General features: G+C 38.7%; 1 protein-coding gene and 3 long non-coding RNA genes across 34 annotated transcripts; all 4 read right to left on the bottom strand.

The window, feature by feature from the left end:
- Positions 1-41,103: 41,103 nt before the first annotated feature.
- Positions 41,104-120,617, bottom strand: LOC117159284 (uncharacterized). 31 transcript variants are annotated; one of them, XM_076626220.1, is made up of 13 exons: positions 111,496-111,631; positions 111,187-111,269; positions 110,264-110,888; positions 109,677-109,799; positions 99,394-99,516; positions 89,108-89,230; positions 78,825-78,947; positions 50,759-50,881; positions 50,217-50,265; positions 49,853-49,942; positions 41,942-49,751; positions 41,789-41,860; positions 41,104-41,710 (listed from the first exon to the last, which is right to left on the bottom strand). In XM_076626220.1, exons 4-10 carry the CDS (start codon positions 109,731-109,733, stop codon positions 49,902-49,904), a joined length of 639 nt encoding a protein of 212 aa, XP_076482335.1. In that variant the 5' UTR covers positions 109,734-109,799; positions 110,264-110,888; positions 111,187-111,269; positions 111,496-111,631; the 3' UTR covers positions 41,104-41,710; positions 41,789-41,860; positions 41,942-49,751; positions 49,853-49,901. The 31 variants fall into 31 exon arrangements, 9 of the variants coding, with proteins under 9 accessions (XP_076482335.1, XP_076482327.1, XP_076482331.1 ...); XM_076626212.1 differs by having other exon boundaries at positions 110,308-110,888; XM_076626216.1 differs by lacking the exons at positions 110,264-110,888; positions 111,187-111,269; positions 111,496-111,631 and adding exons at positions 119,971-120,093; positions 120,558-120,617.
- On the bottom strand, positions 79,637-81,168 carry LOC143303969 (uncharacterized). The gene is made up of 3 exons (XR_013060637.1): positions 80,631-81,168; positions 80,322-80,404; positions 79,637-80,037 (listed from the first exon to the last, which is right to left on the bottom strand). It is a non-coding gene; the product is annotated as an uncharacterized LOC143303969 (long non-coding RNA).
- Positions 89,920-91,044, bottom strand: LOC143303968 (uncharacterized). Its single transcript, XR_013060636.1, has 3 exons — positions 90,915-91,044; positions 90,606-90,688; positions 89,920-90,321 (listed from the first exon to the last, which is right to left on the bottom strand). It is a non-coding gene; the product is annotated as an uncharacterized LOC143303968 (long non-coding RNA).
- Positions 120,618-120,782: 165 nt separating the features above from the next.
- On the bottom strand, positions 120,783-121,931 carry LOC143303967 (uncharacterized). The gene is made up of 3 exons (XR_013060635.1): positions 121,802-121,931; positions 121,493-121,575; positions 120,783-121,182 (listed from the first exon to the last, which is right to left on the bottom strand). It is a non-coding gene; the product is annotated as an uncharacterized LOC143303967 (long non-coding RNA).
- Positions 121,932-140,447: the final 18,516 nt, after the last annotated feature.

Genomic DNA, 140,447 nt, shown 5'->3' with positions numbered 1-140,447 from the left:
GCTCCGTTCTCCCAATGCCGCGGATCTCTCTCGCGGGCATTGTCTCCAGGCCGACCTCCATGAATATATACAGGTGGTGTGAGAGAGTCTCAACCCTTTCGGCTACTCTCCAGCCCTTTTTCCCCCGTTGCGAGGAGTGAGCGTTGAAGTCTCCCAGGACAAGGACCTGACGTGAAAGGTATCGTTTCACGCAATCGCCAAGCCCATCTGGGAACTGCTCAAACACGGCCAAGCCACTGTTCGGAGAGACATATACGCCCACCACCAACATGCCAGCCCACTCAATCGCGGCATACCCCTTGCCCTGCTCGAGCAGGTTCCCTGCGGCGGGTGTGCCTGATGCTGACGTCCACGTCCTAGTGACTAAGCCGTCCAGGTCTCCGTCCCAATCAGGGGTGTCGAGTATACAATAAGGCTCGCCTACCACTCATAGGGCAATCTTGCTCTCCCTTATCGTCTGGAAGAGCAGGTCTTCTGCCCGTTTCGATCGTCCCACGTTGGTCTGGAGGAACCGCATTAATCTACTTTACTAACTCCATGTCCATGGCCTCCTCCCGGCTATCTGCCCTATTCGTGACCTTTTCCTCTTCTTGCGGTAGATATCTCGCGTCGTCGCCCTGTCTTCTGTCCGTAGCAGACTCCCGAATCCGTCTGGTCCCTTAAGTTTTCGGCGGAACGCATGCCACCCCTCCCATTCTGTGTGTGGCGGTTGCACCAAACGACTTACAGAGCGGGCACCAGGCAGCTCTTGGCCTGATGACCGATGCCCCCGCATCTGTAGCATAGCTGCCTCCGGTCTACCGTAGATCCGCAGGTCACTCTCACGTGTCCCAATGGCTTCGACCCTCGCCATTAACCAGCCCACAATAACTCTTCCAGCTTGGCTTAGTTTCCGCGCTGTTGCTGTCGGGCATCTTATCCATGCTGACCCAAGACCACCTCTGGAAGTCCTGAAGTCTCCTACTCGAACTTCCAGTGCCTTGCATCCTCCGGCCCTCGCCAGGCTGTCCCGAAGTTCTTCCTTGCCGACCGAGATGTCAATGTTAGTTACCCTTAGCTCCGCCGTTTTCATTGAGGCCGCAACTTTCACCGTTGTCGGATCCAGGGCTTGTGTCAACCGTACTGCAAGCACGGGTGCCTTCTCCCTCTCTTTGTCCCCGGGAACTTCTAGGATGATGCTCCCAGTCACCCCCTTCCTGATTTTAACCTGTTCAATATCGAATTCACCTACCGGGACTTTCTGTCTAGCTATTCGCAGATGACCGCGGAGGGGAAGAGAGCACCACCTTCCTGATCTCCTGCAGCGGCCCTTCTGTGGGAGTTCGTTGTGAGGTCCTATGCGCCTTGGCAGTAGCTGGTCTCTTCTCATCCATGCTTATTCTCTTGCGTTCGACCACCTTCCATTCACCACCCTCTTGTCCCTTCGAAAACGACGATATTTGGGTGACACCGGCCCCAACCGTGATTATCTTTCCCTGTCTTTCTTCCGGGCTATGAAGCCAGTCCTGTAGGCGTTCTTCCAGGGCCGTGATTAGTGAAGGCCCGAGCTCTTCGAATTTCCTATCGAGGGCAGAAAGACCATCCTTCTGCCCCCCCGTCATCCTCCTTAGGGCGCCCCAGCTCTGAAGTGGAGACGTGTCACCGTGCTTTCTCCTGACGAACACGCTCGACCTTACCTGCTTACTCTTTGCGGAGGGCCTCGATCTCCTTTTCCAATTCTTCTACTCGCATCTCCGCCATCGTGGCAGCTTCAGTGCCGTAGGCGGGCCCCGTTCTCCTTGTCATTTCCACCGTGCCCGTGGCAGTGGTGTTTGTTGCCCCCTTTAAGGTCTTAATATACGTATTTTTTAAATTCGACGATGTTGTCGCCACCTTTATTATCTCCTCAACTCGCCAAGTTAGTTCGGCTCCTATGTCCGCTGTGGAGGATGTTCTCATCTCCGAGGTCAGTTCCATATGTATGTTTGGAACTGTGGGCGTCAGTTTTCTTTTTCTTCCCCTGGACGTCTCTGCTGAGGATGAGGATGGGGCCCCATAGGCCATTAGCTCTTTGACGTCCGAACTTGCACTTCCCTGCGAGTTTCTTGCTTGGTATTCGCTTGGAGCCATCACCAGATCCATATGCCTGAATCCTCTGGTTTATCCGTCATATTTGCATGCCTCGTGGATTTTCTGGTTACTTCTGATGCAGGTTCCATTTCTTCCTCCATATCCTGCTTTGTACTGTTGGCATTCTCCTCGTCGGACGCGGGAGCCCGTCCGGTGTCCTTTAACGTGGTGGGGCTTAGCGCGCACGTGCTCTCGGGTAGATTCCGAGGTAGCCCGTGCGGCGGCTCTGCTGTCACGCGTCGGAGAATGTCTCCGTCTGCCCACGTGTGCCGCGAGGCGTACCCGTAGGACGGCGCTTCCGGCGCGCGTCCTAACCTGTCTTCCTTACAGCTTGGTCGACAGGGCTGAGTTTTATCTCTTGCTTTCCTGTCCTATCCAGTCCTTTCCTCACTAATTTTCTTGCGCACTTCGCACTCACGCACTGGCACAACACTCTGGTCCACTTTTTTGTCGCCTTTCCTTGTTCTCAGTATGATATAGCCTGCAGAGTACGGAGCGACGTAAACGCATCCTCTCTGCATGCTGCGATTTTTTCAATCTTAATTGCTCCAGGCTATGAGGATTTTGATCTCTCAAAGAATTCACAATCAGAAGTTTTGTAAAAGAGGATTCCTAGAATTCGTTTGATTCAGAAGAATGTTGTGATGTGGAGTTGGAAAAGAAAGAGCTACAAGAAAAGGATGCAGATAAAATTAAACACAATTACATCGGCCAATACCAATTAGCAGGGCTGGAAGCTAGTTAAAACGGGTAATTCTTTTGAGGAATATAATGAGATACACGAAGTGTTGTCAGAAGTAAATATTGATGATGTGAAGAATGGTATCGTTTCGTACGCGAGGAAGATGGGAGAGAAAATGCCATAAAGAAATCCAAAAAAATCAATACTTATTACTAAATTTATGCAAGCAAATGCACGCTTTCTCTCCCACCTTATTTGAATAAGACCTATTACTTTTAATTATTTACATTGTTCGATAAGAATTTAAGAACAACCTACTTAGTTTTTGTACAATTAAACTTATTTACATAAATAAGACCATTTTTATAGGCAATACTACATGTTGTTATTTAATTAATCGTCTCCAATAACACTTATATTTTATTCCAGTTTTGGTTAAATTACACTTTTATGAATTAAAATTGGAAATATATGTCGGGTGTGCATTAGAATTAGGGTTAGGGGCGTGAAACGAATCTCCATTTGGATTACACATTGTCGTTATGCAATAGAGAAGACATTAATTAGTGCAAATACGATTATCATAGAACTGGACAAATAACCGTGGTAATTAGATACTCGAGAAACTAATGACAATGATTCTAGGTTCAATATCGAATTCGCGGTCGCTGGGATGAACGTGCTCACAAAAGCTAAGCCGGACGCGTAATACTCACTGATCGTAAGGTGTTACACTATTCGTCGATGGGATCGCAAGAATTAAGAAAAAAGAATGAATTTCCGTCCCGATGATGCCACAGAGGAAAACTATGATGGGGTGTGTCTAAGAACACGAGATCATCGGACTCGTCGAGGATATCCTTCGATCAGAAGGTAAGGGGAAGTGACGTTGCTGCTAATTGGTCAATCTCCATATCGGTGGTTAGAAAAAGATGATAGCTGCCCTCGAGGGAAAGTTGCTAGTGGGAGACGCCTCTCGTTGAAAAATAGGTCTCCCCTATTTTCCCGTATTTGGGACAAAGACTGTTTGTCTGTTTGAAGGACTTTAGTTAACTAAACCTTAAGATTTATAACGGGCCCTCGGGCTAGCCGAACATGTACTGCGAAGGCGCATCGACATCTGGCAATCATCTTACTCGAACTCTAAGCATCGGCACCACGAATAGATCGATCCCCTGGTTTCCGTTAAGATAATAGTGGTGGTTGATGTGGCATAACGCTGCAATTAACAGTGTTATAAAATATATATTTCCAACAACTTTGTACAACAACACAAGTTAGTAACTCCGCTGCTTATGATATAGGTGACGAAGAAATGGATTGCTATGATATGAGAGAATCCGAGTAGATATGTTGACTGATCTGAAGACCGAGATTGAGTACGGGTAGTTAGGTGGCCTTCGAAGAAGTCTTGAGGGTTGAGAGTATTGGAACTGAGATATAACTGACCGTCCGCACTTATATACTTACGGAGGAAAGCTCGGTATGTATTTAATTTTTAAACGAAGGAAGCTGATTTCGTTATAAAAAGTGAGGACTAGGATTCGCGATACCCATTAGCTACGACCAGCATCGATGTATGAATCCTACCAACGTGGCTCATGGGTGACTTTGTCCATGGGAAAATCCAGACATTTCCATTATGTAAATGTCCGGTTTTGCCAATTGTATAATTACCAGGTTTTCCCATTATACAGGGTGGTTGGTAACTGGTGGTACAAGCGGAAAGGGAGTGATTCTACGTTAAAAAAAGAAGTCGAAAATATACAATAAAAATTTTTCGTTTGAAGCATTGTTTTCGAGAAAATCGACTTTGATTTCCGCTCGGTACGCGTGCACTTTATAACGGATCTCACTGTACATCGTTGTCTCGAAAGAAAAATTAAAAAAAAAATAAAAAGAAATTTTTTATTGCATTATTTTTTATTTTGAAAGCAATACGCTGCAGGACTTCGCCGCGTACAAATAAAAAGCATAACGCTGCTGCAGTTAGCCAAGCACAAATAGAAAGCAATACGCCGCTGGACTTAGTCGAACATCAATTTTGGGAAAGTCTTCTAATGCTTTAGCCTAGATTTTGTCATAGCTGTAATTAAGCAGTTATTGTCATTCAATCTGATTGTAATTGTTCGATATTTGTGAAAGCGAAAGTGGGTTCGAGGTGACAACTGGTCGCCGAACGCAGTCACGGTCACAGGATAAACGTTTTGCCTGACGAAGGTGTGGATCGGTTGTATTGTTCTCCCTAGAAATCACATAGAATTGTACTTTGGAGATGTCGATATAATGGGACACACGTTGTATTAGGAATCAAACTCCAGACAGAAACTGCCTAGCGACGGCGTTTGGATCTTTCTCGATGCTTCCAAAGAGTATACAACAAACTTTTGACTGAAACTGCCTAGCAACGACGATTGGAACCTTCTCGATGCCTCCAGCGAGCATATAACAAACAAATGCAGTCGCATAGCGAAAAAGATTTTCATCAGATATTCATTCGTGTGATCGCCTTGGAAAGTGATACATCGAGCAATTTACCCAGTGTCTCAGCAATCGTATTTTTTTGTGTTTAAAATTATTCTACGCATAGTAAAGAGTTATCCCGTTGATCGTGGATTCGTTTGAACCGAGGAGCATTGTTAATAGCGTTAATTAAATTCATTATTCGTAAAACCTATTAATCGTTAATCTCATTAATCGTTAAATTTATTATTTGTAAGACATATTATTCGTTCCTCTTATTATTCGTTAAACTTATTATTCTTTAATCTAATCATTAGTTAAACTTATCGTTTGTTAATCTTATCATTCATTAAACTCATTATTCATAATATTTTGTAAAATCTTGTATAATCGCGTAAATATAATCTTTGTTTCGTAAAACAATGGCTAATTCAAACGAAGAATCGTTACGCGCCTTAAATTCTAATAATAACCCGACATATATATGTCGGAGATGGAAGGACAGCGGGATTTTCCGTCGGGAATACTGGGACCCCCCCCCCCCCGTCACCATAGTCAAGATTTTAATGTTGAAGCAATAAAAATAATGAAAATAACTTTTAATGTTCCAACCTGGTTTTACGACGATGGGTTCAGGTTTAAGGTGACATAACGGGTCACCAGACGTAGCCACGGTCACGGGAGAGGCCGCGTACCTGACAGAGGTACGGAATGATTTTATGACTCTAATTAAAACCAAGGATTGACCCGAGAAGCGGGGACAGGAGTATATAAGGGCCGGTTCATCTGGATTGGCAGAGTTTTTAGTTAGTTAGTCGTTGGGCGAATTGCCGAGTGAGTGACGCTGATACTGGTCATCCCGTGGACCGTGGATTCGTTATCGAACCTGAATTCGTTGTCACCATCATCTCGAACATCCTATTGCCGTTACTCATAGCCTCTTGTAGTGCCCACATTCGTACTGATAGATACTAGCCACATCCGCGACGGTAAAGTAAGTAAAGGTTCATAGAACGCCCCAAAATGCCAACCTAACTCCGACATATATATTCGTCCTTATTTGTTAGTCTATTAGTCGCCCTTTATTCAATAATATTTTTACGTTAATCTTTTTATTTTGGTTTCGTAATAGTGTGTGTTGATTTGTGTATTCGAATCCTTACTCGCGTTAATTAGGATATAGTAGTTTTTGTTTCTTCGTTACGGCACGTGCGGAGCGCGGGACGTGACATTACATCTAATGGAGCCCGTGATAAATTGCAACGTACGCGACAAAACTTTAAGGAATCGGTACACAGTTATGTAAAGAGATTCTGACACAACCTCCACGAACTGATATACGCACTCCAACACGATATTCGCGATCCAATACGTCGAGCAGTTGCTATAGATCTTGAAACTGGACGAGCCACCAAAATTTGTATTCTAAACTTGAAACCCGAAATAGAAATACGCACATCGGCTACAAGATCGAAGAATCTCCTAGAAGCACAAGATACAGCTTTCGGGGCAGAGTTATTTATAGGGGAAATCGAACGCAATAAAAACATAGTAAGAGGAAGAACAATGAATCAACCAATTGCGAGTGCCAACTCCCAATTTCAAGAAACACCTAATGCAAAAAGAAATATCACGCTTGGCAACACCGCACGGCCAACTGGCCAATTGGCAACTAACGCCAATAAATCCATCTACGAAGAAAAAAGTGATAATGGAACGACCACCACCCAAATGTTTCAAATGTTATCAAACGGGACATTTAGCCAACGCGTAGACCCAACAGCGAAATTTTCCATCAGCCAGTCAAAGAAACTTACCACCTCCAAGAAATTACCATATAATGGCGGACGAAGAGGATATGAATCCCGGAGAAGAAGTGGAAGAGAACCAACAATACGAATTAACGCCAACACTGGAAGACTCCTCACAATTACCATCGGATCAAAACTTGGACTAAAGCAATATTTAGTAGACACTGGTGCCGGAACAAACATAGTCAAACGCTCAAAAACCATTTCCACTCCATTAAAAGACGACAAGAAAACATTCTTTATGGGCAATGACAAATACGAGACAGACGAATACGTTTACCTTACAATCTGTGAAAATAGAAACAAATTCTACATAGTACCTGACAACTTCCCACTAATTGAATACAAAATTACAAACGACTAAATCCAACTCAACGATCAGGTGTTCTTATTTCAACAACTAATTTCTCCAGGGCAAACCAGAATTGAAACAATTTATCTGTACAAGAGACCAACGCAAGTATGCTTCTGCAATACTGGTGAGCAACGAATACCAATTTCTAATGATTTCTCTAATGAAGTTCAACGATCTCGAATAAATTCAAAAATTCAAAAACATAATTAGAATGAGCCATATTGAAAACAAATTTCGCATTCCTATCGAAAAAATCCTCCTACACTACATTGACGTATTCAACCTAGACACAGACACTTTGCCATGCACCGATTTAACAAAGCACATCATCACGCTGAAAGAAAACAAAATCATAAACACAAAATCTTACAGACTACCCGAGGCACGCAAATTAGAAATCGAAAAACAAATCAAAGAAATATTAAACAAAAACGTAATCGAAGAATCAGACTCACTGTACAATAGTCCAGTATGGGTCTCCAAGAAATCGGATGCCTTCGGAAAACAAAGATGGCGCACAGTGATAGATTTCCGTAAATTAAACGAATTAACTGATCAAAACGCGTACCCTTTGCCAAACATTAACGATATACTCTCACAATTAGGAAACGCGAAATTCTTTTCCGCACTAGACCTCTCTTCTGGTCATTAAATACCAATTCATTAAATACCAATTCCATCATTAAATACCATACCAATTCATTAAATACCAATGGACGTAACATCAAAGAAATATACAGCTTTTAGTACGCTTCAGGGACACTTTCAATACAATCGAATGTCATTTGGATTAAAAATCGCCCCAGCTACACTCCAACGCATGATGGACACAGCATTTCGCGGTTTATTGAATAAATATTGCTTTGTTTATTTAGATGACATCGTAATATTCGGAAGTAAGATTCAACAACATAACAACAACCTTGTAATTGTATTACAGAGGTTAAGAGAATTAGGACTAAAGATTCAACCAAAGAAATGTGAATTCTTAAAGCCAGAATTAGAATACCTTGGACATATTATCACGCACGAAGGAATAAAACCAAACCCGAAAAAGATATGTAGGAAGTGAAAAGATATGTAGTTGGAGCTAGGTGAAAAAAGAATTCGTGTTTCGTCCCGGGACGACCGGTGGATTCGTCAGTAACGCTATGCCCAATATTCCCTGCCTTAGACGTAGAGGGAGTCTCGCTAGGTGCGGTATTTGTATCGTGACATCGTATATTCGACCGCTAGCGAGATAGACAGACGGGTCGTCGTAGTAGCCCTCTGGTGTTGGCGGTTGGTATCCGCGGATCGCCCGGGAGATGTTACGCCGCGTTGATGCCTCGACCTGTCGGCGTTCTGTTGGTACCGATCCGCCACAGATAGAAGCAGTCAAAGAATTAAAAATTCCCAAAAACTCAACCGACGTAAAATCATTCTTAGGACTAGCAGGATATAATAGAAAATTCATACGTAACTTTTCAAAGGTAGCCAAACCTCTAACCGACCTAACAAAGAAAGACACACCCTTTCATTGGACAGACAAACAATAAGATAGCTTACAAACTCTGAAAAACGCAGTATGCAAAGCCCCGGTATTGACATATCCCAACTTTAACGAAACATTTACATAAACAACCGACGCATCTAACGAAGGAATAGGCGCTGTACTTTCACAAAACGACCATCCTTGTTGTTACATCTCCAGAACACAAAGTCCCCCCGAAAGAAATTACTCAACCACTGAAAAAGAACTTCTTGCAATCGTATGGGCAGTAAAACGTTTGAGACCATATTTGCTAGGAAGACATTTTCTCATAAGAACCGACCATCAAGCTTTAACTTGGCTTAAAAATTGCAAAGACCCCTCATCACGACTAATTAGATGGAGTTTAAAGCTAGAAGAATACGATTACGAAATACAATACCACAAAGGAAAAGATAATACGGCTGCTGACGCACTCTCGAGACAAACTATCAACAATTTGACGACTGAAAACAATCTCCTTGTATGACAGATGGGAACAAGACACCGGCACACTTCCTAAACTACTAAAGATAGTCCCCAACGAAAAATCCTTCTTCCAAATAACAAAAGAAGTTTTAGGACCCTACGACAAAGAGAAATGGTTAAAACAAAATAAAAACATTTTTGATGTATGTTAACGACAAAATAGAAGAATCTTTGCATACGGCCCGATTCAAATTCTAACGAACAAGTTGACGCGATTACAAAAGAAAACCATAACAACGTTTTAGGACACTTAGGTATACAGAAATCTTACGCAAAAATCAAAAAACGATTTAAAATCCCACATTTGTTCTCAAAAGTAGAGGAATTTATAAAAAATTGTGTAGCATGTCAAAAACAGAAGCTTGTCAGAATCCGCGCGAAAGAAATTCCCATAGTACCTCAAACTCCCACTGAACCAGACGAGAAAGTAGCAATGGACATAAGTGGTCCCATGCCGAAAACTCAATATATACTCTCTATTCATGATGATTTGACTAAATACCTGATATTAACACCTCTCAAGACACAAAGAGCTGAATCCATAATAGATGCCTTATTGAATCATTACATTTACATCTCCTCGGCACCTAAAACTATACTAACAGACCAAGGACAGAACTTTATTAGCGAACTTATGACGAAGTTCGAAGAAGCATTTAAAATAAAACATATAAGAACAACCAGCTATCACACACAATCTAATGGATCCCTAGAAAGAACACATGCAACGGTAAAAGACATGATACGAACAAGTCTAAACGACTCAGACAGAGAATGGGACGAAGTATTAAACTTCATATGCTTAGGATATAACACAGCGATTCACGACGCAGCCTGCTCGTTCTTTATCACGTCTCGTTATAACGGATCTCACTGTAGATCGTTGTCTCGATGGAAAAATTGAAAAAAAAAATTAAAAAAGAAATTTTTATTCTATATTTTCCACTTCCTTTTTCCCGTAGAATCATCCTTTTTCCGCTTGTACCACCAATTACCAACCACCCTGTATATCCATTGGACTGATATGCTTGTATCTGCTTAATAAGATAGGACTGTCAAAATTATGTATTCACATATTTTGCTGCAAAAATAAGAAAAACACCGTTAGTATCACACCTAGCGTTAGTACTGCAATACCCTCCGTCCCTATAAACATATACACATCGATACCTGGAATAAAAAAAGAATCAAGTGTAAGTTTTGAATTATCAATACCGTCCAAGGCCAAATTTCATCCATCGATTCTGAAGAAACGCAAGGACTTAGAGGACTAAGTTCACTCTACGAAGGGGGGAGTGTAACGCCACCCAAAAGCCAGGCATCTGGCGACATCAGATATGCCGATAACACCTAGCCATGCGATAGCAATGAAAAATGACAATAGCCGGACTCCCACCCATAAGATATGTGAATGCAAACAATATTTAAAGTATTAATTTCTAACATTTAAACTATTAATTTGTAGTATTTAAGCCATTAATTTAAAACATTTAAATCATTAATTTCGAACATTTAAAACACTAATTTACGACACTTAAGCTATTAATTTATGACATGTAAAAACCACATTAGCGACATCAGCAAATAATACAATAATATATTACATGGTAATAACACATAATGATGTAATATTACGCTATATTATATCGCTTTATATTATATCATAACACGTCATAATATATTACGACATATTTCATTACGATATATTGTATTACGACATATTATATTGCGTTATATTATGTCACATTATATTGTATAACGTTATAATATATTACCTTATATTATGTCATTGTACAAGTAATAAAATGATACAACATAAAATAATATTACGCAATATGATATGAAGTAATATAATATAACGTAATACTATATAACATAATACATTACACGCTAATAGCATATAACGAAATACTATATAACGTAACACATTATAACGTAATACATGATAACGTAATATAAAATAACGTTATAAAATATGACGTAATACATTATAATGTAATATTATATAGTGTAATAGTATAACACATAATACATTATAACGTAATATAATATAACGTGTTATGATGTACTCTGACAAAATATAATATAACGTAATATAATATAACGTAATATATTATAACGTAATACCATATAACGAAATAATATATTACGTAACACATTATAGCGTAATATATTACAACGAAATACTATATAACATAATACTATATAATGTAATATATCATAACGTAATACAATATAACGTAATATAATATAACGTAATACTGTATGGCGTAATACATTAAAACGCAATACTATGTAACGTGATACTACATAACGTAAGATAATTTGTTGAAGTATATGTCGGTTTAAGATCGGAATTTTGGGCGCGTGACAACTCCTCGCGTGGACTAGCCATCGTTTCACAAGTTTCACATAAATTTGATGAACAATGAAGTTAGTGAATAGTAAATTGTACGAATAATTAAGTTTAACAGATAATAAGTCTAATGAATAATAAGCTTAACGAATAGCAAGTTTAATGAATAATATGATTTACGAATAATAAATTTAATGAACACTTTTAACAATGTTTTTGGGTTCAAACGAATCCACGGCCAACGAGATAACTCTTCACTAAGCGTGAAATAATCTTAGGCGCGAAATACGATTGACGAAAATGCTCGATGTGTCACTCTCCAAAGCAATCGCACGAATGCCAGCCTCGTCTGGAATTTGATACGCACTCATTGGAAGCATCGAGAAAGTTCCAAACGCCGTTGCTAGGCAGTTTCTTCCTGGAGTTTGATTATTGATACAATGTATGTCCCATTGTATCGGCACCTCCGAGGCAACCTCACACGTGGCTAGGCCCGCTCTCGAGGCCGCATGCCGCCACAACCACACTTCTCGGAAAACCCAACAACCACTCCAGACCTCCATTAGGCGAAACGTTTATCTCGTGACCGTGGCTATGTTCGGCGACCAATTGTCACCTCGAACCCAATCCCGCTATCACAAATTTTAAACAATTACAGCTATGATAAAATCTAGGCTAAAGTACTAGAGGATGTTCCCAAAATTTCCAAGGAAAGGCTTCGGCTTTCCTTTCATCTCCGACATATAATATAATGAAATACTACATAATACATTATAACGTTATGGTATCTGACGTAATATGATTATAACGTAATATTATATGTCGTGATACAGTATAACGTAATATATCACATAATATTATTATATTATACTACGTAATACATTATAACGTAATAGTATAGGATGTAATACATTATAACGTAATAATATATATCGTAATACTTTACAACCTAATATATTATAGTGTAATATAACATGACGTAATACAACATAACTAAGGTGAGGTACATAGAAGCTATCAGCTGAATACGCGGCGCTTCGTTAGTGTTGATCCACTTGCTTCCCTTTGTCACCTTTAGATATCCTCACTATGCCCGTGTTCATATCCGTCCGTTACCTTGGTAACGTATGCCTTCTGCTCACTATATAAAGAGAGAGCAAAACGTTATACAATACAACTTAATACAATAAAACGTAATACAATATAACGTAATATAATGTAACGCAATAGTATATGACGTAATATATTATAACGTAATTTTTTAATAAAATATTTACGAAACCTAAACCTTAGTAAGTTATTAACTTTTGTTGAGTAATTTTACTTCTGAATGAATTGAATAAGTGAGAATTGAATAAGAATGAATAAAATTTGTCGCTATAGGAGCTCTATGAAAGAAGGGTAGATTATACTCACTATTATGTGTGTTTTTTTCTGCCACTAATAAGATCGTAGGCATTTTATAAGGATCATTTAGATAAAATATTTAGGAAATGATTATTTGGATAATTTAGCTTTTACTCGCGTAATTTAGCTTTTCTTCGAATTGAGTTTACAGGAATGAAATTTGTCGATCTACGATTTAACAATACGATTTGGAGGCGTCGTCAACCAAACCAATAAATTATTTTTCGAAAGTACTTCCTAGCTACTTTTATTTAGACTAACATTCTCTTGGTTGTGTCGTGGGTTAAGTTCTTTCTTAAGTTACAGAGAAAGAATAGCAACGCACCCAAACCGGCTGGCAGCGGAAACGGTCGGCACGTCAAGCATAAAAAGAAGATTAAAAAGGAAACACCCAACAGATCTCACAAAGGACATAACCTAACAAACAAACACTCACCACACTAAAGAAATAAATCAATCAAATTCGAAGATGGTATCTCACTTGGGGGTAGCCATCCACATGTTACTTACCAATTAAGTTAGAAAAATTTACCAAATGTTCAGCTGGACAAATTGTAAAGTTTAAATTAAATAATAAAGAAAAAGAAAATTTCTTTCTTATTCTCATTATCGTCATCTTCTTCATGGCGAGAAGAACCGTTTGTCGCGTTATTCTTTCCTCTTTGCTAGATTGTTATTGTCATTGTAATTGCGCATGTATATTTGCGTCTACTTACAGCGGACTACACGGCCTTGCATACCATCTCTTTGAAATACCCTTGCCTTGGAAGGATGACAGTAGAAGTAGGTAGGAGTTTCGGGACAGAGAAAGACTGGGGAAATGAGAATTTGAGGGAGAATCGGGAGGATTTGCACCGTATGGCTGTGTAATTATTGGACGACGAAACTTGGTATTCGGTATACAAATTGAAATGTTGAAAAATGTGTAAATGATAGAAATTATTAGATTGTAACATACATTCGTCCTGTTTTTATATTTACCATATAAACGAAGAAGGCGAGACGAATTCATATTACAAACCAATGCCTTCATGATTGAAGAAATAATAACAAGAATAAGAGCAATGGAAAAATTGGGATCTGAGAAAACACGAGATAGCGCGATTAAAAGGATATACAAATATTGGAATCGAAGCTTACTAGACGTGGAATTGGAAACTATAAAAACGTGGAAATGATATAACGTTGAGAAATGAATAATTTTAAGTACACAGAAATCAGAGATATCTCGTACAAAATTTTGGTATCTTCCGTTAGCAACTTTCTCTCGAGGACGGCTAAAACCCTTCCTGGTCCACCAACCTTCCTATTATCCAATCGGAAGCGGTGTCCCGTGCCCTTAGACACACCCACCCGTAGTTTTCCTCAGACACAGTATCGTCAGTAAAACTTACTTATTCTGTATCCTTAGAATAGTCAACATCTTTACCGGTTTCTACCCTTCGACCAGTGTATCAGTATCAGTATCAGTGTATTAGTGTTTCAGTGTATATTTATCGAGGAATCCCATTTAACTCATCGTTCGAATCTCTTGAATACAACAATTTTATTATTCATAGATCTTCTATCTTCTAATACGTCGTGTCATTTCAAAAAGAAATTTGTATTTACAAAAACTATTTTAACTAAGCATTTTACAATTATACAAATTACTGATTCAAAAGTGGATAGTTTAAAGCGTTTAGATTTCCGAAAATTGAAACATCTTTTTCGCCTCATGTATTTATTGAATTACCTTCATCGTTAAAGCATGTTCTCAGGAAAGAAATCTATGATTCGTTAATTGATTCACTAAATAATTTCTTAGTTCCTAGTCCAAATGTTTGTCTTATTTTATACATTGTGGAGACGTGGATTGTAACCCTACTAAAAATACACATTAAAACATAAATCAAGATCAGCAACGTGTTAGTAAGTTAAGTGTTAATAATTAAAAATTTTCAATATTAAATTTCCAACAATACATAATTGCAAAATTTATGAGGCATAATTTTCCTATTCAATAAAGCCATTCACAAGATTTGATCCCAATCAACGAACCATTGCATCGCGAATACTCTCCGTAAATCTTAACCGAATGCGCAACAACATCTGCATAATCAAACGCAACTTTTCTCTCATCAACAGTTTTCTGTTGAGTTCCGAAGCGTGCAGACGTTAGTCTAGTGCCCAGTGAAGTTCACAAAAACACGTGACGCCCATCCGTCGAAAGTGATTCGAAACAGACTTGATCCAAGTATTTCTTAACTAACCAATGGAAAATCCAACGCTCCTAATCTCTAATCCGAATCATAGCCTCTCGACTAGTTATTTCTAATTGAATTAACTAGCTCGAAGATGGTCCAAGTAACTAGATCAGGCTCTCGTGAACAAAACTACAACCGCACCGTTCTACCTTCTCCGTGGCAAAAGGATAATATATTCCATCTTTTAAACCACACAAACAACATAAAAAAAACGTAAGCTTGATTCAGTCAACAAAAAATGTAAACATTAGTTAGAACGAACCGTCAACAAGCCATGTTACCACTTACAACAGATTCGCAATATTAAAATCTACAGACGATTCTATGGACGTAATTGAAATATCAACAAATCAACACACACAAAAAAATCCTCCTCCCCCACCAATCTTCATTGATGATGTTATCGACATTCAAGCAATGATAAAGCCCATCAAGAAAGATATAAACAAAGAGGATTCTATTTAAAAATTAAAAATAATCAGGTTAAAATCCTGCTGGCCAATCCAGACTCCTATAGAAAACTAACAAAGTTACTAAAAACCCTGAACGCAAACGTCCACACATATAAACTGAAACAAGGAAGACCTTTTCGTGTGGTATTACGCAACATCCACCACTCAGCTAATTTAGATGAACTGAAACTTGAACTCTTAAATCATGGCCATGAAGTAACCAACATTAGCAATGTAAGGCATAGAGTCACAAAAAGCCCGTTATCCTTATTCTTTATTGACTTAAAGCAAATGCCAAATAACAAAGAAGCCTGTAATATCAATCGTTTAATGAATTCTGTAGTAAAAATTGAACCAGCTTTTATAAAAAAAGGGATAGTTCAATGTAAAAGGTGCCAAAGGTACGGGGTCACACGCAGAAATATTGCAACCACAATCACGGCTGCGTTAAATGTGCAGATATTCATCCTACAGATCAGTGCACTAAATTTTCAGAGACTCCTGCGAAGTGCATCCTCTGTCAAGGAGAACATCCTGCGAACTGTAAAGGTTGCACAGCCTACAAGACCTTGTATAAAAATAAATACCCCAAACCCGGAGTTAAGAACCTAACCAACCAAGCACCTAATCCACAAAAATTCACTACTCCTTCAACGTCTTATGCACAGGTAGTTCAAGGAAATCAAAGCAGTCCGAAAATCTATAGTGATCAATTAATAATGGAACCACGCTGCCATTGACCGCGAGTAACATCGGGACGCTATTTTATTTAATTACTCTCGTATTCAGTGTTCTATCCGTTTTCTATGTTTTATTCTCCTTATTTTCCGGTGATTGCCAAATTTGTGCATTCCTGGTCGAGCACACCGGGAACAGATCGGACAACGGTGCGATCGTAGCTTTTGCCTATCCATCACGCCACCCGAGGCACACGTGCAAAAAAGTGCTCTGATTCTATATGGGACGGAAATTGCCACGCAGTTTTGTTACTAAGTCTCCATAAGTCTCCGAAATCATCAACGAGCGATCGCGCACACGATCACTCTGTGAGTGACAGGAAGCTGCCGCCAAAATCCAAAGACGGGAAGTAACAGAGATATCGAATTTTATATTATTGAAAAAAGATTTCGATGTCTGTAAATAAATATGTATTTGGTTTTGTTTATATTTCTGAGTAGCAGATTTGATTGATTATAGGTTGATAATTATAGGTTTTTAACCACTTGTTTATTGAAAAATTACGAAATAAATTTTTTTTTGGTAGACTTTTTGCAATGAATTGTCATTGAGAATTATAAGTAAATTATTTTGGCGTGGTACTGTAATTTGGATTATAAGAGTTTATAGTATGTTTGATTCTAGTTGAATCTAATGCTTCAATTGGTATTGTCTTTTTAGTCTGCGGATCTGATCCGTCGTGTCAAGTAAGTGGGTAACTAATGGGTTTTGGTGGTTGTTAACTCTTATGTTATATCTGTTACTGAATTTGGATATTTCTTCTTTAACTGTGGGTATCTTAAGGTCGCAATGTATTGTTTCCATTGTTGATGGGTAACTTGAACAATTTGAAGGACTTAAAATAAGTGGTGTGTTGAGGTTATTCGATGTGTAAACAGAGAAAACACGTGAATAAATTGTAAGGCAGAAAATATATTTAAATAGAAGTGTAATAAGTAAGAATACAATTTGAGCTGGTCCAGATCCGCACGCTAGCTGTGTTACCCAATAACTGAAAAACCCCGAAGCCAACGTCGCCTGTCTACTGTTTACGGCCTGACTTCGTCGCAGTCTTTTGTCTACGCGCTGTCGATGGCTTCAGTGCTTGAGAAAACTAAAAAGACCAGATGTAGAGTTTTCTTAGAAGTGATAATCACTTCAACATGGTGTAATACAGAATGATTATTGACAAAAAAAGAAGAAAAGGAGAAGAAGAAACAGAAGCATGGAAAGATTAGAAACGATAAACTTGTATTTCGAAGTTGCAGTCGAAGAGGCGGATATCGGGAGAAGATCCATGCGATGCCAGTATTAGAAAAATTAAAATAAAAAATAAAAAAAATATAGATGTATAAGAAGAAGAAGAAATTATAACGATTGCATTCTTTCGTTCGTGCATTCAAGTCAAATGACCACGTGATTAGTACGCAGTTTTCTAACTACGTTACTGAAAGAATTGGATTCAAATCTAATTCTAATCCAATTATATTGGATTGTAATACTAACTTTTTGCGCAGTATGTAATACAGTACGCATCAATTTTTTGATAGTTGAGATGAGATTGTCTTCATGTCACAGACAAATACATTTGTATACTTCGAATACAGAACATATGCTTCATATGTAAAGGAACTGTGTTCAAAATTTTAACTCATTTCTATTCACATAAAGATTTGGCAATGTGATGAAACAACAATAATACTATAGTGATTTTATTTATTTGATAGATTTCATTATGATTACGATAGACAAGTACTACTATTTAACTAGAGCTATTTCTTAATGTAGTGTACTATTGCAGACAATCTGAATTTGTACAAATACTCACCTTCTATACGACAGCTCACAACTCACGACAACTGACAATTAACTTACTTTCTCCTTGCCCTTTTATACCACAATCTTCAGCTACCAAACAGGTACCGTTTTGCAGCTGTTGTTGGCCTAAGATGGCCACGTACACCTTTTTCAATCACTTATTGTCCTAAAGGGTCATGGGCATATTGTTGGGCCCACACGGCCCATTGTGATTTCCATTCTTCCCGACCCGCCAGCACATTCACTTTTCCTTACCTGTAGTTCATTAGGATTTCTTCAAATGGTTTTTCCACGATACTACAATATGAAATAATATCATCTTTTAGTTTGGCTGAACGAACAAATGAAACATTTTTTTGTGTAATACTCATAAATAAAATTATGCAATGGTGAGGTCGTAGTTGGAAAGAAGGAGCGTTTAAATCACGTAACGTTATGCTCGAGTTCACAGCATCCACGTAACTGCTGCGAATATCGTTTTTTTTTTTTTTTTGGATCCTTCATGAGCAGTACAGAATCAGACAAAGAAAGAATCTCGAAGCATGTGTAAACGAGAAAAGACAACTAAATACGAATGCAAATTACAAGTCACCATCCGGGATCAGTTCTGTCCGAGCAGCCGAGCTAAACGGACGTGTAAAACGGTGCTTCAGAAAATATGCGGCAAGTGGGGAAAAGAAAGTTACGAACGGCAACGCCCATAGCTAAATGGTGGAAACCAGTGTCTTCTACTAAGATGACTATAAACAAAACCAAAATGCAAAAGCACATCTTACCAATAAAAATAGTTAACAAAGATGAACAATACTATATAAATAAAACAACAAACATAACATAACCAAGCCAACCAATAAACCAAGAACAGGAATGCTCAGTTACAGACGAAGTTGATATGGAAAACAATAAAGAAATAACCGAACAGGATGAAAGCTGGAAGGTGACGAGTTATAACAAAGAACGAAAAATAACAGGAAATTCAGATACAGAAAAGCAGCGATGGCTGCAAGAATTACCATTAAGAAACTCCTGCAGCTTACTTACGGAAGAAATAGACGACGACTCAGCAACCAAAAACACAACTAAATCAACGAACACTACAAAACCATCACCAATATTTGTCGAGGCCCAGATAATAGACCCGCTTATAGATCGACTAAACGATATAGTTGGGAAGGAAAACTACATAATAAAACAAACAAAACTAGAACAAGTAAAAATACAAACAAACACCCCAGAAAGTTATAGGAAAGTGATAAAAGAATTAAGAGAAAAAATGCTATATACCACACGTACCAGCTCAAAACGGAAAGGAACTACAAAGTAGTTATAAGAGGACTGCATCCAAAAAATAACACAAAAAAACTAAGTGACGAACTAGCAAAAATTGGTCACCAAACAAGAACAATAAACACTTTTTTTCTGAATTTTTCAATGGAGTATTGAAAATCTTTTGCAACAACCTAAGCCCAATACGTTGATGATACTCATTTTTAATTGAATTATTGTCACGTTCCGCGACCCGCACGATCCTTAGCGCGAAAGTAAAATTGATTTCATTCAAATAAAGGTAATTTAAAACGTTTATTTGAAACCGTGTTTACAGTATTTGAAGTGAAAGGCAGTTAGAGCCGCTAAAAGCTATATCTTGCGAAAACTTATCTAACTATGTCTTTATATTCACCTAATTATGTTTTTATATCGATATTAACACAATTTAAATTGTAAACAAGGTCGGCAGTTGAACAAACATTGGGGAATCTTCCAAACATTTTCAAAAGAAAGACCCCGACGTTTTTTCGACGTTGCGACGTATATAAATGTAGCAACTCGAAGAAGTCAGTAACAATAATAATTACCGTTCGTTTATCGAACAGCATACAATAATCGTTCGTCTATCGAGAATATTAATTAATTACCGTTCGTCAACCGAATAATTACCATTGTCTATCGAAGAGTTAGTTATTATTTTGTCTATCGAAGATTTAGTTATCATCTTGTCAACCGAAGAATCATCATCTTATCAATCGAAGAATCATTATTTTGTCAACCGAAGAATTTTATCTCCGTCAGTCTGTCAGTCAATTGTCAACGTCGAAATCAAGTAAGATTTGAATAAATCATTACATATTGCTAATTTACTTTTGAACAACTTTAATCCTCTCCCGTGCTAGTATTCCAGCACATAGCAAGTTAGTCGAAAGTGGAGCTTATTGTCAGTTGCATTAAACGTCAGTTAACGCTACCTTCTCGTCGGCAACTAAATAGAACGTGTCACGTCCCGCACTCCGCACGCGCCGTAACGAAGAAACAAAAACTACTATATGCACATTAGCACGAGAAAAAATTCGAATACACAAAATCAACACAAACTACTACTACGAAACCGAAATAAAAGTTTAATGTAAAATATTATTGAATAAGGACGACTAATAGACTAACAAATAGGAACGAATATATATATGTCGGAGATGAAAGAACACCGGAGCCTTTGGAATTTTGGATAATCCCGCAACATTGTAACCTAGAGTCTACTACAGCTGTAATTCAACAATTGTAGTTATTCAATCCGATTGTAATTGTTCGAGAGTTGTAATAGTGAGCTTGGGCTCGAGGCGACAGCTAGTCGCCGAACGTAGCCGCGGTCACGGGATGAACGCTTTGTCTAACAAAGGCATGGAATAATTCTGTAGCTCTCCTTAAAAAGGAAATAGTCGTAACACTCGACAGTAAGCATTCCAACGGTCTCTGTCCCGTAGCTCGCCAAACGCAGACCCTATTCTTCGAGTAAGATGACTGCCAGATGTCGATGCGTCTTCGCAGTACATGTTCAGCTAGCCTGAGGGCCCGTTATAAATCTTAAGATTTAGTCAACTAAAGTCCTTCAAACGGACAAACGGTCTTTGTCCCAACTACGGGAAGATAGGGGAGACATATTTTTCCACGAACGACGTCTCCCACTAGCAACCTTTCCTCGAGAGCAGCTAGCATCTTTTTCTAACTACCGATATGGAGATTGACCAATTAGCAGCAACGTCAATTTCCCTTACTTTCCGAACGTAGGATATCCCCGACGAATCCGATAGTCTCGTGTCCTTAGACACGCCCCATCATAGTTTTCCTCTGAGGTATCACCGGAATGGAAAGTCATTCTCTCTTGCGATCTCATCGACAAAAAGATTAACGTCTTACGGTCAGTGAATATTAACAAAGAATCCGACTTAGATTTTTGCGAGTGCGTACGACTACCATCCCGTTGTCCGTGGATTCGTTATCGAACCTAAGACCATTGTCACTAGCGTCGCGAGTGTGTGATCATTGTGAGTTTGTGTCAACTCTGTAACAATTTTGTGTGTGTCAATACAAATAACTTCAGTGTAAAAAAATGGATAGCTTCAGTGAGGAATCCTTACCTGTCCCAAGCCCCCGCCACGAGGACGACTAGGGCCCAGATTCGGACTTTGACTCGACATATATTTTATATCTAGTTGTATATAAGATATATTTTGTTATTGTTGTTTTGTATGTCCATATTTGCTATATATTAAATTGTTTGATATTTCGTATTTGTTATAAACGTGTGTATTCCTATCGTTCCATTCCTTTTTCCTTTCCTTTGAATTATTCATGATGTTATGGCGAGATTTGATTAAATTTTCGAATTGTAGGTTATCCTGATTGAATAAAGTATTATGTCGTGATTTATTAATTAATTTGGGAGTAACTTAGGTTAATTAGTTCTTCATAGTTTATCCTTAGTGGAATTATGAAATTATAGGTTATGTTGTACTTTTTATATTTACTATTTCGTTAGAGTACCTATTTTAACTTTATTATCTCTTATTTGCCCTCGTACACTAATTCTCTATATATGACTACATTTAATTAATCTTTTATTAAACAGTTTCCATTTTTGTTGTATCGTGCGTCCGTTTTTAATATTCAAATTCTTACTGGCGTACCGTCTTTTCGTTACGGCACGTGCGTAGCGCGGGACGTAACAGTATGATGGCATTTTGCTCACGATTCGGCTTGTTCCGACAATGAAACAGGAGTGCATTACATTCGGCGCTAAAAATGGAGTGAAAAGAGCGCTTGCACGTCGAAATATCTCAAACGGGATCGAAATAACAGCGTTTCATAGGCAAAATCACGGTATGATGGCATTTTGCGCACGATTCGGCTTGTTCCGACAATAAAACAGGCGTGCATTACATTTGCCATGTAAAATAGAGTGAAATGAGCACTTATGCGTCGAAATATCTCCAACGGGAAGGAAATGACGGTTAGTTTTCGTCAAAATCGAAGAAGTCTTCGCGATTTGCGAGCTGTTGGGCTTGTTTCGACGCTGCAACGGGTGTGCACAACTTTTGGCGTGTAAAATGGAGTGGAATGAGCGCCTAAACGTGGAAATATCTCCAACGGGAAGGAAATGACGGTTAGTTTTCGTCAAAATCGACGAAATCATCGCGATTTGCGAGCTATTGGGCTTGTTTCGACGATGAAACGGGCATGCATTATGTTTGGCGAGTAAAATGGAGTGAAATGTGCTCTTAAACGTCGAAATATCTCAAACGGGAGGCAAATGACTGTTAGTTTTCGTCAAAATCGAAGAAATCTTCGCGATTTGCGAGCTCTTGGGCTTGTTTCGACGCTGAAGCTGGCGTGCATTAATTTTAGCTTGTAAAATAGTGTGAAATGAGCGCTTATACGTCGAAATATCTCCAACGGGAAGGAAATGACGGATAGTTTTCGTCAAAGTCGACGAAATCATCGCGATGTGCGAGCTGTAGAGCACGTTTCTGCGCTGAAGCTGGCATGCGTTACTTTTGGCGTGTAAGATGGAGTAAAATGAGCGCTTAAACGTCTAAATATCTCCAACGGGAAGGAAATGACGGTTAGTTTTCGCCAAAATCGAAGAAATCTTCGCAATTTGTGGGCTGTTGGGCTTCTTTCGACGCTGAAGCTGGTGTGCATTACATTCGGCTTGTAAAATAGAGTGGAATGAGCGCTTACCCGTCGAAATATCTCCAACGGGAAGGAAATGACGGATAGTTTTCGTCAAAATCAAAGAAATCTTCGCGATTTGCGAGCTGTTGGGCTTGTTTCGACGCTGAAACGGAAATGCATTATATTTGCAGTGTAAAACGGAGTTCAACGAGCTCTTAAACGTCGAAATATCTCCAACGGGAAGGAAATGACAGTTAGTTCTCGTCAAAATCGACGAAATCATCGCGATTTGCGACCTCTTTCGCTTGTTTCGACGCTGAAACGGTAGTGCATTATATTTGCAGTGTAAAACGAAGTTCAACGAGCACTTAAACGTCGAAATATCTCCAACGGGAAGGAAATGACAGTTAGTTTTCGTCAAAATCGACGAAATCATCGCGATTTGCGAGCTGTTGGACTTGTTTCGACGGTGAAACGGGTGTTACGTATTCGTTTGTTTAATTCAAATTAAATGTAATATTTTGTTTAATTTATTTTCCGTTTGATTTTGAATTTAATCGGAAAGGAAATATTGAAATGATATTATTGTGTATGAAATATTGATTTAGATTTCTGATTAATACGGTAGTTGCTGCCACCAGAAATAGTCCAAGGACTATTTCAAAAAAATTTTTTTTTATTACTATTATTATTATTATTTTCCACAAGTTAAGAGTATTAGTGTGTGATGGGTATTGTTCGTCTATAGTGTCTTTGGTAAATAGATTGAATTCCCAGTCTGGAAGTGCCTCTGTAAGCACCTTCTTGGCTGTAGGAAAACAAATCTTTCGTCTGTCGTGTTTTTGTTACTTCGTAAGTGATTATCCAATAGTTTACGTTTAATGGGTAGCGTTAACTAACGTTTAATGCAACTGGCAAACGAATTCCACTTTTCGGCTAACTTGCTATGTGCAGGGATACTGGCACGGGAGAGGATTAAAGCTGAGTACAATAAATATTTGTCCTCGTTGAACGGATTTTTATTTGAATGTAGAATTGCTTAGATTATTACCTATATATATATATGTGTGTGTAGATGTATATTTTAGTGTTAGAGGAGGTAGAACAAGAATTTTTTGCGTTGCTGGATTGGATAGGAATGTGAAATTTTTCGTTGTTTGATATAAATTTATTTTTACGTTTGCCTTCTTCTTCTCTTTTAATTTCGCTATAGTAGTTTGTCGTTAGAACCGAAGCTCAGTTCATTTGCTACGATGGATTCTATTGCCACGATTTTCTTGCCTTTTGAGTTTAATAATCGAGGATGATTCTAACGATCCTCTCTGTGCGGGACTTGTGTGATTTCGCAAACCTTGCCCAAAGACGGGCAATATTCTGCCAACAATGGGAGGAGGAATGCGAACATCAGTGGATGTTTCAGTAGCTGAAAACACCGTTTGCAGGAGCCAACCCAGCGGACAACCCCATTGTTTAAAATTTAAAACAATGATTCTATCTTCAAACCGTTCACGGAAATAAAACGAGATCGAGGATAGGAAGTTCTAATTCGATTCTCGAGGGCAACGAAATTATCAGAGAAGAAGGAAATTTTCAAAATTAATTTTCTTACCTTGAGGAATAAGTGCTGTCTGGCGCCATTACTTCAGCTGCTCCGGTGGCCGTCGGTGTTTTTTGTTGGGTTTATTACTTGAACTCGGATATAGTTTATTACCAACTTTTACTTTATTTATCTATTTCGATACAGGCTGAACAATTTACTAACCGGATTAATACCGCAATTACAATGCGCTTTTTTGTCTAAGCGATGAAATGAGGACTTCAAAGATACATTTTTTTACTTAGTCGCGACTCTCTTTTCTTGCCTGAACAACTAAAGACCCCGAAAAGCAAAATGCTATACAAAATTTCTAAACGTAATGATGAGCGCAATAACGAACGTAATAATGAGCACGATATGGTACGTAAATAATAATGAGCCGTAATAAGAATGAGCGCTGCTCTATGTTGCTACGCTTATTTATAATGCCATCCCCCACGTGGTGGTGGTCCACTGGGGGTACGCTTCCGTGGGAATCGAGATGTTGCAGTTTGGGTTTCTTGAAATCGTACGTGAGAGAATGTAAGTTACATATTTCGACTAACTTCCCATCGGTCCTAGGAGGCTTGAAGCATTCCATGCTGATCTAGTCTCTTCTCGAGAAACTTCCACGTTGGTACCGTGGGAATTACCTGTGTTTCTTCGGCGCGTGCAAGGGCTGGCGGCTGCAGCATCATTATCATTTCGATGTTTACTCGGGCAACACGCGCAATTCCGCTGCTCTCCCACAACAAGGACCTCCTCCTTCGAGTTGTTATGCGTAAGTTTGGATATTTGAATATTATGGTTGTTTTCGTGATTTTGATCCTTTTTCCCTTTTTTTTTTTTTGTTATTTCCCTAGGCTTCGGTGATCGACGTTCGAACAATGTTTGCGGAGTCATTTCCATCAGAGGTTCCTATCCAGACTTCTCTGGTACGTATTTAGTCTTGTTTTTAGTCCGCTTGATTCGTCCTGTTTCGTTTTATTTAAACTATACTGTGCTGTTTTCAGCGCAAGCGAAAGAGGGATTCCGAAGAACCCATGGGCGACTCGGGAAACCCATCAAACGCATGCGGCCCTGTGATGAACCACAAGTACCACAGTGGTTGGAGGAACTATTCGACATTGGTGCCGAGGCCGTGGATTTCCCGTCGGAATTGAGCTTTGACGATTTTGTTACTGTCGATGAGAGTTTCTTCGATGCAGAGACCGTCGTATTGGAGTGGGAACCCCCTCTGGTTGAAGTCGTTGATACCGATCGTTGTGTAAAAGTTCGTTTGGCAAATGAAATTCCTGGAGAGGTTTTGGAGGCACATCTTCGTCACCATGCTTCTGGGAGAAAGGGAATTTCCCCTGTTGTGCGTTATTGGTGTATGCGTGAGTTCAGCGAACTTTGTCCTGGAGCTCCTTGCTTCGATTTTGATTTGGTGTAGCTGCTCCAATTTCGTTGGTTCGTTGTTTGATAATCGTAGGTTCCTTTTATATATATATGTCGGAGATGAAAGAACACCGGAGTCTGTAATTGAACAATTGTAGTTATTCAATCCGATTGTAATTGTTCGAGAGTTGTGATAATGAGCTTGGGCTCGAGGCGACAGTCAGTCGCCGAACGTAGCCGCGGTCACGGGATTTGCCTAGCAAAGGTATGGAGTAATTCTATAGCTCTCCTTAAAGGAAATATTCGTGGCGACACGCGACAGTAAACATTCCAACGATTTCTGTTCCGTGGCTCGCCACACGCAGACCCTATTCTTCGAGTAAGATGATTGCCAGATGTCGATGCATCTCCGCAGTACATGTTCGGCTAGCCCGAGGGCCCGTTATAAATCTTAAGGTTTAGTTAACTAAAGTCCTTCAAACAGACAAACAGTCTTTGTCCCAACTACGGGAAGATAGGGGAGACATATTTTTCAACGAGCGGCGTCTCCCACTAGCAACTTTCCCTCGAAGGCGGCTAGCATCTTTTTCTAACCACCGATATGGAGATTGACCAATTAGCAGCAACGTCAATTTCCCTTACTTTCTGAACGAAGGCTTTTCTCGACGAATCCGATGATCTCGTATCCTTAGACACACCCCATTATAGTTTTCCTCTGTGGCATCATCGGGACGGGAAAGGCATTCTCGTTCGCGATCTCACTGATGAAAGGAGTAACTCTTTACGACCAGTGAATATCACGCATCCGACTTAGATTTTGTGAGTACGTTCATCTATCATCCCGTCGATCGCGGATTCGTTATTGAACCTGGGATCATTGTCATTAGTTTCTCGAGTGCCTAACTACCACGGTTACTTGTCCGGCTCGATAATAATCGTATTTGCACTAGCCAATGTCTTCTCTATTGCACAACGACAACGTGTAACCCAAACGAAGATTCGTTTCACGCCCCTAACCCTAATTCTAATGTCCTCTCCGACATATATATATATATACATACACGTTGTCGTTATGCAATAGAGAAGACATTGACTAGTGCAAATACGATTATTATACAACCGGACAAGTAACCGCGGTAGTTAGGTACTCGAGAAACTAATGACAATGATCCTAGGTTCAATAACGAATCCGCGGTCGACGGGATGATAGATGAACGTACTCACAAAATCTAAGTCGGACGCGTAATATTCACTGGTCGTAAAGAGTTACTCCTTTCATCAATGAGATCGCGAACGAGAATGCCTTTCCCGTCCCGATGATGCCACAGAGGAAAACTATAATGGGATGTGTCTAAGGAAACGAGATCATCGGATTCGTCGAGAAAAGCCTTCGTTCTGAAAGTAAGGGAAATTGGCGTTGCTGCTAATTGGTCAATCTCCATATCGGTGGTTAGAAAAAGATGCTACCCGCCCTCGAGGGAAAGTTGCTAGTGGGAGACGCCGCTCGTTGAAGAATAGGTCTCCCCTATTTTCCCGTAGTTGGGACAAAGACTGTTTGTCTGTTTGAAGGACTTTAGTTGACTAAATCTTAGGATTTATAACAGGCCCTCGAGCTAGCTGAACATGCACTGCGGAGACGCATCGACATCTGGCAATCATCTTACTCGAAGAATAGGGTCTGCGTGTGGCGAGCTACGGGACAGAGACCGTTGGAATGTTTACTGTCGAGTGTTACAACTATTTCCTTTTCAAGGAGAGCTATAGAATTATTCCATGCTGTTACGACGGTTCGCGGAGAGACGCGGTCGCTAGGAGAACGTGTCAGCGAGAGACGTAAATTATCGCTACGATCATGTTAATCGACGCCGCGAAATAGTCGTTCCCCTGTTTCGTTTAGGATGACAGAGGTGGTTTAATGAATGTAACACTGTGTTAACAGGTTAACATAGAACAATATATTTTACAATAATATGATGAAGATGTTACAGAAGCTTGCTCGTCAGATTTGTCGAAGTGTCATGTTTGACTCGTCAGAAGGAACTGCACGCCCTTCGATTATTTTCGTCTTCTCTGGAAGGCGACCCCCACTACGTTCGGATCACGCCACATTCTTTTACGCGAGGTAAAATAACGACCACGAGTCGACGTTTCTGGAGGTCGCCCTGCTTAATGAACTATGCGCTTTGCCACTACAATGTTTGTTTGCCGGGCAGCCGCGACGATCCGTCCGCGACGCTGCAGGACCGCGAGCGACGGCTTGAAAACACAGCCTGTGGTAAGCGTCGCGGCGTAACACATGCCTTTGTTAGACAAAGCGTTCATCCCGTGACCGCGGCTACGTTCGGCGACTGGCTGTCGCCTCGAGCCCAAGCTCATTATCACAATCAACAACTCTCGAACAATTACAATCGGATTGAATAACTACAATTGTTTAATTACAGCTATAGTAGACTCTAGGTTACAATGTTGCGGGATTAACCAAAATTCCAAAGACTCCGGTGTTCTTTCATCTCCGACATATATATAATTGTAATATCGTGATGTAATATGTTTACAAAAAGTGGACAATAGAGATGTTAATCAGACAGAGAAGACGATTGTGGCTTAACTTGAACTATTCATACCAAACGTACAGAACACAGCGCAATCCACACTCTCTCGGCAACGCCACTCGCAACCTGCGTCTCCGCTCGACTCGCACTCGGCTTCTCGACTCGCACTCTGTGCTTTTTGACTCGCGCTCTGTTTCTCGACTCGCACTCTGTTTCTCGACTCGCACACTGTTTCTCGACTAACTGTTGTCGCATTCTATTGCCCTTTTCCTAGGCCCACCGCACACGTGTTCTGCAGACGCTCGTGGCCAGGGTCACGTAGGTCTTTTCCACGAAACTATGCACTTGAAAAGACCGATGACACATTGATGGGCCCGACGGCGCCTCGGCTCTCGCGACATTGTTCATAGTTCGCCCGATATTTCCCAGGCCTTTCGTCCACGATACTACATAATTTATATTGTGTGTCATTTTAATATGACTAATGTTTTGTAATTCTTCGATAGCGTTATTTATTGTTTTGAGTAGTTTATTTTATAGAGTGTTCGATAATATAAAACATACTCACACACACATATATATGTCGGGGTGGCGTTGAGGATTAGGTTGTGGGCGTTCGGCGAGTTGCCCTGAGGGGCAGCCATCGTTGCGATATCACAAGAACACCGTTTATTAACACAAGTATGGAGAGTACAGAACCGGCGATCAACCCGGCGATTAGATGCTCACGGCACTGGTGACGATGGTCTCGGGTTCGATAACGAATACGCGGCCGACGGGGTGATAGATATGCTTAGTAGAACTCAAACGTGCACTGCTCGCTGATCATAAGGCGCCCCGTGCTTCGTCGATCAGATCTCCAGGAAGAATGAATGCTCGTCCCGAGGATGCCGTCCGGCCAAGGACGTGCGGGGGAGGGCTGTCTGAGGAAATCAGACCCTCGTGTCCGTCGAGACCGCTCCCGATGGGTCGCTTTTGGGACCAAGCTGCCTGTCCGTTAGGAAAATCTTAATTGCCGGAAGTAACCCAGGTTTTGTGGCGGGTCCTCGGGCTAGCGGTACTCGTGTCGTGCAAGTGCCTCAACCTTGGGTATTCATTGTCTGAGGGACCCGTTGGAATGTTTTACTGCCCGGTACCTCTATGGGTACTTCTTGTAATGGGGGTCATACTATAGCTCTATACCTTTGCTAGACAAAGCGCCCGTCCCGTCGACCGCGGCTACGTTGGGCTCACCATCACCAGTCTCGAACGATTACAATTGGATTAGCTAACTGAAATCGTTTGATTACAGCTATAGTAGACCCTGGAGTACACTGTTGCTGGACTATCCCAAGTTCTAGGTGTTCCAGCGTTCTTATTATATATTATATATATATATATATCATATTTCTTCTGGCAGTGTAGTATTCATACGAAATGAAATGTTAATTATTTATGTAGTATCGTGGACGAAAGGCCTGAGAAATATCGGACGAACTATGAACAGTGTCGCGAGAGCCGAGGCGCCGTCGGGCCCATCAATGTGTCATCGGTCTTTTCAAGTGCATAGTTTCGTGGAAAAGACCTACGTGACCCTGGCCACGAGCGTCTGCGGAACACGTGTGCGGTGGGCCTAGGAAAAGGACAACAGAATGCGACAACGGCCAGAGTGTTAGCGGAGGAGCAGAGCGCGAGTCGAGAAACAGAGTGTTAGTCGAAAAGCAGAGAGTGCGAGTCGAGGAGCCGAGTGCGAGTCGAGCGGAGACGGAGGTTGCGAGTGGCGTTGCCGAGAGAGTGTGGATTGCGCTGTTTTCTGTACGTTTGGTGTGAATAGTTCAAGTTAATCAACAATCGTCTTTTTCTGTCTGATTAACATCTCTATTGTCCACTCTTTGTAAACATATTACATCACGATATTACATATTTTGGGGGCTCAGCCGGGATTGGACAAGACAGAAAACGAAACGGTTTAACAGAGCTATTCGAGCTAGTTGTGAATTTACCGGTACGCGGTGCGGTAAAAGACGATATCGTTGACTGTTTAAGTTTGTGTAGTGTGAAAAATGGCAAACGTCGGGGACGAACGATTGTCGGGTGAAGAGGGTTCGACGCTGGAGGAGCTGAGGAATAAGCTCGCGCGAATGAACCTCCCTATATCGGGTGCGAGGTCAGTGCTGATTGCAAGGCTGAATCGGGCGTGTAGGGCTGGACAATCGTATCGTAAGGGATCGACGGGCGGTGAAGAGCTAACCGGTCAACGAGATTTAGAAAATGTACAGAGAGCTGAGCGTGATTGTAACGAAGATGAAGATGTTGAGAAAATGAACACGAAGGAGTTGAAGGAGCGCCTCGCTAGTTTGGGTTTAAAAACGACGGGAAGAAAAGTAGAATTACGCGCACGGCTACAAGCGGCCATGGATGGTAACGACATATCGTCGGAAGAAGAAAGCGACGACGAAAGTGAGGATGAAGATGACAAGAAAAACGCAAGAGGATACAAGGGAGATACGCGAAGGGTGTATCAGGACCGTGACGAATGTTGTCGAAGGACATGTGTTGGTTCGACACTGAGTTTTAGAGACGTCGAAGATGCATTAGAGTCGTTTAGTGGCAACAGAGGTGAAAATGTCGAACGATGGTTCGAGTCGTTCGAGGAAGTCGCTGATACGTGCATGTGGTCGGATGGGCAGAAGGCAGTCTACGCAAGGAAGCTGCTGAAGGGATCAGCGAAAATATTTGCGAGCTTCGAGTGTCATGCCAGGACTTGGCATGAGTTGAAGAGGGGGCTAGTGAAAGAATTTTCGAGGAAAGTCAACAGTAGGCAAGTTCATCAGAAACTTGAAGAAACAAAAAAGGAGAGTGATGAAGCATGTTTGGCTTACATGTACCGCATGCTCGAGATAGCCAGCCATGTGGACATGGAGGAGGAAGCAAAGGTGGAATACATAGTGGATGGAATAATCGACGACGAGAACAATAAGGCTGTATTGTACGACGCTACGTCAATCAAAGGGTTGAGGAAGAGGTTAGTGATGTACGAAGAGCAGAAGAGTCGCAGAGCAAAGTCGATTGTGAAGCCGGCTAAAACCCAGAAGAACGGGAAGCCCAGACAATCTGTAGACGCAATGAAGAAAAGAAGATGCTCCATTTGCGGTAGTGAGGATCATCTAAGGGTTAAGTGCCCGGAGAAAGGAAAAGGTATGAAGTGTTTCAAATGCAACGAGTTTGGACATGTGGCGGCGAATTGTACAGCGCGACAAGTAAAGACTTACGTAATCTCAAGACCGGAGAGGAAAAAGTACGTGAAGGACGTGTCGATAGATGGCTGCAGGTTTGTCTCGTTAGTGGATACAGGTAGTGACCTTACGTTCATACGAGCGGATGAGTATGTGAGGTTAGGATCACCACCTCTGGGAAACTGCAAACTTAAGTTTGATGGTTTTGGTTCCGCTGGCAATAGTACCTGGGGCGAGTTTACAAGGGTAATGACGGTCGGCGGGTACGACTTTACTGTCACTCTGCATGTTGTCTCGAATAAGGTAATGACAAGACACAGTCTACTCTTAGGTACCGATTTTTTAGACCAGGTAGAGTTGCGAGTCAAACGGGGCGAGGTGACATTTTTACGACTCGACGATCAGACCGACGGTCACGAGGACGCGCCGGATGTACTGAGGGTAAACGCGATAGAACAATCCGACGAGATCGATTTGTCACATGTACGAGAATCTCATTACCGTGAAGCCATTCGGGATATTATTAAAGGGTATAGGCCGGAGAAGAAGAGAGACGTCGGGATAACCGCGAAAATAGTTCTGAAAAGCGACAAACCGGTAGCGCGAAGACCGCGAAGACTGGCGCCGTCGGAAAGAAAGGAAGTAGATGATCTGATGAAAGCGTGGATAAACGAGGATGTCATCAAACCGTCAGACTCGGAGTATGCGAGTCCGATAGTGGTAGTCCGAAAGAAAGATGGCTCCATCAGGGTTTGCGTCGATTTTCGCGAACTTAACGAACTCATTGAGTGTCCACATTTCCCGTTGCCGTTAATTGAAGACGTTTTAGACGCGTTGCAGGGCGCCCAGCTGTTTACAACAATAGATCTAAAAAATGGGTTTTTCCACGTAAGTCTAGACAAGGATAGCCAGAAGTACACCTCTTTTGTTACGCCCACGGGGCAATACGAATTTCTGAAGTTGCCGTTTGGTCTGAAAATTTCCCCTATTGTCTTCCAAAAGTACATATCGAAGATCTACAAAGAACTGATGGATAAGGGTATTGTCATCGTGTACATGGACGATATCATTGTCCTTGCAAAGAATTTAGAGGAGGCATGGGAACGCCTGCAAATGGTCGTAGAATTAACTGGGCAGTATGGGCTAGTCATAAATTGGAAAAAATGTCGTTTTATGCAGAGGGAAATCGAGTATTTGGGACACATAGTCTCGGGAAACACCATAAAGCCGTCCGCTCATAAAACTAAGGCCGTTACAAACTTTCCCAAGCCAACATCGGTTAGAAAAGTCCAGAGTTTTTTGGGACTTACAGGATATTTCCGAAAATTCATTAGAGGTTACGCGAAGATTGCCAAACCCTTAACCGATCTGTTGAAAAAGGAGATAGACTTCAAGTTCGGGGATCGGAAATCAGAAGCTTTCGAAACCTTGAAAGCAGCGCTTACCAGCGGGCCTGTTTTAACACTCTATAGAATAGGCGCAGAGACCGAGTTGCATACTGACGCGTCCGCAGAGGGTTACGGAGCAACATTAATGCAGCTGGATCTGAACGACGGTAAATTCCATCCGGTCTACTTTGCCAGCGGAAAAACAACTCCCACAGAAGCGAAGTACACCAGCTACGAACTAGAGGTGCTAGCGATAGTAAAAGCGTTGAAAAAGTTCAGGGTATATCTGTTAGGTGTGCCGTTTACTATTGTTACGGATTGTCAAGCGTTCGCCATGACGATGAGAAAGAAAGACTTGTGTGTGCGTGTGGCTAGATGGGCCTTGTTACTAGGCGAGTTTAAGTATCAAGTGTGTCATCGGCCCGGGAAAAGTATGCAGCATGTAGATGCTCTGAGTAGGAACCCCCTGCCGAGCACTATGTATGTAACGGAGAGTGAAGACGGGCTGATTGCACGGTTGAGAAGGGCACAGAACGAGGACATTGAAGTCCGTAGGATTTTGGACGCCGCAACGTGCAGTCAGGCCGACGGGTATGTGCTAAGAAACGATATTCTGTATAAGGAGTGTAAGGACGATGTGCTAATAGTAGTACCGAAGGCGATGCAGACGCAAGTGGTCAGGCAAGCGCACGAGCGTGGGCATTTCGGGGTTACCAAAACCGAAGCTATGGTCAAGAAGGACTTCTGGTTCAAGGGGTTGCGCGAGAAGGTTGAACGCGTGGTATCCAACTGTCTCGACTGTATCCTAGCCGAACGGAAGTTAGGCAGGCAAGAGGGATATCTTAATCCGCTGGACAAAGGCGACACGCCGTTAGATACTTACCATGTTGACCATGTGGGCCCCATGACAGCTACAAAGAAGAGATACGTGCACATCTTTGTAGTGGTGGATGCGTTCACGAAGTTCACGTGGCTTTATCCCACTAGGTCTACTAATACCGCGGATGTTGTCGACCGACTGAAGAAGCAAGCGGCTATTTTTGGAAATCCGCGGCGAATCATCTCCGATCGGGGAACAGCGTTCACGTCCAACGCTTTCCGAGAGTATTGCGAAGGAGAAAACATAAAGCATTCATTAATCACGACAGGGGCACCGAGGGGGAACGGGCAGGTAGATAGGATAAACAGGACTCTCATACCATTACTAACTAAACTGACTGCCCCTAAACCCGAAGACTGGTATAAGCATGTTGACCAGGTTCAGAAACACCTAAATTCCACCGTAAACAGAAGCACAGGGAAGACTCCTTTCCAGCTACTGGTTGGGGTCGAAATGCAAGTCAGGGAAGAGGCGAAGATTAGAAAGCTGATCGACGAAGAGTGGGCCGCGAGGTTTGAAGAACAACGTCGCGAGCTACATGAGGACGCGAAGAGGAAGATCGCCGCAACTCAAGAGGAGAATCGTCGAAGTTACAATAAAAGAAGAAAGAGCGCGAAGCAGTATCAAAGGGGGGACCTTGTCGCCATAAAGAGAACGCAGTTCGGCGCAGGGTTAAAACTCGGGGGCAGATTTTTAGGTCCGTACCGGGTCGCGCGAGCCATGCGAAATGACCGCTACACTGTGGAGAAAGTGGGGGAGCATGAGGCGCCCGCGCACACCTCGACGACTGCAGATTTCATGAAGCCTTGGGTCCTGAACGCCGAAGATGACGCATCAGACGATAGCGAGGGCGAGCGCAACATCTGAGGGCAGATGTTATTGCAGGATGGCCGAATGTAGTATCGTAGACGAAAGGCCTGGGAAATATCGGACGAACTATGAACAGTGTCGCGAGAGCCGAGGCGCCGTCGGGCCCATCAATGTGTCATCGGTCTTTTCAAGTGCATAGTTTCGTGGAAAAGACCTACGTGACCCTGGCCACGAGCGTCTGCGGAACACGTATGCGGTGGGCCTAGGAAAAGGACAACAGAATGCGACAACGGCCAGAGTGTTAGCGGAGGAGCAGAGAGCGAGTCGAGAAACAGAGTGTTAGTCGAAAAGCAGAGAGTGCGAGTCGAGGAGCCGAGTGCGAGTCGAGCGGAGACGGAGGTTGCGAGTGGCGTTGCCGAGAGAGTGTGGATTGCGCTGTTTTCTGTACGTTTGGTGTGAATAGTTCAAGTTAATCAACAATCGTCTTTTTCTGTCTGATTAACATCTCTATTGTCCACTCTTTGTAAACATATTACATCACGATATTACATTTATTTTATATTAACTTCATTTAATAAGATAGAACACGCACACGCACACGTATATATGTATATATTTCTGGCAGTGTGATTTTCATTTAGATTCTGCAGCGATGTAATATTGTGTATATGAGGTTATGTGTCAATTATTTGATTTCATATATACATATATATCTTGTATTGTGACAACATAGTATTGAAGGTTTTGTTTCTAGATTATTGTGTGTTTAATGTGTTTTTACATATTTGTGTTTGATGGTAGAATTTCTGTACGTAATTCTTCAAGTCGTTGCGGTGTTAATTATTTTGAGCGTTTGGCCTATTGACAGGTTGTCACTTAGTCCCAAGTGTTGCGTTGTGTGTTCTATTTCTTTTGTAGATTATTAGTAGTAGTTTAGTTTAGAATATAGATTATTTATATATTTATATGTCGGAGCGCACATTAGAATTAGGGTTAGGGGCGTGAAACGAATCTTCGTTTGGGTTACACGTTGTCGTTATGCAATAGAGAAGACATTGACTAGTGCAAATACGATTATTATAGAACCGGACAAGTAACCGCGATTGTTAGGTACTCGAGAAACTAATGACAATGATCCTAGGTTCAATAACGAATCCGCGGTCGACGGGATGATAGATGAACGTACTCACAAAATCTAAGTCGGACGCGTAATATTCACTGATCGTAAAGAGTTACTCCTTTCATCAGTGAGATCGCGAACGAGAATGCCTTTCCCTTCCCGATGATGCCACAGAGGAAAACTATAATGGGGTGTGTCTAAGGACACGAGATCATCGGATTCGTCGAGAAAAGCCTTCGTTCAGAAAGTAAGGGAAATTAGCGTTGCTGCTAATTGGTCAATCTCCATATCGGTGGTTAGAAAAAGGTGCTAGCCGCCCTCGAGGGAAAGTTGCTAGTGGGAGACGCCGCTCGTTGAAAAATATGTCTCCCCTATCTTCCCGTAGTTGGGACAAAGACCGTTTGTCTGTTTGAAGGACTTTAGTTGACTAAATCTTAAGATTTATAACGGGCCCTCGAGCTAGCCGAACATGTACTGCGGAGACGCATCGACATCTGGCAATCATCTTACTCGAAGAATAGGGTCTGCGTGTGGCGAGCCACGGGACAGAAACCGTTGGAATGTTTACTGTCGCGTGTCGCCACGAATATTTCCTTTAAGGAGAGCCATAGAATTACTCCATACCTTTGCTAGGCAAAGCGTTCATCCCGTGACCGCGGCTACGTTCGGCGACTGACTGTCGCCTCGAGCCCAAGCTCATTATCACAACTCTCGAACAATTACAATCGGATTGGATAACTACAATTGTTCAATTACAGCTATAGTAGACTCTAGGTTACAATGTTGCGGTATTATCCAAAATTCCAAAGGCTCCGGTGTTCTTTCATCTCCGACATGTATATATATATATATACATATATATATATTTCTGACAATGTAACCTTTATTTCTTTTATAATACAATATTGTATGTTTTATGTATTCGCTAGACTATTAGTTTTTGATTCCATATATACCTATATTTCATAAATTGATAATATTGTATTTGTTGCATAGTATTGGAAGTACTGTCTCTAATATTTACTAGGTTATTACATGTCTGGCATATATGTTTATACTTGTATGTAACTCTCCAAGTTGTTGCGGCGTTGATTGATTTAACGTCGATTAAAGGTCGAAATATCTCAAACGGGAGGCAAATGACGGTTAGTTTTCATAAAAATCAACGAAATCATCGCGATTTGTGAGCTGTTGGGCTTGTTTCGACGCTGAAACAGGCGTGCACTATATTGGGCGTGTAAAATAGAGTGAAAAGAGCGCTTAAACGTCGAAATATCTCCAACGGGAAGGAAATGACAGTTAGTTTTCGTCAAAATCGACGAAATCATCGCGATTTGCGAGCTGTTGGGCTTGCTTCGACGCTGAGACGGGAGAGCATTACATTTGGCGTGTAAAATTTAGTGAAAAGAGCGCTTAAACGTCGAAATATCTCCAACGGGAAGGAAATGTCAGTTAGTTTTCGTCAAAATCGACGAAATCATCGCGATTTTCGAGCTATTCTGCTTGTTTCGACACTTAAACGGTAGTGCATTACATTTGCAGTGTAAAATGGTGTGAAACGAGCGCTTAAACGTCGTAATATCTCCAACGGGAAAGAAATGACGGCTAGTTTTCGTCAAAATCGACGAAATCATCGCGTTTTGCGAGCTATTTTGCTTGTTTCGACGCTTAAACAGGAGTGCATTACATTTGCAGTGTAAAATGGTGTGAAACGAGCGCTTAAACGTCGAAATATCTCCAACGGGAAGGAAATGTGTTGGAATACAACGATATCAGTCGCATGCGGATAGTGTTTGATCGTACAGATTCTTCCATTCGTTGCCCAGCGCCATCCCCACTAGCGTACGTTCGTTAGATGTACCGCGGCGGCTGGCGCGTGCATGCTCTTCCGAGAACTCGGCGGAAGAAACGTAAGGATATGGATGGAACATTGGGCACGTCGGTGTCGCGCCTTGACAGCGTAGCGCTTTGTATCGAGAAGCTGCTAGAAGGTTCCGTGGCACGTGACGTTACACAGCCATCTACTCAGGTCACACTCATTATAGAGAGTGGGGGTTCAAAATCTTTACAAGCGCCACAGGTCACATTTATAACTCTCGAAATAATTGTTTAATAAATATCACATTATATTATTTCAACATAAACATTGTGTCTTCCACAGAATATTAATCCTAATTCCAAGATTAAATTCTAACAAAATGACAGTTAGTTTTCGTCAAAATCGACGAAATAATCGCGATTTGCGAGCTGTGGAGTGTGCTTGCAAGAACAAGAAAATCACTCTATACAAAACGCGCGAATAAGGATTTGAATGCACAAACGAACACACGGCGCTACGACACTAAAGAAAGGATTAACAAAACGAGGGCGACTAATAGATCCAACCAATAAACAAAATACATATACACACAACTCTAAATAAACCTACCAATAACCGACTTGCAATTTGGAAACCTATGGTTCAATATAATATAAATCCAACCAGTATAAAATAAAATAAATAGAACCAGCCAATGGATTGAACGAGTTACGAACCAAACAAATAAACCAGGAAATAAGAATAACTACAAAAGGGGAAATAATTGAAACGCCAGGAATACATGTATATATAAATATATTTTAATCAATCAAATTGGAGAGTTACATATAAGTATAAACATATATGCCAGACATGTAATAAACTAGTAAATATTACAGACAGTACTTCCAATACCATGCAACAAATACAATATTATCAATTTATGAAATATAAGTATATATGAAGTCAAAAACTAATAGTCTAACGAATACATATAACATACAATATTGTATTATTAAAGAAATAAAGGTTACATTGTCAGAAATATATATATATATATATATATATATATGTGTGTGCACATTTCACATTATTAAATCAAAGTAGTAATCTAAGATACATACTTAAAACTAGCCTACATTCCGGTAAAGATTTATAAAATAAGAACTATATTACGAAACATGCATGTCTATATATATATATAATCTATATTCTAAACTAAACTACTATTAATGTGTGCGCATTCTACATTATTAAATCAAATTAGTAATCTAAGATACATACTTAAAACTAGCCTACATTCCGGTAAAGAGTTATAAAATAAGAACTACGTTATGAAACATGCATGTCTACATATAAATATATATAAATAATCTATATTCTAAACTAAACTACTACTAATAATCTACAAAAGAAATAGAACACACAACGCAACACTTGGGACTAAGTGACAATCTGTCGATAGGCCAAATGTTCAAAATAATTAACACCGCAACGACTTGAGGAATTGCGTACAGAAATTCTACCATCAAACACAAATATGTAAAAACACATTAAACACACAATAATCTAGAAACAAAACCTTCAATACTATGTTGTCACAATACAAGATATATATGTATATATATGTATATATGAAATTGACACATAACCTCAAATACACAACATTACATCGCTAAAGAATCTAAATGAAAATCACACTGAGAGAAATATATACATATATACGTGTGCGTGTGCGTGTTCTATCTTATTAAATGAAGTTAATGTAAAATAAATAATTGACATTTCATTTCGTATGAATACTACACTGCCAGAAGAAATATGCATATGAATACGTATATATATATATATATATATGTGTGTGCGTATGTTTTATATTATCGAACACTCTATAAAATAAACTACTCAAAACAATAAATAACGCTATCGAAGAATTACAAAACATTAGCCATATTAAAATGACACACAACATAAATATATATATATATGTCGGGTTAACATTAGGATTTAAGGCGCGCAACGACTCCTCGGCTATAAACAATGATCCGGGGTTCAAACGAATCCACGGTCAACGGGAAAACTTTAAACAATTTTATAACACAAAAAAATACGTTTGCTGAATCACTCGGAAAAAATTACTCGATGTATCACTTTCCAAGGCGATCACCCGAATGCCTCTCTGATTAAAATCTTTTTCGTAATCCGACTGCATTTGTTTGTTATATTCTCGCTGGAAACATCGAGAAGGTTCCAATCGTTGTTGCTAGGCAATATCTGTCAGAAGTTTGTTATATACTCCTTGGGAACATCGAGAAAGATCCAAACGCCGTTGCTAGGCAGTTTCTGTCTGGAGATTGATTCCTAATACAACGTGTGTCCCATTATATCGACATCTCTAAAGTACAATTCTATGTGATTTCTAGGGAGAACAATACAACCGATCCACACCTTCGTCAGGCAAAACGTTTATCCCGTGACCGTGGCTACGTTCAGCGACCAGTTGTCACCTCGAACCCACTTTCGCTTTTCACAAATGTCAAACAATTACAGATGACAATTACTTAATTACAGTTATGATAAGATCTGGGCTAAAGCATTAAAAGGCTTCCTCAAAATTGCATAGGGAAGGCTCCGGTTTTCATTTCATCTCCGACATATATATATATATATATATATGTATATTCACACGAACAATACTATTGTCACTTTAAACAATATTAATAAATAAATGTCCTAATTGCGGTAGAATAAGGAAAAACGTGCGACAGACGGAAAATTATTTCGATATCAAACAAAACTAAAGACCCGCCACTATAACCTTACTGATGACATTTATGAGCAGCCATGTTAGATTTACACGTGCGCATCGGAACAACTAACGCGCGTCATGGCGACAGGAATATTAGGGATTAATGGAAGTCAGGCGCGAGAAACAAATCATGAAAACACATTGTTAACATTTTTCTTTAATAAATTCTATGCGCAACTACAAATGTAAAAAATTAAAAAAAATACATAAATAAAAAATTAAATAAATACACATATATTTAACAAACATAAAATAGATAACCTTGCACTATCACATTTAAAATATATATATATATATATATATATATATATATATATATATTGAACATAAAACAAAATACATCTAAAAAATAATAATAATAAGGAACATCAAACAGCGAACCAACGAAATCGAAACAGCTACATCAAATCAAAATCGAAGCAAGGAGCTCCAGGACAAAGTTCGCTGAACTCACGCATACACCAATAACGCACACCAGGGGAAATTCCCTTTCTCCCAGAAGCATGGTGACGAAGATGTGCCTCCAAAACCTCTCCAGGAATTTCATTTGCCAAACGAACTTTTACACAACGATCGGTATCAACGACTTCAACCAGAGGGGGTTCCCACTCCAATACGACGGTCTCTGCATCGAAGAAACTCTCATCGACAGTAACAAAATCGTCAAAGCTCAATTCCGACGGGAAATCCACGGCCTCGGCACCAATGTCGAATAGTTCCTCCAACCACTGTGGTACTTGTGGTTCATCACAGGGCCGCATGCGTTTGATGGGTTTCCCGAGTCGCCCATGGGTTCTTCGGAATCCCTCTTTCGCTTGCGCTGAAAACAGCACAGTATAGTTTAAATAAAACGAAACAGGACGAATCAAGCGGACTAAAAACAAGACTAAATACGTACCAGAGAAGTCTGGATAGGAACCTCTGATGGAAATGACTCCGCAAACATTGTTCGAACGTCGATCACCGAAGCCTAGGGAAATAACAAAAAAAAAAAAGGGAAAAAGGATCAAAATCACGAAAACAACCATAATATTCAAATATCCAAACTTACGCAAAACAACTCGAAAGAGGAGGTCCTTGTTGTGGGAGAGCAGCGGAATTGCGCGTGTTGCCCGAGCAAACATTGAAATGATAATGATGCTGCAGCCGCCAGCCCTTGCACGCGCCGAAGAAACACACGTAATTCCCACGGTACAACACGTGGAAGTTTCTCGCGGAAAAGACTAGATCAGCATGGAATGCTTCAAGCCTCCTAGACGCTAGCTCAGCAGAAACACAGGACCGATAAAAACTAAGTCGAAATATGGAATTTACATTTTGTCACGTACGATTCCAAGAAACCCAAACCCAAACATCCCGATTCCCACGAAAGCATACCCCCAGTGGACCACCACCCCGTGGGGGACGGCATTATAAATAAGCGAAGCAACATAGAGCAGCGTTCATAATTATTTTGTTCGCTCTTTGTGTTCATTGTTACTACGTTCGTTATTGCGCTCATCATTACGTTTAGAAATTTTGTATGGTATTTTGCGTTTCGGGGTCTTTAGTTTTTCGGTCAAGAAAAGAGAGCCGCGACTAAGTAAAAAGAAAATTTTATCTTTGAAATCCTCATTTCATCGCTTAGAAAAAAAACGCATTGTAACTGCGGTATTAATTCGATTAGTAAATTGTTCAGCCCGTATCGAAATAGATAAATAAAGTAAAAGTTGATAATAAACTATATCCGAGTTCAAGTAATAAACCCAACAAAACACCGACGACCACCGGAGCAGCTGAGGTAATGGCACCAGACAGCACCTACTCCTCAAGGTAAGAAAATTAATTTTGAAAAATTTCCTTCTTCTCTGGTAATTTCGTTGCCCTCGAGAATCGAATTAGAACTTCCTATCATCGATCTCGTTTTATTTCCGTGAACGGTTTGAAGACAGAATCATTGTTTAAACTTTAAACAAAGGGGTTGTCCGCTGTGTCGCCTTGTGCGAACGGTGTTTTCAGCTACTGAAACACCCACTAATCTTCGCATTCCTCCTCCCATTGTTGGCAAATTATTGCCCGTCTTTGGGCAAGGCTTGCGAAATCACACAAGTCCCGCGCAGAAAGGACTATTAAATACATTGTCGGGGTCAATCGAAAATTAAGAGCAATACCGGCTTTGCTATTAGCCGATATTCTTGCCATCATTGCATGCGATTGTAAGAGAGATATAGCAGAACAATTTCCCTTTGAAAATTTAACCAAAGGATCGTTCGCTGTGTTGGCTTGTGCAAACGGTGTTTTCGATTATCGAAAGCACCCATCGATCTTCGCATTCCTCCTCCCACTGTTGGCAAAATATTGCCCGTCTTTGGGCAAGGCTTGCGAAATCACATGAGTCCCACACAGAGAGGATCGTTAGAATCGTCCTCGATTATTAAACTCAAAAGGCAAGAAAATCGTGGCAACAGAATCTATCGTAGCAAATCAATTGAGCTTCGGTTCTAATGACAAACTACTATAGCGAAATTAAAGGAGAAGAAGAAGTCAAACGTAAAAATAAATTTATATAAAACAACGAAAGATCTCACATTCCTATCCAATCCAGCAACGCTAAAATATATATATCCAGCTAATAAAATATATGTATAGGTAATAAACTAAGCAATTCTACATTCAAATAAAAATTCGTTCAACAAGGACAAATATTTATTGTATCCAGCTTTAATCCTCTCCCGTGCCAGTATCCCTGCACATAGCAGGTTAGCCGAAAAGTGGAATTCGTTTACCAGTTGCATTAAACGTCAACGCTACCCATTAAACGTAAAAAAAAAGTAATAAAAAAAAATATATTTTGAAATAGTCCTTAGACTATTTCTGGTGGCAGCAACTACCTTATTAATTAGAAATCTAAATCAGTATTACATACACAATAATATCATTTCAATTTATTCCCCCTCCGATTAAATTCAAACTCAAACATAAAAAAAAAAAAAATTCAGTAAAATTTAAATTTAAAATCTGATCGATTTCAATAAACCAATACGTAACATTAGAGTTAAATTTTTTGGTGGCAGCGATGGGATCCGCTTCACGGAGGATTAATGTTGGTTTAAACGGTTCGATACACTCTATAGAAGATTAAAGTTATCACGCTTGTCAATAAAATATATATTTAAGAAACAATGGCGGCTGTAGTGGAATCGGACGAAGAAATGGTTTTGACATTGTCGGAAAAGCTTAAAGCATGGGATGCGAACTTTCGCGATATGCGTGCAAAACTCGCCGAACTACAAAACGGCTTGTTCGAACTTAAAACAAAACAGGAACCTAAAACACCCGTATCGCCGCCGACAACACAACAAGAGACGATCCAGCCGAGTGGACATACCTAGCCAATTAAGCTAAAAGACGCGATCGAATCGGTGCCAGTGTTTGACGGATATCGACCATCGGTATTCCACTTTTTAAGAGCTTGTGAGCGCGCGCGAAATATGATTCCCAGATATCAAGAACCTCAATTAGTAAAATTGTTAGTAAATAAGCTCCGTGGACACGCGTTCCTCGCCATCGAAGACACAGAATTAATGAGTCTAAATGATTTCGGAAACAAATTAAAGGATCTATTCGGCCCAAAGAAATCTCTTAACGAATATAAAGGGAAATTGGAAACGATATTTCAACGACCCGGGGAAGACATATTAGATTATATGGATCGCGTTAGAAATCTTAGATTGGCAATAATGGACGGAGAAAGAGGCGACTACGGCATCATATCCCCCGATATCCAAGATACTATAGATTGGGAAACGAGAGAAGCTTTCGTTAAAGGACTTCCGAACGAGGTATATGTGCGAGTAAAAATAACAGAGCACCATACTTTAGAAGATGCGTATCGTCAAGCCGTCAAAGCAACACACGAATTGAGACAAATAACCGATAGAACGCGACCCCAACGACCGACACCCTCGTAGAAGGGATAGAACGCACGTCCTTCGAACACTAACAACAATATCAGGAACAACCGCCAAGATCGAAGATCGGTACCTCCATCGCAGAATTTTTCGAATACTACAAGACAAAATATCACGTGTAACTATTGCAAAAAACCCGGGCATATAGTGAAAGACTGTTACAAATTTAAAGCCCGAGTAGATGCCGGATTAATCGTACCCTATGCTTCGAGACCATCGGGAAACCAAACACGTCCTTCGGGAGAATGGGGCGAGCCACGAAGGAACGATACGCCGAATCGCCCAAGAGTACAGGCGGCAACTCGGCGACCGGCGCCGACGGCAACAAACAGAACAAGGGCAGCCACCCCCGCGAGATCGACTCCACCACCCATAACGGGAGACAGAGCGAACGCAATGCCGACCATAAGGTCGAACGAACAACCACTAAATATTGTGGGGGAGTCATCCCACAACCAAACAAGGTCACAGACAGAGAATCCAGAATCTCAAGACAAAAGGGAAAGAGTGAAGCACAAGCAACCGGCGAAGGAAAATCATCAGGAGTTGAATTCAGATTCGGAAGGCGACCTCTCCGAATTATTTCAGTAAAATTTAACGATTCCCCAACGACCCCAACTGCACGAATAGTTTCCCCAGATCTAAAAACTAAGACGAGTTTATTATTAGACTCTGGATCGGAAATCAATATTATCAAGAAACCTGCTTTATCCGATTCAGCCATCATCGACGAAAAGGAATCAATCGAAGTGCGAGGAATTACGGCAACGAGCCTGGTCTCCCTAGGGCAGACGGTAATACAGGTTGCGGGCCATCCGGTTATTTTTCATGTAGTCGATGATTCATTGCTAATCGATCAAGACGGAATCCTAGGATCCGAATTTTTTGCAGGTTGTAAAGCTGGTTTAGATTATGAGGAAAAACATATCAAATGGGGAAATATTTATATTCCCTTCGATACTAAAGAAAAAATAATTATACCGAAGCGAAGTTCAATAACGTGTTCAATTAATATCGCTAATCCAGAGATAAAAGAGGGATTTATTCCAAGAATCGAGCCGAACAAGGGAATTTATTTTGGTAATGCAGTTGTGAGGAATCATAAAGGAAAAGGTTACATAAGAGTAATAAATACTACTTCAAGAGATTACGAATTTACAACACCAACGATGGTAATTAAGGAATTTGAAAATCCCCCCCCCCCCCCCGCTTCCTAGGACAGCGTGTAATACAGTTCTAAGATCGGAGGAAAGTAGATACGATAAAATAAATGAGTTACTACGACTCGAACACTTGAACGAAGAAGAAAAGGAAAATGTTAAAAAGTTGATTCGTAATAATCAAGATAGGTTTCATATTCCAGGAGATACATTGGAAGCAACTGAAGTTCTGGAACATAGAATAATTACAACGGATAATATACCAATTAATACTAAACAGTATCGATATCCACCAATACATCGAGAAGAGATAAATCGACAGATTCAAGAATTACTAGATACGGACGTAGTTGAACCATCAATATCTCCATATAACTCCCCGTTATGGATTGTGCCCAAAAAACCCGATTCGCAAGGAAATAAACGCTGGAGATTAGTTATCGATTATAGAAAATTGAACGATAAAACGATTGGCGATGCCTTCCCACTACCCAACATTATAGAAATATTGGATCAATTAGAAAGTGCAAAATATTTTTCCACGTTTGACTTGGCATCGGGCTTTCACCAGATCCGTATGTCACAGGAAGATGCCCACAAAACTGCATTTTCGACACCCTACGGACATTTTCAATTCAAAAGAATGCCCTTTGGATTAAAAAATGCCCCAGCAACATTTCAACGTTTGATGAACTCAGTGTTATCTGGTCTGCAAGGAATAGAACTATTCGTCTATCTGGATGACATAGTGATTTATTCCAGGTCTCTCCAAGAACACGAAATTAAATTTAATAAGTTAATGGAAAGACTGAGGAAAGCTAAATTACGATTACAACCTGATAAGTGCGAATTTTTACGACACGAGGTGAATTATTTAGGACATATAATTAGTGAGGATGGCGTGAAACCCGACCCAAAGAAGGTCGAAGCCGTATCAAAATTTCCACGACCAAAGAGGGTGAAAAATATCAAACAATTTCTGGGACTAGCAGGATATTACAGAAGATTTATACCCGATTTCTCCAAGGTCGCGAAACCATTGACACAACTACTAAAGAAAGATACTCCCTTTAAATGGACAGAAAATCAAGAAAACGCATTCAATAATTTAAAAACAGCGCTAATGACAAAACCCATTCTACAATACCCAGACTTTTCTAAACCCTTTAACCTTACTACAGACGCATCAGGATATGCAATAAGCGGTGTACTGAGTCAAGGGCCAATCGGAAAGGATTTGCCGATTGCGTATGCCTCAAGACTATTAAATTCCACAGAACAAAACTACTCTACCATAGAAAAGGAGTGTCTGGCAATTGTTTACAGCGCAATGCACTTCCGACCGTATCTTTACGGAAGAAAGTTTACCATCGTAACCGATCATAAACCTTTAGTGTGGATGCATTCTATCAAAGATCCTACTTCGAGAATTTGGAAATGGAAATTAAAGTTATCGGACTTTGAATTTGATATTGTATACAAAGAAGGCAGGGCAAACGCAAACGCAGACACATTATCTAGGAACCCTCCGGAAGTTTGTTTACCAATTAGAAAGAGAGAGGAAGTCTCACCGATTCGCTATCCTGTCTCAAAAAGATTCGAAATAGATACGTCAACGGAAGACTCTCCCATATTCGAAGCCAAACCACGCGTCTTGCCTCAATCCACTGATCTTACAAAACAAGGAAAAGTTTCTACTCGAAAGCATCTTACACTGGAAGAAACGCCCGTAAAATATTCTGACGAAGCACTAACCGAGCTCGATGTAAACACAAATAGAGAAATAACTGATCAAGGAAAAAGGCGCATGGACACAACAGGCGAAGAAGAGCCCTCCGCCGTAATTCCAGAACTAACTCAACAACGAGAAAAGGATACGCATGTCTCAAAAAGATTCAAACTGGATACGTCAACCGAAGACTCTCCCATATTCGAAGCTAAACCACACGTCTTGCCTCAATCCAGTGATTCTAAAAATCAAGGAAAGGTTTTTACCTGAAAACATCTTACAATAGAAGAAACCCCCATAAAATATTTAGACCAAGCATTAGCAGAAATCGATGTAAGTACAGATAGAGAAATAGCCAATCGAGAAAAAGAAGACACGGATACAACAAGCGAAAAGGAGACCTCCACTGTAATTGCAGAACTAATTCAACAACGAGAAAAGGACACGAGACCTACGATAATTGCGGAACTAAGAATTTCAGAAACCCGAGACTCAATTGCGAGAGTAAAAGACCATAAGGTAATATTTATAGATATACATGGCAATCCGATAGATAAAGGAGCCTTAGAAATGAAGGAAACGGGAAAATTGCCTCGTTATGAAGATTTAACGTTAGAAAAAGCAAGATTGAATTACGATTCTGGAAAATACATCGTATTTCTACCGATAAAGGAAAATAGAAATATTCCAATAACACCAGAAAATTTATTAAACTCGCTAAGATCTCTATTAGACGTAGTAAATGAAAAACAGTTAACTTCGTTTAGCATTAGCAAAGGAAACTTGGAGGAAATACCCTGGCGATATACAATCAGAAAATTAGAGGAAATATTTATGGAAAAAATCTTAACCATCACCATTTGCTCTGGGGAAGTAATTACCCCACCTGTGGAAGCGCGGAACAACGTAATACGGGAAAAACATGAATCAAGCGTAGCAGGACACAAAGGAATTACAAAAACTTATCAAAGAATACGACAACACTACTATTGGGAAAATATGAAAAAGGAAATTCAAGATTACTTAAGAACATGTAAGGAATGTCAATTGAAGAAACTCACAAGAATAAAAGCAAAGCAACCAATGGTACTTACAGACACACCAGGTAAAGCGTTCGATAAGATTAGTATGGATAATTGTAGGTCCATTACCAAAAACTCAAAGGGAAAATGAATATATATTAACTATCCAAGATTTATTAACAAAATACTCAATCGGGATTCCAATAGGAGGAATCTCTTCAGCCGAGATAGCGGACGCTTTTGTAAAGCGATTTATTTGTCGTTTCGGGTCACCGAGAGCTATTCTCACTGATCAAGGAACGAACTTTACACCCTCACTAATGAAGAAAGTAGCAAAGAGATTCCGCATCAAACAATATACCACGACGGCATATCATCCACAAAGTAACGGTTCAATCGAAAGATCTCACCACGTACTGATTGAATATCTCAAATTATACATTGAAAATTCCAGAAATTGGGACGAATGGGTAGAATTAGCTATGTTTTCCTATAATACCTCTGTACACGAAGGAACGAAATTCTCCCCGCACGAATTAGTTTTTGGACATCTAGCCAGAGAACCTACTGGTGAAGTAATAATCGAAGAGAACATGGAACAAACATACGCAGAATATCTCGAAGATCTGTTCGATAAAATTAACACCGTACAACAAATGGCAAGAGAAAATTTGATAAAAGCCAAACTAAGATCAAAAGAATATTACGACCGACGAATCAACCCTCGAGATTTTAAAATAGGAGATTCGATATATTTACTAAAAGAACCTAGTAAAGGAAAATTCTTCGATCAATATACTGGATCACACAAAGTGCTAGAAATCTTGCAGAACCAAAACGTCAAGATTGAAGTAAAAGGGATTCCGCGAACAGTGCACTTAAACAAGTTAAAACTAGCGCATAGTCGAAATAAACAATGAATAAAGCGATTTCAGTGGGCAACGTAATGCAGTAGTGTATGTTGTAGTGCTGTTCGTCGAATAATACAGATAGCGAAAACCTAAAAGGAAAAAAGGAAAATTATTATATGTGCTTCAATTATTGCTTAAATATAAAACGTGTTCACTCAATGAATAATTAACTAGTGAAAGTGAAAGTTACCTTGTGAACAAGTGATCAACATACAAGAAAGTGTACGTGCAAGTATAGGTTATGGATCGTTGTTCGTGGAACATAATGTATGACAGCTACCTAAAATAAGTGAATAAATTAGTTTCAATTGTCTCAGTGCAAAATACAAGGTTACTAAATGTTATAACTATATTGTGGATAAATCAAAAGGAGGTGTGACACTGTTCGTCGAATAATACAGATAGCGAAAACCTAAAAGAAAAAAAAGAAAATTATTATGTGTACTCCAATTATTGCTTGAATATACAACGTGTTGATTCAATAAATAATTAAAAGAGTGGAAGTGAAAGTTACCTTGTGAACAAGTAATCATCATACAAGAAGGTTTACGTACAAAATAGGTTATGGCTCCCTGTTTGCAGAACACCATGTACAACAGCCAGCTGGAAAATAAATGAACAAATTAACTTCAATTGCCTTAATGCAAAATACAACAGTACTAAATGTTATAACAATACTGTGGAAGCATTGCACTGTTCATCGAACAACACAGATGGCGGAAACCTGAAAAGAAAAGAAGTTTATTACAAGTGCTCCAATTACTGTTTGAATGTAAAACGAGCTAGTTCAACGAATAACTAAAACAGTGAAAGTGCAACTTACCTCGTGAACAATTAATCACCATACAAGGAAGTGTACATGCATGAATTTCGCAGATTAACAAGAAGAAATAAAATAACTGATAAGTATAGAAAGTGGTTAGAAAATAATTAAGATAGATTAATTGAGAGTAAAAGGATATTTTATTATGTATTAATCTACGTAGTATTGTTATATTATTATATCTAACATGTAGAAGCGGATTTTGTAATGCACAATAGCGGTCGCACACACAATGCATTATACACATATTAAATCAAATAAATTAAACAGTACCTTTATGGCCACAGATATAAGACGATTGAAGACAACCGTAGTAAGTATCCAAGGCATATCGAGGAATCGGATGATGTTGTGGGAATGATCTAGGTAAGTGACGCAGCATCGAAAGAGCAGAATCTGAAGAATTACAGACAATGTTAATCTAACAAATAGATTTTAATCACTAATAAGGAAACTAATTCATATCATACACAAAATAATAACAAATAGCAAGTACATGCAATAATAAATTAATAGAGAAAATAAGAAGGGTCAATAAACACAGAAATAGGTTAGAAATTAATCAAGATAGACTAACTAAATATTAACAACAAGACATGACTGAACTCGGTGCAAAGGAATAAAGTTATGCTACACGAAAATAACTGGTAACACAATACACAAAAAAACATTAACTAAATTAAACGAGACTTATATAAATGCAAGTCACGTATAATCAAAACAATGACTATTGAAATTCGGTAACAACACAATCCATGCTATCACATTAAAGTAGCACACGGTATTGACACACATAATATCATGAAACACAAAACAATATCACAAGAACACTACTAAATAAAATTATAATGATTAACAATTAATTAGCTATTTCAACAACACGCTACTGTTGACATTAAACCAACGATACACGCAAGCAACCATGTTGAAAAATTCGTCGCGCGCACCCCACACATTCGCACCTCAACACAAATAATAGCCAATACAATGTAATACAGCATCATAATAGCAATGTTAGGTACTGAAAAAAAAATATAATAAAAAAAAGGGGAAGAAAAAAAAAGAGAGAGAGATAAGGAAAATATATATAATAAATAACAACTAACATAATCATAACATATTATATATATATCGGGTTTACATTAGAATTAGGGTTAGGGGCGTGAAACGAATCTTCGTTTGGGTTACATGTTGTCGTTATGCAATAGAGAAGACATTGACTAGTGTAAATACGATTATTATAGAACCGGACAAGTAACCGTGGTAGTTAGGTACTCGAGAAACTAATGACAATGATCCTAGGTTCAATAACGAATCCGCGGTCGACGGGATGATAGATGAACGTACTCACAAAATCTAAGTCGGATGCGTAATGTTCCCTGGTCGTAAGGGGTTACTCTTTTTCATCGATGAGATCGCGAGCGGGAATGCCTTTCCCGTCCCGATGATGCCACAGAGGAAAACTATAATGGGGTGTGTCTAAGGACACGAGATCATCGGATTCGTCGAGAAAAGCCTTCATCTGGCAATCATCTTACTCGAAGAATAGGGCCTGCGTGTGGCGAGCTACGGGACAGAGACCGTTGGAATGTTTACTGTCGAGTGTTACAACTATTTCCTTTTCAAGGAGAGCTATAGAATTATTCCATGCCTTTGTTAGACAAAGCGTTCATCCCGTGACCGCGGCTACGTTCGGCGACTGGCTGTCGCCTCGAGTCCAAGCTCATTATCACAACTTTCGAACAATTACAATCGGATTGAATAACTACAATTGTTTAATTACAGCTATAGTAGACTCTAGATTACAATGTTGCGGGATTAATCGAAATTCCAAAGACTCCGGTGTTCTTTCATCTCCGACACGGCCATCCTGATTATCACACGTCCTCGTGTGTAACTAAAATATCGTGCTTTCTTACATTAGATTCGATGCAACTGACATTATTTACGATTTAACTAAATGTCCAAGTAAGTCAAGGGTCCAGTGCAATAACAAAATTTCGTTCGGAGGCTTGACAACATAAAAATAAGAAAGAACAAGAATTTGTAGCGTTATAATTTGTATTCAAAGTGCTAGTTGCGTTCTGTGAGTCGCCAGACCGTAATGACACGACAGATCATGTTCGATTTCGTACACCGAAGAGTCTCAGTTTGTTGGATCATGTTACTACGTTGGGTGTATCACTGTGGGTATGTTACAGATGTATGAGACATCACAGTGGATATATTGCGTATGTGCAAAACGTCACTGTGGGTATATTACAGATGTATGAGACATCACAGTGGATATATTGCAGATACGCAAAACGTCACTGTGGGTATATTACAGATACATGAAACATCACAGTGGATATATTGCGTATGTGCAAAACGTCACTGTGGGTATATTACAGATACGTGAAACATCACAGTGGATATATGGCGTATGTGCAAAACGTCACTGTGGGTATATTACAGATGTATGAGACATCACAGTGGATATATTGCGTATGTGCAAAACGTCACTGTGGGTATATTACAGATACGTGAAACATCACAGTGGATATATTGCGGATATGTAAGACGTCACTGTGGATATATTGCAGATGCATGAAACATCACAGTCGATATATTACGAGTGTGCAAAACGTCACTGTGGATATATTACAGATACGTGAAACATCACAGTGGATATGTACTACGACCACAACGCGGTGTTAGTGATCCTCTGAGGTCGGTGTACTTGCATCGTTATTATCACCATCGTTGTCATCACCGCAGACGTCCATCTCAGCAGGGGCGCAACTTTCTAGCATTTTTCTCGGTCTGTCATGTCCGTCCTTATATGATCGTTTTCCGTCTAGAGTTTTTAAGGTATACCTATCTCCTTCCAAAATCTCTGCTATCTCGAACGGACCACTGAATTTCGGATCTAACTTCGTCTGGTTTCTTTCCTCGTTTTTGCATAATACAAAATCATCAAGGTTAAACCTAACTACCTTAGCTTTAGTTTTGTCAACTCCACCTTTATCGTATCTAGCACTAATTTCTATATCCTCTATTGCTCGCTGTCTTACATCAGGGATATCTACTTCTCTTTCTTCGATATTATCGGGTATCAACGAGTCGTAAGGTCTTTGCTGTTCCACCAATTAATAGTTCCAATGGGCTCGATTTAGTCACGCGGTTGGTGGTGCAATTCGGAGCCAGCTGTATTTTGCCAATCGCGTCTAGCCACGATCGCCCGGTCGTTTCTATGATTGTGAACATAATTTTCAACGTACCCATAATACGCTCTACCTGACCGTTGACCCTACTCGCACCGGTTGAGATTAAGTGGAGTTTTAGTGTTTACCTTGCCAGAAATCTTGGAATTCTTTACCCGTTAGGACACCTCTCCTGATCCGCTATTATCCGGCAAGGACTGCCGAATAAAAATATAGTACTTAAGTGCTTTAACGGTACTAAGGAAATCTACTTTATGAGTATGATGCAGATATGCGAATTTAGTGAAGACGTCGACCAAAACAATGACATATTCTTTCGAACCACTTTTACCGCTTAGTTTGCCCGTTATGTCCACGCGAACTGTATGCCAAGGTATGCTGGTCTTAGGTATAGGATGCAATTCAGCTCGTATTTTACCTGAACTGGCCTTCGAAACTTGGCAAGCGTGACAGTTCTCTACGAACTCGCGAACATACTCCGCCATTCCTTCGAACCAGTGACACTCGCACAGTTTCTCAAGCGTTTTATCCCAACCTAAGTGCATAATTGACTGTTGCACATGGTTAATAACGGACCACCTAAGCCCTCTTGGAACGATGGGCAAGCAGAGAGTTCTACCTTTTCTCTGTATTCTACGATGAAGGGTACCGGGCCGTAATTCATACGTATTCGCGACGTCTTCCGTGAGCTCTTCGTTCTGTAATTTATTGACGATCCCAGAAATTTGGGAGTCGCGACGTTATTCCACTAATAGCTAGTCTTCGGAGATTTCGGTCAGATTGATTTCTTTCCCTATGACTCCGTTGATCGTAAGGTGATCCAAGTCTACGGGATTTCGCGAGACAAAATTTACGTGGGCCATTCGTTTACCTTCCCGGTACAGAATGTCAAAAGTAAAAGTTTCTAAGTAAGCCCACCACCTGTAAACCCTGTCATTTAAATTTACCTTACTACTGGATGCCTTCAAAGGATTACAATCGGAGACGACAAGAAATTCTCGTCCGTGAAGATAATGACGGAAATGCTTGACGGCGTTCACAACTGCTAACTTTTCTAGTTCGTAAGAATGATACCTAGATTCCGCAGGGCTACTTCTTATACTGTAATATTCTATTACTCTATTTTTACCTTCAATCTTGTGCATTAAAATAACCTCATATCCATCCGAACTAGCGTCGATATGAAGTTCTATCGGAAATAAGCGCATACAAGGGTTTCATTACCCGTGAAAATTTAGGGACGAATTTTCGGAAATAAAAGGCTAAACCTATGAACTGCCTAAGCTGTGTGACGGTCGTTGACGCAGGTAAAGAACTCAAGGCGTGCATTATACCCGAGTTGGGACAAACTTCTCCGTCGTAAATTACATATTCCAAATAGAGTACCGATGCCTTTAGAAAAGAACATTTTGCAAAGTTAAAGGAGAATCCGGCTTTTACAAGGGTATCTAGTACGGTGTGCAGTCCTGTTAGGGCTTGATCTATCGAGTCGGCAATAATTAGGACATCATCCAAATAGACGACAACGTACGAATGGCACGTTGACTGTTACAAGTGTTTTCAAAGGAATCTCAAGAATGATCTCTCGTTTCGTTTGTTCGCAACATCGAAATCAGCAGCCGCTGCCGAATACAATGAAGGAAAGTGTAGTACAGATCACTCTGACCAAATGATTTCTTATGTCACCACAATTAAAAAAGGGTCAAATGCTACAGAAGACTTGGCACGCGACTACTCCTGAGGATTTCCGTAGTAAACGTTTTGATGGTTTACAAAATTGTAGCAAGGAAGAACATAAATATTAGAATATTTAGACAAGTATGAGCTGCACAATTATTAGGGTTGTCCGAAAGTATAAGAATCCCCATTTTCGACAGGGTCAGCATAGTATCGCCGTCCCGAAAATGACTTCCGGAAGAAACATTAAACGCGCACGCACTTATGTTATGCAAATAAAGGACATCGAATGGATCGAACAAAGGCACAAAAGAATTCGAAGAAAACAACAACTTATTATCCAAATTGTTCATCGAGGGTAATCAATGCTGTATACTTCCTAGAATTAGGATGAATAGGGGTTTGGAGAAACCCACCGGCCATGTCCAGAATAATAAAATATCTCGCTTTTGCAATCTCGCGACTCGATCCGCAATGAGGGGTAAAGGCTACCGATCCGCGACCGTATGTTTATTTAGTTCTCGAAAATCTGTCTATCATCTATCTGTACCATTGTTCGTCTTCACGAGTAACACGGGGCTCGCGAACGGTGAATTACTAGGCTTTATGATTTTTGGCTGTAATTAAGTCGCTTGTTCTATCACGTACTATTCTGCGCTCGCGAAGTCTATTAGGACTCCTTGTACGGCGATGTTAGGATCAATTAATTGTACTTCTAACTGGCCTGTATCTTTTGTACGAGTACGTAGGGAACCCGTAACGGATGAATCTCTGAATTTTCGAAAAGAAAGATTAATCGACTTTTATCACTACCACGTACCTCATTGTCAACTTCATTATCATCGATCTCGTTTTAAGCGGTTTTATTACAGGCATTAATTATTTTTGTTTTACACATAGCGAGGCTATTTTGTGTAATATTACGTTAAAATCTTGGCTTAAAATTTAACGAGTAATCGCGATATCGTATTGTTAAATAACTATCAGCGAGAACATGAAAAGTTCATCTCTAACCACCGAAACCTGCAACGGACAAGATTTGAGCGATACGTTTAGTACCAATATTTGTCATTCCTCGCATTACTACTATATCAATCGTTCTTTTGCCAGAAATTCTCAAGACTACGGATTCTTTAATTAGCGAACACTCGGCTCCGAAATCGGGGTAAAATGGAAACGACTCACCCGGATGGCTTGATCTACCAGTTGGCGCCTCCACTACGTAGAAGTCGATTCGACACTCGGTATTGAAATTATATTCAGGGCACTGCTTTGTAAAGGATTTTCCTCCATAATCAGATTGGTAGCTGCGCGCCATGCAGCGGAGTCGAAAAATTGTTAGGTTCCACACTCGATTTTTGCACTAGCGACGGAGTTAACTCGCGCACGATGGTCGTAAGCTCTTGCACTGTTATAATCGGCACTGATCCCACTTCTGATGCCGGGTTTACATTAGAATTAAGGTTAGGGGCGTGAAACGAATCTTCGTTTGGGTTACACGTTGTCGTTATGCAATAGAGAAGACATTGACTAGTGCAAATACGATTATTATAGAACCGGACAAGTAACCGCGATTGTTAGGTACTCGAGAAACTAATGACAATGATCCTAGGTTCAATAACGAATCCGCGGTCGACAGGATGATAGATGAACGTACTCACAAAATCTAAGTCGGACGCGTAATATTCACTGGTCGTAAAGAGTTACTCCTTTCATCAATGAGATCGCGAACGAGAATGCCTTTCCCGTCCCGATGATGCCACAGAGGAAAACTATAATGGGATGTGTCTAAGGAAACGAGATCATCGGATTCGTCGAGAAAAGCCTTCGTTCTGAAAGTAAGGGAAATTGGCGTTGCTGCTAATTGGTCAATCTCCATATCGGTGGTTAGAAAAAGATGCTACCCGCCCTCGAGGGAAAGTTGCTAGTGGGAGACGCCGCTCGTTGAAGAATAGGTCTCCCCTATTTTCCCGTAGTTGGGACAAAGACGGTTTGTCTGTTTGAAGGACTTTAGTTAACTAATCCTTAAGATTTATAACGGGCCCTCGGACTAGCCGAACATGTACTGCGGAGACGCATCGACATCTGGCAATCATCTTACTCGAAGAATAGGGTCTGCGTGTGGCGAGCCACGGGACAGAAACCGTTGGAATGTTTACTGTCGCGTGTCGCCACGCATTAAGGAGAGCTATAGAATTACTCCATACCTTTGTTAGGCAAAGCGTTCATCCCGTGACCGCGGCTACGTTCGGCGACTGACTGTCGCCTCGAGCCCAAGCTCATTATCACAACTCTCGAACAATTACAAGCGGGTTGAATAACTACAACTGTTCAGTTACACCTATAGTAGACTCTAGGTTACAATGTTGCGGGATTATCCAAAATTCCAAAGGCTCCGGTGTTCTTTCATCTCCGACATATATATATGTCGGATCAGAATTCGAATTTTGGGCGCGCGACGACTCTTCATGTGGACTAGCCATCGTTTCACAAAGCCGAGATTTTATTTACACGTATATACAGGTCTATCACTAAGCTTAACAAATAATAAGTACAACTAATAATAAGTCTAACAAACACTAAGCCTAATGAATAATACGATCTACGAATAATTAAATTAAATAATACTATTAGCAATGTTTGAGTTCAAACGAATCCACGGTCACCGGGATAACTCCTTACTAAGCGAAACTAACTTAGACGCAAATGCGATCCTCGAAAACGCTCGATGTATCACTCTCCAAGGCAATCGCAAGAATGCCAGCCTCGTGGAGATTTTTCTCCCTGTACGATTGCATTTTGTTTTCTATCCCCGTTTGGAAGCATCGAGAAGGTTCCAAACGCCGTTGCTAGGCACACTCGTTGGAAGCATCGAGAGAGTTCCAAACGCCGTTGCTAGGCAGTTTCTGCCTGGAGTTTTGGTTACTAAATACAATGTATGTCCCATTGCATCGGCACCTCCGAGGCAACATCACACGTGGCTCGGCCCGCTCTCGAGGCCGCATGCCGCCACAACCACACTTCTCGGAAAACACATACAACCACTCCAGACCTCCGTTAGATAAAACATCCATCCCGTGACCGTGGCTACGTTCAGCGACCGATTGTCACCTCGAACCCAATCTCGCTTATTACAAATCTTAAACAATTACAACTATAATAAAATCTAGGCCAAGGTACTAGAGGATGTTCCCAAAATTTCCAAGGAAGGGCTTCGGCTTTCCTTTCATCTCCGACACGGCCATCCTGACTATCACACGTCCTCGGGTGTACCTTCGTTAACAAAACAAAAGGAAACAAGATTAGTGTCATTGTGATTAGCATTCAAAGCGCCAGTTGCATTCTGCGTGCTTTCAGTCGGGTCGTAATGACATGACGGACCATTCTCGATTTCACACCCAAATGGGTCTCATCCTTCGAATCGCACATACTCTCAAAGTTCGTTACATAACCAGCTTCGTAACACGATCGCTGTCAACACTAGACCGCCTCCAGCCTCGTGACATTGTCACTGTCGGTACTAGACCAGCTCCAGCTTCGTGACATCGTCGCTGTCGGTACTAGACCAGCTCCAAATCCGTGACATTGTCGCTGTCGGTACTAGACCAGCTCCAACCTCGTGACATTGTCGCTATCGGTACTAAACCAGCGCCAACCTCGTGGCATTGTCGCTGTCGGTACTAAACCGGCTCCCAGCTTCGTGACATCGTCGCTGTCGGTACTAAACCGGCTCCCAGCTTCGTGACATCGTCGCTGTCGGTACTAAACCGGCTCCCAGCTTCGTGACATCGTCGCTGTCGGTACTAAACCGGCTCCCAGCTTCGTGACATCGTCGCTGTCGGTACTAAACCGGCTCCCAGCTTCGTGACATCGTCGCTGTCGGTACTAAACCGGCTCCCAGCTTCGTGACATCGTCGCTGTCGGTACTAAACCGGCTCCCAGCTTCGTGACATCGTCGCTGTCGGTACTAAACCGGCTCCCAGCTTCGTGACATCGTCACTCCCAGTGCCTGACCGCACTGAACTCCGTCCCATGGCCGCACCTGGGCGCATATAATTCTACGATCCTCTGGGATCGGGGTACTCACATCGCCATGGTCACTGTTCTCGTCATCACAACAAACATCCAACTCCGCAGGAACGCGACCATCCGGCACTTTCCTCAACCTGTCATGACTGTACCTGTATGACCTTTTCCCATCCAGTGCTTTCAAGGTATATCGGTCTCCCTCCAGGACCTCCGATATCACAAACGGACCCCTGAATTTTGGATCCAATTTTGTCTGGTTCCTTTCTTCATTTTGGCGTAGTACCAAATCACCAGGATTAAACCTAACTACTTTAGCTTTGGTTTTATCGAATCTCTCTTTGTCATACCTAGCACTAGTTTCCATCTCTTTTATTGCCTGTTGTCTTACACTGGAGATATCTATTTCTTTTTCCTCGATGTTATCAGGTAGTAATAAGTCATACGGTCTTGCTGCTCTACCAATCAATAACTCTAAAGGACTCGATTTGGTTACGCGGTTGATGGTGCAATTCAAGGCCAATTGCATCTCCCCGATCGCGTCTTGCCATGAACGCCCGGTCGTTTCTACCGTTGTGAACATATTTTTTAACGTGCTCATAACACGTTCTACTTGCCCATTGGCCCTACTTGCACCGGTCGCGATCAAATGAACTTTGATTTGTTTGCTTGCACAGAATTCTTGAAACTCCCGGCCCGTGAAACATCTACCCTGATCTGCTATTATTCGACAGGGACTACCGAACAAAAACACGGCGGACTTAAGTGCCTTGATAACGCTGAGCGAATCCAATTTGCGTGTGTGATATAAGTGCACGAATTTCGTAAAGGCATCGATCAAGACGACGACATACTCTTTCGAGTCATTCTTGCCACTCAGCTTGCCCGTTATGTTCATATGCACCGTATGCCACGGTATGCCGGTCTTAGGTATAGGATGCAGTTCAGCCTGTATTTTACCTGAACTAGCCTTCGAAACTCTACAAGCATGGCAGTTCTCGACAAACTTGCGAACATACTTCGCCATTCCCTCGAACCAATAATACTCATAGAGCTTCTCGAGCGTTTTATCCCATCCTAAGTGCATAATTGACTGATGCACATGGTTGATGACGGACCATCTAAAACCTCTCGGAACAATGGGTAAGCAAAGGGTTCTGCCCTTTCGTTGTACTTTACGGTAAAGTGTACCGGATCGCAGTTCGTAGGCATTCGCGATATCTCCCGCGAGCTCCTCGTTCTGCAATTTATTAACGATTTCGGAGATTTGCGGATCGCGACGTTGTTCCGCTAATAGCCAGTCTTCGGAGATCTCGGCCAGATTAATCTCTTTCTCTGCGACCTTGTCTATCATACGGCGATTCAAGTCTACGGGGTTTCGTGAAAAGAAATCTACGTGGGCCATTCGTTTACCCTCTCGATACATGATGTCAAAATCGAATGTTTGCAAATAAGCCCACCACCTATAAACCCGGTCGTTTAAGTTTACTTTGTTGCTGGAGGCTTTCAAAGAATTACAGTCCGTAACTACTAAGAATTTCCGTCCATGTAAGTAGTGTCGGAAATGCTTAACGGCGCTTACCACCGCCAGCGTCTCCAGTTCGTACGAATGATACCTAGATTCCGCGGGACCGGTCCTTTTACTATAATATTCGATGACTCTGTTTTCCTTTTCGACTCTATGCATTAAAATAGCTCCATACCCCTCCGAACCAGCGTCGGTATGTAACTCTATGGGCCGATTGGGATCAAACATCATTAACACCGGCGCGTCGGTCAGAACGGAAATTATCTGTTGTCTTATCTTTTCGTGCCTGTCCGTCCAAGTTATGTGCTTGCTACTAGAAGTGAGTGCGTACAAGGGTTTCATCACCTGCGAAAATCCAGGAACAAATTTTCGGAAGCAAGAGGCCAAACCTACAAACTGCCTAAGCTGTGTGAGGGTCGACGGTGCAGGCAAAGAATTCAAAGCTTGTACTTTTCCCGGGCTTGGGCGAACCTCTCCGTTACGAACCACACATCCCAAACAAAGTACCGACGTCTTCAGAAAAGAACATTTAGCGAAATTGAAAGAAAATCCGGCGTCTACGAGAGCGTTTAGTACAGTGTGCAACCCCTCCAGAGCCTGATCTATTGAGTCGGCGATTATTAGAACGTCGTCCAAATAAACAACGACATACGAATAAGCGAGGTCGCCCAAGGCCCTGAAAATGGCTCTCTGGAAAACGGCTGGTGCATTCCTCAACCCAAACGGCATCGTCACGTATTCGTATTGACCGTCGGGGGCAACGAACGCAGCACATTCCGTCGAGTTAGGGTGAATGGGGATCTGGCGAAATCCGCTAGCCATGTCCAGGCTAATGAAGTATCTCGCACTCTGCAATCTCGCGATTTGGTCAGCAATAAGGGGTAAGGGATACCGATCCGCGACCGTATTTTTATTCAGCGCTCGAAAGTCTACGCACAATCTGTCTGAGCCGTCCTTCTTCTTCACGAGTATTATAGGGCTCGCGAACGGCGAATTACTAGGTTTTACAATTTGTGCTTTAATTAACTCGTCTATCCTCTCGCGTACTATTCTTCGCTCTTCCACGCTAAGCCTGTAAGGGCTTCTCTGCACGGTGACGTTGGGATCGATTAGCCGTATTTCCAACTGGCCCGTACTGACGCGAGTACGCGGGAAACCCGTAATGAATGATTCTTTGAATTTTTCGAGAACAGAGATTAATCGATCTTTATAGTTACCGATCACATCAGTGTCAACCTCGTTAATGTTGACCGCATCTTCTGCGACTTTACCACAAGCGTTAACGACCTTTGTTTTACAAATAACGAGGCTATCTTGCGCGATATTTACGTCGAATCCCTGGCTCAAAATCTCGCGACCAATCATGATGTCGTATTTTAGGTAATCGTCAGCAAGGACATGAAAAACTATCTCCAATGTAAGATCGTTAATACGAACAGTGGACAAAATCTGAAGTGTACTCTTAATACAAGTATTCCCGATTCCCCGCATCACTACCACATCGGTTATTCTTTTGCCCGAAAATTTCGAGGCTAGGGACTCTTTGATTAACGAACACTCGGCCCCAGAATCAAAGTAAAATGGATACGACTCACCCAGATGGCTTAATCTACCAGCCGGAGCTTCTACTACACAGGAGTCGATCCGGCGTTCGTCAATGGAATCGTAGTTTCTTTTCCGCGATGATGGGCAATTAGGCGCGATATGTCCCTCCTCGTGGCATTTGAAGCAGGTCACCTTCGACGATGCGGCTGGTCGTTTTTCCTTCGGGTTTCGTATATCCTGCTCCTTCCCCGTTTGTGTTTGCAGGCGACACTCCGTTCTCCTATGTCCGTGGGCACCACAGCGGTAGCACTTAATCCGAGGAACTGATAGCCTGCTGCGTTTAGCTTCAGGTTCCGTTAGTGAATTTCTTGGCGAAAATGTCGGCTGATCGTTGTAAGGGAGAATCCTCATTTCATCATGAAATTGGTCCTCCGTCCTGATATTATTCGCGAGCGTTAGTCGCCGAAAGCGTCGATCTTGTGAACTCAGCATATAAAGGGCGAGGGCATTGATCACTTCGGGCATCGTTAGATCTTGCAACTTCATCTGCAGCATGGAGCGGAGGCGACTACCGTACGCTCCCGGAGATTCAGTCTCCGACGGTCGTTCTCTGGATATCCTTATTAACGCCGAAGCGGCTGTCTCTCTGCCACCAAAACGCGAAAGAAATTGTTCCTTAAACGTTGGCCAGGTAAGCTTTCCACCGCGCACCATTTGTGAAAGCCAATGCGCAGCAGAACCCCTTAGGGCGCGATTTAGAGCGGAAAGTAACGCACTCTCTTGCATCGGGTGGTCTTTCAAAATCAGATCAGCATGAGAGCACCACGCGGATGGATCGGCGCCCGCGCCTTCGGGGTCAAAACGTGGTAACGTTGCATCCTTAGATTCCGTACTCGGTCGTTGCTCCCCCGTTTTGTGCGCTAGCGTCTGAATTAACTCGCGTATAAGGTCCATTTGCCCTTGTAGCACTTTAAACGGTTCTGATCCCACTTCTGATGTCGGATCAGAATTCGAATTTTGGGCGCGCGACGACTCTTCATGTGGACTAGCCATCGTTTCACAAAGCCGAGATTTTATTTACACGTATATACAGGTCTATCACTAAGCTTAACAAATAATAAGTACAACTAATAATAAGTCTAACAAACACTAAGCCTAATGAATAATACGATCTACGAATAATTAAATTAAATAATACTATTAGCAATGTTTGAGTTCAAACGAATCCACGGTCACCGGGATAACTCCTTACTAAGCGAAACTAACTTAGACGCAAATGCGATCCTCGAAAACGCTCGATGTATCACTCTCCAAGGCAATCGCAAGAATGCCAGCCTCGTGGAGATTTTTCTCCCTGTACGATTGCATTTTGTTTTCTATCCCCGTTTGGAAGCATCGAGAAGGTTCCAAACGCCGTTGCTAGGCACACTCGTTGGAAGCATCGAGAGAGTTCCAAACGCCGTTGCTAGGCAGTTTCTGCCTGGAGTTTTGGTTACTAAATACAATGTATGTCCCATTGTATCGGCACCTCCGAGGCAACATCACACGTGGCTCGGCCCGCTCTCGAGGCCGCATGCCGCCACAACCACACTTCTCGGAAAACACATACAACCACTCCAGACCTCCGTTAGATAAAACATCCATCCCGTGACCGTGGCTACGTTCAGCGACCGATTGTCACCTCGAACCCAATCTCGCTTATTACAAATCTTAAACAATTACAACTATAATAAAATCTAGGCCAAGGTACTAGAGGATGTTCCCAAAATTTCCAAGGAAGGGCTTCGGCTTTCCTTTCATCTCCGACATATATATATATATTTCTGACAATGTAACCTTTATTTCTTTTATAATACAATATTGTATGTTTTATGTATTCGCTAGACTATTAGTTTTTGATTCCATATATACCTATATTTCATAAATTGATAATATTGTATTTGTTGCATAGTATTAGAAGTACTGTCTCTAATATTTACTAGGTTATTGCATGTCTGGTATATACGTTTATACTTGTATGTAACTCTCCAAGTTGTTGCGGCGTTGATTGATTTAACGTCGATTAAACGTCGAAATATCTCCAACGGGAAGGAAATGACGGCTAGTTTTCGTCAAAATCGACGAAATCATCGCGATTTGCGATCTGTTTCGCTTGTTTCGACGCTGAAACGGAAGTGCATTACATTTGCAGTGTAAAACGGAGTTCAACGAACGCTTAAACGTTGACATATCTCCAACGGGAAGGAAATGACGGCTAGTTTTCGTCAAAATCGACGAAATCATCGCGATTTTCGAGCTATTCTGCTTGTGTCGACGCTTAAACGGTAGTGCATTACATTTGCAGTGTAAAATGGTGTGAAACGAGCGCTTAAACGTCGTAATATCTCCAACGGGAAAGAAATGACGGCTAGTTTTCGTCAAAATCCACGAAATCTTCGCGATTTGCGAGCTATTTTGCTTGTTTCGACGCTGCAACGGTAGTGGATTTCATTTGCAATGCAAAATGGAGTGAAATGAGCGCTAATACGTCGAAATATCTCAATCGGTAAGGAAATGACAGAAAGTTTTCGTCAAAATCCACGAAATCATCGCGATTTGCGAGCTACTTTGCTTGTTTCGACGCTGAAACGGTAGTGTGTTACACTTGCAGTGTAAAACGGAGTTCAACGAGCGCTTAAACGTCGAAATATCTCGAACGGGAAGGAAATGACGGCTAGTTTTCGTCAAAATCGACGAAATATTCGCGATTTGCAAGCTATTTTGCTTGTTTCGACGCTTAAACGGTAGTGCATTACATGAGCAGTATAAAATGGAGTGAAACGAGCTCTATAACGTCGAAATATCTCCAACGGAAGGAAATGACGGCTATTTTTCGTCAAAATCGACGAAATCATCGTGAATTGCGAGCTGTTTTGCTTGTTTCGAAGCTTAAACGGTAGTGCATTACATTTGCAGTGCAAATTGGAGTGAAATGATCGCTAAAACGTCGAAATATCTCCAACGGGAAGGAAATGACGGCTATTGTTCGTCAAAATCGACGAAATCTTCGCGATTTGAGAGCTATTTTGCTTGTGTCGACGCTTAAACGGTAGTGCATTACATAAGCAGTGTAAAATGGAGTGAAATGAGCGCTATAACGTCGAAATATCTCAATCGGGAAGGAAATAACAGTTAGTTTTCGTCAAAATCCACGAAATCTTCGCGATTTGCGAGCTATTTTGCTTGTTTCGAAGCTTAAACGGTAGTGCATTACATTTGCAGTATAAAACGGAGTGAAAGGAGCGCTTAAACGTCGAAATATCTCCAACGGAAGGAAATGACGGCTATTTTTCGTCAAAATCGACGAAATCATCGTGAATTGCGAGCTATTTTGCTTGTTTCGATTCTTAAACGGTAGTGCATTACATTTGCAGTTGTCACGTCCCGCGCTCCGCACGCGCCGTAACAAGAACAAGAAACCATTCTATACAAAACACGCGAGTAAGGATTTGAATGCAAAAAAGAACACGCGGCATCACGAAACGAAAGGAAGGATTAACAAACGAGGGCGATTAACAGATCCAACCAATAAATAAAATACATAATACAAACAATTCTAAATAAAACAGGAAATAAGAATAACTACAAAAGGGTAAAATAATTGAAACGCCAGGAATATATATGTCGGAGATGAAAAGAAAGCCGAAGCCTTTCCTTGGAAATTTTGGGAACATCCTCTAGTACCTTAGCCTAGATTTTATTATAGTTGTAATTGCTTAAGATTTGTAATAAGCGAGATTGAGTTCGAGGTGACAATCGGTCGCTGAACGTAGCCACGGTCACGGGATGGATGTTTTATCTAACGGAGGTCTGGAGTGATTGTATGTGTTTTCCGAGAAATGTGGTTGTGGCGGCATGCGGCCTCGAGAGCGGGCCTAGCCACGTGTGATGTTGCCTCGGAGGTGCCGATGCAATGGGACATACATTGTATTAGTAATCAAAACTCCAGGCAGAAACTGCCTAGCAACGGCGTTTGGAACTTTCTCGATGCTTCCAACGAGTGTGCCTAGCAACGGCGTTTGGAACCTTCTCGATGCTTCCAAACGGGTATAGAAAACAAAATGCAATCGTACAGGGAGAAAAATCTCCACGAGGCTGGCATTCTTGCGATTGCCTTGGAGAGTGATACATCGAGCATTTTCGACGATCGCATTTGCGTCTAAGTTAGTTTCGCTTAGTAAGGAGTTATCCCGGTGACCGTGGATTCGTTTGAACTCAAACATTGCTAATAGTATTATTTAATTTAATTATTCGTAGATCGTATTATTCATTAGGCTTAGTGTTTGTTAGACTTATTATTAGTTGTACTTATTATTTGTTAAGCTTAGTGATAGACCTGTATATACGTGTAAATAAAATCTCGGCTTTGTGAAACGATGGCTAGTCCACATGAAGAGTCGTCGCGCGCCCAAAATTCGAATCGTGATCCGACATCAGAAGTGGGATCAGAACCGTTTAAAGTGCTACAAGAGCAAGTGGTCCTTATGCGCGAGTTAATTCAGACGCTAGCGCACAAACCGGGGGAGCAAAGACCGAGTACGGAATCTAAAGATGCAACGTTACCACGTTTTGACCCCGAAGGCGCGGGCGCCGATCCATCCGCGTGGTGCTCTCATGCTGATCTGATTTTGAAAGACCACCCGATGCAAGATAGTGCGTTACTTTCCGCTCTAAATCGCGCCCTAAGGGGTTCTGCTGCGCATTGGCTTTCACAAATGGTGCGCGGTGGAAAGCTTACCTGGCCAACGTTTAAGGAACAATTTCTTTCGCGTTTTGGTGGCAGAGAGACAGCCGCTTCGGCGTTAATAAGGATATCCAGAGAACGACCGTCGGAGACTGAATCCCCGGGAGCGTACGGTAGTCGCCTCCGCTCCATGCTGCAGATGAAGTTGCAAGATCTAACGATGCCCGAAGTGATCAATGCCCTCGCCCTTTATATACTGAGTTCACAAGATCGACGCTTTCGGCGACTAACGCTCGCGAATAATATCAGGACGGAGGACCAATTTCATGATGAAATGAGGATTCTCCCTTACTACGATCAGCCGACATTTTCGCCAAGAAATTCACTAACGGAACCTGAAGCTAAACGAAGCAGGCTATCAGTTCCTCGGATTAAGTGCTACCGCTGTGGTGCTCACGGACATAGGAGAACGGAGTGTCGCCTGCAAACACAAACGGGGAAGGAGCAGGATATACGAAACCCGCAGGAAAAACGACCAGCCGCATCGTCGAAGGTGACCTGCTTCAAATGCCACGAGGAGGGACATATCGCGCCTAATTGCCCATCATCGCGGAAAAGAAACTACGATTCCATTGACGAACGCCGGATCGACTCCTGTGTAGTGGAAGCTCCGGCTGGTAGATTAAGCCATCTGGGTGAGTCGTATCCATTTTACTTTGATTCTGGGGCCGAGTGTTCGTTAATGAAAGAGTCCCTAGCCTCGAAATTTTCGGGTAAAAGAATAACCGATGTGGTAGTGATGCGGGGGATCGGGAATACTTGTACTAAGAGTACACTTCAGATTTTGTCCACTGTTTGTATTAACGGTCTTACATTGGAGATAGTTTTTCATGTCCTTGCTGACGATTACCTAAAATACGACATCATGATTGGTCGCGAGATTTTGAGCCAGGGATTCGACGTAAATATCGCGCAAGATAGCCTCGTTATTTGTAAAACAAAGGTCGTTAACGCTTGTGGTAAAGTCGCAGAAGATGCGGTCAACATTAACGAGGTTGACACTGATGTGATCGGTAACTATAAAGATCGATTAATCTCTGTTCTCGAAAAATTCAAAGAATCATTCATTACGGGTTTCCCGCGTACTCGCGTCAGTACGGGCCAGTTGGAAATACGGCTAATCGATCCCAACGTCACCGTGCAGAGAAGCCCTTACAGGCTTAGCGTGGAAGAGCGAAGAATAGTACGCGAGAGGATAGACGAGTTAATTAAAGCACAAATTGTAAAACCTAGTAATTCGCCGTTCGCGAGCCCTATAATACTCGTGAAGAAGAAGGACGGCTCAGACAGATTGTGCGTAGACTTTCGAGCGCTGAATAAAAATACGGTCGCGGATCGGTATCCCTTACCCCTTATTGCTGACCAAATCGCGAGATTGCAGAGTGCGAGATACTTCATTAGCCTGGACATGGCTAACGGATTTCACCAGATTCCCATTCACCCTAACTCGACGAAATATACTGCGTTCGTTACCCCCGACGGTCAATACGAATACGTGACGATGCCGTTTGGGTTGAAAAATGCACCAGCCGTTTTCCAGAGAGCCATTTTCAAGGCCTTAGGCGACCTCGCTTATTCGTATGTCGTTGTTTATTTGGACGACGTTCCAATAATCGCCGACTCAATAGATCAAGCTCTAGAAAGGTTGCACACTGTACTAAACACTCTCGTAAACGCCGGATTTTCTTTCAATTTCGCTAAATGTTCTTTTCTGAAGACGTCGGTACTTTATTTGGGATATGTAATTCGTAACGGAGAAGTTCGTCCAAACCCGGGAAAAATACAAGCTTTGAATTCTTTACCTGCACCGTCGACCGTCACACAGCTTAGGCAGTTTATAGGTTTGGCCTCTTACTTCCGAAAATTTATTCCTAAATTTTCGCAAGTGATGAAACCCTTGTACGCACTCACTTCCAGTAACAAGAACATAACTTGGACGGACAGGCACGAAAAGATAAGACAACAGATAATTTCCGTTCTGACCGACGCGCCGGTGTTAATGATATTTGATCCCAATCGTCCCATAGAGCTACATACCGACGCTAGTTCGGAGGGGTATGGAGCTATTTTAATGCATAGAGTCGAAAAGGAAAACAGAGTCATCAAATATTATAGTAAAAGGACCAGTCCCGCGGAATCTAGGTATCATTCGTACGAACTGGAGTCACTAGCAGTAGTAAGCGCCGTCAAGCATTTCCGACACTACTTACATGGACGGAAATTCTTAGTAGTTACCGACTGTAATTCTTTGAAAGCCTCCAGCAACAAAGTAAACTTAAACGACCGGGTTTATAGGTGGTGGGCTTATTTGCAAACATTCGATTTTGACATCATGTATCGAGAGGGTAAACGAATGGCCCACGTAGATTTCTTTTCGCGAAACCCCGTAGACTTGAATCGCCGTATGATAGACAAGGTCGCAGAGAAAGAGATTAATCTGGCCGAGATCTCCGAAGACTGGCTATTAGCGGAACAACGTCGCGATCCGCAAATCTCCGAAATCGTTAATAAATTACAGAACGAAGAGCTCGCGGAAGATATCGCGAATACCTACGAACTGCGATCCGGTACACTTTACCGTAAAATACAACGAAAGGGCAGAACCCTTTGCTTACCCATTGTTCCGAGAGGTTTTAGATGGTCCGTCATCAACCATGTGCATCAGTCAATTATGCACTTAGGATGGGATAAAACGCTCGAGAAGCTCTATGAGTATTATTGGTTCGAGGGAATGGCGAAGTATGTTCGCAAATTTGTCGAGAACTGCCATGCTTGTAGAGTTTCGAAGGCTAGTTCAGGTAAAATACAGGCTGAACTGCATCCTATACCTAAGACCGGCATACCGTGGCATACGGTGCACATGGACATAACGGGCAAGCTGAGTGGCAAGAATGACTCGAAAGAGTATGTCGTCGTCTTGATCGATGCCTTTACGAAATTCGTGCACTTACATCACACACGCAAATTGGATTCGCTTAGCGTTATCAAGGCACTTAAGTCCGCCGTGTTTTTGTTCGGTAGTCCCTGTCGGATAATAGCAGATCAGGGTAGATGTTTCACGGGCCGGGAATTTCAAGAATTCTGTGCAAGCAAACAAATCAAAGTTCATTTGATCGCGACCGGTGCAAGTAGGGCCAATGGGCAAGTAGAACGTGTTATGAGCACGTTAAAAAATATGTTCACAACGGTAGAAACGACCGGGCGTTCATGGCAAGACGCGATCGGGGAGATGCAATTGGCTTTGAATTGCACCATCAACCGCGTAACCAAATCGAGTCCTTTAGAGTTATTGATTGGTAGAGCAGCAAGACCGTATGACTTATTACTACCTGATAACATCGAGGAAAAAGAAATAGATATCTCCAGTGTAAGACAACAGGCAATAAAAGAGATGGAAACTAGTGCTAGGTATGACAAAGAGAGATTCGATAAAACCAAAGCTAAAGTAGTTAGGTTTAATCCCGGTGATTTGGTACTACGCCAAAATGAAGAAAGGAACCAGACAAAATTGGATCCAAAATTCAGGGGTCCGTTTGTGATATCGGAGGTCCTGGAAGGAGACCGATATACCTTGAAAACACTGGATGGGAAAAGGTCATACAAGTACAGTCATGACAGGTTAAGGAAAATGCCGGATAGTTGCATTCCTGCGGAGTTGGATGTCTGTTGTGATGACGAGAACAGTGACCATGGCGATGTGAGTACCCCGATCCCAGAGGATCGTAGAATTATATGAGCCCAGGTGCGGCCATGGGACGGAGTTCAGTGCGGTCAGGCACTGGAAGTGACGATGTCACGAAGCTGGAGCTGGTCTAGTACCGACAGTGACAATGTCACGAGGCTGGAGGCGGTCTAGTGTTGACAGCGATCGTGTTACGAAGCTGGTTATGTAACGAACTTTGAGAGTATGTGCGATTCGAAGGATGAGACCCATTTGGGTGTGAAATCGAGAATGGTCCGTCATGTCATTACGACCCGACTGAAAGCACGCAGAATGCAACTGGCACTTTGAATGCTAATCACAATGATACTGATCTTGTTTCCTTTTGTTTTGTTGACGAAGGTACACCCGAGGACGTGTGATAGTCAGGATGGCCGTGTCGGAGATGAAAGGAAAGCCGAAGCCTTTCCTTGGAAATTTTGGGAACATCCTCTAGTACCTTAGCCTAGATTTTATTATAGTTGTAATTGCTTAAGATTTGTAATAAGCGAGATTGGGTTCGAGGTGACAATCGGTCGCTGAACGTAGCCACGGTCACGGGATGGATGTTTTATCTAACGGAGGTCTGGAGTGATTGTATGTGTTTTCCGAGAAATGTGGTTGTGGCGGCATGCGGCCTCGAGAGCGGGCCTAGCCACGTGTGATGTTGCCTCGGAGGTGCCGATGCAATGGGACATACATTGTATTAGTAATCAAAACTCCAGGCAGAAACTGCCTAGCAACGGCGTTTGGAACTTTCTCGATGCTTCCAACGAGTGTGCCTAGCAACGGCGTTTGGAACCTTCTCGATGCTTCCAAACGGGTATAGAAAACAAAATGCAATCGTACAGGGAGAAAAATCTCCACGAGGCTGGCATTCTTGCGATTGCCTTGGAGAGTGATACATCGAGCATTTTCGACGATCGCATTTGCGTCTAAGTTAGTTTCGCTTAGTAAGGAGTTATCCCGGTGACCGTGGATTCGTTTGAACTCAAACATTGCTAATAGTATTATTTAATTTAATTATTCGTAGATCGTATTATTCATTAGGCTTAGTGTTTGTTAGACTTATTATTAGTTGTACTTATTATTTGTTAAGCTTAGTGATAGACCTGCTGTATATACGTGTAAATAAAATCTCGGCTTTGTGAAACGATGGCTAGTCCACATGAAGAGTCGTCGCGCGCCCAAAATTCGAATCGTGATCCGACATATATAAATATATTTCAATCAATCAATTTGGAGAGTTACATATAAGTATAAAACATATATGCCGAACATGTAATAACCTAGTGAATATTAGAGGCAGTGCTTCTAACACTATGCAATAAATACAAAATTATCAAATTATAAAATATAAGTATACATGATGTCGAAAACTAATAGTTTAACGAATACATAAAACATACAATATCATATTATTATTAAAGAAATGAAGGTTACGTTGTCAGAAATATATATATGTGTGCGAATTCTATCAAACCGATAATCTAAGATACATACTTAAAACTAGCCTACATTCCGGTAAAGGATAAATAAATAATCGACACTTCATTTCGTATGAATACTACACCGCCAAGAGAATATGCATATGAATACGTATATATATATATGCATGTGTGCACGTATGTTTTATATTATCGAATACTCTATAAAATAAACTACTCAAAACAATAAATAACGCAATCGAAGAATTACAAACACACAACATAAAATATATATATATGCGTATATTCACACGAACAATATTTTAAAGCAGTATTAATAAGTAAATGTTTAATTGCGGTAGAGTAAGGAAAACGAGCGGCAGACAATTACTTCGATATTAAACAAAATTTAAAGACCCGTTACTATAACTTTGCTGATGACATTTACGAGCAGCCATGTTAGATTTACACACGTCACGGCGACAGGAATATTAAGGATTAATGGAAGTCAGGCGCGAGAAATAAATCATGAAAACATATTGTTAACACTTTTCTTTAATAAAATATGTGCGCAACTACAAATGTAAAAATATATATATATATATATATATATATATATATATATATATATAATCAATTAAAAAGGAGGAAATATAGAATTAAAATACATATATTTAACAAACATAAAATAGATATCATATTTAAAATATATATATATATTTATCATATATAAAAACAAAAGACGTTTAAAAGAAAAATAATACTAAGGAACTTCCGATGGTAATGCCTCCGCAAACACTATTCGAACGACGATCACCGAAACCCAGGGAAACAACAAGAAAAAGGAAACATCAAAATCGCAAAAACAATCATTAGCGTACCCCCAGCGAACCACCAGCCCATGGGGGATGGCATTATAAATAAGCAAGCAACGTAGAGCAGAAAAGACTCGATAACTATCATTTAGCGATTAACATTATTATTCTGGTGAACATTATTACGCTCAATTATAATTTATTATTCCGGTGAATATTCTTATTATGTTGCTCACTCATTTAACATTATCGTTATTATACTCACCAACTATCGATCATCATTAACATCCTGGTGAATATTCTTATTACATTATTCTTTGTTCATTGTTATTGCGATCTTCGTTATTACGGTTTATAATTATTTTGTTCACTTTTGTTAATTATTTCGTTACTATGTACGTTATTGCGCTCATCTTTAGAAATTTTGCATAGTATTTTGCGCTTCGGAGTCTTCAGTTTTTCGGTCAGGAAAGGAGAGCCGCGACCAAGGAAAAAGAAAATTTTATCTTGAACGCGCATTGTAATTGCGGTATTAATCTAGTCAGTAAATTGTTCTGTCCGTACCGAAATGGGTAGAAGTAAACGTTGATAGTAAATTGTATTCGAGTTCAAGTAATAAACCCAGTAAAACCTTCGACGACCAACGGAGCAGCTGAGGTAAATGGCGCCAGACAGCGCCTACTCCTCAAGGTAAGAGAATTAATTCTGAGAATTTCCTTATTCTCTGATAATTTCGTTGCCCTCGAGAATCGAATTAGAACTTCCTATCATCGATCTCGTTTTATTTTCGCGAAAGGTTTCGAAGATAGAAACATCGTTTAACCTTTAAATAAAAAAGAGTTGTCCGCTGTGTCGGCTTGTGCGAACGGTGTTTTCAGCTACTGAACCACCCACTGATCTTCGCATTCCTCCTCCCATTGTTGGCAGAATATTGCCCGTCTTTGGACAAGGCTTGCGAAATCACACAAATCCCGCACAGAGAGGACTATTAAATACATCGTCGGGGTCAATCGAAAATTAAGAGAGATACCGGCATTGCTAATAACCGATATTCTTGCCATCTTTGCATGCGATCGTAAGAGAGAAATAGGAGAACAATTTCCCTTCGGAAATTTAACCAAAAGATCGTTCGCTGTGTTGGCTTGTGCAAACGGTGTTTTCGATTATCAAAAGAACCGTCGATCTTCGCATCCCTCCTCCCACTGTTGGTAAAATACTACCCGTCTTTGGGCAAGGCTGGCGAAATCACACGGGTCCCACACAGAGAGGATCGTTAGAATCATCCTCGATAATTAAACTCAAAAGGCAAGAAAATCGTGGCGACAGAATCCATCGTAGTAAATGAATTGAGTTCTGGTCCTAACGACAAACTACTACAGCGAAATTAAAAGAGAAGAAGAAGTCGAACGTAAAAATAAATTTATATAAAACAACGAACAATCTCACATTCCTATCTAATCCAGCAACGCTAAAATATATATATCTAGCTAATCAAATATATATATATATAATAACCTAACCCATTTTACATTCAAATAAAAATCCGTTCAACGAGGAAAAATATTTATTGTACCCAGCTTTAATCCTCTCCCGTGCTAGTATCCCTGCGCATAGCAGGTTAGCCGAAAAGTGAAATTCGTTTACCAGTTGCATTAAGCGTCAGTTAACGCTACCCATTAAACGTAAAAGAAAATAATAAAAATAAAATATTTTGAAATAGTCCTTAGACTATTTCTGGTGGCAGCAACTACCGTATTAATTAAAAACCTAAATCGGAATTAAATACACAATAATATCATTTCAATTTATTTCCTTTCCGATTAAATTCAAAACTCAAACTCAAACTATAAAAAAAAAATTTTTTTTCAGTAAAATTTAACTTTAGATTTGATCGATTTAAACAAATAGATACGTAACAGAGAAAGTATAAATTTTTTGGTGGCAGCGGTGGGATCCGCTTCACGGAGGATTAAAGTTGGTTTAAACGGTTCGATTCGCTCCACAAAGAATTAAAGTTGTTACGATTATCGATAAAATAGATACCGAAGAAATAATGTCGACTAAATTAGAATCGTTGGACAAAGACATGATCTTGATGTTATCGGAAAAACTTAAAGCATGGGATGCAAATTTTCGCGACATGAGTACAACAATGAATAAATTACAAGACGATGTGCGTTCATTGAAAATAAAAAGGGAAATCAAGACACCCGTATCATCGCCGATAATTTCCCAAGCGACAATACCGATAGAAGTTAATCCCCAATCAATTAAGTTAAAAGATGCCATAGAGACAGTACCACTGTTCGACGGACATCGACCCTCGGTATTTCGATTTTTAAGAGCATGCGAGCGCGCACGAAACATGGTTCCAAAGCATCAAGAATCTCAGTTAGTAAAATTATTAACGAATAAACTTCGCGGACACGCATTTCTCGCCATAGAAGACACAGAAGTAATAAGTTTAAACGATTTCGGGAATAAATTAAAAGATATGTTCGGTCCGGGAAAAACGGTTAACGAATATAAAGGGGAATTAGCTACAATATTTCAACGACCGGGAGAAGATATTTTGGACTACATAGAACGCGTCAAAGATCTCAGGCTGGCGATAATGAACGGGGAAAGGTACGAGTACGGCACCGTATTTTAAGATAGGATAGATCGAGACACAAGGGAAGCTTTCGTTAAGGGGCTCCCAAACGAGGTGTATTTACGAGTAAAGATAGCAGGATACCAATCCTTGGACGATGCGTACCGCCAAGCCGTGAAAGCAACACGAGAATTAAAACAAGTGAACAATAGAATTCGATACCAACGTCCGACACCTTCGGATAATTATAACCAAAACAATGTTCATCCACCATACAATAGTATCTATACTGGAAACAACCGCCAGGACTGGAGATTTGTACCGCTGTCGCGGAAACACCTAAACAACCCGGGAATAGAAGAAAATGTCAGGAAAGAAACAAGAGCAATAACTTGGGAAGAAAAACGCACAAATAAATACCTCGATAGAGATCTAAATCAAAAGAGAGATGCTGATCATTTCAATCAATCAACTTTTCAATGCAAACACCATTCCGTTGCTGTGATAAGGAATAATGTCACGTTAAATAATAAGAGGACGCACGGTGCCATAGACAGGATCATGAGTGAGAAATTTTCTGAGTTACCAAACAAGATAAATAATATTAGTGCCAAAGAACTTTCAGACGAAGCAGAAACTAGGAAATTGAACGACGAGACGACAGGCAATGCTTATCCACTGCCTAACATCACAGAGATATTGGACCCGCTGGGAAGTGCAAATTGCCTCTCCACGTTCGACTTGGCAAAGATACAAAAGCAAGACTCCACGAATTTCGTGAATGTTTCAACCATAATAGGAAAAGAGATAGCGAGTGCATCTCACTCAAAAACTTCTATAAAACCATCAGAAGGAAACTTTATCGAACTCAAAGCCAAATCATTAAATTGCAAGGAAGATCACACTATAGAGAATAAAAATATAGCTATCCATAAATCCAAAACAGAATCTATAAGCAAAAAGGTTTGTAATAAAAATTCAAAGAATAATTCCAAATCTACCAAAAATATTCCTAAACGTTCCTTACAAATAAATAATAATTTAATTACAATAAGCACTTCCAGTGAAACTATTCATCCTGAAAAGGTAGAGGAAAATAAAGGTGTTGTGAATAAAGTAAATAAAGAAGAAAAAGGGGTAACTAAGGAAAAGGATTCTAAACATTTTCAAGCTGAAGAAACACAAGTTCAACGAGCTCGAAGAAATCAAAAGGGAGAAAATAGGGAATCACCAGTCGAAGATATATCTAAAAACTTGAATAAATACGCTAGCCATTGGATTATAATTGGATTAAAAATACTTTATTGGTTACTACATCTAATATTTGACGTAGGTAACATAGTAGGTAGTGCTGATCTTATGATTTCCCCAGGAAAATATAGATGGTATCACACTATACTATATACAAAATATTTTTGGGTTAATATGGCTGCGGCACTTTCAAAAATTTGTATCTTGAATGCTATTAGCAAGCAATTGGGTAATTGGATCAATGTCAGTAAACCTGCGTCTTGGCGCAAAATAAAAATTAAAATGAAGGAAAGGAACGAAATTCTCCCCGCACGAATTAGTTTCGGACATCTAGCCAAAGAACCTATTGGTGAAGTAACAATCGAAGAGAACACGGAACCAACATGCGCAGAATATCTCAAAGATCTGTTCAATAAAATTAACACTGTACGACGAATGGCAAGAGAAAATTTGATAAAGTCCAAACTAAGACCAACAATCGACGAATCAACCTTCAACCAAGATTTTAAAACAGGAGACTCGATATATCTATTAAAAGAACCTAGTAAGGAAAATTCTCCCATCAATATATTAGACGACACAAAGTGCTAGAAATCTTGCAGAACAAAACGTCAAGATTGAAGTAAAAGGGATTCCGCGAACGGTGCACTTAAACAAGCTAAAACTAGCGCATAATCGAAATAAACAATGAATAAAGTGATTTCAGTGGGCAACGTAGTGCAGTAGTGTATGTTGTAGTGCTGTTCGTCGAATAATACAGATATCGAACACCTAAAAGGAAAAAGGGAAAATTATTATATGTGTTTCAATTATTGCTTAAATATAAAACGTGTTAACTCAATGAACAATTAACTAGTGAAAGTGAAAGTTACCTTGTGAACAAGTGATCAACATACAAGAAAGTGTACGTGCAAGTATAGGTTATGGATCGTTGTTCGTGGAACATAATGTATGACAGCTACCTAAAATAAGTGAATAAATTAGTCTCAATTGTCTCAGTGCAAAATACGAGGTTACTAAGTGTTATAACTATATTGTGGATAAATCAAAAGGAAGTGTGACACTGTTCGTCGAATAATACAGATAGCGAAAACCTAAAAAAGAAAAAAAAAAGGAAAATTATCACGTGTACTCCAATTATTGTTTGAATATACAACGTGTTGATTCAATAAAATTAAAAGAGTGAAAGTGAAAGTTACCTTGTGAACAAGTAATCATCATACGAGAAGGTTTACGTGCAAAATAGGTTATGGATCTCTGTTTGCGAAACACCATATACAACAGCCAGCTGAAAAATAAATGAACCAATTAACTTCAATTGCCTTAATGCAAAATACAACAGTACTAAATGTTATAACAATACTGTGGAAGCATTGCACTGTTCATCGAACAACACAGATGGCGGAAACCTGAAAAGAAAAGAAATTTATTACAAGTGCTCCAATTACTGTTTGAATGTGAAACGAGCTAGTTCAACGAATAACTAAAACGGTGAAAGTGCAACTTACCTCATGAACAATTAATCACCATACAAGGAAGCGTACATGCATGAATTTCGCAGACTAACAAGAAGAAATAAAATAGTTGATAAAGTATAGAAAGCGGTTAGAAAATAATCAAGATAGATTAATTGAGAGTTAGTAATAAATGTAACCGGAGTAAAGGGATATTTGGTTATGTATTAATCTACGTAGTATTGTGATGTTAATTTGTAATGCACAATAGTGGTCGCACATGCAATGCATTATATATATATATATATATTAAATTAAATAAATTAAACACCACCTTTATGACCACAGATATAAGACGATTGAAGGCAGCCGTAGTAAGTATCCAAGGCATATCAAAGAATCGGATGATGTTGCAGGAACGATCCAGGTAAGTGATGCAGCAACGAAAGAGTAGAATCTGAAGAATTACAGACAATGTTAATCTAACAAGTAGATTTTAATCACTAATAAAGAAACCAATTCATATCATACACAAAATAATAGCAAATAGCAAGTACATGCAATAATAAATTAATAGGGAAAATAAGAAGGGTTAATAAACACAGGAATAGGTTAGAAATTAATCAAGACAGACTAACTAAATATTAACAACATGACTGAACTCGGTGCAAAAGAATAAAGTTACGCTACACAAAATATCTGGTAACACAATACACAAAAACATTAACTAAATTAAACAAGACTTATATAAATGCAAGTCACGTATAATCAAAACAATGACTATCGAAATTCGATAACAATACAATCCATGCTATCACATTAAGGTAGCACACGGTATTGACACACACAATATCATGAAACACAAAACAATATTACAAAAACACTACTAAGTAAAATTATAGTGATTAACAATTAATTAACTATTTCAACGACACGCTACTGTTGACATTAAACCAACTCCATACCAAAGATACACGCGAGCGGCCATGTTGAAAAATTCGTCGCGCTCGGATACAAATAATAGCCAATACAATGTAATACAGCATCATAATAGCAATGTTAGGTACTAATAAAAAAAAAAAACAACAACAAGAAAAAAAAGGGGACAGAGTTAAGGAAAGTACATATAATAAATAACAACTAACATAATCATAACATATTATATATATTATATTATATACAGAGATACAGTATTCATACAAGGAACAGGTCCGAATGAAACATATATATATAAAAAAAAAAGAAAAAAAAAATATATAATATATATATATTAACTATTTTTGTATGTGTATATAGAACTGATGGCGAATTCATCAACCATTCTCTGAACGACGGATGGAAGAACATGTAGATGTTGTCCAGACGTTTCACGAGGAATCCAGAGAGCATTTTGAATCTCTGCAGAAAATCCTTCCATGCATGTTCGTTTACAAAAATCTGACAGACATCGAAAGAATTTTTTTTTAGTCCAAGGAATAGCAATCCGTACCGTAGAACTGTAAAGCACCTGTACGCCACTCACGAAACCAAATACTTTTGCTATCCATCTGTAAACAAACAACATCTATAACTATACATATAATTTTCACTTATGTTTACCAATATATATACACGCATGTTGTAAAGTAGGCGATATTTATAACACTCACTTCCATTGATAATGCAAGTGTCTCGTAAAATAAGTCGTCATATTTACCATTGCACGCACATATATATATATATATATATATATATATATTCAAAGACAAGGTACATTTGTAATATTTATTCCTATTGATGATATATACTTATATATTTATAACAATAAAACAAATTCATTTATACTACTTACCAATACGTACGCATATATGTATATAATTATAACCCAAGTAGTATTCATAATATTTATTTTCACTGATAACATGAACGTAAAACCTAAAATAAAACAAGGTTTTAACAATAAAAAAAAGAAGAGCAAGAAAAGGGGGGAAAGGAAAAATAATATAACATATATGAATATAAAAATTTTCTTTTTCTATAAAAGGTCATTCTTATTTCTGATAAACTCGAGAAATGAAAATATTATACCATGATACACTGTCATAAAGATACACTACACGGAAGAAACTAATAGAGAACGCTTTAAGCTTGGCAAACTTACCGCCCGACGAATTTGCATACGCCATAACCAAAACCCAGGACACATGGATTTGATCGCAGGAGAAGCGGTCCATATAGTCAAATACATTCCGGTACAAGTAAAAGTACGACATACAACAAAATGCTACTCGGAGCTACCCGTTTGGCAAGGGAATCGCACCACACAAACTCCGCCCGGACGTGCGCCAAACGTGGCGATATTCAGCACCATCGTCGTTGACCATGAGCGGAATATATACCCAAGAGGACCTGGACGCACTACGTGACCACGTCATGTTCCCGGCAGAAAAATTGCAGTCTTAAACACATTGGCCAGAGGAGCGACAGGAAAAACAATCGTCCCTGGAACAGTAAACATCCTGGGAATGATGGACGACAACACCGGTAGTCACTCAACAACCAACGACATCTACATCCGCCTTGAGCGAACTCAGTGACACCATCAGTCAAATTTCCTTTGGAAATTTGAACTCCAAGGGCGGGGGTGTCACGACCCGCGCTCCGCACGCGCCGTAACAAGAACAAGAAAACTATTCTATACAAAACGCGCGAATAAGGATTTGAATGCACGAACGAACATACGGCGCTACGAAACTAAAGGAAGGATTAACAAAACGAGGGCGACTAATAAATCCAACCAGTATAAAATAAAATAAATAAAACCAGCTGATGGATTGAACGAGTTACGAACCAAACAAATAAACCGGGAAATAAGAATAACTACAAAAGGGGAAATAATTGAAACGCCAGAAATACATGTATATATAAATATATTTTAATCAATCAACTTGGAGAGTTACATATAAGTATAAACATATATGCTAGACATGTAATAAACTAGTAAATATTAGAGACAGTGCTTCCAATACTATATTAACTATTTATGAAATATAAGTATATACGAAGTCAAAAACTAATAGTCTAACGAATACATAAAACATACAATATTGTATTAAACATATATATATGTGTGCGCATTCTATCAAACAGATACATACTTAAAACTAGCCTACATTCCGGTAAAGAATTATAAAATAAGAACTACATTACGAAACATGCATGTCTATATATAAATATATAAATTATATTCTAAACTAAACTACTATTAATGTATGCTCTTTCTACATTATTGATTCAAATCGATAATCTAAGATACATACTTAAAACTAGCCTGCATTCCGGTAAAGAATTATAAAATAAGAACTACATTGCAAAACATGCATGTCTCTATGCAAACATATAAAAAATCTATGTATGCTCATTCTACATTATTGATTCAAATCGATAAACTAAGATACATATTTAAAGCTAGCTTGCGTTCCAGTAAAGAGTTATAAACAAGAACTACATAACGAAACATGCATGTCTCTATGCAAACATATAAAAATCTATGTATGCTCATTCTACGTTATTGATTCAAATCGATAATCTAAGATACATATTTAAAACTAGTTTACGTTCCAGTAAAGGATTATAAAATAAGAACTACATTACGAAACATGCATGTCTCTACATAAACATATAAATAATCTATTTTCTAAACTAAAACTACTATAGAACACACAACGCAACACTTGGGACTAAGCGACAACCTGTCGATAGCCCAAACGCTCAAAACGATTAACAGCGCAACGACTTGAGGAATTGGGTACAGAAATTCTACCATCGAACACAAATATGTAAACACACATTAAACGCACAATAATCTAGAAACAAAACCTTCAATACTATGTTGTCACAATACAAGATATATATGTATATATGAAATCAAACGATTGACACATAACCTCAAATACACAACACTATATCACTAAAGAATCTAAATGAAAATCACCTTGCCAGAAATATATACATATATACGTGTGCGTGTGCGTATTCTATCTTATTAAAAGAAATTAATATAAAATAAATAATTAACATTTCATTTCGTATGCACACTACACGGGCGAGAGAAATATACATATAAATACGTATATATATATATATATATATATATATATATATGTATGTGTGAGTACATATGTTTTATATTATCGAATACTCTATAAAATAAACTACTCAAAACAATAAATAGCGCAATCGAAGAATTACGAAACATTAACCATATTGAAGTGACACACAACATAAACATATATGTATATACGTATATTCACACGAGCTATACTATTGTCTCTTTAAAACAATATTAATAAATAAATGTTCTAATTGCGGTAGAATAAGGAAAAACGAGCGACAGACGAAAAATTACTTCGATATCAAACAAAACTAAAGACCCGTTACTAAAACTTTACTGATGACATTTATGAGCAGCCATGTTGGATTTACACGCATCATGGCGACAGGAATATTAGGGGATTAATGGGAAACAGGCGCGAGAAACAAATCATGAAAGCATATTGTTAACAATTTTCTTTAATAGGCTCTATGAGCGACTACACTGTCAAATGCAAATGTAAAAATATATATATATATATATATAGTTAATTAAAAAGGGGGAAATATAAAATTAAATATATTTAACAAACGTTAAAATAGACAACACAAAAAATATATATATATATATATATATATTTCGTACATAAAAACAAAATACATCTAAAAATAATATAATAAGGAACCTCTGATGGAAATGCCTCCGCAAACATTGTCCGAACGTCGATCACCAAAGCCTAGGGGAACAACAAAAAAAGGAAAAAACATTAAAATAGCAAAAACAACCATAATATGCGAATATCCAAACTTACGCAAAAATAACTCAAAAGAAGGAGGTCCTTGTTATGGGAGAGCAGCGGAGTTGCGCGTGTTGCCCGAGCAAACTTTGAAATGATAATGATGCTGCAGCCACCAGCCCTTCCACGCGCCGAAGAAACACCGGTAATGCCCACGGTACAGCACGTGGAAGTTTCTCGCGGAAAGGACTAGATCAGCGTGGAATGCTTCAAAATCTCCTAGACGCTAGCTCAGCAGAAACACAGGACTGATAAAAACTAAGTCGAAATATGGAATTTACATTTTGTCACGTACGATTCCAAGAAACCCAAACTGCAACATCCCGATTCCCACGGAAGCGTACCCCCAGAGGACCACCACCCCGTGGGGGATGGCATTATAAATAAGCGTAGCAACATAGCGCAGCGTTCATTATTATAGTGTCCATTCTTCTTATAATTTGCGTTCGTTCATTATTATAGCATTCATTCTTCGCTCATTATTATTCTGGTGAACATTCTTATTACGGTTCATTATTATTCTTCGTTCTTTATTGCGCTCATTACTGCGTTTAGAAATTTGTATAAGTATTTTGCGTTTCGGGGTCTTTAGTTTTTCGGTAAAGAAAAGGGAGTCGCGATTAAATAAAAGAAAATTTTAAGTCCTCATTGCGGTATTAATTCAGTTAGCGAGTCACTCAATCTGTATCGAAATAGCTTAATAAAGTAAAGGTTGATAGAAAACTATATTCGAGATTAAATAATAAACCCAACAAACTTCGACGATCACCGGAACAGCTGGAGTAATGGCACCCGATAGCACCTTTTCCTCAAGGTAAGAAAATTAAATTTAAAAATTTTCTTCTTCTCTGGTAATCTCGTTGTCCTCGAGAATTGAATTAAAACCTCCTATCATCGATTTCATTTATTTTCGCGAACGGTTTTAAAGATAGAAACATTGCTTAAATTTTAAACAAAGGTGTTGTCCGCTGTGTCGGCTTGTGCGAACGGTGTTTTCAGCTACTGAAACATCCACTGATCTTCGCATTCCTCCTCCCATTGTTGGTAAAATATTACCCGTCTTTGGGCAAGGCTTGCGAAATCACACAAGTCCCGCACAGAAAGGACTAATAAATATATATATCGTATATCGAAAATTAAGAACAATACCGGTATTGCTATTAACCGATATTCTTGCCATCTTTGCATGCGATCGTAAGAGAGAAATAGGAGAACAATTTCCCTTCGGAAATTTAACCAAAAGATCGTTCGCTGTGTTGGTTTGTGCAAACGGTGTTTTCGATTATCAAAACAACCGTCGATCTTCGCATCCCTCCTCCCACTGTTGGTAAAATATTACCCGTCTTTGGGCAAGGCTGGCGAAATCACACGGGTCCCACACAGAGAGGATCGTTAGAATCATCCTCGATAATTAAACTCAAAAGGCAAGAAAATCGTGGCGACAGAATCCATCGTAGTAAATGAATTGAGTTCTGGTCCTAACGACAAACTACTACAGCGAAATTAAAAGAGAAGAAGAAGTCGAACGTAAAAATAAATTTATATAAAACAACGAACAATCTCACATTCCTATCTAATCCAGCAACGCTAAAATATATATATCTAGCTAATCAAATATATATATATATAATAACCTAACCCATTTTACATTCAAATAAAAATCCGTTCAACGAGGAAAAATATTTATTGTACCCAGCTTTAATCCTCTCCCGTGCTAGTATCCCTGCGCATAGCAGGTTAGCCGAAAAGTGAAATTCGTTTACCAGTTGCATTAAGCGTCAGTTAACGCTACCCATTAAACGTAAAAGAAAATAATAAAAATAAAATATTTTGAAATAGTCCTTAGACTATTTCTGGTGGCAGCAACTACCGTATTAATTAAAAACCTAAATCGGAATTAAATACACAATAATATCATTTCAATTTATTTCCTTTCCGATTAAATTCAAAACTCAAACTCAAACTATAAAAAAAAAATTTTTTTTCAGTAAAATTTAACTTTAGATTTGATCGATTTAAACAAATAGATACGTAACAGAGAAAGTATAAATTTTTTGGTGGCAGCGGTGGGATCCGCTTCACGGAGGATTAAAGTTGGTTTAAACGGTTCGATTCGCTCCACAAAGAATTAAAGTTGTTACGATTATCGATAAAATAGATACCGAAGAAATAATGTCGACTAAATTAGAATCGTTGGACAAAGACATGATCTTGATGTTATCGGAAAAACTTAAAGCATGGGATGCAAATTTTCGCGACATGAGTACAACAATGAATAAATTACAAGACGATGTGCGTTCATTGAAAATAAAAAGGGAAATCAAGACACCCGTATCATCGCCGATAATTTCCCAAGCGACAATACCGATAGAAGTTAATCCCCAATCAATTAAGTTAAAAGATGCCATAGAGACAGTACCAGTGTTCGACGGACATCGACCCTCGGTATTTCGATTTTTAAGAGCATGCGAGCGCGCACGAAACATGGTTCCAAAGCATCAAGAATCTCAGTTAGTAAAATTATTAACGAATAAACTTCGCGGACACGCATTTCTCGCCATAGAAGACACAGAAGTAATAAGTTTAAACGATTTCGGGAATAAATTAAAAGATATGTTCGGTCCGGGAAAAACGGTTAACGAATATAAAGGGGAATTAGCTACAATATTTCAACGACCGGGAGAAGATATTTTGGACTACATAGAACGCGTCAAAGATCTCAGGCTGGCGATAATGAACGGGGAAAGGTACGAGTACGGCACCGTATTTTAAGATAGGATAGATCGAGACACGAGGGAAGCTTTCGTTAAGGGGCTCCCAAACGAGGTGTATTTACGAGTAAAGATAGCAGGATACCAATCCTTGGACGATGCGTACCGCCAAGCCGTGAAAGCAACACGAGAATTAAAACAAGTGAACAATAGAATTCGATACCAACGTCCGACACCTTCGGATAATTATAACCAAAACAATGTTCATCCACCATACAATAGTATCTATACTGGAAACAACCGCCAGGACTGGAGATTTGTACCGCTGTCGCGGAAACACCTAAACAACCCGGGAATAGAAGAAAATGTCAGGAAAGAAACAAGAGCAATAACTTGGGAAGAAAAACGCACAAATAAATACCTCGATAGAGATCTAAATCAAAAGAGAGATGCTGATCATTTCAATCAATCAACTTTTCAATGCAAACACCATTCCGTTGCTGTGATAAGGAATAATGTCACGTTAAATAATAAGAGGACGCACGGTGCCATAGACAGGATCATGAGTGAGAAATTTTCTGAGTTACCAAACAAGATAAATAATATTAGTGCCAAAGAACTTTCAGACGAAGCAGAAACTAGGAAATTGAACGACGAGACGACAGGCAATGCTTATCCACTGCCTAACATCACAGAGATATTGGACCCGCTGGGAAGTGCAAATTGCCTCTCCACGTTCGACTTGGCAAAGATACAAAAGCAAGACTCCACGAATTTCGTGAATGTTTCAACCATAATAGGAAAAGAGATAGCGAGTGCATCTCACTCAAAAACTTCTATAAAACCATCAGAAGGAAACTTTATCGAACTCAAAGCCAAATCATTAAATTGCAAGGAAGATCACACTATAGAGAATAAAAATATAGCTATCCATAAATCCAAAACAGAATCTATAAGCAAAAAGGTTTGTAATAAAAATTCAAAGAATAATTCCAAATCTACCAAAAATATTCCTAAACGTTCCTTACAAATAAATAATAATTTAATTACAATAAGCACTTCCAGTGAAACTATTCATCCTGAAAAGGTAGAGGAAAATAAAGGTGTTGTGAATAAAGTAAATAAAGAAGAAAAAGGGGTAACTAAGGAAAAGGATTCTAAACATTTTCAAGCTGAAGAAACACAAGTTCAACGAGCTCGAAGAAATCAAAAGGGAGAAAATAGGGAATCACCAGTCGAAGATATATCTAAAAACTTGAATAAATACGCTAGCCATTGGATTATAATTGGATTAAAAATACTTTATTGGTTACTACATCTAATATTTGACGTAGGTAACATAGTAGGTAGTGCTGATCTTATGATTTCCCCAGGAAAATATAGATGGTATCACACTATACTATATACAAAATATTTTTGGGTTAATATGGCTGCGGCACTTTCAAAAATTTGTATCTTGAATGCTATTAGCAAGCAATTGGGTAATTGGATCAATGTCAGTAAACCTGCGTCTTGGCGCAAAATAAAAATTAAAATGAAGGAAAGGAACGAAATTCTCCCCGCACGAATTAGTTTCGGACATCTAGCCAAAGAACCTATTGGTGAAGTAACAATCGAAGAGAACACGGAACCAACATGCGCAGAATATCTCAAAGATCTGTTCAATAAAATTAACACTGTACGACGAATGGCAAGAGAAAATTTGATAAAGTCCAAACTAAGACCAACAATCGACGAATCAACCTTCAATCAAGATTTTAAAACAGGAGACTCGATATATCTATTAAAAGAACCTAGTAAGGAAAATTCTCCCATCAATATATTAGACGACACAAAGTGCTAGAAATCTTGCAGAACAAAACGTCAAGATTGAAGTAAAAGGGATTCCGCGAACGGTGCACTTAAACAAGCTAAAACTAGCGCATAATCGAAATAAACAATGAATAAAGTGATTTCAGTGGGCAACGTAGTGCAGTAGTGTATGTTGTAGTGCTGTTCGTCGAATAATACAGATATCGAACACCTAAAAGGAAAAAGGGAAAATTATTATATGTGTTTCAATTATTGCTTAAATATAAAACGTGTTAACTCAATGAACAATTAACTAGTGAAAGTGAAAGTTACCTTGTGAACAAGTGATCAACATACAAGAAAGTGTACGTGCAAGTATAGGTTATGGATCGTTGTTCGTGGAACATAATGTATGACAGCTACCTAAAATAAGTGAATAAATTAGTCTCAATTGTCTCAGTGCAAAATACGAGGTTACTAAGTGTTATAACTATATTGTGGATAAATCAAAAGGAAGTGTGACACTGTTCGTCGAATAATACAGATAGCGAAAACCTAAAAAAGAAAAAAAAAAGGAAAATTATCACGTGTACTCCAATTATTGTTTGAATATACAACGTGTTGATTCAATAAAATTAAAAGAGTGAAAGTGAAAGTTACCTTGTGAACAAGTAATCATCATACGAGAAGGTTTACGTGCAAAATAGGTTATGGATCTCTGTTTGCGAAACACCATATACAACAGCCAGCTGAAAAATAAATGAACCAATTAACTTCAATTGCCTTAATGCAAAATACAACAGTACTAAATGTTATAACAATACTGTGGAAGCATTGCACTGTTCATCGAACAACACAGATGGCGGAAACCTGAAAAGAAAAGAAGTTTATTACAAGTGCTCCAATTACTGTTTGAATGTGAAACGAGCTAGTTCAACGAATAACTAAAACGGTGAAAGTGCAACTTACCTCATGAACAATTAATCACCATACAAGGAAGCGTACATGCATGAATTTCGCAGACTAACAAGAAGAAATAAAATAGTTGATAAAGTATAGAAAGCGGTTAGAAAATAATCAAGATAGATTAATTGAGAGTTAGTAATAAATGTAACCGGAGTAAAGGGATATTTGGTTATGTATTAATCTACGTAGTATTGTGATGTTAATTTGTAATGCACAATAGTGGTCGCACATGCAATGCATTATATATATATATATATTAAATTAAATAAATTAAACACCACCTTTATGACCACAGATATAAGACGATTGAAGGCAGCCGTAGTAAGTATCCAAGGCATATCAAAGAATCGGATGATGTTGCAGGAACGATCCAGGTAAGTGATGCAGCAACGAAAGAGTAGAATCTGAAGAATTACAGACAATGTTAATCTAACAAGTAGATTTTAATCACTAATAAAGAAACCAATTCATATCATACACAAAATAATAGCAAATAGCAAGTACATGCAATAATAAATTAATAGGGAAAATAAGAAAGGTTAATAAACACAGGAATAGGTTAGAAATTAATCAAGACAGACTAACTAAATATTAACAACATGACTGAACTCGGTGCAAAAGAATAAAGTTACGCTACACAAAATATCTGGTAACACAATACACAAAAACATTAACTAAATTAAACAAGACTTATATAAATGCAAGTCACGTATAATCAAAACAATGACTATCGAAATTCGATAACAATACAATCCATGCTATCACATTAAGGTAGCACACGGTATTGACACACACAATATCATGAAACACAAAACAATATTACAAAAACACTACTAAGTAAAATTATAGTGATTAACAATTAATTAACTATTTCAACGACACGCTACTGTTGACATTAAACCAACGCCATACCAAAGATACACGCGAGCGGCCATGTTGAAAAATTCGTCGCGCTCACATACAAATAATAGCCAATACAATGTAATACAGCATCATAATAGCAATGTTAGGTACTAATAAAAAAAAAAACCAACAACAAGAAAAAAAAGGGGACAGAGTTAAGGAAAGTACATATAATAAATAACAACTAACATAATCATAACATATTATATATATTATATTATATACAGAGATACAGTATTCATACAAGGAACAGGTCCGAATGAAACATATATATATAAAAAAAAAAAGAAAAAAAAAATATATAATATATATATATTAACTATTTTTGTATGTGTATATAGAACTGATGGCGAATTCATCAACCATTCTCTGAACGACGGATGGAAGAACATGTAGATGTTGTCCAGACGTTTCACGAGGAATCCAGAGAGCATTTTGAATCTCTGCAGAAAATCCTTCCATGCATGTTCGTTTACAAAAATCTGACAGACATCGAAAGAATTTTTTTTTAGTCCAAGGAATAGCAATCCGTACCGTAGAACTGTAAAGCACCTGTACGCCACTCACGAAACCAAATACTTTTGCTATCCATCTGTAAACAAACAACATCTATAACTATACATATAATTTTCACTTATGTTTACCAATATATATACACGCATGTTGTAAAGTAGGCGATATTTATAACACTCACTTCCATTGATAATGCAAGTGTCTCGTAAAATAAGTCGTCATATTTACCATTGCACGCACATATATATATATATATATATATATATATATTCAAAGACAAGGTACATTTGTAATATTTATTCCTATTGATGATATATACTTATATATTTATAACAATAAAACAAATTCATTTATACTACTTACCAATACGTACGCATATATGTATATAATTATAACCCAAGTAGTATTCATAATATTTATTTTCACTGATAACATGAACGTAAAACCTAAAATAAAACAAGGTTTTAACAATAAAAAAAAGAAGAGCAAGAAAAGGGGGGAAAGGAAAAATAATATAACATATATGAATATAAAAATTTTCTTTTTCTATAAAAGGTCATTCTTATTTCTGATAAACTCGAGAAATGAAAATATTATACCATGATACACTGTCATAAAGATACACTACACGGAAGAAACTAATAGAGAACGCTTTAAGCTTGGCAAACTTACCGCCCGACGAATTTGCATACGCCATAACCAAAACCCAGGACACATGGATTTGATCGCAGGAGAAGCGGTCCATATAGTCAAATACATTCCGGTACAAGTAAAAGTACGACATACAACAAAATGCTACTCGGAGCTACCCGTTTGGCAAGGGAATCGCACCACACAAACTCCGCCCGGACGTGCGCCAAACGTGGCGATATTCAGCACCATCGTCGTTGACCATGAGCGGAATATATACCCAAGAGGACCTGGACGCACTACGTGACCACGTCATGTTCCCGGCAGAAAAATTGCAGTCTTAAACACATTGGCCAGAGGAGCGACAGGAAAAACAATCGTCCCTGGAACAGTAAACATCCTGGGAATGATGGACGACAACACCGGTAGTCACTCAACAACCAACGACATCTACATCCGCCTTGAGCGAACTCAGTGACACCATCAGTCAAATTTCCTTTGGAAATTTGAACTCCAAGGGCGGGGGTGTCACGACCCGCGCTCCGCACGCGCCGTAACAAGAACAAGAAAACTATTCTATACAAAACGCGCGAATAAGGATTTGAATGCACGAACGAACATACGGCGCTACGAAACTAAAGGAAGGATTAACAAAACGAGGGCGACTAATAAATCCAACCAGTATAAAATAAAATAAATAAAACCAGCTGATGGATTGAACGAGTTACGAACCAAACAAATAAACCGGGAAATAAGAATAACTACAAAAGGGGAAATAATTGAAACGCCAGAAATACATGTATATATAAATATATTTTAATCAATCAACTTGGAGAGTTACATATAAGTATAAACATATATGCTAGACATGTAATAAACTAGTAAATATTAGAGACAGTGCTTCCAATACTATATTAACTATTTATGAAATATAAGTATATACGAAGTCAAAAACTAATAGTCTAACGAATACATAAAACATACAATATTGTATTAAACATATATATATGTGTGCGCATTCTATCAAACAGATACATACTTAAAACTAGCCTACATTCCGGTAAAGAATTATAAAATAAGAACTACATTACGAAACATGCATGTCTATATATAAATATATAAATTATATTCTAAACTAAACTACTATTAATGTATGCTCTTTCTACATTATTGATTCAAATCGATAATCTAAGATACATACTTAAAACTAGCCTGCATTCCGGTAAAGAATTATAAAATAAGAACTACATTGCAAAACATGCATGTCTCTATGCAAACATATAAAAAATCTATGTATGCTCATTCTACATTATTGATTCAAATCGATAAACTAAGATACATATTTAAAGCTAGCTTGCGTTCCAGTAAAGAGTTATAAACAAGAACTACATAACGAAACATGCATGTCTCTATGCAAACATATAAAAATCTATGTATGCTCATTCTACGTTATTGATTCAAATCGATAATCTAAGATACATATTTAAAACTAGTTTACGTTCCAGTAAAGGATTATAAAATAAGAACTACATTACGAAACATGCATGTCTCTACATAAACATATAAATAATCTATTTTCTAAACTAAAACTACTATAGAACACACAACGCAACACTTGGGACTAAGCGACAACCTGTCGATAGCCCAAACGCTCAAAACGATTAACAGCGCAACGACTTGAGGAATTGGGTACAGAAATTCTACCATCGAACACAAATATGTAAACACACATTAAACGCACAATAATCTAGAAACAAAACCTTCAATACTATGTTGTCACAATACAAGATATATATGTATATATGAAATCAAACGATTGACACATAACCTCAAATACACAACACTATATCACTAAAGAATCTAAATGAAAATCACCTTGCCAGAAATATATACATATATACGTGTGCGTGTGCGTATTCTATCTTATTAAAAGAAATTAATATAAAATAAATAATTAACATTTCATTTCGTATGCACACTACACGGGCGAGAGAAATATACATATAAATACGTATATATATATATATATATATATATATATATATGTATGTGTGAGTACATATGTTTTATATTATCGAATACTCTATAAAATAAACTACTCAAAACAATAAATAGCGCAATCGAAGAATTACGAAACATTAACCATATTGAAGTGACACACAACATAAACATATATGTATATACGTATATTCACACGAGCTATACTATTGTCTCTTTAAAACAATATTAATAAATAAATGTTCTAATTGCGGTAGAATAAGGAAAAACGAGCGACAGACGAAAAATTACTTCGATATCAAACAAAACTAAAGACCCGTTACTAAAACTTTACTGATGACATTTATGAGCAGCCATGTTGGATTTACACGCATCATGGCGACAGGAATATTAGGGGATTAATGGGAAACAGGCGCGAGAAACAAATCATGAAAGCATATTGTTAACAATTTTCTTTAATAGGCTCTATGAGCGACTACACTGTCAAATGCAAATGTAAAAATATATATATATATATATATAGTTAATTAAAAAGGGGGAAATATAAAATTAAATATATTTAACAAACGTTAAAATAGACAACACAAAAAATATATATATATATATATATATATTTCGTACATAAAAACAAAATACATCTAAAAATAATATAATAAGGAACCTCTGATGGAAATGCCTCCGCAAACATTGTCCGAACGTCGATCACCAAAGCCTAGGGGAACAACAAAAAAAGGAAAAAACATTAAAATAGCAAAAACAACCATAATATGCGAATATCCAAACTTACGCAAAAATAACTCAAAAGAAGGAGGTCCTTGTTATGGGAGAGCAGCGGAGTTGCGCGTGTTGCCCGAGCAAACTTTGAAATGATAATGATGCTGCAGCCACCAGCCCTTCCACGCGCCGAAGAAACACCGGTAATGCCCACGGTACAGCACGTGGAAGTTTCTCGCGGAAAGGACTAGATCAGCGTGGAATGCTTCAAAATCTCCTAGACGCTAGCTCAGCAGAAACACAGGACTGATAAAAACTAAGTCGAAATATGGAATTTACATTTTGTCACGTACGATTCCAAGAAACCCAAACTGCAACATCCCGATTCCCACGGAAGCGTACCCCCAGAGGACCACCACCCCGTGGGGGATGGCATTATAAATAAGCGTAGCAACATAGCGCAGCGTTCATTATTATAGTGTCCATTCTTCTTATAATTTGCGTTCGTTCATTATTATAGCATTCATTCTTCGCTCATTATTATTCTGGTGAACATTCTTATTACGGTTCATTATTATTCTTCGTTCTTTATTGCGCTCATTACTGCGTTTAGAAATTTGTATAAGTATTTTGCGTTTCGGGGTCTTTAGTTTTTCGGTAAAGAAAAGGGAGTCGCGATTAAATAAAAGAAAATTTTAAGTCCTCATTGCGGTATTAATTCAGTTAGCGAGTCACTCAATCTGTATCGAAATAGCTTAATAAAGTAAAGGTTGATAGAAAACTATATTCGAGATTAAATAATAAACCCAACAAACTTCGACGATCACCGGAACAGCTGGAGTAATGGCACCCGATAGCACCTTTTCCTCAAGGTAAGAAAATTAAATTTAAAAATTTTCTTCTTCTCTGGTAATCTCGTTGTCCTCGAGAATTGAATTAAAACCTCCTATCATCGATTTCATTTATTTTCGCGAACGGTTTTAAAGATAGAAACATTGCTTAAATTTTAAACAAAGGTGTTGTCCGCTGTGTCGGCTTGTGCGAACGGTGTTTTCAGCTACTGAAACATCCACTGATCTTCGCATTCCTCCTCCCATTGTTGGTAAAATATTACCCGTCTTTGGGCAAGGCTTGCGAAATCACACAAGTCCCGCACAGAAAGGACTAATAAATATATATATCGTATATCGAAAATTAAGAACAATACCGGTATTGCTATTAACCGATATTCTTGCCATCTTTGCATGCGATCGTAAGAGAGAAATAGGAGAACAATTTCCCTTCGGAAATTTAACCAAAAGATCGTTCGCTGTGTTGGTTTGTGCAAACGGTGTTTTCGATTATCAAAACAACCGTCGATCTTCGCATCCCTCCTCCCACTGTTGGTAAAATATTACCCGTCTTTGGGCAAGGCTGGCGAAATCACACGGGTCCCACACAGAGAGGATCGTTAGAATCATCCTCGATAATTAAACTCAAAAGGCAAGAAAATCGTGGCGACAGAATCCATCGTAGTAAATGAATTGAGTTCTGGTCCTAACGACAAACTACTACAGCGAAATTAAAAGAGAAGAAGAAGTCGAACGTAAAAATAAATTTATATAAAACAACGAACAATCTCACATTCCTATCTAATCCAGCAACGCTAAAATATATATATCTAGCTAATCAAATATATATATATATAATAACCTAACCCATTTTACATTCAAATAAAAATCCGTTCAACGAGGAAAAATATTTATTGTACCCAGCTTTAATCCTCTCCCGTGCTAGTATCCCTGCGCATAGCAGGTTAGCCGAAAAGTGAAATTCGTTTACCAGTTGCATTAAGCGTCAGTTAACGCTACCCATTAAACGTAAAAGAAAATAATAAAAATAAAATATTTTGAAATAGTCCTTAGACTATTTCTGGTGGCAGCAACTACCGTATTAATTAAAAACCTAAATCGGAATTAAATACACAATAATATCATTTCAATTTATTTCCTTTCCGATTAAATTCAAAACTCAAACTCAAACTATAAAAAAAAAATTTTTTTTCAGTAAAATTTAACTTTAGATTTGATCGATTTAAACAAATAGATACGTAACAGAGAAAGTATAAATTTTTTGGTGGCAGCGGTGGGATCCGCTTCACGGAGGATTAAAGTTGGTTTAAACGGTTCGATTCGCTCCACAAAGAATTAAAGTTGTTACGATTATCGATAAAATAGATACCGAAGAAATAATGTCGACTAAATTAGAATCGTTGGACAAAGACATGATCTTGATGTTATCGGAAAAACTTAAAGCATGGGATGCAAATTTTCGCGACATGAGTACAACAATGAATAAATTACAAGACGATGTGCGTTCATTGAAAATAAAAAGGGAAATCAAGACACCCGTATCATCGCCGATAATTTCCCAAGCGACAATACCGATAGAAGTTAATCCCCAATCAATTAAGTTAAAAGATGCCATAGAGACAGTACCAGTGTTCGACGGACATCGACCCTCGGTATTTCGATTTTTAAGAGCATGCGAGCGCGCACGAAACATGGTTCCAAAGCATCAAGAATCTCAGTTAGTAAAATTATTAACGAATAAACTTCGCGGACACGCATTTCTCGCCATAGAAGACACAGAAGTAATAAGTTTAAACGATTTCGGGAATAAATTAAAAGATATGTTCGGTCCGGGAAAAACGGTTAACGAATATAAAGGGGAATTAGCTACAATATTTCAACGACCGGGAGAAGATATTTTGGACTACATAGAACGCGTCAAAGATCTCAGGCTGGCGATAATGAACGGGGAAAGGTACGAGTACGGCACCGTATTTTAAGATAGGATAGATCGAGACACGAGGGAAGCTTTCGTTAAGGGGCTCCCAAACGAGGTGTATTTACGAGTAAAGATAGCAGGATACCAATCCTTGGACGATGCGTACCGCCAAGCCGTGAAAGCAACACGAGAATTAAAACAAGTGAACAATAGAATTCGATACCAACGTCCGACACCTTCGGATAATTATAACCAAAACAATGTTCATCCACCATACAATAGTATCTATACTGGAAACAACCGCCAGGACTGGAGATTTGTACCGCTGTCGCGGAAACACCTAAACAACCCGGGAATAGAAGAAAATGTCAGGAAAGAAACAAGAGCAATAACTTGGGAAGAAAAACGCACAAATAAATACCTCGATAGAGATCTAAATCAAAAGAGAGATGCTGATCATTTCAATCAATCAACTTTTCAATGCAAACACCATTCCGTTGCTGTGATAAGGAATAATGTCACGTTAAATAATAAGAGGACGCACGGTGCCATAGACAGGATCATGAGTGAGAAATTTTCTGAGTTACCAAACAAGATAAATAATATTAGTGCCAAAGAACTTTCAGACGAAGCAGAAACTAGGAAATTGAACGACGAGACGACAGGCAATGCTTATCCACTGCCTAACATCACAGAGATATTGGACCCGCTGGGAAGTGCAAATTGCCTCTCCACGTTCGACTTGGCAAAGATACAAAAGCAAGACTCCACGAATTTCGTGAATGTTTCAACCATAATAGGAAAAGAGATAGCGAGTGCATCTCACTCAAAAACTTCTATAAAACCATCAGAAGGAAACTTTATCGAACTCAAAGCCAAATCATTAAATTGCAAGGAAGATCACACTATAGAGAATAAAAATATAGCTATCCATAAATCCAAAACAGAATCTATAAGCAAAAAGGTTTGTAATAAAAATTCAAAGAATAATTCCAAATCTACCAAAAATATTCCTAAACGTTCCTTACAAATAAATAATAATTTAATTACAATAAGCACTTCCAGTGAAACTATTCATCCTGAAAAGGTAGAGGAAAATAAAGGTGTTGTGAATAAAGTAAATAAAGAAGAAAAAGGGGTAACTAAGGAAAAGGATTCTAAACATTTTCAAGCTGAAGAAACACAAGTTCAACGAGCTCGAAGAAATCAAAAGGGAGAAAATAGGGAATCACCAGTCGAAGATATATCTAAAAACTTGAATAAATACGCTAGCCATTGGATTATAATTGGATTAAAAATACTTTATTGGTTACTACATCTAATATTTGACGTAGGTAACATAGTAGGTAGTGCTGATCTTATGATTTCCCCAGGAAAATATAGATGGTATCACACTATACTATATACAAAATATTTTTGGGTTAATATGGCTGCGGCACTTTCAAAAATTTGTATCTTGAATGCTATTAGCAAGCAATTGGGTAATTGGATCAATGTCAGTAAACCTGCGTCTTGGCGCAAAATAAAAATTAAAATGAAGGAAAGGAACGAAATTCTCCCCGCACGAATTAGTTTCGGACATCTAGCCAAAGAACCTATTGGTGAAGTAACAATCGAAGAGAACACGGAACCAACATGCGCAGAATATCTCAAAGATCTGTTCAATAAAATTAACACTGTACGACGAATGGCAAGAGAAAATTTGATAAAGTCCAAACTAAGACCAACAATCGACGAATCAACCTTCAATCAAGATTTTAAAACAGGAGACTCGATATATCTATTAAAAGAACCTAGTAAGGAAAATTCTCCCATCAATATATTAGACGACACAAAGTGCTAGAAATCTTGCAGAACAAAACGTCAAGATTGAAGTAAAAGGGATTCCGCGAACGGTGCACTTAAACAAGCTAAAACTAGCGCATAATCGAAATAAACAATGAATAAAGTGATTTCAGTGGGCAACGTAGTGCAGTAGTGTATGTTGTAGTGCTGTTCGTCGAATAATACAGATATCGAACACCTAAAAGGAAAAAGGGAAAATTATTATATGTGTTTCAATTATTGCTTAAATATAAAACGTGTTAACTCAATGAACAATTAACTAGTGAAAGTGAAAGTTACCTTGTGAACAAGTGATCAACATACAAGAAAGTGTACGTGCAAGTATAGGTTATGGATCGTTGTTCGTGGAACATAATGTATGACAGCTACCTAAAATAAGTGAATAAATTAGTCTCAATTGTCTCAGTGCAAAATACGAGGTTACTAAGTGTTATAACTATATTGTGGATAAATCAAAAGGAAGTGTGACACTGTTCGTCGAATAATACAGATAGCGAAAACCTAAAAAAGAAAAAAAAAAGGAAAATTATCACGTGTACTCCAATTATTGTTTGAATATACAACGTGTTGATTCAATAAAATTAAAAGAGTGAAAGTGAAAGTTACCTTGTGAACAAGTAATCATCATACGAGAAGGTTTACGTGCAAAATAGGTTATGGATCTCTGTTTGCGAAACACCATATACAACAGCCAGCTGAAAAATAAATGAACCAATTAACTTCAATTGCCTTAATGCAAAATACAACAGTACTAAATGTTATAACAATACTGTGGAAGCATTGCACTGTTCATCGAACAACACAGATGGCGGAAACCTGAAAAGAAAAGAAATTTATTACAAGTGCTCCAATTACTGTTTGAATGTGAAACGAGCTAGTTCAACGAATAACTAAAACGGTGAAAGTGCAACTTACCTCATGAACAATTAATCACCATACAAGGAAGCGTACATGCATGAATTTCGCAGACTAACAAGAAGAAATAAAATAGTTGATAAAGTATAGAAAGCGGTTAGAAAATAATCAAGATAGATTAATTGAGAGTTAGTAATAAATGTAACCGGAGTAAAGGGATATTTGGTTATGTATTAATCTACGTAGTATTGTGATGTTAATTTGTAATGCACAATAGTGGTCGCACATGCAATGCATTATATATATATATATATATTAAATTAAATAAATTAAACACCACCTTTATGACCACAGATATAAGACGATTGAAGGCAGCCGTAGTAAGTATCCAAGGCATATCAAAGAATCGGATGATGTTGCAGGAACGATCCAGGTAAGTGATGCAGCAACGAAAGAGTAGAATCTGAAGAATTACAGACAATGTTAATCTAACAAGTAGATTTTAATCACTAATAAAGAAACCAATTCATATCATACACAAAATAATAGCAAATAGCAAGTACATGCAATAATAAATTAATAGGGAAAATAAGAAGGGTTAATAAACACAGGAATAGGTTAGAAATTAATCAAGACAGACTAACTAAATATTAACAACATGACTGAACTCGGTGCAAAAGAATAAAGTTACGCTACACAAAATATCTGGTAACACAATACACAAAAACATTAACTAAATTAAACAAGACTTATATAAATGCAAGTCACGTATAATCAAAACAATGACTATCGAAATTCGATAACAATACAATCCATGCTATCACATTAAGGTAGCACACGGTATTGACACACACAATATCATGAAACACAAAACAATATTACAAAAACACTACTAAGTAAAATTATAGTGATTAACAATTAATTAACTATTTCAACGACACGCTACTGTTGACATTAAACCAACTCCATACCAAAGATACACGCGAGCGGCCATGTTGAAAAATTCGTCGCGCTCGGATACAAATAATAGCCAATACAATGTAATACAGCATCATAATAGCAATGTTAGGTACTAATAAAAAAAAAAAACAACAACAAGAAAAAAAAGGGGACAGAGTTAAGGAAAGTACATATAATAAATAACAACTAACATAATCATAACATATTATATATATTATATTATATACAGAGATACAGTATTCATACAAGGAACAGGTCCGAATGAAACATATATATATAAAAAAAAAAGAAAAAAAAAATATATAATATATATATATTAACTATTTTTGTATGTGTATATAGAACTGATGGCGAATTCATCAACCATTCTCTGAACGACGGATGGAAGAACATGTAGATGTTGTCCAGACGTTTCACGAGGAATCCAGAGAGCATTTTGAATCTCTGCAGAAAATCCTTCCATGCATGTTCGTTTACAAAAATCTGACAGACATCGAAAGAATTTTTTTTTAGTCCAAGGAATAGCAATCCGTACCGTAGAACTGTAAAGCACCTGTACGCCACTCACGAAACCAAATACTTTTGCTATCCATCTGTAAACAAACAACATCTATAACTATACATATAATTTTCACTTATGTTTACCAATATATATACACGCATGTTGTAAAGTAGGCGATATTTATAACACTCACTTCCATTGATAATGCAAGTGTCTCGTAAAATAAGTCGTCATATTTACCATTGCACGCACATATATATATATATATATATATATATATATTCAAAGACAAGGTACATTTGTAATATTTATTCCTATTGATGATATATACTTATATATTTATAACAATAAAACAAATTCATTTATACTACTTACCAATACGTACGCATATATGTATATAATTATAACCCAAGTAGTATTCATAATATTTATTTTCACTGATAACATGAACGTAAAACCTAAAATAAAACAAGGTTTTAACAATAAAAAAAAGAAGAGCAAGAAAAGGGGGGAAAGGAAAAATAATATAACATATATGAATATAAAAATTTTCTTTTTCTATAAAAGGTCATTCTTATTTCTGATAAACTCGAGAAATGAAAATATTATACCATGATACACTGTCATAAAGATACACTACACGGAAGAAACTAATAGAGAACGCTTTAAGCTTGGCAAACTTACCGCCCGACGAATTTGCATACGCCATAACCAAAACCCAGGACACATGGATTTGATCGCAGGAGAAGCGGTCCATATAGTCAAATACATTCCGGTACAAGTAAAAGTACGACATACAACAAAATGCTACTCGGAGCTACCCGTTTGGCAAGGGAATCGCACCACACAAACTCCGCCCGGACGTGCGCCAAACGTGGCGATATTCAGCACCATCGTCGTTGACCATGAGCGGAATATATACCCAAGAGGACCTGGACGCACTACGTGACCACGTCATGTTCCCGGCAGAAAAATTGCAGTCTTAAACACATTGGCCAGAGGAGCGACAGGAAAAACAATCGTCCCTGGAACAGTAAACATCCTGGGAATGATGGACGACAACACCGGTAGTCACTCAACAACCAACGACATCTACATCCGCCTTGAGCGAACTCAGTGACACCATCAGTCAAATTTCCTTTGGAAATTTGAACTCCAAGGGCGGGGGTGTCACGACCCGCGCTCCGCACGCGCCGTAACAAGAACAAGAAAACTATTCTATACAAAACGCGCGAATAAGGATTTGAATGCACGAACGAACATACGGCGCTACGAAACTAAAGGAAGGATTAACAAAACGAGGGCGACTAATAAATCCAACCAGTATAAAATAAAATAAATAAAACCAGCTGATGGATTGAACGAGTTACGAACCAAACAAATAAACCGGGAAATAAGAATAACTACAAAAGGGGAAATAATTGAAACGCCAGAAATACATGTATATATAAATATATTTTAATCAATCAACTTGGAGAGTTACATATAAGTATAAACATATATGCTAGACATGTAATAAACTAGTAAATATTAGAGACAGTGCTTCCAATACTATATTAACTATTTATGAAATATAAGTATATACGAAGTCAAAAACTAATAGTCTAACGAATACATAAAACATACAATATTGTATTAAACATATATATATGTGTGCGCATTCTATCAAACAGATACATACTTAAAACTAGCCTACATTCCGGTAAAGAATTATAAAATAAGAACTACATTACGAAACATGCATGTCTATATATAAATATATAAATTATATTCTAAACTAAACTACTATTAATGTATGCTCTTTCTACATTATTGATTCAAATCGATAATCTAAGATACATACTTAAAACTAGCCTGCATTCCGGTAAAGAATTATAAAATAAGAACTACATTGCAAAACATGCATGTCTCTATGCAAACATATAAAAAATCTATGTATGCTCATTCTACATTATTGATTCAAATCGATAAACTAAGATACATATTTAAAGCTAGCTTGCGTTCCAGTAAAGAGTTATAAACAAGAACTACATAACGAAACATGCATGTCTCTATGCAAACATATAAAAATCTATGTATGCTCATTCTACGTTATTGATTCAAATCGATAATCTAAGATACATATTTAAAACTAGTTTACGTTCCAGTAAAGGATTATAAAATAAGAACTACATTACGAAACATGCATGTCTCTACATAAACATATAAATAATCTATTTTCTAAACTAAAACTACTATAGAACACACAACGCAACACTTGGGACTAAGCGACAACCTGTCGATAGCCCAAACGCTCAAAACGATTAACAGCGCAACGACTTGAGGAATTGGGTACAGAAATTCTACCATCGAACACAAATATGTAAACACACATTAAACGCACAATAATCTAGAAACAAAACCTTCAATACTATGTTGTCACAATACAAGATATATATGTATATATGAAATCAAACGATTGACACATAACCTCAAATACACAACACTATATCACTAAAGAATCTAAATGAAAATCACCTTGCCAGAAATATATACATATATACGTGTGCGTGTGCGTATTCTATCTTATTAAAAGAAATTAATATAAAATAAATAATTAACATTTCATTTCGTATGCACACTACACGGGCGAGAGAAATATACATATAAATACGTATATATATATATATATATATATATATATATATGTATGTGTGAGTACATATGTTTTATATTATCGAATACTCTATAAAATAAACTACTCAAAACAATAAATAGCGCAATCGAAGAATTACGAAACATTAACCATATTGAAGTGACACACAACATAAACATATATGTATATACGTATATTCACACGAGCTATACTATTGTCTCTTTAAAACAATATTAATAAATAAATGTTCTAATTGCGGTAGAATAAGGAAAAACGAGCGACAGACGAAAAATTACTTCGATATCAAACAAAACTAAAGACCCGTTACTAAAACTTTACTGATGACATTTATGAGCAGCCATGTTGGATTTACACGCATCATGGCGACAGGAATATTAGGGGATTAATGGGAAACAGGCGCGAGAAACAAATCATGAAAGCATATTGTTAACAATTTTCTTTAATAGGCTCTATGAGCGACTACACTGTCAAATGCAAATGTAAAAATATATATATATATATATATAGTTAATTAAAAAGGGGGAAATATAAAATTAAATATATTTAACAAACGTTAAAATAGACAACACAAAAAATATATATATATATATATATATATTTCGTACATAAAAACAAAATACATCTAAAAATAATATAATAAGGAACCTCTGATGGAAATGCCTCCGCAAACATTGTCCGAACGTCGATCACCAAAGCCTAGGGGAACAACAAAAAAAGGAAAAAACATTAAAATAGCAAAAACAACCATAATATGCGAATATCCAAACTTACGCAAAAATAACTCAAAAGAAGGAGGTCCTTGTTATGGGAGAGCAGCGGAGTTGCGCGTGTTGCCCGAGCAAACTTTGAAATGATAATGATGCTGCAGCCACCAGCCCTTCCACGCGCCGAAGAAACACCGGTAATGCCCACGGTACAGCACGTGGAAGTTTCTCGCGGAAAGGACTAGATCAGCGTGGAATGCTTCAAAATCTCCTAGACGCTAGCTCAGCAGAAACACAGGACTGATAAAAACTAAGTCGAAATATGGAATTTACATTTTGTCACGTACGATTCCAAGAAACCCAAACTGCAACATCCCGATTCCCACGGAAGCGTACCCCCAGAGGACCACCACCCCGTGGGGGATGGCATTATAAATAAGCGTAGCAACATAGCGCAGCGTTCATTATTATAGTGTCCATTCTTCTTATAATTTGCGTTCGTTCATTATTATAGCATTCATTCTTCGCTCATTATTATTCTGGTGAACATTCTTATTACGGTTCATTATTATTCTTCGTTCTTTATTGCGCTCATTACTGCGTTTAGAAATTTGTATAAGTATTTTGCGTTTCGGGGTCTTTAGTTTTTCGGTAAAGAAAAGGGAGTCGCGATTAAATAAAAGAAAATTTTAAGTCCTCATTGCGGTATTAATTCAGTTAGCGAGTCACTCAATCTGTATCGAAATAGCTTAATAAAGTAAAGGTTGATAGAAAACTATATTCGAGATTAAATAATAAACCCAACAAACTTCGACGATCACCGGAACAGCTGGAGTAATGGCACCCGATAGCACCTTTTCCTCAAGGTAAGAAAATTAAATTTAAAAATTTTCTTCTTCTCTGGTAATCTCGTTGTCCTCGAGAATTGAATTAAAACCTCCTATCATCGATTTCATTTATTTTCGCGAACGGTTTTAAAGATAGAAACATTGCTTAAATTTTAAACAAAGGTGTTGTCCGCTGTGTCGGCTTGTGCGAACGGTGTTTTCAGCTACTGAAACATCCACTGATCTTCGCATTCCTCCTCCCATTGTTGGTAAAATATTACCCGTCTTTGGGCAAGGCTTGCGAAATCACACAAGTCCCGCACAGAAAGGACTAATAAATATATATATCGTATATCGAAAATTAAGAACAATACCGGTATTGCTATTAACCGATATTCTTGCCATCTTTGCATGCGATCGTAAGAGAGAAATAGGAGAACAATTTCCCTTCGGAAATTTAACCAAAAGATCGTTCGCTGTGTTGGTTTGTGCAAACGGTGTTTTCGATTATCAAAACAACCGTCGATCTTCGCATCCCTCCTCCCACTGTTGGTAAAATATTACCCGTCTTTGGGCAAGGCTGGCGAAATCACACGGGTCCCACACAGAGAGGATCGTTAGAATCATCCTCGATAATTAAACTCAAAAGGCAAGAAAATCGTGGCGACAGAATCCATCGTAGTAAATGAATTGAGTTCTGGTCCTAACGACAAACTACTACAGCGAAATTAAAAGAGAAGAAGAAGTCGAACGTAAAAATAAATTTATATAAAACAACGAACAATCTCACATTCCTATCTAATCCAGCAACGCTAAAATATATATATCTAGCTAATCAAATATATATATATATAATAACCTAACCCATTTTACATTCAAATAAAAATCCGTTCAACGAGGAAAAATATTTATTGTACCCAGCTTTAATCCTCTCCCGTGCTAGTATCCCTGCGCATAGCAGGTTAGCCGAAAAGTGAAATTCGTTTACCAGTTGCATTAAGCGTCAGTTAACGCTACCCATTAAACGTAAAAGAAAATAATAAAAATAAAATATTTTGAAATAGTCCTTAGACTATTTCTGGTGGCAGCAACTACCGTATTAATTAAAAACCTAAATCGGAATTAAATACACAATAATATCATTTCAATTTATTTCCTTTCCGATTAAATTCAAAACTCAAACTCAAACTATAAAAAAAAAATTTTTTTTCAGTAAAATTTAACTTTAGATTTGATCGATTTAAACAAATAGATACGTAACAGAGAAAGTATAAATTTTTTGGTGGCAGCGGTGGGATCCGCTTCACGGAGGATTAAAGTTGGTTTAAACGGTTCGATTCGCTCCACAAAGAATTAAAGTTGTTACGATTATCGATAAAATAGATACCGAAGAAATAATGTCGACTAAATTAGAATCGTTGGACAAAGACATGATCTTGATGTTATCGGAAAAACTTAAAGCATGGGATGCAAATTTTCGCGACATGAGTACAACAATGAATAAATTACAAGACGATGTGCGTTCATTGAAAATAAAAAGGGAAATCAAGACACCCGTATCATCGCCGATAATTTCCCAAGCGACAATACCGATAGAAGTTAATCCCCAATCAATTAAGTTAAAAGATGCCATAGAGACAGTACCAGTGTTCGACGGACATCGACCCTCGGTATTTCGATTTTTAAGAGCATGCGAGCGCGCACGAAACATGGTTCCAAAGCATCAAGAATCTCAGTTAGTAAAATTATTAACGAATAAACTTCGCGGACACGCATTTCTCGCCATAGAAGACACAGAAGTAATAAGTTTAAACGATTTCGGGAATAAATTAAAAGATATGTTCGGTCCGGGAAAAACGGTTAACGAATATAAAGGGGAATTAGCTACAATATTTCAACGACCGGGAGAAGATATTTTGGACTACATAGAACGCGTCAAAGATCTCAGGCTGGCGATAATGAACGGGGAAAGGTACGAGTACGGCACCGTATTTTAAGATAGGATAGATCGAGACACGAGGGAAGCTTTCGTTAAGGGGCTCCCAAACGAGGTGTATTTACGAGTAAAGATAGCAGGATACCAATCCTTGGACGATGCGTACCGCCAAGCCGTGAAAGCAACACGAGAATTAAAACAAGTGAACAATAGAATTCGATACCAACGTCCGACACCTTCGGATAATTATAACCAAAACAATGTTCATCCACCATACAATAGTATCTATACTGGAAACAACCGCCAGGACTGGAGATTTGTACCGCTGTCGCGGAAACACCTAAACAACCCGGGAATAGAAGAAAATGTCAGGAAAGAAACAAGAGCAATAACTTGGGAAGAAAAACGCACAAATAAATACCTCGATAGAGATCTAAATCAAAAGAGAGATGCTGATCATTTCAATCAATCAACTTTTCAATGCAAACACCATTCCGTTGCTGTGATAAGGAATAATGTCACGTTAAATAATAAGAGGACGCACGGTGCCATAGACAGGATCATGAGTGAGAAATTTTCTGAGTTACCAAACAAGATAAATAATATTAGTGCCAAAGAACTTTCAGACGAAGCAGAAACTAGGAAATTGAACGACGAGACGACAGGCAATGCTTATCCACTGCCTAACATCACAGAGATATTGGACCCGCTGGGAAGTGCAAATTGCCTCTCCACGTTCGACTTGGCAAAGATACAAAAGCAAGACTCCACGAATTTCGTGAATGTTTCAACCATAATAGGAAAAGAGATAGCGAGTGCATCTCACTCAAAAACTTCTATAAAACCATCAGAAGGAAACTTTATCGAACTCAAAGCCAAATCATTAAATTGCAAGGAAGATCACACTATAGAGAATAAAAATATAGCTATCCATAAATCCAAAACAGAATCTATAAGCAAAAAGGTTTGTAATAAAAATTCAAAGAATAATTCCAAATCTACCAAAAATATTCCTAAACGTTCCTTACAAATAAATAATAATTTAATTACAATAAGCACTTCCAGTGAAACTATTCATCCTGAAAAGGTAGAGGAAAATAAAGGTGTTGTGAATAAAGTAAATAAAGAAGAAAAAGGGGTAACTAAGGAAAAGGATTCTAAACATTTTCAAGCTGAAGAAACACAAGTTCAACGAGCTCGAAGAAATCAAAAGGGAGAAAATAGGGAATCACCAGTCGAAGATATATCTAAAAACTTGAATAAATACGCTAGCCATTGGATTATAATTGGATTAAAAATACTTTATTGGTTACTACATCTAATATTTGACGTAGGTAACATAGTAGGTAGTGCTGATCTTATGATTTCCCCAGGAAAATATAGATGGTATCACACTATACTATATACAAAATATTTTTGGGTTAATATGGCTGCGGCACTTTCAAAAATTTGTATCTTGAATGCTATTAGCAAGCAATTGGGTAATTGGATCAATGTCAGTAAACCTGCGTCTTGGCGCAAAATAAAAATTAAAATGAAGGAAAGGAACGAAATTCTCCCCGCACGAATTAGTTTCGGACATCTAGCCAAAGAACCTATTGGTGAAGTAACAATCGAAGAGAACACGGAACCAACATGCGCAGAATATCTCAAAGATCTGTTCAATAAAATTAACACTGTACGACGAATGGCAAGAGAAAATTTGATAAAGTCCAAACTAAGACCAACAATCGACGAATCAACCTTCAATCAAGATTTTAAAACAGGAGACTCGATATATCTATTAAAAGAACCTAGTAAGGAAAATTCTCCCATCAATATATTAGACGACACAAAGTGCTAGAAATCTTGCAGAACAAAACGTCAAGATTGAAGTAAAAGGGATTCCGCGAACGGTGCACTTAAACAAGCTAAAACTAGCGCATAATCGAAATAAACAATGAATAAAGTGATTTCAGTGGGCAACGTAGTGCAGTAGTGTATGTTGTAGTGCTGTTCGTCGAATAATACAGATATCGAACACCTAAAAGGAAAAAGGGAAAATTATTATATGTGTTTCAATTATTGCTTAAATATAAAACGTGTTAACTCAATGAACAATTAACTAGTGAAAGTGAAAGTTACCTTGTGAACAAGTGATCAACATACAAGAAAGTGTACGTGCAAGTATAGGTTATGGATCGTTGTTCGTGGAACATAATGTATGACAGCTACCTAAAATAAGTGAATAAATTAGTCTCAATTGTCTCAGTGCAAAATACGAGGTTACTAAGTGTTATAACTATATTGTGGATAAATCAAAAGGAAGTGTGACACTGTTCGTCGAATAATACAGATAGCGAAAACCTAAAAAAGAAAAAAAAAAGGAAAATTATCACGTGTACTCCAATTATTGTTTGAATATACAACGTGTTGATTCAATAAAATTAAAAGAGTGAAAGTGAAAGTTACCTTGTGAACAAGTAATCATCATACGAGAAGGTTTACGTGCAAAATAGGTTATGGATCTCTGTTTGCGAAACACCATATACAACAGCCAGCTGAAAAATAAATGAACCAATTAACTTCAATTGCCTTAATGCAAAATACAACAGTACTAAATGTTATAACAATACTGTGGAAGCATTGCACTGTTCATCGAACAACACAGATGGCGGAAACCTGAAAAGAAAAGAAGTTTATTACAAGTGCTCCAATTACTGTTTGAATGTGAAACGAGCTAGTTCAACGAATAACTAAAACGGTGAAAGTGCAACTTACCTCATGAACAATTAATCACCATACAAGGAAGCGTACATGCATGAATTTCGCAGACTAACAAGAAGAAATAAAATAGTTGATAAAGTATAGAAAGCGGTTAGAAAATAATCAAGATAGATTAATTGAGAGTTAGTAATAAATGTAACCGGAGTAAAGGGATATTTGGTTATGTATTAATCTACGTAGTATTGTGATGTTAATTTGTAATGCACAATAGTGGTCGCACATGCAATGCATTATATATATATATATATTAAATTAAATAAATTAAACACCACCTTTATGACCACAGATATAAGACGATTGAAGGCAGCCGTAGTAAGTATCCAAGGCATATCAAAGAATCGGATGATGTTGCAGGAACGATCCAGGTAAGTGATGCAGCAACGAAAGAGTAGAATCTGAAGAATTACAGACAATGTTAATCTAACAAGTAGATTTTAATCACTAATAAAGAAACCAATTCATATCATACACAAAATAATAGCAAATAGCAAGTACATGCAATAATAAATTAATAGGGAAAATAAGAAAGGTTAATAAACACAGGAATAGGTTAGAAATTAATCAAGACAGACTAACTAAATATTAACAACATGACTGAACTCGGTGCAAAAGAATAAAGTTACGCTACACAAAATATCTGGTAACACAATACACAAAAACATTAACTAAATTAAACAAGACTTATATAAATGCAAGTCACGTATAATCAAAACAATGACTATCGAAATTCGATAACAATACAATCCATGCTATCACATTAAGGTAGCACACGGTATTGACACACACAATATCATGAAACACAAAACAATATTACAAAAACACTACTAAGTAAAATTATAGTGATTAACAATTAATTAACTATTTCAACGACACGCTACTGTTGACATTAAACCAACGCCATACCAAAGATACACGCGAGCGGCCATGTTGAAAAATTCGTCGCGCTCGGATACAAATAATAGCCAATACAATGTAATACAGCATCATAATAGCAATGTTAGGTACTAATAAAAAAAAAAAACAACAACAAGAAAAAAAAGGGGACAGAGTTAAGGAAAGTACATATAATAAATAACAACTAACATAATCATAACATATTATATATATTATATTATATACAGAGATACAGTATTCATACAAGGAACAGGTCCGAATGAAACATATATATATAAAAAAAAAAGAAAAAAAAATATATAATATATATATATTAACTATTTTTGTATGTGTATATAGAACTGATGGCGAATTCATCAACCATTCTCTGAACGACGGATGGAAGAACATGTAGATGTTGTCCAGACGTTTCACGAGGAATCCAGAGAGCATTTTGAATCTCTGCAGAAAATCCTTCCATGCATGTTCGTTTACAAAAATCTGACAGACATCGAAAGAATTTTTTTTTAGTCCAAGGAATAGCAATCCGTACCGTAGAACTGTAAAGCACCTGTACGCCACTCACGAAACCAAATACTTTTGCTATCCATCTGTAAACAAACAACATCTATAACTATACATATAATTTTCACTTATGTTTACCAATATATATACACGCATGTTGTAAAGTAGGCGATATTTATAACACTCACTTCCATTGATAATGCAAGTGTCTCGTAAAATAAGTCGTCATATTTACCATTGCACGCACATATATATATATATATATATATATATATATATATATATATATATTCAAAGACAAGGTACATTTGTAATATTTATTCCTATTGATGATATATACTTATATATTTATAACAATAAAACAAATTCATTTATACTACTTACCAATACGTACGCATATATGTATATAATTATAACCCAAGTAGTATTCATAATATTTATTTTCACTGATAACATGAACGTAAAACCTAAAATAAAACAAGGTTTTAACAATAAAAAAAAGAAGAGCAAGAAAAGGGGGGAAAGGAAAAATAATATAACATATATGAATATAAAAATTTTCTTTTTCTATAAAAGGTCATTCTTATTTCTGATAAACTCGAGAAATGAAAATATTATACCATGATACACTGTCATAAAGATACACTACACGGAAGAAACTAATAGAGAACGCTTTAAGCTTGGCAAACTTACCGCCCGACGAATTTGCATACGCCATAACCAAAACCCAGGACACATGGATTTGATCGCAGGAGAAGCGGTCCATATAGTCAAATACATTCCGGTACAAGTAAAAGTACGACATACAACAAAATGCTACTCGGAGCTACCCGTTTGGCAAGGGAATCGCACCACACAAACTCCGCCCGGACGTGCGCCAAACGTGGCGATATTCAGCACCATCGTCGTTGACCATGAGCGGAATATATACCCAAGAGGACCTGGACGCACTACGTGACCACGTCATGTTCCCGGCAGAAAAATTGCAGTCTTAAACACATTGGCCAGAGGAGCGACAGGAAAAACAATCGTCCCTGGAACAGTAAACATCCTGGGAATGATGGACGACAACACCGGTAGTCACTCAACAACCAACGACATCTACATCCGCCTTGAGCGAACTCAGTGACACCATCAGTCAAATTTCCTTTGGAAATTTGAACTCCAAGGGCGGGGGTGTCACGACCCGCGCTCCGCACGCGCCGTAACAAGAACAAGAAAACTATTCTATACAAAACGCGCGAATAAGGATTTGAATGCACGAACGAACACACGGCGCTACGAAACTAAAGGAAGGATTAACAAAACGAGGGCGACTAATAAATCCAACCAGTATAAAATAAAATAAATAAAACCAGCTGATGGATTGAACGAGTTACGAACCAAACAAATAAACCGGGAAATAAGAATAACTACAAAAGGGGAAATAATTGAAACGCCAGAAATACATGTATATATAAATATATTTTAATCAATCAACTTGGAGAGTTACATATAAGTATAAACATATATGCTAGACATGTAATAAACTAGTAAATATTAGAGACAGTGCTTCCAATACTATATTAACTATTTATGAAATATAAGTATATACGAAGTCAAAAACTAATAGTCTAACGAATACATAAAACATACAATATTGTATTAAACATATATATATGTGTGCGCATTCTATCAAACAGATACATACTTAAAACTAGCCTACATTCCGGTAAAGAATTATAAAATAAGAACTACATTACGAAACATGCATGTCTATATATAAATATATAAATTATATTCTAAACTAAACTACTATTAATGTATGCTCTTTCTACATTATTGATTCAAATCGATAATCTAAGATACATACTTAAAACTAGCCTGCATTCCGGTAAAGAATTATAAAATAAGAACTACATTGCAAAACATGCATGTCTCTATGCAAACATATAAAAAATCTATGTATGCTCATTCTACATTATTGATTCAAATCGATAAACTAAGATACATATTTAAAGCTAGCTTGCGTTCCAGTAAAGAGTTATAAACAAGAACTACATAACGAAACATGCATGTCTCTATGCAAACATATAAAAATCTATGTATGCTCATTCTACGTTATTGATTCAAATCGATAATCTAAGATACATATTTAAAACTAGTTTACGTTCCAGTAAAGGATTATAAAATAAGAACTACATTACGAAACATGCATGTCTCTACATAAACATATAAATAATCTATTTTCTAAACTAAAACTACTATAGAACACACAACGCAACACTTGGGACTAAGCGACAACCTGTCGATAGCCCAAACGCTCAAAACGATTAACAGCGCAACGACTTGAGGAATTGGGTACAGAAATTCTACCATCGAACACAAATATGTAAACACACATTAAACGCACAATAATCTAGAAACAAAACCTTCAATACTATGTTGTCACAATACAAGATATATATGTATATATGAAATCAAACGATTGACACATAACCTCAAATACACAACACTATATCACTAAAGAATCTAAATGAAAATCACCTTGCCAGAAATATATACATATATACGTGTGCGTGTGCGTATTCTATCTTATTAAAAGAAATTAATATAAAATAAATAATTAACATTTCATTTCGTATGCACACTACACGGGCGAGAGAAATATACATATAAATACGTATATATATATATATATATATATATATATGTATGTGTGAGTACATATGTTTTATATTATCGAATACTCTATAAAATAAACTACTCAAAACAATAAATAGCGCAATCGAAGAATTACGAAACATTAACCATATTGAAGTGACACACAACATAAACATATATGTATATACGTATATTCACACGAGCTATACTATTGTCTCTTTAAAACAATATTAATAAATAAATGTTCTAATTGCGGTAGAATAAGGAAAAACGAGCGACAGACGAAAAATTACTTCGATATCAAACAAAACTAAAGACCCGTTACTAAAACTTTACTGATGACATTTATGAGCAGCCATGTTGGATTTACACGCATCATGGCGACAGGAATATTAGGGGATTAATGGGAAACAGGCGCGAGAAACAAATCATGAAAGCATATTGTTAACAATTTTCTTTAATAGGCTCTATGAGCGACTACACTGTCAAATGCAAATGTAAAAATATATATATATATATATATATATAGTTAATTAAAAAGGGGGAAATATAAAATTAAATATATTTAACAAACGTTAAAATAGACAACACAAAAAATATATATATATATATATATTTCGTACATAAAAACAAAATACATCTAAAAATAATATAATAAGGAACCTCTGATGGAAATGCTTCCGCAAACATTGTCCGAACGTCGATCACCAAAGCCTAGGGGAACAACAAAAAAAGGAAAAAACATTAAAATAGCAAAAACAACCATAATATGCGAATATCCAAACTTACGCAAAAATAACTCAAAAGAAGGAGGTCCTTGTTATGGGAGAGCAGCGGAGTTGCGCGTGTTGCCCGAGCAAACTTTGAAATGATAATGATGCTGCAGCCACCAGCCCTTCCACGCGCCGAAGAAACACCGGTAATGCCCACGGTACAGCACGTGGAAGTTTCTCGCGGAAAGGACTAGATCAGCGTGGAATGCTTCAAAATCTCCTAGACGCTAGCTCAGCAGAAACACAGGACTGATAAAAACTAAGTCGAAATATGGAATTTACATTTTGTCACGTACGATTCCAAGAAACCCAAACTGCAACATCCCGATTCCCACGGAAGCGTACCCCCAGAGGACCACCACCCCGTGGGGGATGGCATTATAAATAAGCGTAGCAACATAGCGCAGCGTTCATTATTATAGTGTCCATTCTTCTTATAATTTGCGTTCGTTCATTATTATAGCATTCATTCTTCGCTCATTATTATTCTGGTGAACATTCTTATTACGGTTCATTATTATTCTTCGTTCTTTATTGCGCTCATTACTGCGTTTAGAAATTTGTATAAGTATTTTGCGTTTCGGGGTCTTTAGTTTTTCGGTAAAGAAAAGGGAGTCGCGATTAAATAAAAGAAAATTTTAAGTCCTCATTGCGGTATTAATTCAGTTAGCGAGTCACTCAATCTGTATCGAAATAGCTTAATAAAGTAAAGGTTGATAGAAAACTATATTCGAGATTAAATAATAAACCCAACAAACTTCGACGATCACCGGAACAGCTGGAGTAATGGCACCCGATAGCACCTTTTCCTCAAGGTAAGAAAATTAAATTTAAAAATTTTCTTCTTCTCTGGTAATCTCGTTGTCCTCGAGAATTGAATTAAAACCTCCTATCATCGATTTCATTTATTTTCGCGAACGGTTTTAAAGATAGAAACATTGCTTAAATTTTAAACAAAGGTGTTGTCCGCTGTGTCGGCTTGTGCGAACGGTGTTTTCAGCTACTGAAACATCCACTGATCTTCGCATTCCTCCTCCCATTGTTGGTAAAATATTACCCGTCTTTGGGCAAGGCTTGCGAAATCACACAAGTCCCGCACAGAAAGGACTAATAAATATATATATCGTATATCGAAAATTAAGAACAATACCGGTATTGCTATTAACCGATATTCTTGCCATCTTTGCATGCGATCGTAAGAGAGAAATAGGAGAACAATTTCCCTTCGGAAATTTAACCAAAAGATCGTTCGCTGTGTTGGCTTGTGCAAACGGTGTTTTCGATTATCAAAACAACCGTCGATCTTCGCATCCCTCCTCCCACTGTTGGTAGAATATTACCCGTCTTTGGGCAAGGCTGGCGAAATCACACGGGTCCCACACAGAGAGGATCGTTAGAATCATCCTCGATAATTAAACTCAAAAGGCAAGAAAATCGTGGCGACAGAATCCATCGTAGTAAATGAATTGAGTTCTGGTCCTAACGACAAACTACTACAGCGAAATTAAAAGAGAAGAAGAAGTCGAACGTAAAAATAAATTTATATAAAACAACGAACAATCTCACATTCCTATCTAATCCAGCAACGCTAAAATATATATATCTAGCTAATCAAATATATATATATATAATAACCTAACCCATTTTACATTCAAATAAAAATCCGTTCAACGAGGAAAAATATTTATTGTACCCAGCTTTAATCCTCTCCCGTGCTAGTATCCCTGCGCATAGCAGGTTAGCCGAAAAGTGAAATTCGTTTACCAGTTGCATTAAGCGTCAGTTAACGCTACCCATTAAACGTAAAAGAAAATAATAAAAATAAAATATTTTGAAATAGTCCTTAGACTATTTCTGGTGGCAGCAACTACCGTATTAATTAAAAACCTAAATCGGAATTAAATACACAATAATATCATTTCAATTTATTTCCTTTCCGATTAAATTCAAAACTCAAACTCAAACTATAAAAAAAAAATTTTTTTTCAGTAAAATTTAACTTTAGATTTGATCGATTTAAACAAATAGATACGTAACAGAGAAAGTATAAATTTTTTGGTGGCAGCGGTGGGATCCGCTTCACGGAGGATTAAAGTTGGTTTAAACGGTTCGATTCGCTCCACAAAGAATTAAAGTTGTTACGATTATCGATAAAATAGATACCGAAGAAATAATGTCGACTAAATTAGAATCGTTGGACAAAGACATGATCTTGATGTTATCGGAAAAACTTAAAGCATGGGATGCAAATTTTCGCGACATGAGTACAACAATGAATAAATTACAAGACGATGTGCGTTCATTGAAAATAAAAAGGGAAATCAAGACACCCGTATCATCGCCGATAATTTCCCAAGCGACAATACCGATAGAAGTTAATCCCCAATCAATTAAGTTAAAAGATGCCATAGAGACAGTACCAGTGTTCGACGGACATCGACCCTCGGTATTTCGATTTTTAAGAGCATGCGAGCGCGCACGAAACATGGTTCCAAAGCATCAAGAATCTCAGTTAGTAAAATTATTAACGAATAAACTTCGCGGACACGCATTTCTCGCCATAGAAGACACAGAAGTAATAAGTTTAAACGATTTCGGGAATAAATTAAAAGATATGTTCGGTCCGGGAAAAACGGTTAACGAATATAAAGGGGAATTAGCTACAATATTTCAACGACCGGGAGAAGATATTTTGGACTACATAGAACGCGTCAAAGATCTCAGGCTGGCGATAATGAACGGGGAAAGGTACGAGTACGGCACCGTATTTTAAGATAGGATAGATCGAGACACGAGGGAAGCTTTCGTTAAGGGGCTCCCAAACGAGGTGTATTTACGAGTAAAGATAGCAGGATACCAATCCTTGGACGATGCGTACCGCCAAGCCGTGAAAGCAACACGAGAATTAAAACAAGTGAACAATAGAATTCGATACCAACGTCCGACACCTTCGGATAATTATAACCAAAACAATGTTCATCCACCATACAATAGTATCTATACTGGAAACAACCGCCAGGACTGGAGATTTGTACCGCTGTCGCGGAAACACCTAAACAACCCGGGAATAGAAGAAAATGTCAGGAAAGAAACAAGAGCAATAACTTGGGAAGAAAAACGCACAAATAAATACCTCGATAGAGATCTAAATCAAAAGAGAGATGCTGATCATTTCAATCAATCAACTTTTCAATGCAAACACCATTCCGTTGCTGTGATAAGGAATAATGTCACGTTAAATAATAAGAGGACGCACGGTGCCATAGACAGGATCATGAGTGAGAAATTTTCTGAGTTACCAAACAAGATAAATAATATTAGTGCCAAAGAACTTTCAGACGAAGCAGAAACTAGGAAATTGAACGACGAGACGACAGGCAATGCTTATCCACTGCCTAACATCACAGAGATATTGGACCCGCTGGGAAGTGCAAATTGCCTCTCCACGTTCGACTTGGCAAAGATACAAAAGCAAGACTTCACGAATTTCGTGAATGTTTCAACCATAATAGGAAAAGAGATAGCGAGTGCATCTCACTCAAAAACTTCTATAAAACCATCAGAAGGAAACTTTATCGAACTCAAAGCCAAATCATTAAATTGCAAGGAAGATCACACTATAGAGAATAAAAATATAGCTATCCATAAATCCAAAACAGAATCTATAAGCAAAAAGGTTTGTAATAAAAATTCAAAGAATAATTCCAAATCTACCAAAAATATTCCTAAACGTTCCTTACAAATAAATAATAATTTAATTACAATAAGCACTTCCAGTGAAACTATTCATCCTGAAAAGGTAGAGGAAAATAAAGGTGTTGTGAATAAAGTAAATAAAGAAGAAAAAGGGGTAACTAAGGAAAAGGATTCTAAACATTTTCAAGCTGAAGAAACACAAGTTCAACGAGCTCGAAGAAATCAAAAGGGAGAAAATAGGGAATCACCAGTCGAAGATATATCTAAAAACTTGAATAAATACGCTAGCCATTGGATTATAATTGGATTAAAAATACTTTATTGGTTACTACATCTAATATTTGACGTAGGTAACATAGTAGGTAGTGCTGATCTTATGATTTCCCCAGGAAAATATAGATGGTATCACACTATACTATATACAAAATATTTTTGGGTTAATATGGCTGCGGCACTTTCAAAAATTTGTATCTTGAATGCTATTAGCAAGCAATTGGGTAATTGGATCAATGTCAGTAAACCTGCGTCTTGGCGCAAAATAAAAATTAAAATGAAGGAAAGGAACGAAATTCTCCCCGCACGAATTAGTTTCGGACATCTAGCCAAAGAACCTATTGGTGAAGTAACAATCGAAGAGAACACGGAACCAACATGCGCAGAATATCTCAAAGATCTGTTCAATAAAATTAACACTGTACGACGAATGGCAAGAGAAAATTTGATAAAGTCCAAACTAAGACCAACAATCGACGAATCAACCTTCAATCAAGATTTTAAAACAGGAGACTCGATATATCTATTAAAAGAACCTAGTAAGGAAAATTCTCCCATCAATATATTAGACGACACAAAGTGCTAGAAATCTTGCAGAACAAAACGTCAAGATTGAAGTAAAAGGGATTCCGCGAACGGTGCACTTAAACAAGCTAAAACTAGCGCATAATCGAAATAAACAATGAATAAAGTGATTTCAGTGGGCAACGTAGTGCAGTAGTGTATGTTGTAGTGCTGTTCGTCGAATAATACAGATATCGAACACCTAAAAGGAAAAAGGGAAAATTATTATATGTGTTTCAATTATTGCTTAAATATAAAACGTGTTAACTCAATGAACAATTAACTAGTGAAAGTGAAAGTTACCTTGTGAACAAGTGATCAACATACAAGAAAGTGTACGTGCAAGTATAGGTTATGGATCGTTGTTCGTGGAACATAATGTATGACAGCTACCTAAAATAAGTGAATAAATTAGTCTCAATTGTCTCAGTGCAAAATACGAGGTTACTAAGTGTTATAACTATATTGTGGATAAATCAAAAGGAAGTGTGACACTGTTCGTCGAATAATACAGATAGCGAAAACCTAAAAAAGAAAAAAAAAAGGAAAATTATCATGTGTACTCCAATTATTGTTTGAATATACAACGTGTTGATTCAATAAAATTAAAAGAGTGAAAGTGAAAGTTACCTTGTGAACAAGTAATCATCATACGAGAAGGTTTACGTGCAAAATAGGTTATGGATCTCTGTTTGCGAAACACCATGTACAACAGCCAGCTGAAAAATAAATGAACCAATTAACTTCAATTGCCTTAATGCAAAATACAACAGTACTAAATGTTATAACAATACTGTGGAAGCATTGCACTGTTCATCGAACAACACAGATGGCGGAAACCTGAAAAGAAAAGAAGTTTATTACAAGTGCTCCAATTACTGTTTGAATGTGAAACGAGCTAGTTCAACGAATAACTAAAACGGTGAAAGTGCAACTTACCTCATGAACAATTAATCACCATACAAGGAAGCGTACATGCATGAATTTCGCAGACTAACAAGAAGAAATAAAATAGTTGATAAAGTATAGAAAGCGGTTAGAAAATAATCAAGATAGATTAATTGAGAGTTAGTAATAAATGTAACCGGAGTAAAGGGATATTTGGTTATGTATTAATCTACGTAGTATTGTGATGTTAATTTGTAATGCACAATAGTGGTCGCACATGCAATGCATTATATATATATATATATATTAAATTAAATAAATTAAACACCACCTTTATGACCACAGATATAAGACGATTGAAGGCAGCCGTAGTAAGTATCCAAGGCATATCAAAGAATCGGATGATGTTGCAGGAACGATCCAGGTAAGTGATGCAGCAACGAAAGAGTAGAATCTGAAGAATTACAGACAATGTTAATCTAACAAGTAGATTTTAATCACTAATAAAGAAACCAATTCATATCATACACAAAATAATAGCAAATAGCAAGTACATGCAATAATAAATTAATAGGGAAAATAAGAAAGGTTAATAAACACAGGAATAGGTTAGAAATTAATCAAGACAGACTAACTAAATATTAACAACATGACTGAACTCGGTGCAAAAGAATAAAGTTACGCTACACAAAATATCTGGTAACACAATACACAAAAACATTAACTAAATTAAACAAGACTTATATAAATGCAAGTCACGTATAATCAAAACAATGACTATCGAAATTCGATAACAATACAATCCATGCTATCACATTAAGGTAGCACACGGTATTGACACACACAATATCATGAAACACAAAACAATATTACAAAAACACTACTAAGTAAAATTATAGTGATTAACAATTAATTAACTATTTCAACGACACGCTACTGTTGACATTAAACCAACGCCATACCAAAGATACACGCGAGCGGCCATGTTGAAAAATTCGTCGCGCTCGGATACAAATAATAGCCAATACAATGTAATACAGCATCATAATAGCAATGTTAGGTACTAATAAAAAAAAAAAACAACAACAAGAAAAAAAAGGGGACAGAGTTAAGGAAAGTACATATAATAAATAACAACTAACATAATCATAACATATTATATATATTATATTATATACAGAGATACAGTATTCATACAAGGAACAGGTCCGAATGAAACATATATATATAAAAAAAAAAGAAAAAAAAATATATAATATATATATATTAACTATTTTTGTATGTGTATATAGAACTGATGGCGAATTCATCAACCATTCTCTGAACGACGGATGGAAGAACATGTAGATGTTGTCCAGACGTTTCACGAGGAATCCAGAGAGCATTTTGAATCTCTGCAGAAAATCCTTCCATGCATGTTCGTTTACAAAAATCTGACAGACATCGAAAGAATTTTTTTTTAGTCCGAGGAATAGCAATCCGTACCGTAGAACTGTAAAGCACCTGTACGCCACTCACGAAACCAAATACTTTTGCTATCCATCTGTAAACAAACAACATCTATAACTATACATATAATTTTCACTTATGTTTACCAATATATATACACGCATGTTGTAAAGTAGGCGATATTTATAACACTCACTTCCATTGATAATGCAAGTGTCTCGTAAAATAAGTCGTCATATTTACCATTGCACGCACATATATATATATATATATATATATATATATATATATATATATATATATATATATATTCAAAGACAAGGTACATTTGTAATATTTATTCCTATTGATGATATATACTTATATATTTATAACAATAAAACAAATTCATTTATACTACTTACCAATACGTACGCATATATGTATATAATTATAACCCAAGTAGTATTCATAATATTTATTTTCACTGATAACATGAACGTAAAACCTAAAATAAAACAAGGTTTTAACAATAAAAAAAAGAAGAGCAAGAAAAGGGGGGAAAGGAAAAATAATATAACATATATGAATATAAAAATTTTCTTTTTCTATAAAAGGTCATTCTTATTTCTGATAAACTCGAGAAATGAAAATATTATACCATGATACACTGTCATAAAGATACACTACACGGAAGAAACTAATAGAGAACGCTTTAAGCTTGGCAAACTTACCGCCCGACGAATTTGCATACGCCATAACCAAAACCCAGGACACATGGATTTGATCGCAGGAGAAGCGGTCCATATAGTCAAATACATTCCGGTACAAGTAAAAGTACGACATACAACAAAATGCTACTCGGAGCTACCCGTTTGGCAAGGGAATCGCACCACACAAACTCCGCCCGGACGTGCGCCAAACGTGGCGATATTCAGCACCATCGTCGTTGACCATGAGCGGAATATATACCCAAGAGGACCTGGACGCACTACGTGACCACGTCATGTTCCCGGCAGAAAAATTGCAGTCTTAAACACATTGGCCAGAGGAGCGACAGGAAAAACAATCGTCCCTGGAACAGTAAACATCCTGGGAATGATGGACGACAACACCGGTAGTCACTCAACAACCAACGACATCTACATCCGCCTTGAGCGAACTCAGTGACACCATCAGTCAAATTTCCTTTGGAAATTTGAACTCCAAGGGCGGGGGTGTCACGACCCGCGCTCCGCACGCGCCGTAACAAGAACAAGAAAACTATTCTATACAAAACGCGCGAATAAGGATTTGAATGCACGAACGAACACACGGCGCTACGAAACTAAAGGAAGGATTAACAAAACGAGGGCGACTAATAAATCCAACCAGTATAAAATAAAATAAATAAAACCAGCTGATGGATTGAACGAGTTACGAACCAAACAAATAAACCGGGAAATAAGAATAACTACAAAAGGGGAAATAATTGAAACGCCAGAAATACATGTATATATAAATATATTTTAATCAATCAACTTGGAGAGTTACATATAAGTATAAACATATATGCTAGACATGTAATAAACTAGTAAATATTAGAGACAGTGCTTCCAATACTATATTAACTATTTATGAAATATAAGTATATACGAAGTCAAAAACTAATAGTCTAACGAATACATAAAACATACAATATTGTATTAAACATATATATATGTGTGCGCATTCTATCAAACAGATACATACTTAAAACTAGCCTACATTCCGGTAAAGAATTATAAAATAAGAACTACATTACGAAACATGCATGTCTCTATGCAAACATATAAAAAATCTATGTATGCTCATTCTACATTATTGATTCAAATCGATAAACTAAGATACATATTTAAAGCTAGCTTGCGTTCCAGTAAAGAGTTATAAACAAGAACTACATAACGAAACATGCATGTCTCTATGCAAACATATAAAAATCTATGTATGCTCATTCTACGTTATTGATTCAAATCGATAATCTAAGATACATATTTAAAACTAGTTTACGTTCCAGTAAAGGATTATAAAATAAGAACTACATTACGAAACATGCATGTCTCTACATAAACATATAAATAATCTATTTTCTAAACTAAAACTACTATAGAACACACAACGCAACACTTGGGACTAAGCGACAACCTGTCGATAGCCCAAACGCTCAAAACGATTAACAGCGCAACGACTTGAGGAATTGGGTACAGAAATTCTACCATCGAACACAAATATGTAAACACACATTAAACGCACAATAATCTAGAAACAAAACCTTCAATACTATGTTGTCACAATACAAGATATATATGTATATATGAAATCAAACGATTGACACATAACCTCAAATACACAACACTATATCACTAAAGAATCTAAATGAAAATCACCTTGCCAGAAATATATACATATATACGTGTGCGTGTGCGTGTTCTATCTTATTAAAAGAAATTAATATAAAATAAATAATTAACATTTCATTTCGTATGCACACTACACGGGCGAGAGAAATATACATATAAATACGTATATATATATATATATATATATATATGTATGTGTGAGTACATATGTTTTATATTATCGAATACTCTATAAAATAAACTACTCAAAACAATAAATAGCGCAATCGAAGAATTACGAAACATTAACCATATTGAAGTGACACACAACATAAACATATATGTATATACGTATATTCACACGAGCTATACTATTGTCTCTTTAAAACAATATTAATAAATAAATGTTCTAATTGCGGTAGAATAAGGAAAAACGAGCGACAGACGAAAAATTACTTCGATATCAAACAAAACTAAAGACCCGTTACTAAAACTTTACTGATGACATTTATGAGCAGCCATGTTGGATTTACACGCATCATGGCGACAGGAATATTAGGGGATTAATGGGAAACAGGCGCGAGAAACAAATCATGAAAGCATATTGTTAACAATTTTCTTTAATAGGCTCTATGAGCGACTACACTGTCAAATGCAAATGTAAAAATATATATATATATATATATATAGTTAATTAAAAAGGGGGAAATATAAAATTAAATATATTTAACAAACGTTAAAATAGACAACACAAAAAATATATATATATATATATTTCGTACATAAAAACAAAATACATCTAAAAATAATATAATAAGGAACCTCTGATGGAAATGCCTCCGCAAACATTGTCCGAACGGCCATTTTTCGTCCAAAAAATCGAAATCTTCGCGATTTGCGAGATATTTTGCTTGTTTCGACGCTTAAATGGTTGTGCATTGCATTAGCACTGTGAAATGGAGTTCAACGAGCGCTTAAACGTCGAAATATCTCCAACGGGAAGGAAGTTACGGCCATTTTTCGTCCAAAAAATCGAAATCTTCGCGATTTGCGAGATATTTCGCTTGTTTCGACGCTTAAATGGTTGTGCATTGCATTAGCACTGTGAAATGGAGTTCAACGAGCGCTTAAACGTCGAAATATCTCCAACGGGAAGGAAGTTACGGCCATTTTTCGTCCAAAAAATCGAAATCTTCGCGATTTGCGAGATATTTCGCTTGTTTCGACGCTTAAATGGTTGTGCATTGCATTAGCACTGTGAAATGGAGATCAAAGAGCGCTTAAACGTCGAAATGTCTCCAACGGGAAGGAAGTTACGGCCATTTTTCGTCCAAAAAATCGAAATCTTCGCGATTTGCGAGATATTTCGCTTGTTTCGACGCTTAAATGGTTGTGCATTGCATTAGCACTGTGAAATGGAGTTCAACGAGCGCTTAAACGTCGAAATATCTCCAACGGGAAGGAAGTTACGGCCATTTTTCGTCCAAAAAATCGAAATCTTCGCGATTTGCGAGATATTTCGCTTGTTTCGACGCTTAAATGGTTGTGCATTGCATTAGCACTGTGAAATGGAGTTCAACGAGCGCTTAAACGTCGAAATATCTCCAACGGGAAGGAAGTTACGGCCATTTTTCGTCCAAAAAATCGAAATCTTCGCGATTTGCGAGATATTTCGCTTGTTTCGACGCTTAAATGGTTGTGCATTGCATTAGCACTGTGAAATGGAGTTCAACGAGCGCTTAAGCGTCGAAATATCTCCAACGGGAAGGAAGATACGGACATTATTCGTCCAAAAAATCGAAATCTTCGCGATTTGCGAGATATTTTGCTTGTTTCGACGCTTAAATGGTTGTGCATTGCATTAGCACTGTGAAATGGAGTTCAACGAGCGCTTAAACGTCGAAATATCTCCAACGGGAAGGAAGTTACGGCCATTTTTCGTAATAAAAGTCGAAATCTTCGCGATTTGCGAGATATTTCGCTTGTTTCGACGCTTAAATGGTTGTGCATTGCATTAGCACTGTGAAATGGAGTTCAACGAGCGCTTAAACGTCGAAATATCTCCAACGGGAAGGAAGTTACGGCCATTTTTCGTCCTAAAAATCGAAATCTTCGCGATTTGCGAGATATTTCGCTCGTTTCGACGCTTAAATGGTTGTGCATTGCATTAGCACTGTGAAATGGAGTTCAACGAGCGCTTAAACGTCGAAATGTCTCCAACGGGAAGGAAGTTACGGCCATTTTTCGTCCAAAAAATCGAAATCTTCGCGATTTGCGAGATATTTCGCTTGTTCCGACGCTTAAATGGTTGTGCATTGCATTAGCACTGTGAAATGGAGTTCAACGAGCTCTTAAACGTCGAAATATCTCCAACGGGAAGGAAGTTACGGCCATTTTTCGTCCAAAAAATCGAAATCTTCGCGATTTGCGAGATATTTCGCTTGTTTCGACGCTGAAATGGTTGTGCATTGCATTAGCACTGTGAAATGGAGTTCAACGAGCGCTTAAACGTCGAAATATCTCCAACGGGAAGGAAGTTACGGCCATTTTTCGTCCAAAAAATCGAAATCTTCGCGATTTGCGAGATATTTCGCTTGTTTCGACGGTTAAATGGTTGTGCATTGCATTAGCACTGTGAAATGGAGTTCAACGAGCGCTTAAACGTCGAAATGTCTCCAACGGGAAGGAAGTTACGGCCATTTTTCGTCCAAAAAATCGAAATCTTCGCGATTTGCGAGATCTTTCGCTTGCTTCGACGCTTAAATGGTTGTGCATTGCATTAGCACTGTGAAATGGAGTTCAACGAGCGCTTAAACGTCGAAATATCTCCAACGGGAAGGAAGTTACGGCCATTTTTCGTCCAAAAAATCGAAATCTTCGCGATTTGCGAGATATTTCGCTTGTTTCGACGCTTAAATGGTTGTGCATTGCATTAGCACTGTGAAATGGAGTTCAACGAGCGCTTAAACGTCGAAATATCTCCAACGGGAAGGAAGTTACGGCCATTTTTCGTCCAAAAAATCGAAATCTTCGCGATTTGCGAGATATTTCGCTTGTTTCGACGCTTAAATGGTTGTGCATTTCATTAGCACTGTGAAATGGAGTTCAACGAGCGCTTAAACGTCGAAATATCTCCAAGGGGAAGGAAGTTACGGCCATTTTTCGTAAAAAAAATCGAAATCTTCGCGATTTGCGAGATATTTCGATTGTTTCGACGCTTAAATGGTTGTGCATTGCATTAGCACTGTGAAATGGAGTTCAACGAGCGCTTAAACGTCGAAATATCTCCAACGGGAAGGAAGTTACGGCCATTTTTCGTCCAAAAAATCGAAATCTTCGCGATTTGCGAGATATTTCGCTTGTTTCGACGCTTAAATGGTTGTGCATTGCATTAGCACTGTGAAATGGAGTTCAACGAGCGCTTAAACGTCGAAATATCTCCAACGGGAAGGAAGTTACGGCCATTTTTCGTCCAAAAAATCGAAATCTTCGCGATTTGCGAGATATTTCGCTTGTTTCGACGCTTAAATGGTTGTGCATTGCATTAGCACTGTGAAATGGAGTTCAACGAGCGCTTAAACGTCGAAATATCTCCAACGGGAAGGAAGTTACGGCCATTTTTCGTCCAAAAAATCGAAATCTTCGCGATTTGCGAGATATTTCGCTTGTTTCGACGCTTAAATGGTTGTGCATTGCATTAGCACTGTGAAATGGAGTTCAACGAGCGCTTAAACGTCGAAATATCTCCAAGGGGAAGGAAGTTACGGCCATTTTTCGTAAAAAAAATCGAAATCTTCGCGATTTGCGAGATATTTCGCTTGTTTCGACGCTTAAATGGTTGTGCATTGCATTAGCACTGTGAAATGGAGTTCAACGAGCGCTTAAACGTCGAAATATCTCCAACGGGAAGGAAGTTACGGCCATTTTTCGTCCAAAAAATCGAAATCTTCGCGATTTGCGAGATATTTCGCTTGTTTCGACGCTTAAATGGTTGTGCATTGCATTAGCACTGTGAAATGGAGTTCAACGAGCGCTTAAACGTCGAAATATCTCCAACGGGAAGGAAGTTACGGCCATTTTTCGTCCAAAAAATCGAAATCTTCGCGATTTGCGAGATATTTCGCTTGTTTCGACGCTTAAATGGTTGTGCATTGCATTAGCACTGTGAAATGGAGTTCAACGAGCGCTTAAACGTCGAAATATCTCCAACGGGAAGGATGTTACGGCCATTTATCGTCCAAAAAATCGAAATTTTCGCGATTTGCGAGATATTTCGCTCGTTTCGACGCTTAAATGGTTGTGCATTGCATTAGCACTGTGAAATGGAGTTCAACGAGCGCTTAAACGTCGAAATATCTCCAACGGGAAGGAAGTTACGGCCATTTATCGTCCAAAAAATCGAAATTTTCGCGATTTTCGAGATATTTCGCTCGTTTCGACGCTTAAATGGTTGTGCATTGCATTAGCACTGTGAAATGGAGTTCAACGAGCGCTTAAACGTCGAAATATCTCCAACGGGAAGGAAGTTACGGCCATTTATCGTCCAAAAAATCGAAATTTTCGCGATTTGCGAGATATTTCGCTCGTTTCGACGCTTAAATGGTTGTGCATTGCATTAGCACTGTGAAATGGAGTTCAACGAGCGCTTAAACGTCGAAATATCTCCAACGGGAAGAAAGTTACGGCCATTTATCGTCCAAAAAATCGAAATTTTCGCGATTTGCGAGATATTTCGCTCGTTTCGACGCTTAAATGGTTGTGCATTGCATTAGCACTGTGAAATGGAGTTCAACGAGCGCTTAAACGTCGAAATATCTCCAACGGGAAGGAAGATACGGCCATTTATCGTCCAAAAAATCGAAATTTTCGCGATTTGCGAGATATTTCGCTCGTTTCGACGCTTAAATGGTTGTGCATTGCATTAGCACTGTGAAATGGAGCTCGGCGAGCGCTTAAACGTCGAAATATCTCCAACGGGAAGGAAGTTACGGCCATTTATCGTCCAAAAAATCGAAATTTTCGCGATTTGCGGGATATTTCGCTCGTTTCGACGCTTAAATGGTTGTGCATTGCATTAGCACTGTGAAATGGAGTTCAACGAGCGCTTAAACGTCGAAATATCTCCAACGGGAAGGAGGTTACGGCCATTTATCGTCCAAAAAATCGAAATTTTCGCGATTTGCGAGATATTTCGCTCGTTTCGACGCTTAAATGGTTGTGCATTGCATTAGCACTGTGAAATGGAGTTCAACGAGCGCTTAAACGTCGAAATATCTCCAACGGGAAGGAAGTTACGGCCATTTATCGTCCAAAAAATCGAAATTTTCGCGATTTGCGAGATATTTCGCTCGTTTCGACGCTTAAATGGTTGTGCATTGCATTAGCACTGTGAAATGGAGCTCAACGAGCGCTTAAACGTCGAAATATCTCCAACGGGAAGGAAGTTACGGCCATTTGTCGTCCAAAAAATCGAAATTTTCGCGATTTGCGAGATATTTCGCTCGTTTCGACACTTAAATGGTTGTGCATTGCATTAGCACTGTGAAATGGAGTTCAACGAGCGCTTAAACGTCGAAATATCTCCAACGGGAAGGAAGTTACGGCCATTTATCGTCCAAAAAATCGAAATTTTCGCGATTTGCGAGATATTTCGCTCGTTTCGACGCTTAAATGGTTGTGCATTGCATTAGCACTGTGAAATGGAGTTCAACGAGCGCTTAAACGTCGAAATATCTCCAACGGGAAGGAAGTTACGGCCATTTATCGTCCAAAAAATCGAAATTTTCGCGATTTTCGAGATATTTCGCTTGTTTCGACGCTTAAATGGTTGTGCATTGCATTAGCACTGTGAAATGGAGTTCAACGAGCGCTTAAACGTCGAAATATCTCCAAGGGGAAGGAAGTTACGGCCATTTTTCGTAAAAAAAATCGAAATCTTCGCGATTTGCGAGATATTTCGCTCGTTTCGACGCTTAAATGGTTGTGCATTGCATTAGCACTGTGAAATGGAGTTCAACGAGCGCTTAAACGTCGAAATATCTCCAACGGGAAGAAAGTTACGGCCATTTATCGTCCAAAAAATCGAAATTTTCGCGATTTGCGAGATATTTCGCTCGTTTCGACGCTTAAATGGTTGTGCATTGCATTAGCACTGTGAAATGGAGTTCAACGAGCGCTTAAACGTCGAAATATCTCCAACGGGAAGGAAGTTACGGCCATTTATCGTCCAAAAAATCGAAATTTTCGCGATTTGCGAGATATTTCGCTCGTTTCGACGCTTAAACGGTTGTGCATTGCATTAGCACTGTGAAATGGAGCTCGGCGAGCGCTTAAACGTCGAAATATCTCCAACGGGAAGGAAGTTACGGCCATTTATCGTCCAAAAAATCGAAATTTTCGCGATTTGCGAGATATTTCGCTCGTTTCGACGCTTAAATGGTTGTGCATTGCATTAGCACTGTGAAATGGAGTTCAACGAGCGCTTAAACGTCGAAATATCTCCAACGGGAAGGAAGTTACGGCCATTTATCGTCCAAAAAATCGAAATTTTCGCGATTTGCGAGATATTTCGCTCGTTTTGACGCTTAAATGGTTGTGCATTGCATTAGCACTGTGAAATGGAGTTCAACGAGCGCTTAAACGTCGAAATATCTCCAACGGGAAGAAAGTTACGGCCATTTATCGTCCAAAAAATCGAAATTTTCGCGATTTGCGAGATATTTCGCTCGTTTCGACGCTTAAATGGTTGTGCATTGCATTAGCACTGTGAAATGGAGTTCAACGAGCGCTTAAACGTCGAAATATCTCCAACGGGAAGGAAGATACGGCCATTTATCGTCCAAAAAATCGAAATTTTCGCGATTTGCGAGATATTTCGCTCGTTTCGACGCTTAAATGGTTGTGCATTGCATTAGCACTGTGAAATGGAGCTCGGCGAGCGCTTAAACGTCGAAATATCTCCAACGGGAAGGAAGTTACGGCCATTTATCGTCCAAAAAATCGAAATTTTCGCGATTTGCGGGATATTTCGCTCGTTTCGACGCTTAAATGGTTGTGCATTGCATTAGCACTGTGAAATGGAGTTCAACGAGCGCTTAAACGTCGAAATATCTCCAACGGGAAGGAGGTTACGGCCATTTATCGTCCAAAAAATCGAAATTTTCGCGATTTGCGAGATATTTCGCTCGTTTCGACGCTTAAATGGTTGTGCATTGCATTAGCACTGTGAAATGGAGTTCAACGAGCGCTTAAACGTCGAAATATCTCCAACGGGAAGGAAGTTACGGCCATTTATCGTCCAAAAAATCGAAATTTTCGCGATTTTCGAGATATTTCGCTTGTTTCGACGCTTAAATGGTTGTGCATTGCATTAGCACTGTGAAATGGAGTTCAACGAGCGCTTAAACGTCGAAATATCTCCAAGGGGAAGGAAGTTACGGCCATTTTTCGTAAAAAAAATCGAAATCTTCGCGATTTGCGAGATATTTCGCTCGTTTCGACGCTTAAATGGTTGTGCATTGCATTAGCACTGTGAAATGGAGTTCAACGAGCGCTTAAACGTCGAAATATCTCCAACGGGAAGAAAGTTACGGCCATTTATCGTCCAAAAAATCGAAATTTTCGCGATTTGCGAGATATTTCGCTCGTTTCGACGCTTAAATGGTTGTGCATTGCATTAGCACTGTGAAATGGAGTTCAACGAGCGCTTAAACGTCGAAATATCTCCAACGGGAAGGAAGTTACGGCCATTTATCGTCCAAAAAATCGAAATTTTCGCGATTTGCGAGATATTTCGCTCGTTTCGACGCTTAAACGGTTGTGCATTGCATTAGCACTGTGAAATGGAGCTCGGCGAGCGCTTAAACGTCGAAATATCTCCAACGGGAAGGAAGTTACGGCCATTTATCGTCCAAAAAATCGAAATTTTCGCGATTTGCGAGATATTTCGCTCGTTTCGACGCTTAAATGGTTGTGCATTGCATTAGCACTGTGAAATGGAGTTCAACGAGCGCTTAAACGTCGAAATATCTCCAACGGGAAGGAAGTTACGGCCATTTATCGTCCAAAAAATCGAAATTTTCGCGATTTGCGAGATATTTCGCTCGTTTCGACGCTTAAATGGTTGTGCATTGCATTAGCACTGTGAAATGGAGTTCAACGAGCGCTTAAACGTCGAAATATCTCCAACGGGAAGGAAGTTACGGCCATTTATCGTCCAAAAAATCGAAATTTTCGCGATTTGCGAGATATTTCGCTCGTTTCGACGCTTAAATGGTTGTGCATTGCATTAGCACTGTGAAATGGAGCTCAACGAGCGCTTAAACGTCGAAATATCTCCAACGGGAAGGAAGTTACGGCCATTTATCGTCCAAAAAATCGAAATTTTCGCGATTTGCGAGATATTTCGCTCGTTTCGACACTTAAATGGTTGTGCATTGCATTAGCACTGTGAAATGGAGTTCAACGAGCGCTTAAACGTCGAAATATCTCCAACGGGAAGGAAGTTACGGCCATTTATCGTCCAAAAAATCGAAATTTTCGCGATTTGCGAGATATTTCGCTCGTTTCGACGCTTAAATGGTTGTGCATTGCATTAGCACTGTGAAATGGAGTTCAACGAGCGCTTAAACGTCGAAATATCTCCAACGGGAAGGAGGTTACGGCCATTTATCGTCCAAAAAATCGAAATTTTCGCGATTTGCGAGATATTTCGCTCGTTTCGACGCTTAAATGGTTGTGCATTGCATTAGCACTGTGAAATGGAGTTCAACGAGCGCTTAAACGTCGAAATATCTCCAACGGGAAGGAAGTTACGGCCATTTTTCGTCCAAAAAATCGAAATCTTCGCGATTTGCGAGATATTTCGCTTGTTTCGACGCTTAAATGGTTGTGCATTGCATTAGCACTGTGAAATGGAGTTCAACGAGCGCTTAAACGTCGAAATATCTCCAACGGGAAGGAAGTTACGGCCATTTTTCGTCCAAAAAATCGAAATCTTCGCGATTTGCGAGATATTTCGCTGGTTTCGACGCTTAAATGGTTGTGCATTGCATTAGCACTGTGAAATGGAGTTCAACGAGCGCTTAAACGTCGAAATATCTCCAACGGGAAGGAAGTTACGGCCATTTATCGTCCAAAAAATCGAAATTTTCGCGATTTGCGAGATATTTCGCTCGTTTCGACGCTTAAATGGTTGTGCATTGCATTAGCACTGTGAAATGGAGTTCAACGAGCGCTTAAACGTCGAAATATCTCCAACGGGAAGGAAGTTACGGCCATTTATCGTCCAAAAAATCGAAATTTTCGCGATTTGCGAGATATTTCGCTCGTTTCGACGCTTAAATGGTTGTGCATTGCATTAGCACTGTGAAATGGAGTTCAACGAGCGCTTAAACGTCGAAATATCTCCAACGGGAAGGAAGTTACGGCCATTTTTCGTCCAAAAAATCGAAATCTTCGCAATTTGCGAGATATTTCGCTTGTTTCGACTCTTAAATGGTTGTGCGTTGCATTAGCACTGTGAAATGGAGTTCAACGAGCGCTTAAACGTCGAAATATCTCCAACGGGAAGGAAGTTACGGCCATTTTTCGTCCAAAAAATCGAAATCTTCGCGATTTGCGAGATATTTCGCTTGTTTCGACGCTTAAATGGTTGTGCATTGCATTAGCACTGTGAAATGGAGTTCAACGAGCGCTTAAACGTCGAAATATCTCCAACGGGAAGGAAGTTACGGCTATTTTTCGTCCAAAAAATCGAAATCTTCGCGATTTGCCAGATATTTCGCATGTTTCGACGCTTAAATGGTTGTGCATTGCATTAGCACTGTGAAATGGAGTTCAACGAGCGCTTAAACGTCGAAATAGCTCCAACGGGAAAGAAGTTACGGCCATTATTCGTCCAAAAAATCGAAATCTTCGCGATTTGCGAGATATTTCGCTTGTTTCGACGCTTAAATGGTTGTGCATTGCATTAGCACTGTGAAATGGAGTTCAACGAGCGCTTAAACGTCGAAATGTCTCCAACGGGAAGCAAGTTACGGCCATTTATCGTCCAAAAAATCGAAAATTTCGCGATTTTCGAGATATTTCGCTCGTTTCGACGCTTAAATGGTTGTGCATTGCATTAGCACTGTGAAATGGAGTTCAACGAGCGCTTAAACGTCGAAATATCTCCAACGGGAAGGAAGTTACGGCCATATATCGTCCAAAAAATCGAAATTTTCGCGATTTGCGAGATATTTCGCTCGTTTCGACGCTTAAATGGTTGTGCATTGCATTAGCACTGTGAAATGGAATTCAACGAGCGCTTAAACGTCGAAATATCTCCAACGGGAAGGAAGTTACGGCCATTTATCGTCCAAAAAAACGAAATTTTCGCGATTTGCGAGATATTTCGCTCGTTTCGACGCTTAAATGGTTGTGCATTGCATTAGCACTGTGAAATGGAGTTCAACGAGCGCTTAAACGTCGAAATATCTCCAACGGGAAGGAAGTTACGGCCATTTATCGTCCAAAAAATCGAAATTTTCGCGATTTGCGAGATATTTCGCTCGTTTCGACGCTTAAATGGTTGTGCATTGCATTAGCACTGTGAAATGGAGCTCAACGAGCGCTTAAACGTCGAAATATCTCCAACGGGAAGGAAGTTACGGCCATTTATCGTCCAAAAAATCGAAATTTTCGCGATTTTCGAGATATTTCGCTCGTTTCGACGCTTAAATGGTTGTGCATTGCATTAGCACTGTGAAATGGAGTTCAACGAGCGCTTAAACGTCGAAATATCTCCAACGGGAAGGAAGTTACGGCCATTTATCGTCCAAAAAATCGAAATTTTCGCGATTTGCGAGATATTTCGCTCGTTTCGACGCTTAAATGGTTGTGCATTGCATTAGCACTGTGAAATGGAGTTCAACGAGCGCTTAAACGTCGAAATATCTCCAACGGGAAGAAAGTTACGGCCATTTATCGTCCAATAAATCGAAATTTTCGCGATTTGCGAGATATTTCGCTCGTTTCGACGCTTAAATGGTTGTGCATTGCATTAGCACTGTGAAATGGAGTTCAACGAGCGCTTAAACGTCGAAATATCTCCAACGGGAAGGAAGTTACGGCCATTTATCGTCCAAAAAATCGAAATTTTCGCGATTTGCGAGATATTTCGCTGGTTTCGACGCTTAAATGGTTGTGCATTGCATTAGCACTGTGAAATGGAGTTCAACGAGCGCTTAAACGTCGAAATATCTCCAACGGGAAGGAAGTTACGGCCATTTATCGTCCAAAAAATCGAAATTTTCGCGATTTGCGAGATATTTCGCTCGTTTCGACGCTTAAATGGTTGTGCATTGCATTAGCACTGTGAAATGGAGCTCAACGAGCGCTTAAACGTCGAAATATCTCCAACGGGAAGGAAGTTACGGCCATTTATCGTCCAAAAAATCGAAATTTTCGCGATTTGCGAGATATTTCGCTCGTTTCGACGCTTAAATGGTTGTGCATTGCATTAGCACTGTGAAATGGAGTTCAACGAGCGCTGAAATGTCGAAATATCTCCAACGGGAAGGAAGTTACGGCCATTTTTCGTCCAAAAAATCGAAATCTTCGCGATTTGCGAGATATTTCGCTTGTTTCGAAGCTTAAATCGTTGTGCATTGCATTAGCACTGTGAAATGGAGTTCAAGGAGCGCTTAAACGTCGAAATATCTCCAACGGGAAGGAAGTTACGGCCATTTTTCGTCCAAAAAATCGAAATCTTCGCGATTTGCGAGATATTTCGCTTGTTTCGACGCTTAAATGGTTGTGCATTGCATTAGCACTGTGAAGTGGAGTTCAACGAGCGCTTAAACGTCGAAATATCTCCAACGGGTGGGAAGTTACGGCCATTTTTCGTCCAAAAAATCGAAATCTTCGCGATTTGCGAGATATTTCGCTTGTTTCGACGCTTAAATCGTTGTGCATTGCATTAGCACTGTGAAATGGAGTTCAACGAGCGCTTAAACGTCGAAATGTCTCCAACGGGAAGGAAGTTACGGCCATTTTTCGTCCAAAAAATCGAAATCTTCGCGATTTGCGAGATATTTCGCATGTTTCGACGCTTAAATGGTTGTGCATTGCATTAGCACTGTGAAATGGAGTTCAACGAGCGCTTAAACGTCGAAATAGCTCCAACGGGAAAGAAGTTACGGCCATTATTCGTCCAAAAAATCGAAATCTTCGCGATTTGCGAGATATTTCGCTTGTTTCGACGCTTAAATGGTTGTGCATTGCATTAGCACTGTGAAATGGAGTTCAACGAGCGCTTAAACGTCGAAATGTCTCCAACGGGAAGCAAGTTACGGCCATTTATCGTCCAAAAAATCGAAAATTTCGCGATTTTCGAGATATTTCGCTCGTTTCGACGCTTAAATGGTTGTGCATTGCATTAGCACTGTGAAATGGAGTTCAACGAGCGCTTAAACGTCGAAATATCTCCAACGGAAAGGAAGTTACGGCCATATATCGTCCAAAAAATCGAAATTTTCGCGATTTGCGAGATATTTCGCTCGTTTCGACGCTTAAATGGTTGTGCATTGCATTAGCACTGTGAAATGGAATTCAACGAGCGCTTAAACGTCGAAATATCTCCAACGGGAAGGAAGTTACGGCCATTTATCGTCCAAAAAAACGAAATTTTCGCGATTTGCGAGATATTTCGCTCGTTTCGACGCTTAAATGGTTGTGCATTGCATTAGCACTGTGAAATGGAGTTCAACGAGCGCTTAAACGTCGAAATATCTCCAACGGGAAGGAAGTTACGGCCATTTATCGTCCAAAAAATCGAAATTTTCGCGATTTGCGAGATATTTCGCTCGTTTCGACGCTTAAATGGTTGTGCATTGCATTAGCACTGTGAAATGGAGCTCAACGAGCGCTTAAACGTCGAAATATCTCCAACGGGAAGGAAGTTACGGCCATTTATCGTCCAAAAAATCGAAATTTTCGCGATTTGCGAGATATTTCGCTCGTTTCGACGCTTAAATGGTTGTGCATTGCATTAGCACTGTGAAATGGAGCTCAACGAGCGCTTAAACGTCGAAATATCTCCAACGGGAAGGAAGTTACGGCCATTTATCGTCCAAAAAATCGAAATTTTCGCGATTTGCGAGATATTTCGCTCGTTTCGACGCTTAAATGGTTGTGCATTGCATTAGCACTGTGAAATGGAGCTCGACGAGCGCTTAAACGTCGAAATATCTCCAACGGGAAGGAAGTTACGGCCATTTATCGTCCAAAAAATCGAAATTTTCGCGATTTGCGAGATATTTCGCTCGTTTCGACGCTTAAATGTTTGTGCATTGCATTAGCACTGTGAAATGGAGTTCAACGAGCGCTTAAACGTCGAAATATCTCCAACGGGAAGGAAGTTACGGCCATTTATCGTCCAAAAAATCGAAATTTTCGCGACTTGCGAGATATTTCGCTCGTTTCGACGCTTAAATGGTTGTGCATTGCATTAGCACTGTGAAATGGAGTTCAACGAGCGCTTAAACGTCGAAATATCTCCAACGGGAAGGAAGTTACGGCCATTTTTCGTCCAAATAATCGAAATCTTCGCGATTTGCGAGATATTTCGCTTGTTTCGACGCTTAAATGGTTGTGCATTGCATTAGCACTGTGAAATGGAGTTCAACGAGCGCTTAAACGTCGAAATATCTCCAACGGGTGGGAAGTTACGGCCATTTTTCGTCCAAAAAATCGAAATCTTCGCGATTTGCGAGATATTTCGCTTGTTTCGACGCTTAAATCGTTGTGCATTGCATTAGCACTGTGAAATGGAGTTCAACGAGCGCTTAAACGTCGAAATGTCTCCAACGGGAAGGAAGTTACGGCCATTTTTCGTCCAAAAAATCGAAATCTTCGCGATTTGCGAGATATTTCGCTTGTTTCGACGCTTAAATGGTTGTGCATTGCATTAGCACTGTGAAATGGAGTTCAACGAGCGCTTAAACGTCGAAATAGCTCCAACGGGAAAGAAGTTACGGCCATTATTCGTCCAAAAAATCGAAATCTTCGCGATTTGCGAGATATTTCGCTTGTTTCGACGCTTAAATGGTTGTGCATTGCATTAGCACTGTGAAATGGAGTTCAACGAGCGCTTAAACGTCGAAATGTCTCCAACGGGAAGCAAGTTACGGCCATTTTTCGTCCAAAAAATCGAAATCTTCGCGATTTGCGAGATATTTCGCTCGTTTCGACGCTTAAATGGTTGTGCATTGCATTAGCACTGTGAAATGGAGTTCAACGAGCGCTTAAACGTCGAAATATCTCCAACGGGAAGGAAGTTACGGCCATTTATCGTCCAAAAAATCGAAATTTTCGCGATTTGCGAGATATTTCGCTCGTTTCGACGCTTAAATGGTTGTGCATTGCATTAGCACTGTGAAATGGAGTTCAACGAGCGCTTAAACGTCGAAATATCTCCAACTGGAAGGAAGTTACGGCCATTTATCGTCCAAAAAATCGAAATTTTCGCGACTTGCGAGATATTTCGCTCGTTTCGACGCTTAAATGGTTGTGCATTGCATTAGCACTGTGAAATGGAGTTCAACGAGCGCTTAAACGTCGAAATATCTCCAACGGGAAGGAAGTTACGGCCATTTTTCGTCCAAATAATCGAAATCTTCGCGATTTGCGAGATATTTCGCTTGTTTCGACGCTTAAATGGTTGTGCATTGCATTAGCACTGTGAAATGGAGTTCAACGAGCGCTTAAACGTCGAAATATCTCCAACGGGTGGGAAGTTACGGCCATTTTTCGTCCAAAAAATCGAAATCTTCGCGATTTGCGAGATATTTCGCTTGTTTCGACGCTTAAATCGTTGTGCATTGCATTAGCACTGTGAAATGGAGTTCAACGAGCGCTTAAACGTCGAAATGTCTCCAACGGGAAGGAAGTTACGGCCATTTTTCGTCCAAAAAATCGAAATCTTCGCGATTTGCGAGATATTTCGCTTGTTTCGACGCTTAAATGGTTGTGCATTGCATTAGCACTGTGAAATGGAGTTCAACGAGCGCTTAAACGTCGAAATAGCTCCAACGGGAAAGAAGTTACGGCCATTATTCGTCCAAAAAATCGAAATCTTCGCGATTTGCGAGATATTTCGCTTGTTTCGACGCTTAAATGGTTGTGCATTGCATTAGCACTGTGAAATGGAGTTCAACGAGCGCTTAAACGTCGAAATGTCTCCAACGGGAAGCAAGTTACGGCCATTTTTCGTCCAAAAAATCGAAATCTTCGCGATTTGCGAGATATTTCGCTCGTTTCGACGCTTAAATGGTTGTGCATTGCATTAGCACTGTGAAATGGAGTTCAACGAGCGCTTAAACGTCGAAATATCTCCAACGGGAAGGAAGTTACGGCCATTTATCGCCCAAAAAATCGAAATTTTCGCGATTTGCGAGATATTTCGCTCGTTTCGACGCTTAAATGGTTGTGCATTGCATTAGCACTGTGAAATGGAGTTCAACGAGCGCTTAAACGTCGAAATATCTCCAACTGGAAGGAAGTTACGGCCATTTATCGTCCAAAAAATCGAAATTTTCGCGATTTGCGAGATATTTCGCTCGTTTCGACGCTTAAATGGTTGTGCATTGCATTAGCACTGTGAAATGGAGTTCAACGAGCGCTTAAACGTCGAAATATCTCCAACGGGAAGGAAGTTACGGCCATTTATCGTCCAAAAAGTCGAAATTTTCGCGACTTCCGAGATATTTCGCTCGTTTCGACGCTTAAATGGTTGTGCATTGCATTAGCACTGTGAAATGGAGTTCAACGAGCGCTTAAACGTCGAAATATCTCCAACGGGAAGGAAGTTACGGACATTTATCGTCCAAAAAATCGAAATTTTCGCGATTTGCGAGATATTTCGCTCGTTTAGACGCTTAAATGGTTGTGCATTGCATTAGCACTGTGAAATGGAGCTCAACGAGCGCTTAAACGTCGAAATATCTCCAACGGGAAGGAAGTTACGGCCATTTATCGTCCAAAAAATCGAAATTTTCGCGATTTGCGAGATATTTCGCATGTTTCGACGCTTAAATGGTTGTGCATTGCATTAGCACTGTGAAATGGAGTTCAACGAGCGCTTAAACGTCGAAATATCTCCAACGGGAAAGAAGTTACGGCCATTTTTCGTCCAAAAAATCGAAATTTTCGCGATTTTCGAGATATTTCGCTCGTTTCGACGCTTAAATGGTTGTGCATTGCATTAGCACTGTGAAATGGAGTTCAACGAGCGCTTAAACGTCGAAATATCTCCAACGGGAAGGAAGTTACGGCCATTTATCGTCCAAAAAATCGAAATTTTCGCGATTTGCGAGATATTTCGCTCGTTTCGACGCTTAAATGGTTGTGCATTGCATTAGCACTGTGAAATGGAGTTCAACGAGCGCTTAAACGTCGAAATATCTCCAACGGGAAGGAAGTTACGGCCATTTATCGTCCAAAAAATCGAAATTTTCGCGATTTTCGAGATATTTCGCTCGTTTCGACGCTTAAATGGTTGTGCATTGCATTAGCACTGTGAAATGGAGTTCAACGAGCGCTTAAACGTCGAAATATCTCCAACGGGAAGGAAGTTACGGCCATTTATCGTCCAAAAAATCGAAATTTTCGCGATTTTCGAGATATTTCGCTCGTTTCGACGCTTAAATGGTTGTGCATTGCATTAGCACTGTGAAATGGAGTTCAACGAGCGCTTAAACGTCGAAATATCTCCAACGGGAAGGAAGTTACGGCCATTTATCGTCCAAAAAATCGAAATTTTCGCGACTTGCGAGATATTTCGCTCGTTTCGACGCTTAAATGGTTGTGCATTGCATTAGCACTGTGAAATGGAGTTCAACGAGCGCTTAAACGTCGAAATATCTCCAACGGGAAGGAAGTTACGGCCATTTATCGTCCAAAAAATCGAAATTTTCGCGATTTGCGAGATATTTCGCTTGTTTCGACGCTTAAATGGTTGTGCATTGCATTAGCACTGTGAAAT

Source organism: Bombus vancouverensis, chromosome 17 (genome assembly GCF_051014615.1).
Source record: "Bombus vancouverensis nearcticus chromosome 17, iyBomVanc1_principal, whole genome shotgun sequence".
Lineage (NCBI taxonomy): Eukaryota > Metazoa > Arthropoda > Insecta > Hymenoptera > Apidae > Bombus > Bombus vancouverensis.
This window is presented reverse-complemented; position numbering and strand designations above follow the sequence as displayed.

Excerpts from the sequence above, each read along its gene's own strand:
- LOC117159284 (XM_076626212.1), bottom strand. The coding sequence starts at position 110,730 with ATGCTCTCTGGATTCCTCGTGAAACGTCTGGACAACATCTACATGTTC. Across the intron at positions 109,800-110,307 it reads GCCGCTCGCGTGTATCTTTG|ATTCTACTCTTTCGTTGCTG; the intron begins GTATGGCGTTGG and ends GTAATTCTTCAG. Across the intron at positions 78,948-89,107 it reads TTATATCTGTGGTCATAAAG|ATTCTACTCTTTCGTTGCTG; the intron begins GTGGTGTTTAAT and ends GTAATTCTTCAG.